We start from the raw sequence: 144,179 nt of genomic DNA, 5'->3' as shown, positions 1-144,179 counted from the left end.
ATGTTACCAATTCATGCAAGAAAAGATATGTAGTGTCTTAAAACTTTAATACAGATATGTGTAAAAAATATCAACAACAACAACGAAAAGAACAACAAAATCCATGAATATACAAGAAAACTGCTGTAGAATAGCTGTCCACTGTAGTGACCAGTGTGCATGAAAGGGTTAAAATTGTGATTGTTTTTAATATATATCAAAATATCTAATCTATGCAAATAATGGTATAGAAGTCAAAGCAAACACGTCTTGTATTAGTTTTATTTGACTAAGGATTAAATCAAACAGGTCAGTGTTGTTTGTTTGACCTGAGGCTGAAACCTGTGTTTTCATAATAAAATAACGTCGTTCACAGTGAAACGTTGACTATATTTGACCTGTTTTACATGTGAAATGTTTCAGTTGAACCCTCTCACTGAAGCTTCAGTTCAGACTATGTTTGCAGTATGACGCCGTCGGGCAGAAACCTCTTATGTCCAAAACAGTTAAGTTTCAGCAAACTGGAAAAACTACATATATTCTAAATAAATGAATGGAGTTAAGAGATGTAATCACACTGCAAAAAATGATGTCTAAGAAAGTGAAAAAAGCCTTATTTCTAGAACATTTATCCTTTTTTCATCTAAATAGGGAAAAAAAAAATTACTTAAAAATATTCTTATTTGGAAACAAAAAACGAGACTAAATTGAACAAATGTGAAGAGCTCGAAATGTCTTGAAATGTCTTTATTTATTTATATTTATTTTTTATTTTTGGTTTTCCCCTGTAAGTCTCTTTGGAAAAAAGCATCTGCCAAATGCATAAATGTAAAAATAAGCATAATTTTAACAGTATTGTCTGTTATTAAATGTTTTGTGTATTTGTAGATCCACTGTGATCTTTAACTTGTAATGAACATGTATAAATGATAAACCGAGGCAGAATATTATTAAAATTACACGTATTTTTCAGGTTGTTAACGTTATTCACAGTCTTTTAAAGGATAGTTTAGCTGTAATTTCACTCTAAAACATGTAGAAAAGTTTGGAATTCTCATTAATATGTTATTATTTTACTGGTTTGACCCACTTTAGATCATATTCAACTGTACGTGGACCCTGAACGGCCCTGTTCTAAACCACCGTCTTCAGTTCTTTCCTAAATAAATATTTGACGTGGAAGGTAAAGCTGTCAGATTCATATATAAATGAATGTTAATACAAAAGCACAGATGAAGCTCCTGCAGTTCCCAGTGTCCGGCTGCACAGACGGTCAGTGTTTGGGACCAACAATGACCGGTCTGTTGTGGTTGTGTGTGAAGAGTGTATTTATCATCAAACAAAGACACAGTTGATCATGTAATGGACGCCTCTGTTTCCCAACACGCTGCCTGATCCCAAACACAAAGAGTGGAGGGAGGTCAGAGGTCACCCAGGCCGCAGGAGGAAGTCATCTGGGGAATTCAGCACATTGTGGACATTATTATGGACAACTGTTGGGTTTTTCTTCTGTACTGATGGAACATCTCAACACTGTCTTCACTGTAAAAAAATCTGTAATTTAACAGAATTTTTACTGTTTATTTTACAGATTTTTCCTGTATTTTTAAAATACAGGAAAATATCAATGAAATGAAAAAAATAGACTGATTTTACACATCAAGCGTAAAATAACACGAAAAACTGTAACTGTGAATAACCATAAAATTTCCATTTTTTAAAAAAAATATTGTTTTTTTTCCACAGAAAAATACAGTTAAAATACATGTGCAAATGTATCATAATTTCACAAATATTTCTTTTTTATTTATGAGATTAAACTGTGAATTTAAAGTTTAATACTGTAAAAAAATAAATGAATAAAACGAGATAAAATTACTGACAATTAACCGGTAAAGAAGTATTTGTTCTGTCAGTTTAACCGGACTTGTTTGTTAATTGACAAATATCTTGCGTAATTATGGGAGGTTTCACAACAAAAATGTTGAATAAATGTATTTTTGTGAATGTATAACATGTATAAGCACTGATAAACTGTCCAAATACAGTTTTTATCAGTGGATTGTACAACTGAGTCTCACTGAAAAGTATTTATATATATATATTTATAGGTAATTTGATTGTTTTAATACATGAAAATATTCTTTATTAAATATTAAAAAGTAAAAAAAAAAAAGCAAAATCTCATGTAAAGTTAGGGCCAAAAACTGTATTTTAATTATGGAAAATTACCGTATTTTTATGAGATGGTTATTTTCCGTTCTTTAACAGTATTTATTTGGCATTTATTTGTTTTGTTTTTTTAACAGTGTGTATGAGATTATTGAATTATTCAATTACTATGTGGATAAAATTGAACTGAAGTGAATCATTGACTTGAAACATAATATTATCCCACAACTCTTTCTATCACAACTTTTATGATTTATCACCATTTTTTATAATATTCACTGAATTTTGCATTTTTCAGTGAAAATCGTGTATTTTCCTTTATGTAATTCACTGATCATGTAGATGTTCATTAAAGCTCAGAGTGAATTCACATGTTATCATATCAAAAACAGAGAAAACTGAAGAAAAAGTGGTAATACTTTTTGTGCCTTCTTAATAACTGTTTATTTTGTCTGTTTTTTTCTTAATTTTATTCATTATTTTCCTAATTTTGTGTTCATTCGCTTCATTTATTTTGTACATTTTATTAATAGTGATAACTTCCAAATGATTGTTTCTCTGTATTTAACCTTTCTCAAGCAATTTATCACCATTTATTATAACATTATTCTCTGCATTTTGTGTTTTTCAATGAAAATCCTGTATTTTTCCATATTTACATCACTGATCATGTAGATGTTCATAAAAGCTCAGAGTAAATTATTATATTATATCACAACAGAGAAAAGTGAAGAAAAAAAAAGTTTTTGATTATTTCATTGCATTATTTGTGCATCGTCTTAATCTTATTTATTATTTTCTTCATTTTATGTTCATTGTTTTCATTATTTGGTTCATTTTGTCTACTATTTTGTTCATTTTCTTGACAATTTTCTTTAATTTGTTCATTATTTTCATTTTTCTATGACAGTAAATTTAGGCTGTAGGGGGTTAACTGTCAAATTCAATCAAACTACCTTTAATGGCGTGTTATGTATATGACTTTTACAACAATTTATATATTTTATTTATTTGTTTATTTGTCTCAAACTTTGAAGTAAAAAAGAAAAAAGAACTAAAAAAAAAAACCCAATAAAATCAAGAAGTCAATTACATATGCACCCATCAATTAATACATGTATTAACCCTTTCATGCATGAATTATTAGAACCTTCATCCCGATTTTTTTTTTTCCTGAGTGTTTTTATTCCTCTTTAGGCATGAAAAAAAACAATGTGATTGAATTTTTTTTTTTTTTTTTAAATCAACCTGTTTTTCATGGAGTTACAAAAATGTCCACTCAGCTACACCATGAATTTTATTCTTGAAGCAAAGAAACATGTATTTAAAACCCAATATCATAAAGTGATATGAAAACAGTGAAATTAAACCATGTTTAATGCAGCTAATCTGATGTTTTCTCACATTTTAACATATTCTAATACTAGTTATTACTCACTTCATGGAGATAATATGCAAAAAATAAATATTAACAACTGATTTCCACTCAAGAACCAATCAAGAACAGCAAAGTTACAGTAATGGTATGAATTGCAGTTGATGAGATGATGCATAAGTGTCCACTGTGTTGGCTGATATGAAACTAAAACAACAAAACCCATGAATATACAAGAGTAAAGCTGTAGAGTAACTGTCCACTGGAGTGACCACAATGCATGAAAGGGTTAATTTGATATGACTGGGTTAAGGCTTGATTTTCTGACATTTATAATAAACCTTTAGATTTTGCAGGGGGAAAAATCTACCCAGACAGAGTCCTGAGTAAAGTTCATTATAAATGTTATAGAACGCACTAAAGTACTGGCTGAACTTTATGTAAAAAGTCTGTTTGTCCAACATTTGTGGAGTCAAACCTTGGCGTCCGGACTGGTGAACTTGTGCTTATTTGGCCGGAGCAGATGTTGTGTTTGGGACTTGTCTTTGGGCTGTGGAGGGCACACGTCTGGCCAAGTTGGGCAGTGAAAAGAGCGTCTTCATTAACATGCATGGCCAGACGCTTCCTCTGAAACGGGCCTTTGTGACGCCTGGCAGATGCTGAAACAAGGACGGAGAGAAGCAGATTTACATCAAAGCCAGAGCACAGATAGACGGTATACCATCCATGATGCACAGGGACGCTGCTGGCACTTGAACACCTGTTGGTTTACTTCCTTCAGCTTCATTAGTTCAGAAGTACTGGTTTTGTTTCTATGTTTAAACTGGACCAGACCTTGTGTTGCTCTAAATGGCTCTTACTATAAAAATGATGACTCAGTTCTTTGTGAATCTTTGTTTGTGCCTGGTTTTAGTGCTTGAACCTGGTGGAATACAGTAAAAATCACTAGTTTCTCTCCAAATAACACGTTGACATTAGAGCAGGGGTGTCAAACTCACTTTAGTTCAGGTGCCACATCCAGCTAAATTTGGTCTGAAGTGGGCCGAACCAGTAAAATAATAATAATAATAATAATAATTATGAATAAATAATGTCAACTCCAAAATTTTCTCTATGTTTTAGAGTGAAAAAAGTCAAATTAAACAATGAAAATGTTTATATCTACAAACTATCTTTTCAAACAATGTGAATAACATGAGCAAACTGAAAAAAATTTGTGTAACTTTAACAATATTCTGTCTCAGTTTATCATTTACACATGTTCATTATAACTTACAGATCACTACAATTACACAAAACATTTAATATCAGGCAAAATATTGTTAAAATTGTACTTACTTTTCTTAAAACGTTTCAGGTTGTTCATATTTGTTCAGATTATTCACATTTCTTGTGAAATTATACTTTGTTTTAGTGTAAATACATGAAAATATTTACATTTACAAACAGAAAATTTGTGTTGTGAGTATTTATAGGTTATTATGACATTGAATTTGTCTGAATGTGGAACCTGAACTAAAAAGATTGTTAATATCTTAGTGTAATTTTTGCATTTCACAAATTCATCCAAAGGGCCAGACTGGACCCTTTGGTGGGCTGGATTTGGCCCCTGGGCCGCATGTTTGACACCTGTGCATTAGATGATATATTGTTATACAGTTGCGGAAAAAATTATTAGACCATCAAAAGTCATCAAAAACAATAGTTATGCAATCCAGTACAAACTCCTGTGTGTATCATGTGACTAAAACAGACAGAAAAGAAAACATGGAATGTCTAAAAGCACTGTTTTTCTCAGTACAATGCCATAGATATTGATGTAAGAACTGAAGTGATTTTGGTTATTATCAAGAAAACATGGAAAATGGATAGATATCAGCTCTGAAATTAAACTACTATGAGCTATTTTTGTTGTTATCATTATATTTGTCCAAACAAATGTACCTTTAGTTGGACCAGGCATTAACCCTTTCATGCACAGAGGTCACTCCAGTGGACAGTTACTCTACAGCTTTACTCTTGTATATTCATGGGTTTTGTTGTTTTAGTTCCATATCAGCCAACACAGTGGACACTTATGCATCATCTCATAAACTGCAATTCATACCATTATTGCAACTTTGCTGTTCTTGATTGGTTCTTGAGTGGAAATCAATTGTTAATATTTATTTTTTGCATATTATCTCCATGAAGTGAGTAATAACTAGTATTAGAATATGTTAAAATGTAAGAAAACATCAGATTAGCTGCATTAAACATGGTTTAATTTCACTGTTTTCATATCACTTTATCATATTGGGTTTTAAATACATGTTTCTTTGCTTCAAGAATAAAATTCATGGTGTAGCTGAGTGGACATTTTTGTAACTCCATGAAAAACAGGTTGATTTAAAAAAAAAAAAAAAAAAAAAATCAATCACATTGTTTTTCTTTTCCATGCCTAAAGAGGAATAAAAACACTCAGGAAAAAAAAAATCTTGATTAAGGTTCTCATAATTCATGCATAAAAGGGTTAAAATGAACAAGAAATTGAAGAAAACAAGGGGTGGTCTAATAATTTTTTCCACGACCGTATAGTGTAATGGTAGTAAAATTTAAAAATCTGGTTTTGATGGAATTAATTGGATGTTTTTGACCACGAGGGAGTATCTGAGACCGCAGACAAAATACTAATGACATCAGATCAGTTTTGTCGCTAATCTTTTGACATATCCAAGGCTCTAATCACCACCAACGTCCCATCCCCCAACTCTTTATTTTATGGAAAATATAACATATTTTATGTATTTTTTAACCTATAAAGACCCAAACATCCACCTCTGACCAAAAGCAGCTACTGATCGAAAATGTTTAATACCTGTTGATCCACTAATCCTATCAATACATGTAAATAATCGGTGTAACATGCAGTCATTCGTCTTTTCATGGTCATCACATATGACCCATTTAGATGTTCAGAGGCTCCGTAGTTACCATGGAAACACCGTCATCTTCTACAATGTTGATTCACCACTAAAACCCATGGAGTTGGATCGATGACAGTGGATGGACACACTGGGTTTGTGTTCAGTTAATGAGAAATTTACCAAAAAAAAGTCACAATTCATCAGTTTTCTCTGTTTTGATATGATGATTTACTCTGAGATATCATGAACATCTAAACTAAATATAGAAAAATATATGATTTACATTGAAAAATACAAAATACAGTGGATAATATTATAATGAATGATGGTAAACTAGTTATAAAAATATAAATTGTTGTAAAAATCATACACACAACATACCATTAAAGCGTGTTTGACTGGATTTGACACTTAACCCCTTACGGCCTAAATTTACTTAGTTACAAAAAAAGTGAAAATAATGAAAGTAAATTTGAAGATGGATGTTTTTGTGCGACACTGGGAGGGATGGATGAGATATGTGAAGCCTTTGAGATCTGATTTTGCTGAGATGAATGCATGAATATGAACCCAAAATCATCTGAAGGAAATATGGTTTTGTGTTTTTGTTTATCTTTATTTATGCATTGATTCTTTACTTTGAGATCTTGTATGACAGGACCATAATGAGCTGCTGTAAATGTTTTTGTTTTGTTTTTTACAACCACTCTCTGGATGTGCATAATTTGTGTTTTTGTTTGTTTTTCAACGTATGAAAAGAAAAAATTTCTTTCAATAAAAAGAGAATTAAAAATAATAATAACAATGAAAAAATTAAAGAAAATTTCCAAGAAAATTAACAAAATAGTGAACAAAATGAACCAAATTGAGAAATATATGTATTTCAGGCGGTACTCCGCTGTAAAAAGTTTGAGAACCACTGCTGTAGTTTATGCAAATATAGCATCTTACAACTTATGTGACTAATTTCTGGAGGACAGAGGGGAACTGAAGTTTGACATGTTTTTACTAAATAACACTGAAAAACAAGTATTTGAATTTAGGCCCAGTAGTTTTTGTTTTGGGGCATTTTTTCCTAAATCAGTCCAGATACTTTTAGCACCTGGTTGAACTCCAAAAAAAGCAGTTACACGGTCAAAACTCAGTAAACACTAAACGACGAAAAGAAAAACAGTGTATTAAAAAAAAGCCTAAACCTTCTGTTTTTACAGTGAGTCGGTCTCAGTCACTGCTCTGTCCACAGGTGGCAGGGGCTGCACTGAGCATGTTCAGATGGAATGGAAAAAATAAGGTCTACACTGCAAAAAATCTAAACCTTACCAAATGCATTTTTTTTTAAATTTCTTGTCAAAATATTGCATCACACTTAAAATAAGACAGAATCACCTCAAGAGTAACTTTTCAGTGAGATACAACAACTTATTTTTAGACAATAGATCTTGAAAATCTTATTTCAAGAAATCTTACCAGGATAATTTTCACTTGTTCCATTTGGCAACGCAAGTTTATTTGTATCGCACATTTCAGCAACAAGGCAATTCAAGGTGCTTCACGCAGGACATTAAAATACAACGACAAGGAAAAAAGAAACAAGTTTAAAGCATTATAAAAGAAACATGTAAAAGGTGATTAAAAACAGCAAGCAAGAAAACAAATAAAACCCAAAAATATAAAAACACACACATATTAATTCATCGTTAATGCAAATAAGTGATTTACATATATTGATAGGATTAGTGGATCAACAGGTAGTAATCAGTTTAGTTCAGTAGACGGTTTTGGTCGTCGGTGGGTGTTTGGGTCTTTAAGGGTTAATACATCATCCAGCCTTTAATGTGGATACTAACGAGCCTTAATCGTGCATAAATTCACTGTGTTTATTTGCCATTAAACTACAGATTTCCCGTTTTGCAAAAATTCATGCATGAAAGGCTTAAAAAAGAAAAAAAAAAGCAGAAAACTCTATAAAACATGTTTATAAAAAGGTGATAAAGTGCATAACAATCATATTGGCAGATTTTTTTTTTTTGCTAAATTCAAGATTTTTTTTGCTTATTAAAGATTTTTTTTTTTTGCTTAATTTAAGATTTTTTTTTATTAATTCAAGCAAAAAAAAAAAAAATCAGCCAATGGAACAAATGAAAATTGTCTTGGTAAGATTTCTTGAAATTGGATTTTTAAGATCTATTGCAGTGGTGTCAAACTCATTTTAGTTCAGGGGCCACATCCAGCCTAATATGATCTGAAGTGGGCCGGACCAGTCAAATAATATAAACAATAGGATAAGAACTTTTGAGTGAAAAAAGTAAATTCCATAAAACAAAAAACACACTTAAATATGCTTGAATATCCTACAATACACGCAAAAATACACTTAAAATTCCGTAATTAAAATGTTTACATCTATGAATTGTACTTGAACATAACATGAACAAATATGAACAACCTGAAAATTCTTTAGTAAAATAAGTGCAATGTTAACAATATTAGGCCTTAGTTTATCATTTATACACGTGAATCACAACTTAGAGATCACAGAAGATCTACAAATACACCAAACATTAAATAACAGGCAGAATATTATTAAAATTCCACATATTTCTCTTAAGACATTTCAGATATTCACATTTTTTTTTGTAAAAGACGAGTCTGTAAATGTGAACATTTTTGTGTAATTTTACATTTTTCACACTAAAACAAAGAGACAAATGTGCAGTTTTCATTATTTATCGTTTATTATGATAGTATTTTACTGTTCTGATCCACTTTAGATCTAAAATTGTAAAATTCTAAAAATTGTAAAATTGATCTAAAATTATTTTAACATCCTTGATTTGTAAATATTTTCAGTGTAATTTTTGCATTTCACAAATTCATCCCACCGGCCGGATTGGACCCTTTGGTGGGCCAGATTTGGTCCCCGAGCCGCATGTTTGACACCCCTGATCTATTGTCTAAAAATAAGTTCTTATATCTAATTGAAAAGTTCCTCTTTAGGTGATTATGTCTTATTTTAAGTGTGATGAGATATGTGGACTAGAAATGAAAAGAATACACTTGGTAAGATTTAGATTTTTGTAAAGTATTCTATCAGCATGTTTTGAAATTTTCCATATTGAGCAAACAGTTGAATTTGTATGAATATTTAACACAAAACATACGCTCACCGCAGACACGTCAGGGGTTAAAGGGTTAAAGCTAATACAGTAGAGCTCACATTAGCACTTATTTGACGTTTGCAGTTACAGGAGGTTTGTCAGAGTCAGGACTTGTTGCTGGTTTTGTGCAAAACTGCAGTGGAGTGAGAGGAGGTGGACAGACGCCATTGGTCAGCAGTTTGATTGACAGGCTGGCTGACCTCAGCGCTCCACCTCCCCCTCCTCCCTCCACCTCCCATATCTGCCTCAGTATAAAAGTTGCCGTCCATCCGCTGCCTACACTCTCTGGATTCAACACCAAGAATTTCTGCCTGGACTCAGTCGGAGGTAAGACATTATCATCTGAAAGCGACTACACATGAATAAACTCATTATAAAACGGCAAAAATATAAGGACTAGTTTAGAGTTAGAGGGTAGAGCACTGTAAAACAAAGTCTGTGCAATATAAGAAATGTCTTAACATAAAATTTATTTGTCCTCATATTGAATTTCAGTGTTTTTAAGATTATTTCCAGTTTTAAACCTAGAATTCAACTAATCCTATTATGAATTTGGCTTTTTAACCCTTTCATGCATGTTACAGTTAGTCAAGCTTCAATTAAACCACAATATTGAAATAATTATCCCAAATTAATAATGTTAATAGTAGTGTATCGCACTGTAATACCTTCATTAACATATAGATTACTTTATAATTAATGCTTCTGATTATTTAACCCATAAAGACCCAGTGCTGCTTTTATGTCAGGTCCCAAATGGATGTTTCTCTATATTTAACATTTATTAAGTGATTTATCATCATTTAATATAATATTATCCTCTGTATTTTGTGTTTCTTCAATAAAAATCAGGTATTTTCTCATATTTAATTTACTGATCATGTAAAAGGTCCGATTAAAGTTAATTGTCATTATATTAGAAACAGAGAAAAATGAAGAAAACATGACTTTTTCAACAAAATTTATCATTAACTGATCATAAACCGAGTGTGTTCATCTACTGTCAATGAGCCAACTCTGTGGGTTTTACTGGTGAATTAATGTTGTAGAAGATGACTGTGTTTCCATGGTAACTACAGAGCCTCTGAACATCCAAGTGGGTCATATCTGATGACCATGAAAAGATGACAAACTGTATTTTATACCAATTATTTACATGTATTGATAGGATTAGTGGATCAACAGGTATTAAACAGTTTAAATCAGTAGAGGACTTTGGTCGTCGGTGTGTGTTTGGGTCTTCAAGGGTTAATACATCATCCAGGTTTTAATGTGGATACTAACGAGCCTTAATCATGCATAAATTCATTGTATTTATTTGCCATTAAACTACAGATTTTCCCTGTTTTACAATGATTCATGCATGAAAGGGTTAAAAAAAAAAGCAGAAAACTCAATAAAAACATGTTTATATTCCCCTGAAAAGGTGATAAAGTGCATAACGATGACCGACCTGGAGACTTCCATGGCTACCATCATCGCCGTGTTCCAGAAATACTCGGAAAGAGAAGGAGACAAACGCAAACTGAAGAAGAGCGAACTGAAGGATCTGCTCCACGACGAGCTGCCAGACCTGATGGCGGTGAGACACAAACACAAGGGAATAAAGTAGGAGTAAAGACCTTCATCTGAGGAGAGAAAGATGACAGATAGTTTAGTTTTATTTCGAGTACATAAAATCATCAGGTAACAAAGAACAATCCAACACAAACAAACTTATAGACTCTGCCCCCTTTTTACAAACTAACAGTTACATTGATTCAGCTTCTTTTGTTTTAACAGTTTTTTTTACATTTTTACAATAACACACAACATCCATGCAAACCACTCTCCTCTCACACACACACACAATCAGATTTGCATAATCAACCTTTAATATAAACTATAATATTTATATGCACTTTAATTATTTACTACAAGTACAATTATTAGCAAGTGGTTCCAGGCACAACAAACCCCGCCCCTCACACATATTGTAGCTTATTTTAGCATGGATCCAGCTGATGTCATCATGTCTATGCATGTGCTGATGTCAGCATATCAACTGCCTCTACATATGTGCCAAGTTTGCAGTAAATTTAAACAAAATTGAGGTTTTTAGAGACATGTGAAATTTTGCTCATTATACGTAAATGGGAGAAGAAAAAAGAATTTTAAAAATTCCTATAAAATTTTAAATTTGACCTACTTTTCCCAAAATGTAATGATATCTATTCTGTGTCACTGGAAATCTATAAACCAAATTTAGTTTAAATTCACCCAACAGTTTTGCTGCTACAGACATTTGAAATTTCACCCATTATAAGCAAGTGCAGAAAAAAAAAAAGATTTTAAAAATTCCAAAAAAATTTTAATTTTGACCTACAGTTCCCAAAATGTAATAATGTAACAAAAGGGTAATAAAAGGGTAATAAATGTGATCATATCTCCTAATCATGATAGTCTGTTCATTACAAATAGGCAGGACACAATAATATCTTATTTTATTCATTCTTCTGTATTATAACTAGATATCGCCTTATTCAGATAATGTTCTATTTTTGTTATTACACTGGATTAATACAACCTTTTAAATGCACAAAGTGAAGAAGACATTTTTAAGCTCTGATCCAGATTATTCCACAGACGTACCCCTCGAACAGACATACACTGGCTTCTTAGGTTTGTTCTACACTTCATTTTCTTGAAGACGTCAGTTCCTCTTAAATTACACTTGCTTTGCCTCGGCTGTAGACTGTAGGGGAGCATATGGTCATGGGCTTCAGACATGATCATAAGACAGTAAAAGTGTTGTGACTGAACCGGTTTTCTGCTTGAATTCGGTGAAAGTGTCATTTCAGCGTCTCCACGGTTACACGGATGTTTACATGTTTTCAGACCAGTTTGTAAAGAAGGGAGGGAGTAACAGTAAAACAAATAAGACGAGTCACGTCTGAGGAGAAAGTGTTTGGAAATACTGGCAACGACCACGACGGAAGCTAAGGTGTTAACCCTTTAAACACCAAAGGCACAATACTGCGACAAGCTGGTTTAGTGAGTAAGTGAAGTTTATTCCCCCGCCCCCTGAAGTTTGTTTGTTAACACTCTAGCAGCAAAACTATTGGTTGAATTCAGACCAAATGGGGTTTATACGTTGCCAGTGACCCAGAACAGATGTCATTACATTTTGGGAAAAGTAGGTCAAAGTCCCAATTTTCTAGGAATTTTTAAAATCCTTTTTTCCCTCTCATTTACCTATAATGGGCAAAATTTCAAATGTCTATAGCAGCAAAACTATTGGTTGAATTAATATCAAATTGAGATTACCAGTGACCCAGAATAGATGTGATTACATTTTAAGTAGGTCAAAGTTCCATTTTTTTTTTTTTATACATTATTAAAATCTTTTTTCCCCTATTTACTTATAATGCACAAAATTTCACATGTCTATAAAAACATTAACTTTGTTTCAATTTACTTCAAACTTGGCACATATATAGAGGCTATTGATATACTGACATCAGCACACGCATAGACATGATAACATCAGCTGGATGGATGCCAAAATAAGCTACAATATGTGCAAGGGGCGGGGTTTGTTGTGCCTGGAACCACTAGTTTAGTTTTAGGACAGATTTGGATAATAAGTAACTAAAATATACTCCATTTTATTTTCTACCAGGTATCCAGAGTATTCCCATTCATTCCTCTGGTAGAAGTACAGACACTAGGGTTCTTCTGTAGAAGTCAAAGTATCAACTCAAGCTTTTACTCCAGTAAAAGTGTAAAAGTACTGGTTTCAAAACTATTTAAAGTATAAAAGTAAATGTAAGGGGGAAAAAATACCATTAGGACAAAAGCTTAGGGGGTACCACAGGGGAGGGGCCTATAGTGCACTACCCCACCTCCCAAAAAACATTTGCCTAAAGGCCATAATGACTATAATGTTCCATTAAAATAAGTCTAATAATGCTCCCTGTTTCAGCCACATACAGTATATGTACACTGAAAATGTATGAAAGAACCATATATGTGTCCTACTGAGCATTAACATGTGTTTCATGGAGCCAAAGATATGATGACTAGTTGAATATAAGTATTGGAATGGCTGTCATTAGTGCAGTAGTTATTTTCTATATGTCCTCCTGAGACCTAGGAGAGATTTATTTTTATTTATTTTAATAAAATAGTCATGATTAGAAACAGCATTATGTAGGAACTTTTAGTCTTTTTTAAAATTTTTATTTGTCTCATTCTTGTGTTTTAATTCTGATTTACTGGGGGGGGGGTTGTTGGTGTGTGTGTGTGTTCTATTTTTACTACCATGCCCTATTCTGCACTAAAAACACACACACAAATCCTCCTGAGACCCAGTTTGATCAGGTATACATATTTTTTTCAATGGAAGGCCCTTTGTAGTGGAAAGTGTTTTTTTTTCCCCCTTTTTTTTAAAGTAAAGCTGTGAAACTCTTGTCCCTACATAGGCCAAAAATGCATTTCTGGGTCTCGAAATAATATAATATTATAGTTCATGGAGGTTTCATGCTCTTTGCACCAAAAACTGAAGTAAAAGTTCAGTCCGTCCACAGTTCAGTCTGTTCACCACTGCAGCTGCTGTTTTCCGTATATTTCAGAACAAGTGTCTAAACTCACAAAGACTTAAAATGCCAGTGTGAATATTAAACACGTTTAATTTGCTGTCCTCATCTGACCCCCCCCCCCCAGCATGTGAAAGACCAGGCCACGATGGACAGCCTGATGGAGAGTCTGGACTCCGACGGCGACGCTGAGTGCGACTTCCAGGAGTTCATGACATTCATCTCCTCAGTAACCATCTCTTGCCATGAGTTCTTCGAGCACGAGGACGAGTAGGGAGGGGTCTGAGGGGGGGGGGGGGGGGGGGGGGGAGGGGGGGGGGTCCACCAGACAAAGGAGGTGCAGCAGTAAATTGTAAAGAAGCAGAGGCTTACAGTGCACACCCTGGAAAAAAAAACAAGCCCAACCAGCAGTGAAACCCCCGTGTAGAGGTTTGACTGATGGATGGGATCAGATCAGTGTAGAAGAAAAAGCATGAATTAGACATTTATTTAGATTCAGCTCATTACCAGGTGAAAGAGGCTTGGGGGACTTGATAAACAGCAGAGTAGAGGGAAAAAAATGCCATTTGCACCAACATTTGGCAAGTAAAGGCAATTATTCGAAGCATCTGTATAAAGAAGTTGGCTCTGAAGTCGTTTTTTGTTTTAAATACATGTTAATTTTGAACCTATTTACACTGAAATCATCAGAATTCCAACGCTAAAGGAACCGAAATAGAATCACTTTTCCACAGAAGTAAAGAACATACAATGTGACAGTGAGTCTGTTTACACGAGCATAAATATCTGAAAACTGTTGATATTCAGATCATTGTAATAATCAGATCTGATACGTTTACGTGTACTTCAGAAATAATCCAAAAACCCTGGTTTAGACATTTCAGTTCATTATCGGATTTATTTTGGAGTACATACGAATGGTAGACTCAAACCTTTTCTATAATTTACGTTTTTTACACATACGCAGATATAAAAGACCAAATTAAATCAGATTAAACTGTATACATGCAGGAAGGAAGAGTATTGGGGAGAAATCCAGGTGTGTTAATCTGATTACTCATAATCAGATTACTGCTGTTATCTAATAAAACAAATCATCATATCATTTTTGCCCAAATCATCAAATACTCAATTTGTCTAAGTTGGGTTTTTTTTCAGATTTTTCAAAAAACCCAAAAAACTTCAATTATTTTAAGAAGGTGACGACATCAAATAATGCTGTTCACATGATCACTTGAGTAATTAGATTACTCCAGAAATCAGATAATGATCGGATTTTTAGTGCGAATGTAAACGGGCTCAGTGTTAAATGACAAAATCCTTTTTAGAATGTGGTGAAAACGCCAAAGTTAACGACAGGAGACCAGGGTCCATGTTCCATTTCAACACATTTTTTCCTTTTTTTATTTTTCTTACTCAATCTCTTACACTGCAAAAATGATTTCTAAGAAAGTGAAAAATAGCCTTAATTCTATAGCATTTGTCTTACTTTTCATCTAAATAGGGAAAAAAAAGCTTGCAGAAAAATTTTTACAAAAGAAAAATATTCTTATTTTAAAAAAATGTATCTAACTTTTCTTAAGATTTTCCAGCTAATATTAAGGTGATTTTATTTCTTGTACTAAGCACTGTTGGCTAAAATTCTAGCATTTTTGTCTAGTTTTAGGGCACATTATGTTTTTTTTAGTTGATAAACTTTTTTTGCTTGTTTTAAGAATTCTAGACAAGAATTTTTTTTACTCAATATAAGACAATTTGACCAGATTTAGGAATATTAGGCTTATTTGTAGCAGGGCATTTTTTGCAGTGTACCAGACCCTTTTCCTAACCCTAACCACAGTGACCTCTACCCCCTGCATGGACATGAGGAACCCTGACGAAGCATCAGTATAAGATGAGCTGGGAGTCAGAATGGAATTACAAGATACGCCCACTGCATCGAAAATGTGTCTAATAATCAAACATACTGATTATGTCTATAATCAAAGAGCCTGATGGGTAAATCTGACCGTCAAATTAAAAACTTTACATCAGGGCTGTCAAAGTCATTTAAGTTCAGGTTCCACATTCAGCCCAGTATGATCTAAAGTGGGTCAGACCAGTAAAATAATAACATAATAACTTATAATTAATGTCAACTCTACATTTTTTTTATGTTTTAAAGTGAAAAAAGTAAAATTACATTATGAAAATGTTTTAATCTACAAACTATCCTTTAAACAAACATGAATAACATGACCAAACTGAAATTTCTTAAGAAAAATAAGTAATTTTACCAATATTCTGCCTCAGTTTACACATGTATTTTACAACGTACAGATCACAGTGGATCTACAAATACACAAAATATTTAATAACAGGCAGAATATTAATACAATCACACTCACTTCACTTCAGACATTTCAGGTTGTTCATATTTCTTTCATTAATTCACATTTTTTAAATATATATATATATATATGTATATATATATATAGGTAAAAAAAACATTGGTAAAATTGCACTTAAGACAGTAACAAGAACAAAATATGTTCAAAAATTTTAGAAAGATGAACAAAAATAGCAAAAAACTATCAACAAATATGAACAAAACCTGCAGAAAAATTTTAAAAAAATTGAGAAACATCAAGAAAATGATATTAAAATTGCAGTTATTGCTTAAAACATTTTCTGTTGTTCATATTTGTTCAGTTTATTTGCATTTTTTGTTCATACTTGTTCAGTTTATTTGCATTTTTTGTAAAAGGATAGTTTGTGAATGTCAATATTGTCGTGTAATTTAACTTTTTAAAAACTAAAACAAAGAAGAATTTGCAGTTACTATTATTTATAGGCTATTATAATGGTATTTTACTTTACATCATTTTGGTCTGTATGTGGAACCTGAACTAAAATGGTTTTAACATCCTTGATTGTTTACATCTGTAGTGTAATTTTGCCATTTCAAGAAGTCACCCCATGGGGAGGACTGGATTCTGTGATGGACGGGCCGTATGTTTGACACCTGTGCTCTACGTTATATGGAACTTATGCATGTGTGTTTTCATGTGAAGTTTGTGTCGGAGTCTGTGTGGAATGACTGTTCCGTTCTAAACTGTTCGCTAAGAGCCTGTTTACCTACATCCACGATAACAGACACAATGCACCGATTCATCCTAAATGCTCAGTCACTTTGATTTCTTCTCTTATTTTACGCCTCTACATCTTAACGTGTGTAATACTAGCCGGTGTTAGCTCTGAAATGATCAGCTGGTGGCACAGACTTCAACACAAACTTCATCCAAGTACAAAAGCATGCACAGATCTTATGTAATGAACATTTCAATGGTTGGTTAAAGACAACAAATCTTAGTAATGTGAGACTTTTATGTTACAAATGTATGATGTAGGTTGCCTTTAATACCTACGGAAGACAATTAGGGCTACTGGGAAAAAAATAAAAATTAAAATCCAATTTTTTTTTCTTTATTATTCTGAAAAAAAAAAAAAAAAAAAAAAAAAAAGAAATCTGAATTCTGAGTTTAAAGTCAAATTCTGAGGGAAAAAAAGTCAGAATTCTGAGTCAATAATTGAAAAAAATCTGTCTTAAAAGTTAGAATTCTGAGATTAAAGTCCGAATTCTGATGGAAAAAAGTCAGAATTATGAGTTAATTATTTGAAAGAATATTTTTTACAAATTTGAATTCAAGATTAAAGTCAGAATTCAGAGAAAAAAGTTAGAATTCTGAGTCAATAACAAAAAAAAACATATTTCTGAAAAGTTTGAATTCTGAGATTAAAGTCCAAATTCTGATGGAAAAAAGTCAGAATTCTGAGTCAATAATTTAAAAAAATATTTTTTTTAAATTTGAATTCGAGATTAAAGTCAGAATTCTGAGAAAAAAGTCAGAATTCTGACTTTAATCTCAGAATAATAATAAAAAAAACATTTATATTGGAGCTTAATTAAATTTTTTTTTTTTCCCCCGGTGGTCCTAATCCTCTTCTGTAAATACTCTATTAAAGTCTGTTACTTTAACTGTTTAGTGTCTCGATGTAGGATGTGTTTTTTAATATGTAAACACCTGCTTAAATACTGACTTTGAGGTTTAGAATCTGCTGCTGTTGCTAGTGCTGCAGCTTCATATTCAGTGGATAAAATGTTATAATACTATATGAGAAATATCTAATGCCACAGTGTAGATAAGAAGAAAACACTAGCGTCAAACAGACGTCATGCTGCGATGTGTAATAAAAACATGTTTTGGATGTGATTATGAAATAAATGGATTCAAATCTGTCTCTGGGTTTAAGGACGTTTTTGTGATATTCACCGAGCATCAATAATCAAGTTGAGTTTTCGAATCATTACAACAAGTTTAATTATCGTCACATTAAACTGATTCTACTGAAAAATATTCCATAAAAATACTGATAGAAAAAAGAAGAAGTGGAATTTAATAAATAAGTTCTACAGTTATTACAGTTCAGACTGGAAAATAGAATGTAAAAGAGAGTCTCATGTGTTTAAAGTAGTGATTATATGTGGTTTTAAAGTGGAGTGGTCGGATGACGGGACTAAAACAAACTGCAGTTCTTCATTTTTATGGAAATGGAAGAGTTTTTGTACAAGTGTGTGTTGATCAACATTTGGATGGATTTAGTTTCTCTGGAGAAAATGTACAAAGGCGTAACACGTCTTATAATTTTGAGGTGATCAAGTTCTTAAAGTATCTAATATAATGTGCTTTATGTGGTTTTTGAGACTGGTGAAGTGAACGAGTCCTGAACAGTTTAAATAGTTTCAATAAAATAAAATAAAAGAATAAAAGAATCAATCAATCAATCAATCAAAACAAAGAAACTCACTTTGCCTTCTCGGTTTTTGTCAAAAATAACCATTCTCTAACATAAAAAAGTTCATTAAAACAGTCTAGTAGTTTGATTCAGTTAAAATAGAATAGAATAGAATAGCTTTTATTGTCATTGTTTTACTCTAGTCAGTGCAATAATATTAACAAAACATCAGTACTACAGAAATAAAAATAGAGTGAATATTAAATTACAAAAACTAAACATAAGATAATGAAATAGAATATAAATTTTACAAAGTAGCATAAGTATAGAGATAAGTAGAATAAAAAATAAAAATAGACAAAATAGGAATGGATGCTACTTTACAGTATTAACAGTATGTATATCTAGGAACCAAGTCTATATAAAAAAAATTGCGCAATTAAACTTTGAGAAATGATTAAATAAGGCAGAAGAACACAACTTTAATATGTAGCTTTCATTTTCTAATAATTTCCACAGATTCGTCCATTCATTTGCTTTCTGGAATAAATTTGAAACAATATGAATAAAAAACCAATAAGAATTGAGCAAATATAAAATTACAAAAAAAATAGAATTTGATAAAAGTAAAATAAGAAGAGAATTAAAAGTAGAATAAAATAAAAACAGACATAAAATATGAATGGATGTTCACCATATTAACAGTATGCAATATAAAAATTGTGTATTTATGTTTGATAAATATTGAATAAATATGGCATAGTTATTGTTTTGTGTCACAAACCTAAATATTAAATGTCTGTTTGTGTTTAACCATCATTGGTTCCATGAAACTACTAGAAAAAAAGTGAGTCCTTTACTTTCATCAGTCACTCATAAACAGTAGACTGCACCCCTAGTGGACATATGAGGTACTGAAGCTCCTTTGCAATAACAAATAAGGGTTGAATTTGTAACCTACAGTAGTGGAGCCCATGCATTTGTAATATATTACATTAAAAATCATTCTTTAGTCATTGAACTGTTCCCAGTAGTGTTCCAGTCTCAATACCCACATGCTCCTTCTGCACATGCTCAGTAACAACAAAGCCAAAACTGGATGTTTCAGCAAAAATAATGAAACAAAACCAGGACCTGACAAAATGAAACTGACACTAATTTAGTTTGGTTCTGATTCTGCTTGTACACTGGAGTTAACTGAAGCTTTCTATTGTTATTGTGTTCATTTGGAGTTGTTTGGCGCTCTCCTGTGGTCAAACACAGATAGTGTGTTTGATTTGTGCTGTGGAACTATCCTTCCACAAAACATGTGAAGAGCCTGAACAAATATACAACAAAAGAAATGTTTTCACTAGTAAATGCAGTTTTAATATAATTTTTGTTGCCGTTTCTCACATTTTTGTACATGTTTTGTTCTTGTTATTGTCTAATTTGTTCATATTTGTTGATTTTTATTGTTTATTTCTGTTCATTTTTCTCCAATTTTTTGGCCATGTTTTGTTGTTGTTGCTGTTTAATTTGCTCATTTTTTTATTTTATAGTTTTTTTTTTAGTCTTTGTTTTTTTTTTGTCATGTTAGGTTATTTCTATTCATTTTTCTCCAATTTTTGTACATGTTTTGTTATTGTCACTGTTTAATTTGTTCATATTTTCTGATTTTTTTTGTCAGGTTTGGTTGTTTCTGTTCATTTTTCTCCAATTTTTGTACATTTTGTTATTGTTACTGTTTAATTTGTTCATATTTGTTGATTTTTTTTTGTTAATTTCTGTTCATTTTTCTCTAATTTTGGTACAAGTTTTGTTATTGTTGCTGTTTAATTTGCTCAATTTTTTTTCAAGATTTTTTTTATGTTTGGTTATTTCCTGTTAATTTTTCTCCAATTTTTGTACATGTTTTATTAGTGATACTGTTTAATCTGTTCATATTTGTTTATTTTTTATTTTTTGTTTATTTCTGTAAATTTTTCTCCAATTTTGGTACATGTTTTGTTATTGTTGCTGTTTAATTTGCTCATTTTTTTTGTTTTTTAGATTTTTTTTTTTTAAAGTTTGGTTATCTCTGTTCATTTTTCTCCAATATTTGTACATGTTTTGTTATTGTTACTGTTTAATTTGGTCATATTTGTTGATTTTTTTGGGTTTATTTCTGTTCATTTTTCTCCAATTCTGGTACAAGTTTTGTTATTGTTACTGTTTAATTTGTTCATATTTGCAGATTTTTTGTTGTTGTTATGTTTGGTTATTCCTGGTACTTTCTGTAACTTCTGCTGTTGAAGTCTTAGCCACGACGCTCTGCAAAACAGATTTTTATCTCAACGAGTCTTTTTTCTCGGTTAAATAAAGGTTAATAATAACAAAACAAAACTCACAGTTATCAGATTTTTATGGTCAGTGACAAGGCTGCAGTTTTTATTTCTACTTGCATGAGATTGAATCAGAGCAGTGCAGAGCAGCGGCCTGTCCTGAGGAATTCTGGGAAATGTAGGCACCAGGTTAACTTACACTACAAACCCTGTAAATCCTACTGAACACACCAGGCTGAGAGGCTAATGTTCCTAAAAAGTGTCTGAAAACAGAAGATGAAACACACACGCAGAGTATTTAGTGTTTGTGTGTGTGTGATGATGTCAGAGGCATGTCAGCTGCTCAGACATCTGCAGGCTGTTTAGCATCACATGGGCGTGGTCAGCCTGCTGATTGGCTGGAGCCGGACCAGATCCTGACCCTGGGGACCGACACCACACCCATCTGTGTGAGTGTGTATTTCTGTGTGTGTTTCTTCTTCTTCTTCTTGTCCTTGGTGAATGAAGAGCCTCTGCAGAACTGGTGAGGGTGTTTTTTTTGTTTTTCTTTTACATTGTTGTTGTTACTTCATTTTTCTGGGATAGTTTTCGTAAGTTGTCAACCAACTTAGTACGCTCCTAATGTTGGTTCTTGCTTTAACGTATTAATAATCTCTTAAACAATGGAGGTACTTTGTCATTTATGTGGAAACATGCCCAACATCCTTCCACAGCAGAGGTGGAAATAGTCCACATATTCTGAACAACAGTAAAAGTGCAGATATAGGAGGAAAAAAAAGAGTAAAAGTACTGATTTAACTTATTTACTGCAGTAAAAGTGAAAAAGTACAAGTTCTGAACTTAAAATAAAAGCTTTGGGAAAGTAGTTATGTGCGTCACATTAACCCATAAAGACCCACAGCTACTTTTGTGTCAGTTCCCAAATGAATTTGTCTGTATTTTTAACCTTTCTTAAGTGATTTATCACCATTTACTGGAATATTATCTTCTGTATTTAACCCTTTCATGCAGAGTGGTCACTACAGTGGACAGTTAGTCAAAACTGTTGTATATTTATGGGTTTTGTTGTTTTAGTTCCAGATCAGCCAACACAGTGGACACTTATGCATCATCTCATACACTGACATTCACACCATTACAGTCACTTTATGAAACCTGATCTGCACTAACACGACTGAGTGTAAATGAATTACTAATTGTTATTATACTCTAATTACCAGTTTTCTTAAACAAAGTTTTTTTTTTTATGATTATTATCTCCATGAAATGAGTAAGAACTAGTATTAGATTACGTTAAAAGGTGAGAAAACATCAGATTAGCTGCATTAAAAATACTTTTGTTTCATAGTTTTCACACAGTTTATCACTTTCTGAAGATGGGTTTAAAATACATGTTTCTTTGCTTAGAAAATTAAACACATGGTGTCCAAAAGAGTGGACATTTTTGTAACTCTATGAAAAATAGGTAAATTTAAAAAAAAAAAAAAAAAAATCAATCTCATTGTTTTTTTCATGCCTAAAGAAGAATAAAAACGCTCAAGAAAAAATCTTGACTAAGGTTCTCATAATTCATGCATGAAAGCGTTAAGATTTTTAAGTGAAAGTCTGTTTTTTTCCTATATTTAATGCACTGATCATGTAAATATTCATTAAAATTCAGATTAAAGTTGAGGGTTATTATCATACTTCATTATTCTGCTTGTATTTGGAGTAAAAGTTCGAATTTATCAGAAAAATACTTGTACTTTCTCCTGCGTATATTGTCAAAACAGGCTTCATATTTTAGTTTCAACCCTTTTGTAGTGATTTCAAAATAAATTTAACCTTTTAAAAGTTGCTTAATCACAATTTATTATATTATTCTCTGAATTTTAGATTTTTCCAGGAAAAAAAAAAAAATCACACATTTTCATGTAAATGTTCATAAAAATTCAGAGTAAATGTAAAGGTTATTAAATTAAAACAGAGAAAACTGATGAAAAAGTGACGCTTTTCAGTAAAATCTCTCATTAACTGAACATAAACCCAGTGTGTCCATCCACTGTCATTGATCCAACTCCATGGGTTTTACTGGTGAATCAATGTTGTAGAAGACGATGGTGTTTCCATGGTTACTACAGAGCCTCTGAACGTCCAAATGGGTCATATCTGATGACCATGAAAAGATGAAAAACTATATTTTACATCAATTATTTATACGGATTGATAGAATTGTTGGATCAACAGGTATTAAACAGATGGTTTCGGGTGACGGTGGTTGTTTAGGCTTTAATGAGTTAAACTAATGTAATATAAAACTTTTACACCGCTCTAATGAAAGACAATAGACCAGGGCTGTCAAACTCATTTTAGTTCAGGGGCCACATTCAGCTACATTTGATCTGCAGTGGGCCGAACCAGTAAAAAAATAACATAATAATATATAAATAATGACAACTCCAAATTTTTGTCTTTGTTTTAGGGTAAAGAAATAAAAAACATTAAATTATGAAAATACTTACTTTTATAAACTATCCGAACAAAAAAGATGTGAATAACCTGACAAAACTGAAATTTTTTGAGAAAAATTAGTGCAATTTTAACAATATTCTGTCTATATTATATTCATGTCTATTTCACATTTTTACTATTTTTTCCCCTGATTCAAATGATTGTTTAAACAAATAAATAATCAATAGCTGCTGCTCTACTTTGTAAACCTTTTCTCCACAGTGGGATGTTTCAGGGAAAGTGAAAACTACACTTAAAATCTGATCAAAGATGAAAACCCTGCTTCATTTCTTTAGGATTTTTAGCATGTGAAACATCAGACTTCATCTAAATGCATTTGTGTGTTTGTTCTGCAGGTAAAGTGGAGATATCCCTGCTGTTCAGAAGATGTCTGAGGTAAGATGCAGATATTGAAATCAATTTATTTTATTTTACTGGAAAACCTACATTGGTGTTTATCTAAAAATGTATACAAGTCACTTACATTAAAATAAAACTCATTTATGTTAGAATAAAAATGTTCATATCAATGCATTTTGCTAATTATCACAGTAACTACAGAATAATTATTTGTGGTTTTAACCTTTAGAACGTTTCAGAAAACCAGAGGTAAAACATTCACAACAATTAGGAAACTTTTTTTTTTTTTTACACACACATATCAGAATGTGTAAAATTCCAAAATAAAGAAAATAAAGTCGAACATTAAAACATTAAGTGTTTTGTCCGGTTTCCAGATAAAACACTACTCCTACTACAATAATGATAACTACTGCAACAAAAACTATATTTCAATAATTATAATTTTATTAAACAATTGTACTTTGACATAATATTTTCCTTTCTTTTATGTTTCTTTCAACTGCATCAGTTCTATTGAAGACACTTTACAGTAAATGTCACATTTTATTCCATTTTAATATTATATTTTTTTGAAAAAATGTCATGGTGGTACCACTTCTTCCATGGCACAAAAACAAATATGGCATCAAAAACTAAATAAAGTCAAATTAATGGAGGAGAAAATACTTCAGCACACATTGCACTAGTTATATTGAACCTTGGTTAGTTTTGTTTATTATAATTTAACAAATCAAACGAGTATTAAATCAGGAAATCAGAGACGACAGCAGTATTTGACTTCTTACTTCTTCATGCGTATATTTTACATTTTGATTTGTTTCATCTTTATTCACCATTTTGTCCTATTTTGCCTTAATATTTGTTTTGACACGAACAGAATAAATATTATTATCATATCAATACCTTTTTCAAAACAGTCATCAGCGTTGTAATTTAATATTAAATAATTAAAATGAAATATAATACAGTGACTAATAACATTTAGTCTCACAGAACTCATTAAACATATGAACAGGAACGTCATCATCACATGGAGCAGATTATTATTAAACCACTGGGGTCATGATGGTAATGCTCTGATGTTCATTTAGAAGAAACAGAAAAATCATGTACGTTTCATTGTACACACAATGACAATAAAGGATATTCTATTCTATTCTATTCTATTCTAATTCCTTTCTTAGGTTTACAGCGATGCGTTCACGACTCCTCCTCCATCCGTGACTTCTCCACCTCCAGATATACTGAAAGGTTTGTACGTCACTATAGATACTTAAAAAAAAACAAAACAAACAAAAACCGCTGATGAATTAAAGTGGGCTCTGTTTGGGATTATTAACATAAATGGGTGAAGTCCAGGGAAGGTTAACATGTGGTCAAAAAAATGTAATCACAATAATTTACACCAAACTTATATTTTTGGGTAGGTAATTACTTATATTTTCAGGAACATTTATTTTGAAATGAGAAAAAAAAATTGTGAAAAATAAATTTGAGGAGTCTTACGAGTGTGAATGTTTGGAAAGTGACAGTTTTCTGCCGTCATTCTGGGTTCATTTTAGAAACTCTTACAAATAAACTAAATTTATTCCAAATATTTGACTATGATATTATTTATCTCATATTCTAAACACAGTGTTTAAAATTGATAAATGCATATATCTATGCAAAATACATTTGAATATAATGTTAATATTAGTTCTATGTTGTAAATAATGTAAAAAAAAAAATGTACCTGTATATGATATTGATAATTGAAATAAAAATGTTTAATTAAATATTTACTTTTGTTGTCCATCCATGACACTGCCATTTGTCAAAACTTTTTCTGTTTAGGTTTGATCAAATATTGTTTTCCTCTAAATCTCCAGTTGTACATGGTTGTTCAGGTCATTTACAAATTCATAGTGTTATTTAATTTTTTTCACACTAAAACATAAAAACTTGGATTATCATTTAAGAGGTTATTAAATTAATGTAATGAACATGTGTAAATGATAAACTGAGGCATAACACTTAAAATTATTCTTATTTTTCTGCAGAAATCTCAGGTTGTTCACATTTTTTAAAGGATCATTTATAGATATAAACATTTTTCGTATGTAATTAAATTTTTTTCACTCTAAAACATAGAGAAAACTTTGGAGCTGTCATCATGCACAGGTTCTTATGTTATTATTCGACTGTTTGAGGTCATATTTGACCGTCTGTGGCTCTTGAACTCAAATGCTTCAGCTCCTCAGTGCGTCTGAACACACACTGGAAGGTCGTGTACTTGCAGAGGTGTGTGTTGTGTTTAGTAGGGAGTGGTCTTATCAGCCTGATGCCAGAGAGGAGCATGGGAAGGAGCCAGTTCAGCACCTCTGGGGTCTGTTACCGTGGAGATAAGATACCCTGTTGCCTGTGTTTCCACACCAGGGCCAGAGGGAGTTGACTGGTGTGATCTGTGCTCAACGGCTCCATAACACACACACATACAGGAAAATATATGATTTACACTGAAAAAACACAAAATACAGAGGATAATATTAGGATAAATGCTGACATATTCATATTTTCATATATGGAGTAGGTTGCTTGACATTATGTAAATAGTGGATAAAATGAATATTTATTTATTGTTTTGATTCTTTTTTTGACAGGCATCCCAGTGGACGATGGAACTATTGCAGCTCTAATAGGAGGTGAGGATCGTCCCATTATGCAGATGTACCAGAACCATGAGGAATCACTTAAACTGGGGGGGGGGGGGGGGGGGGGGGGGGGGCAAACATAAGGCTCATGGGCCAAAACCAGTCCACCTAAGGGTCCAGTCTGGCCGTGGGATGAATTTGTGAAAGGCCAAAGTTATCATTTTAGTTCAGGTTCCACTTTCAGGTTTATCTCAAGTGGGTCAGACCAGTAAAATACCATCACAATAACATACAAATACTGTCAACTACAGATGTTTCTAGTGTAAAACAGGGAAATTAAGTAATCCTGTAACAAAAAAATAAATAACCTGAACAAATATTAACAACCTGAAATGTCTGTAAAAAAGTAAGAGAATAAAGTAAAGTGAATTTTAATCTCAACAAGTGATTTTCCTGGTCAAATAAAAGTTAATGAATAAAAAAAGAAAAAAAAAAAAAGTAAATAATGAGTAATTCCAAATGTTTGTTTTTAGAGTGAAAAAAGTAAAATTACATTAATAAAAAAAAAAAAAAAAAGCTTAATCTGTAAACTATTCTTTAAAAATATGTGAATAACATGAGCAACCTAATATTTCTTATGAAAAATAAGTGGAATTGTATCAGTATTCTGCCTGTTATTAAATGTTTTGTGTATTTGTAGATCCACTGGGATCTGTAAATTGTAATGCACATGTGTAAATGATAAACGGAGGCAGGATACTGTTAAAATTGCACTTACACTGTCAAAAAAAAAAAAAGTAAAAAAAAGTGTAATTTTCCGACAGCAGGGGTGCCAAAAAAATACTGTTAAATGACGGAAAATAACCATCTCATAAAAATACGGTAATTTTCCACAATTAAAATATAGTTTTTTGCCCTAACTTTACATGAGATTTTTCTTTTCTTTTTTTTTACTTTTTAAGGTTCAATAGAAAATATTTACATGGATTAAAACAATCAAATGACCTATAAATAAATGCTATTGAACAGATGCTCTTATGTGTGTGTGGTTCTACTGTGGGTTCCTGACCTGTGTCCGTGGTCCTCCAGGGGTCACCGGGGCCCTTCTGCTGGCTCTCATCTGCTTCATAGCGGTGCTGCTGTGGTGTTTGTCCAGACACAAAGGCTCCTATGTCACCAATGAACTGGACGACGACGATGTAGACGATGATGAAGAAGAATCCGTGGCCTCGGACACGGCGCTCCAAAGCAAAGAACCGCTGAAAAGCCAAGAAGAAGATGAAGACGACTGAGATAAACGCACAAACACAGACTACAGATGGAGACTAAGGCCGTACTTTTACACTGATACAAAACTGCACAAACTCTGCACCTTGAGCCCAGACGGTAAAAAGAGTCAACGGTACCAAATGTCCAACACGGCAAATATGGGGTGTTTAAAACAAGACCACAACACTAAATCTGAGGAAAAAGGTACTAAAACAAGTGAAATATCTGTCCATGCAGCAGGAGAATTTCACCTGACAAGACAGAATAAGCAGATCTACAGATGGATGAACACTTCAAATAAGAAATTAACTCTGAAAACTAGATAAATTATCTAACACTTCTAAATCTAAGTTTTTGTTTTTTTAATATTGGAAAGAAGTTGAACCAAATAATTTGCAGTGTACATTAGGGGTATGAAACATACGGCCCGTGGGCCAAAACCGGCCGCCAAAGAGTTTCAGTGTGAAACATGCATTTTCTTTATTTAATTTCCTGATCATGTCCATGTTCAACATAAAGTCAAAGGTTATTTTATAAAAACAGAAGGAAAGTAAAGAAAAAGTGACTTTTTCATCAAAATCAACACAAACCAAGTGTCTCCTGTCATTTGTTTAATCCACAAGGTCATCTGTTCATAGTTTTTGTTCCTTTTTAACAATTTTTGTTGATACTTTAATCTTTTTTTTTTTGATAATTCATTAATTATTTTCCTGATTTCATCATCATTTGGTTCATTTTATTGATATTTTAGTGTATTTTGTTCAGTTTTATTGATAATATTGTTCATTATTTTATATTTCTCAAGCAATTTATCACCATTTATTATAATATTATCCTCTGTATTTTGCATTTTTCAGTGTAAATGATATATTTTTCTTATATTTAATTCACAGATCATGTAGATGTTCATTAAATCTCAGCATAAAGAAAAACGTGATTTTTTTCATCAAAATCAACACAAACCAAGTGTCTCCTGTCATTTGTATAATCCACAAGGTCATCTGTTTATAGTTTTTGTCCCTTTTTAACAATTTTTGTTGATTATTTCATCAGTTTTTTCATATTTCATTAATTATTTTTGTGATTGCATTATCATTTGGTACATTTTATTGATAATTTAGTTTATTTTGTTCATTTGATCGATAATATTGTTCATTTTTTTATATTTCTCAAGCAATTTATCACCAGTTATTATAATATTATCCTCTGTATTTTGCATTTTTCAGTGTAAATTATATATTTTTCTTATATTTAATTCACTGATCATGTAGATGTTCATTATATCTCTGTGTAAAGTAAAGAAAAAGTGGCTTTTCCATCAAAATCAACAAAATTTGTATAATCAAGAAGGTCATTTGTTTATAGTTTTGGCCCTTTTTAACAATTTTGTTGATTATTTCATGTTTTTTTTTTTTTTTATTCATAACTTTCCTGATTTCGTGTTCATTCTCTCCATTATTTGATTCATTTTATTGATAGTTTATTATATTCATTTTCTTGATAATTTTATTCATTATTTTATGCATTTTATTTATTGTGGCAACTTGCAAATGATTTTTTCTCTATATTCAACTTTTTTCCAAGCAATTTATCACCATTTATTACAATATTATCTTCTGCATTTTGCATTTTTCACAGTGTAAATCATGCATTTTCCTGTATTTAATTCACTGATCATGATCATGTTAATAAATCTCAGCATAAATTCAAAGGTTATTATATCAAAACAGAAGAAAACTGAAGAAAAAGTGACTTTCAGCAAAATATATCATTACCGTTTATCAAATTACTTGAGTTTTACTGGTGAATCAGTGTCATAGTAGACTTTGGTCGATGGTAGATGTTTGGGTCTTCATGGGTTAAATATTTGCACACCAAAATAAGGAAAATTTTAAATAATGACTACGGTGAGTTCTTTTACAAATACAATAAGTGTTTCTTGCATGAGACCCAGACTATATTCTATTTTTGAATCGTTTTTGATATTTTAACAAAAAAATCCACATTTTCCCCCAGCAGCTTCCATACTGTGACACCAAAATAAACAAATATTATACAACTCATTTCATTAGACTGTGCAGCTTCTACAATTGTATCTTTTTTTTTTTTTGCAAGAAAACACCAGTTGTTTCAATACATCCCATGTTGTGTGACAACTTCAGAAAAGAATAGAACAATTTCCCATTTTGCCGTTACAAAGCAGTGATGTGTTTGTTTTCTGTCTATTCTTTGCTTCTTTAGAAGTTGTTTTTCACTAAATACAAAGAAAAAAAACATGAATTACAATTGTAAATCCAATAGTGTGGAATCTCCACATCTTGTTGTATTTCCGAGTGTTTACCTTATTTTGTGTAAGAATAACATTTTTAACAAGTACTTTTGTGTGGGTTTTTTTTTTTTTTTTTTTGGAGCTCCATCATGAGTTTTACTTCCATCTAGTGGTAAAAATATGTACTGCAACTTTGCTATAGCGTTTGTTTGGCGCAATAGCACATTTTACTGTCAAAAAACAGTCGCCATGTTGATTCAACGCTTTCAGACCTAAAGCTAATAAATTAATCTTATTCAACCTTTCCAAAGCAATTTATCACAATTTGTATTTTCCTATATTTAATTCACTGATCATGTAGATGTTCATTAAAGCTTGGAGTAAATTCAAATGTTATATCAAAACAGAGAAAACTGAAGAAAAAGTGACATTTTCAGCAAATACATCATTAACTGAACACAGAACAAGCGTGTCCATCCACTGTTATCTATCAAACTCCATGGGTTTTACTGGTGAATGAATGTTGAATAGACTACAAACTGTATTTTACACCAATTATTTACATGTATTGAGAGGATCAGTGGATCAACAAGTATTAAAACAACCATGTCAGAAAATAAATTCCATGATTGTGGAATAGAAGTGGCTTTGTTTGGCCAGCATAAAAAAAACAAACAAAAAACAACCATTCAGCAATGGTGAAAATCAAGGGAGTTGGTTTGATTCTGACATTGGTGGGGACACAAAAGTGCTCAGAGGCAGCACTCCTGAAAGTTTATGGGTTTTTTTTTTTACATTTGCAATCATAATTTCACATCATGTGGAGCTGATCAAACAAGCAAACAATCACAGTCAGAAAAAACAATTCAGTAATTGACATGTTTAGAATGCATATCTGAATATCTAAGGACAAAACAAGAATTTAATGCATTCTGCAATGGTATTCTCATAACTAACATATCCATTATTATTTAACCTCACCTGTGAATTTCTAGCCTCTCCTCCTCTACCTCTCCCTTCTTCTCCTCCTCCTTCCTCTTTACTGTCTGTCACCTAACATAAATCTGTTGATGCATGACATATGAACAGATTAGGGATACAATGATCATAGAGTTTGATGGTACAGTTATTGCCCAAGCAAAAAAGGCTTTTACTTTCAATTATTACATGTAATTTATTCCCCAACAATATGGATAAAATCAAATCTAGAATCACATTTAGAATCTGAGGTTTTATTGTATTTTTCCCACAAATTTTCTTTGTTTTTAAACAGTTGCTCTTTTCCATAGAAATACATGAAAAGTAAAAAAAAAAACTTTTAAAAAGTATCTGTTTGGCATTAAATGGTGTCTTTTATTGAACTGATAGTGACTACACAGTAGTGGCTGGATATTGGTAGGGACGTGTCCCTACCCAATTCTACGTCCCTGGTGAAAGTACTAAACTTGGATTAAAAGCTCTTATTAAAACCCGGTAGGACAGTGGTCAAACATCATCTTTGAGAAAATATATCTTGGTTTAAACATACAGATGTGAAAACACCCTAAGAATCAGCTCAACTTCAACCTTCTGGAAAGGTACACATCTGCCTTAAGGAGAGCACTGATCAGATGTGAACAGGCCTCTGGTCCTTTTTTTAGCGTCTTGTCAATCAAATCCCGAGCGCCGTCAGCTCGGGATTTTGTTTGAACAGCCTCCATTTCTTCATCATTTATAACCTCATGTTCCAAGAGACTGTCCAGAAGCTGAGAAAGAACAGATGAGGAAACACATTTCACAAATTTTCTCCGAACTAATTTTAGTTTCCTCTTTGGTGAGACATTCTGCAATGGAGTCCTCAGTCGGTTCCTTGACTTTGAGACATTATCTGAAGGATGAGAAGAAAGATTTTAATGACACATTCTATGTAAAAAGTGGGCCACCAATAGAAAAATAGCATAATTTGACCATTTCTAATCAAAAAGATCCAAATATTTTCTGTAGTTTACAGAAAAGGGACAATAATCCCTACCTAACATAAATGCATAGTTTCCTTTTTAACCCTCCAAAGGGGGTTTCCTTGATTTCTACATACTTTATTAAAGTCACCTTTTTAAGGTACTTGCAAAAAACACAATACCTTCATTAGCTTCATAGCATAACTGCCTAAGTCCTATTTTTTCCAGGTCATAACCAGTGACGAAAAATGGATCTGCAGTGTTAGAAGAGTAAAGTTACAAAGATATCACAATTTGGCCAAAATATGACTTTAGCAATTATGCTATGAGGCTAACTATACATTCATATATACATACACAGATACATGGACACACACACATATACACCTATATATATATGTCACAATTTCCACATGTGGAAATCGTGAGAAGGGGTTGGGGGGGCATGTTGGTTCAACATTGCCAAAGACTTCATGGTTGGAGGGGAATTCTGTGTTCTGAACTCCCATTCACTTTATATGGACAATCTGTGTGTCAGAGTTTGACGGCTGACAGACGTCACCATTAGCTGATGCTGATCACCTGACACCTGAGCTTCAGCTGTGTGTGTTCTATACTCTGTCTGCAGCTGAGAACTGAAGAGGTGTGTGTGTGTGTGTGTGTGTGTGTATGAGAGAGAATCAGTTTGAATCAGTTTATTCTATCAGTAATAGGAGTAACAGTAGAAGTGGTAGTAGTAGAAGTAGTAGTAATAGTAGTAGTAGTAATAGTAGTAGTAATAGGAGTAACAGTAGAAGTGGTAGTAGTAGAAGTAGTGTAGAAATCGTAGTAGTAATAGTATAAATAGTAGTAATAGGAGTAACAGTAGAAGTGATAGTAGTAGAAGTAGTAGTAATAGTAATAGTAGTAGTAACAGTAGTAATAGTAGTAGTAGTAGTAGTAGTAGTAGTAGAAGTAGTAGTAGTAGTAGCAGCAGAGGTCGCATTAACTGAAAATATTCTGTCATTGACAGATTTTTTTTTTTTTAAATGACGGAAAATTCTGAAAGCCGTCCGTCATTTTAACAGATTAAAATACTGAGGGTAATCGTTGTTTAGCTAACTTTAGCCAAAATTAGATGCTACTTTGCTAGCGCAAACTGTGAAGACAGCTGAGTCTCCTTAGTTACTTTCAAAAGCCCAGTAAATGTGATGGCATTGAGAAACGCAGTGAAAAAAGAGGGACTGATGCGGTGAAGGATGACTGACAAGCAAGTTATATGCCAGTTCTGATGGCATTTGGTGTGTTATACAGGGGTTGGACAAAATAATGGAAACACCTTCTATGATGCCACAATGGAAGGTGTTTCCATTATTTTGTCCAACCCCTGTATGTACGCATTTTCTACCTTTCATGTGTTATTTGATGACATGTCAATTTGTGCCCAGATCTGTGGTTCACATAACCTGAACCCTAACCCTCAGGGCATGGGATTTGACACTGCGTGAACAAACACAAGAAAAGCTTATAATGTCTACAGATAACACACCAATTAAAAGTGGTAAATATAATTATGTGAGTCGTGACATCACGTTGGTTTATCAGCCAGCAGCGACTACAGTTGCTGCATCATTGAGATGTTTTTGAACATTAAATACTACGAAATATATCTCTCTACCTCTCTCTCCCATTGCAAAGCAATGGGAGAGAGAGGTAGAGGGACTCATGTCAATGCCCGATAATAATAATAATAATAATAATAATGTTCCTAACATCAGTTGAGTCTTTTACAGTTTTTAAACTCGCTTTCACATTTCTTTGTTTAATTTGTTTTGGGTTAGTTTATGTATTTTGTAATTAATAAATTTTAAAAAATGACTATGGTTAGAATCAAATAAATGTCATTTATTAAATAGATTGTGTAACAGTACTGTTTCATCCTCAGTCTGAATTTACTGGTGTTTTTAGTTTGACTAAACTCTGTGTTGAGTTCCTCTTAGATGAATGACTTATATAAATCCAGATGATGACTGCCTTTACACATTTAACTGGTCTTTAAACTGATGCTCAGAGGGGTTTGAATGTTACCAGGACACAATATGAATATTCATAGAATTCTACTGGGTCTGAACAGATGTAAACAATATTACCACTGTCCTTGTGTTTAATGTGTCACAGGGTCATGAAATATGGAACCTCTTACTTTATTAATTACTTATTAAAGACTGACCTTCAGATATTGGGATGTTTTTTGAAAGTTTCTTCACCAGATCAGTCTTCTTCATCTTCTCCAGAATTGTTACAGTGACTCTTGGAGTATCTGTGTAGTAGGTCTGGATCATCAGATTCACTGTGTCTGTTCGCTTTGCGTTCTCCAGTTGACTTATTGGGATGGGTGGTTTTTCACTGTTCAAGAACCACTTGAACTCTTTAAAGTCATCATCGACCAAATCCTTCAGAATATCAAACAGATGTTCTTTAAGTTCTGCCATCTGTGTTTCCTGTAAAGATCCAAAAGAACATGTTCACCTTAAACAACCAGGTCTGTATCTGATGTGATCATTAACCTGTTCATCAACATAATCCTCAGGTTTAATGAACCTTCTGTCCAAATGTTTCAGGCATAGATTATATAAACATCATTCATTTTATATAAAAGACAAAAACATCCTGAAGAGTTCCACATGAAGAACCTGTACTGCATGAGCATTGGACATTATTGGAAAAACCAGCAGCAGATGATTGGACAGAACAGATGGACCAGTAGATGTTGGACATGTACACACCTTAAATGTGGAGTCCATCTGAGTCTGATGTTGTGGATCACTGGGAACCTCTGAGCTCTGCTGCTCCGCTCTGTGAACCAATCATCAACAATGAGCTCACATTATGTCTGTCCACACTGACACCAACAGGTGGACACACCTGGACGTCAACATGAGTCACATGACTCCCTGTAGTGGGAGAGGTGTCCTGGGGCCTCATGTATAAAGGGTGCGTACGCCCAAAAATGCAGCTTATGCCCTTTTCCACGCTCACATTCAGATTTATAGAGTGAAATGACCGTGGAAATGTGCGGTGCTCCACACCAGGTCCATAGCTGGCGTACGCACGTTTCTAGTGCTTCTGAACCGTTGGTGACACTTAGAGGTGACACTGGGAAACAGTTAATATGAAAAAGGTCATTCTGCCGATTGATGTGCACATCAGAGATACACAGATGAACTATTAACACACTAGCATACTATCCTACTGCCAGAGCAGCACAACCCCCCACCAGAACCAGAACCAACCAGACCTTGGACCCATCAGTTCCAATCCTGCCTGGGAGCACATTCAGCTCGGCAACAACCACAGAGACAAGGAGACAACATTCACTGGTTGATAAATGCATTTAATGTAGTGTTAATGTCTGTGAGAACATTTATAAGACAGTCCAGGCGCTCATTGATGCCAGTGATTGTCCTCACAATGTCCTCTTGTGACTTGGGTAATCACGGACCCATGCCGGTCGGACAGGCATCAGCAGCGGGCTGTGGCGGACCGGAGGACTGGTGTTCTGTCGAGTTGAGCTGCTCCATCAAAGTAACCTACCAGCAGCTTAAATCAACAGCGACATCTATCGATTATGCTTAGGGCTCAGGCGCATGTGTGCGTGTGCTCAGTAGTGCTAGGTAGCTGAACTCGACAGGTAGAGTGGCTCGACAGGACAACCTGGTTTACACCAAGGAGGTAGCAGGAAGCCTCCGTGGGTCTGTGACATGAGGCTGAGACTGTGTCTCATCGTCTTCTGCCTTACTGTCTATTTAAAATAATAAACTGAGTGATTAAACATGAGTCACAGTCTTTGATTTTCTCTTTGATATCCTGACATGATTACACATGAACCTTTATCTAGTTCGGCTGTGAACAGACAACTGTATGACCCATAATATGAACTAATGTGCGAGTTACACAAATACCCCCTCCCCTGTGAGACCAGTGTCACCCACTGTAGCAGTGACTTTTTGCTCAAATGGGTTAAGTTCATCCTCTTTTCTCCCTCCGCCTGTTTTGGCCTCGGCTTCGCATCCACCTTGACATCATGTGATCATGCAGAGAGGGAAATCCCAGAGGGAATCCCACCTGCAGACCTGCAGTCAATTCCACGCTGATTGGGATGTATAAAGGAAATGTGCTTGGATTCAGGCGTACGCTCAGTTTTATTCATCAGGATTTTTTTGTGCATACAGAGTTTTCTGGATGTAAGCGTACGCCAAGTTTCAATATGAAATCCACGCAAGTCTTTATACATGAGGCCCCTGGTCCTGCTGATCCTGCTGATGAAACTTCAGACAATTATAGCACCTAAAGTGCCTTTTCATGCAATTTCAGATGGAAACTACTTGTTTGAGTATTATGCAAATAAAATGCAATTCTGCTCATTAATCCACTACTGGATCTGCATTAGGAAGTATGAGCTGAACTTTCAACAGTGATGGGATAAGGCTCGGTTTGGGCCTTCACTGCCCCATAAATAAGAGGTCAGGGCCAGAACAACATTAATACATATAATCTTATTTTTTCACTGCTGTTTAATTCACATTGGACAACTAACTCTATATCTAGAACCACTTTGTGTGAGAGTGAGTGTGAGTGAGTGTGTGTGAGTGAGTGAGTGAGTGAGTGAGTGAGTGAGTGAGTGAGTGAGTGAGTGAGTGAGAGAGAGAGAGACAGACCTATGTTATGCTATCCGCTGGTTAATGTCGTACTATGTGTGTTATCAGAGCAGAGCTTGGCAGACACACAGTCTTCACAGCTAACCACTGTTTTCTGCTTGGACCTCAGTCCTATCATAGTAAAACTTAAAACTGTAAATTGTCCATCTCCTTACCAGTACGGTACAACTTCAGAATGAATGAACTTGTAAAGTTAGCACCACTCATGTAAGTAGCCTATCCAACCTAACATGAACCTTTCACCCCAAAATTTAAGTTTTTAAAGTTAAAGTCAGTCCTTTTAGCGGTCAACCCCACTACTCAAAAGTATAACACACACAACAGTACATACAGTAGTGACACAACAGTTGTTTGCAGCATTTATAGGTGAATCTCTGCCTTAGAGTTGTAACCTAAAGTATCCCTACACAAATCAATATTGAACAAATCAAATATGAATATAAAAATGAAAACTGAATAGAATTAACATATCACAGTTGTACCCAATCATAGTTACCTGTATGACAGGTCTGGACACTCGGTTGATACTTCAGGTTCAAAGCTGAACCCACCCTAAGGTTAACAAATATACAATGTTAGTTACAGCCCACTTCACAATCCTCAACCCATACAATAGGATAACTAGACTGAAATAGTCTTTTCATCTTAAAATCATTGGTGTGCATCATTGTAATGCAGATTTACAGCACATGCCACAAAACCATTACACAGGTCACAGATTAATTTCGAACCTTTGTTATATGCAAGTGTACTCTTTTTCTTTCTGCTTGTCCATTAATACTAAAATGATATTTAAAATGCGGAGCGGAACATTTAAATCAGGGGTGTCAAACATACGGCACATGGGCCAAAACTGGCCTGCCACAGACTCCAATCCCTTCTTCATTTTTGTTTAGATTATTCCCTTGTTTCTCTGATGTGGATGGATCTGGTCCTTGACGAAACCAAGCAGACATCAAACTCTCCAAATGACAAATAAATATACACTTTGAGAAACTGCTGCATTTCTGTTGATATCTCCGCCCAAAAAAAACATAAAAACATGCTTAGAAATAATTTATGTATCAATTCACACTGATGTTTTGAATAGAAGACATTTGTTTTATCTGTGGTGAGTGGTTTTAATGTAAAAAAGTAAAAGTGTTTTAATTTTAACAATATTGTGCCTCAGTCTATCATTTACACATGTGCATTACACCTTAAAGATCACAGTGGATCTACAAATACAAAAACATTTAATAACAGGTAGAATATTGTTAAATTCCACTATCTTTAAAGACATTTCAGATTGTTCATTTTTGTTTAGATTTCCATTTTTGAGGAAGCATAGTTTGCAAATGTAAACATTTTCATCATGTAATGTTACTTTCATCACAAAAAAAAGAGAAAAAAATATGTAAATGTCATTATTTATAAGTTAGGATGCTATTATTTTTCTTGTGTGACCCACTTTAGATCATATTGGTTTAAATGTGGAACCTGAAATAAAATGATTTTTACATTGTTGATTGTTAATATCTTCAATGTAATTTTTGCATTTCATAAATTCATCCCACGACAGGGACTGAACTCCTTGGTGGGCCGGTTTTGGCCCACGGGCCGTATGTTCGACACCCATTGGTCTATGTTCACAACACAGAGCACTGTATTGTTCTGTGTCATATTGCCAGATTCTTGCCTCTATACAGCTCTGTTATGTTACTTTACCTCCAAATGAGATGGTCCAGCTTGTGCCTTGGTGCAAACACGCAGCCGCTCCTCGGGATCATCAGGAGTCATGTGATCATCTCCCACCCACTCCACTTTACAGTCCTCAGACAAGTATGTCTTTGATGTGGATGGACCTGGTACTTGACAAACACAAAGCAGACATCAAACTCACCAAATGAGACTGATTGGACATTAGTAGTCCAGTGAGGTAAGACACATACAAACAGAGGCGTAGAATTGGGTAGGGACACTAGGGACACGTCCCTATCAATATCCAACCACTACTGTGTAGTCACTATCAATACAATAAAAGACACTATTTAATAACAAACAGGTACACTTTTTTTAAAGTTATTTTTACTTATTTTCATGTATTTCTATGGAAGAGAGCAACTGTTTAAAAAACACAAATAAAGAAAATTTGTGGGAAAAATACAATAAAACCTCAGATTCTAAATGTGATTCTAGATTTGATTTTATCCATATTTTGGGGGAATAAATTACATGTAATAATTGAAACTAAAAGCCCTTTTTGCTTTGGCAATAACTGTACAATTAAACTCTATGATCATTGTATCGCTAATCTGTTCATATGTCATGCATCAACATATTTATGTCAGGTGACAGACAGTAAAGAGGAAGGAGGAGGTAGAGGAGGAGAAGAAAGGAGAGGTAGAGGAAGAGAGGCTAGAAATTCACAGGTGAGGTTAAATAATAATGGATATGTTAGTTTTGAGAATAACTACGCAGAACACATTAAATTCTTGTTTTGTCTTTTGATATTCAGATATGCATTCTAAACATGTCAATTACTGAATTGTTTTTTCTGACTATGATTGTTTGCTCATTTGATCAGCTCCACATGACGTGAAATGATGATTGCAAATGTAAAAAAAACACAAAAAAAAAAACATCAACCTTCCGGAGTGCTGCCTTAGAGCACTTTTGTGTCCCCACCAATGTCAAATTCAAACCTACTTCCTTACATACAAAACATGCAACATGCTCAGTTTGACGGTTGCTTGGTACCATCTGTGTTTCCCTATTTTTCCTGTTATTCGTTATCACAAAATCGTCCAGTAAAGAAACACACCATTGGACAGGGTATTACTACATCACACGTGGGTAATGAATTGGTTATGTTCTTCCTTTTCTTTTTGATAAAGCTTATCGTTAGGGTGGCTCAGACTGCTCTTAGTTTTGTTGCTATCCGAACACACTGAGCTCTTCTCTGCTCCTCCTCTTCTCTAACCTCCTCTCTGCTCCTCTTCTTCTCTATTTATGCCCTAGCAAATACATGTTATTGACTCTCCTTCTTCCCATGAGTCTCTGCGCTTTATGTCCTCACAGGTTTTCCCTAGACCTCTGGATCTGCTGCAGCCAACAAAGTATCTAAGACTTGGTATTGATAGCATTTACTTTGACTGAGATATGCAGTAATTTACATTTTTTTAGCTAGCTACAGAAATGTATTCATTAAGAACCTTCGCATTTTTAGACCGAACAAAATTCTTTTAATAACTTAGTATAATGTCTATGAGAAGAGTGAAAAACCTAAGAGTCACACTGATTGGACAAAATCCCAAGTAAGAGTTTGAAAAAGTAGGTTTTCCAGTTTTCGCAATTTTGACCAAGCCCGTGTGATTCAGCCCTCTTCAGGGAATCTGAGGATCTGAGGTTTTTCAATGTGCAACACTCGGTGTGGGAGATATAGATCAAAACATATTGTCTTTGGTTATAGCACCCCTGCTGGTGGACATACGTAATTTTTTGCGTCTGAGTTACATGCAGGGGTCTGGACCAACCCTCCAAATTGCACCACTCTACCATGTGCAGTTTAGCCTGTAGCAACAGTTTTAGCAGTATTCTCTGTATTCCCTATAATGGAACAAATGCATCATTAGAGCAAAAGGCTTAATGTGTGATGACTTGGATTTGTTGTAATAAATTACACCCTTGTTGACCAATCATTACTAAACTTTATGGCTGGCCTCAGGAGCCACTCCACATCATGCTCACCAAATTTTGTGCGAATCTGATCAACTTTAGTGTGACTTGATATTTCTCTGTTTATAGCGCCCTCTATTGGCTGATTTGCACCAAATTTGGTACAGAGCCTCTGGTTCACCACTGAAACAAGTGAACTGAGTTTGATGTTGATAGCGTTTACTTTGACAAAGATATGCAACAATACGTGTTTTTCAGCTAGCAAAGAAATATGCTTGCTTATAACTAGCGCATTTTATAGAGCAGCAAACTTCTTTTGATAACTTTGGATTAGACAGGTCTGGAGACAGTATGTGCAAAGTTTGATGCATATGGAGCGCAAACTGTAGCAGGAGTTTGAAAAAGTATGTTTTCCATATGTAATGACTTAAAAAGAGAAATATGCAGCACAAGTGGGCTCTCAATCCAAGGAATACAAAGATGTAAAGTTTATGAATGTGTCATTTAAAATATGGAAGTTAGAGGCAAAAATGCATATGCATCCATTATAGCGCCCCCTAGTGGAATACAGCCACAATTTTTGGTATGGTAGATCTGTGTCCTGTTCTATAGGGTCCACAGAAATTTCACAGCCCTCAGCATAACAGTTCATATGTAGTAAATGTATGTTGTTTGTCTTGTAATAAGCCACGTCCACATTATCCAGCCACACCCACCTTCAACATATCTCAGGAATGGCCCTTCATCATACCCACCAAATTTCGTAGAAATCAGTGTCGCCGTTTAAGAGATATAAATTTCCCGTATTTGCAGTGCCCCCTAGTGGCCAACATTTGCCAAATTCAGCTCATACCCTCACAGTCACATGTCAACCAAGTATCTAAGATTTGGTGTTGATAACATTTACTTTGACCGAGATATGTAAAAGTTTATATTTTTTTTTAGCTAGCTACAGAAATTTATTCATTAATAATTTTAGCATTTTTCGACTGAACAAAAACAATAGGGTTCCACAGCACCGTCGGAGCTGTGGAATGCATGTGCTTTCCCCGAGGGCTTGGCCCCCAAATAAAAACTTCAACAAAAACAATAGGGTTCCTAGCACCGCTGGTAAGCAGACACGTTTCCCAGGCTTGGCCCCCAAATAATAATAATACTAATAATAATCTGTATCATAATACTGGAAGGTCTCAGAGTGTCTGTGTGTGTTTATCTGCAAAGTTCTGAGAAACTGAGACATTTTTAACAGGCTAATCTGATACGTACAGTTGAGGAATAGTCCCATCTGCACATTAATTAATTATCTCAGCTAATCAGCTCTCCCCAGCATTAAAATAACCACACCTAGAACCCGTGGTTCCCCACAGGTCAATGCACTAGTCATAATAATAATAATAATAATAAATAATAATGTTCCTAACATCGGTTGAGTCTTTTACAATTTTTAACTCGCTTTCACATTTCTTTGTTTAATTTGTTTAGGGTGAGTTTATGTATTTTGTAATTAATACATTTAAAAAATGACTATGGTTAGAATCAAATAAATGTCATTAATTAAATAGATTGTTTGTGCAACACAGTTCTGTTTCATCCTCAGTCTGAATTTACTGGTAATTTAGTTTGACTAAACTCTGTGTTGAGTTCATCTTAGATGAATGACTTATATAAATCCAGATGATGACTGCCTTCACACATTTAATTGGTCTTTAAACTGATGCTCTGAGGGGTTTGAATGTTACCAGGACACAATATGAATATTCATAGAATTCTACTGGGTCTGAACAGATGTAAACAACATTACCACTGTCCTTGTGTTTAATGTGTCACAGGGTCATGAAATATGGAACCTCTTACTTTATTAATTACTTATTAAAGACTGACCTTCAGATATTGGGATGTTTTTTGAAAGTTTCTTCACCAGATCAGTCTTCTTCATCTTCCTCAGAACCCTTACAGTGACTCTTGGAGTATCTGTGTAGTAGGTCTGGATCATCAGATTCACTGTGTCTGTTCGCTTTGCGTTCTCCAGTCGACTTACTGGGATGGGTGGTTTTTCACTGTTCAAGAACCACTTGAACTCTTTAAAGTCATCATCAACCAAATCCTTCAGAGTATCAAACAGATGTTCTTTAAGTGCCGTCATCTGTGTTTCCTGTAAAGATCCAAAAGAACATGTTCACCTTAAACAACCAGGTCTGTTATCTGATGTGATCATTAACCTGTTCACCAGCATAATCCTCACGTTTAATGAACCTTCTGTCCAAATGTTTCAGACATAGATTATATAAACGTCATTCATTTGATATAAAGACAAATACATCCTGAAGAGTTCCACATGAGTAACCTGTACTGCATCAGCACTGGACATTATTGGAAAAACCAGCAGCAGATGATTGGACAGAACAGATGGACCAGTAGATGTTGGACATGTACACACCTTAAATGTGGAGTCCATCTGAGTCTGATGTTGTGGATCACTGGGAACCTCTGAGCTCTGCTGCTCCGCTCTGTGAACCAATCATCAACAATGAGCTCACATTATGTCTGTCCACACTGACACCAACAGGTGGACACACCTGGATGTCAACATGAGTCACATGACCCCCTGTAGTGGGAAAGGTGTCCTAGGGTCTCATGAATAAATAAATAAATAAATAAGTATGTGTATGAATATATATTACATATATTGGTTATTGCAGGGGTGTCCAATCCTGGTCCTCAAGAGCTACGATCCATGTTTTAGATGCTTTCCTCTTCCAGCACAACTGACAGTCATTGTCAGGCTTCTGCAGAGCTTGATGATGGATTTATCATTTCAATCAGGTGTGTTGGAAGAGGAATACATCTAAAATATGCAGGATAGTAGCTCTGGAGGACCAGGGTTGGACACCCCTGTGTTATTGTATTATGTGTTCATATAAATCATATTATATTTGTTCATAATAATATAAAACCGGAAACCAAATTATTTAATAATAAGTATCAGGCATATTATAGTTGTTCTGTTATGCATAAAAGGTTCATTTAAATGTTAAGAATGTGTAGATCATTTACTCTTGGTTTCATAGTTCTTCCACTTGTGTTTAGCTCTACCTCGTGGTTAAATCTGGTAGACCGAACAAATGCGCATTATTTTAAATCAAGTTTATTTGAACAGGAAATAAGAGCGAAACAGAAAATCATGTTTCCGACGGCGTTACACTCAATGTAGGAACTACCGGCCCCTCCATAACCCGGAAGTAGGTCCATATTTCGTCCGCCATTTAACACAACAGGAGTGTATGGAAGTGTTTCCATCAGAGGCTCAGACACAGGCTCCATGCAGCTGCAGTGGCCCTGGTGACTGACGCGCCTCTTTCTACTATAGTGTAACATTGTTTTTAGACGTAAAAATTGGAAGGGACCGAAACGGCCTTTTGAAAAAGTACATGGGACCCCCCCCCCCCCCAAAAAAAAAACAAAGACAACAACAAAAAAAGTTCCGTCCGTGTAAAGGCCACTTTTCTCATATTATAACCTTAGACTGTGCCAGCTGTGGTTTACCAAAACACATCGAAGTTGAATTAACACTTTCGGTTTCATTCAGTCGCGCTGAGATAAATAAGACAGACAGAACATAAAATATGACATAAATGTCTCACCTATCTGTTAAACTTCACTCTTCTCTCCTTTCTTTCGTTTCGTTTCAGTCCCGCCAAAAGCTTCACCACAAATCCACCCAAAGTCCGCGAGAGGTAAGAGTGCTCGCGCTCCAGGTTGAGTCACGCCCACTGACAGATTTCCAAAGAGCCGGCGCATGCTCAGAAGCGGTAGATTGGCTCATCCAGAGGCTGTGTTGGTGAACGTCCCAACTACCTTCACAGAAGTGTGTTTTTCTTAAAAAAATAAAAAATAAAAAACTCTGCAGACTGCGATGGCCATAGAACTTGATTCAGGTCATTTTCATCTTCATCCAACCCCTTATGCCTCATGAATGGGATCTTAGAGGAAACCACTCAGAATATCCTCCTGAGACCAAGGTCAGAATAGTTTTGGGTTTTTCATTCTAGTTTAGTTTTATTTAGTTTTGACTTTTCTTTTCTCTAATTCAGTTCGTTTTAATTAGTTTATAGAGCAGGTTTGCTAGTTTTTTTTTAATTAGTTTTGGTTATTTTCTAAATGTTTAGTTTTAGTTTAGTTTAAGTTTATTTACATCTTTTCTCTTCTTCTCCATCAAATTCAAATAAATCCCAGACAGGACTCTGCTGCTTTCTCCCACCTTTAGTCTCCATGTTTCCAGGTAGAGTGGGGACCAGAAGACGACTGGAAACCACAAGTGACAAGAAGTGATGGACTGTTAAATATCACATGGTGCCAGCAGCTAAAATTGCTTGAGGGAAATAAATCGATTTTATATCAATCCAACACTGACAAAGATGAAAATGAAGGGAATTTTATCCATCATTTTTATACATTTTAGTTAGTTTTGTGAACACACAATACAGTTTCATATATATACATATATATACATATACATATATATATATATATATATATATATATATATATATATATATATATATATATATATATATATATATATGTACATATACATATATATATATATATATATATATATATATATATATATATATATATATATATACTTTGAATTAGTTGAGTTCTCCTCCAGTGAAAGTACCGCCCACTTCTACTGGCAGATTGATCTCCTGCTTCAGGACCACAGGACTCTGACATAAAGACAGAACCTGACAACCTCACACATTCAACTGGGTATAGATTATTGATAGAACATGACGCTGACATACAGGGACATTGGAACAATTTTTTCTTGAGGGGTTGAAGGCAGTATGCTATTAATATGTCACACATCATTTTTATTTCATCAGAATTTTCTTTTCACTGTTTTAACTGGTACTAGAGTCTTATTGACTTGCCTTTTTGTTGGTTTTACCTCCATTATTTGCCCTATGGTTCTGATTGTACTGTGATTCTGTTGGTTGTTTTTGTTTCTGTTTTTTACTGAAATCATTGTTGGTGAAGGTCTGATGGATGAATGGACTCTGGTCAGTACCAGTCTATGCCATGTTTTGTGTTTGTAGAGCTTATTGGGTTGGTTTCTATTAAGAACAGTAACAGAGACACAAAGCAGCCTTTTCCATCTTTTATTTCGTCTGGAGCTGTAATAGAACGTCTCTAGCGTCTTATTTGTTGCATCCGTCCCAGTTGCAGCAGCTGACCATCAAACCCTGAGTGATCGCCAGTTTCAGACACTCGCCCATCTTGAAGCAGGACTTATGGAAGGTGTTTTCTGCACAAACACACCAGGAAATGAACACAAGTAAAGACCTGAGCCAGGAGTTTAAGGTCCGGTTCCACATTCAGACCAATATGATCTAAAGTGGGTCAGACCAGTCAAATAATAACAGAATAACCTATAGATAATGACAAATACAAACCTTCTGTTTATGTTTTAGAGTGAAAGAAGTTACATAATGTTATGAAAATGTTTACATCTACAAACTATTATTAAAATGTAAATAACATGAAAAGAAAACGGCGCAATTTTACCAATATTCTGCCTCAGTTTATCATTTACACATGTGCATTAGAATTTACAGATCACAGTGGATCTACAAATACACAAAACATTTAACAATCCAATCCAACTTTATTTGTAAAGCACTTTAAAACCACCGCAGTGCTGTACAGAAGATTAAATAAAACCAAAATAAAAGAATAAAATACAATAATAACAGGCAGAATATTGGTTAAATTACACTTAATTCTCTTAAAACATTTCATGTTGTTCATATTTGTTCAGGTTATTCACATTTTTATGAAAGGATAGTTTGTAAAAGTAAATATTTTCATGTAATTTTACTTTTTTTTACACTAAAGCAGAGAACATTTTGGAGTTATCATGATCTATAGCTTATGATTTACTGGTATTTTACTGGTTTTACTGATCTGATTCACTTAAGATTTAACTGGGATATATGTATTTATTAAATATTAAAATGCAAGGATTTAGAGTGTGTATATATACATACATACATATATACATATATATGTATATATAAACTAAACTTACCACAAAAAAAAAGAGACCAAAAATGAATAAATTAAACAATAACAAAAATAAAACATACAGAAATTGAGAAAAATGAACGGACATAAACAAAAAATAAAAATAAAAATCATCTTTGAGGACATTTCAGAGCCTGGATTTGTCACTTGGCAGTAAAAACAGCTGAACATACGTCTGAGATCCAATATGTGGACAAAAGTATGTGGACACGTTGAATTCAGGTGCTTCTTTTCTAACAGGGGTCTGGGATACAAAACAATAATGACTCATGTCATAATACAGTTGTATATTATGGGATAAATATCATTGCATTGGTTAGTTTGGCTTAAATCATTGTCTTTGGTTCTAAAATGCCTCAGAGATAGTTTTGACTTAATTTCTCTCAACAATGATTTTGTTTTTTTTTGTTTTTTTATCCATGACTATGATTTTAAATGTTCTACCTCTAAACTGATTGACAGCTGTAATTTCCAATCGGAGATGAGATTAGGTAGATAGATACACTATATGGACAAAAGTATTGGGACACATTGAATTCAGGTGTTTTCTTAATTTCTCTGAACATTGATTTAGGGTTTTTTTTTTGTTTGTTTGTTTTTTTTTTGTTTTTTTTTAATCTATGACTATGATTTTAAATGTTCTACCTCCAAATTTGTAAAATATTTTTCATGCTCTGACTGTAAATAATAATTTTCTACCACAACTAACCATCTACTTCAGTGGTTCCCAGCCTTTTTTACCTCGTGACCCCATTTTAACATTACAAATTTCTGGCGACATCAGACATTCAAAATGGAGACTTTTTTTTTTTTGCTAAAACTAATTTGTTTTTAATCATGTAATAGTTTGCTATACTATGTTGCAAATAAACATTAATTTTAGAGGACATTTAGTCTATATAATGTCTATTATTCTGGACGGAGGCAGTAAATCCAGGTGTAGATTACTGCACAAAGGGAGAATTGGATTTTCCTTGGTCAGGATATGTACAGTCAGTCCAGCTTTTATTTACAAGGAGGACAATTAATACTGAACAAACAAGAACTGAAACTATGAATTATGAAAGAACTGCAGCATCTGAAACTGACCACAATGAACATTTGAAACGTAAATAGAACCACAGTGCTGCAGTTTCACACTCACAGTTTGTCTGTTATGTGTTGGGATTGTCTCTTAATTCACCATATATTTTTTATTAGTAAGGTTTTGTTTTTTTTAAATTAATTAATTAATTAATTAATAACAAGAAACTTCAGGTGACCCCATTTGAATTCCAGTTGACCCCACGTGGAGTTCTGACCCCAAGGTTGAAAAGCACTGATCTACTCACATCTCACTGAGGAAGAAAAATCTCCCATTAAACTTTAAGGAAATATTGATATTTTTATCTCAAATCATCATGAACAGGACATCTGACAGCTGTAGACATGATGTGTCCCAATATTTATGTCCATACAGTTTATAAACATTAATATTTCTTTAAAGTTTAACAGGAGATTTTTCTTCCTCAGTGAAATGTGAAGAAAGTAGCTGGTTCCATACCGTAGGGGGCGGGGTAGGTGATCTTGGCGCAGGCGTCCATCTCTGGAGGACACATCTCCGTGGTTTCCACACAGTTTCCGCTGTCGGGGGCCTCACGGACACAGTTCTGACACTGGAGGGCCTGGCCTGAGGGGACACACATGGACAACACCTGCTCTATCGTCCTTAACAACGAAAACTGATGAAGCCGGGTCAGTGTTTACCGTAGGTGAACGCCACCAGCAGGAGGAGAGCGACAGCAAAAGCCTTCATGGTTCCTTTTCCTCTAAAGTCTACAGAGGAAAGAAGGATGGAACAGACAGAAAAATACCAGAAAGAATAAAAAAATATCCCCAACAGGGGTGTTAAAGTCATTTTAGTCCAGCTCACATTCAGACCAATATGATCTAAACTGGGTCAGAGCAGTAAAATAATAATATAATAACCTATAAATAATGACAAATACAAACTTTTATCTGTTTTATAGTGAAAAAAAAATCAAATTATATTCTGAAAATGTTTACATCTACAGAGTATTCTTTAAAAAAAAAAAACAGGAATAACATCAACAATCATGAAAAATCTGAAAAAAAAGTGCAATTTTAGTAGTATTCTGCCTCAGTTTATCATTTGCACATGTGCATTAAAACTTACAGATCACAGTGGATCTACAAATGCACAAAACATTTAAGAACAGACAGAATATTGGTACAGTTACACTCAAGACATTTCAGGTTGTTCATATTTAGGTGTTGTTGTTTTTTTGTTTGGTTTTTTTACAGTATTAAACTTTAAATTAACAGTTTAATCTCATAAATAGACAAGAAATATTTGTGAAATTACGAGACATTTGCAAATGTACTTTAACTGTATTTTTCTGTGAAAAAAGAAAAAAATTCTTTTAAAAAATGGAAATTTTATGGGTATTGACAGTTACAATTTTGTCATGTTATTTTACATTTGACGTGTAAAATCAGTCTGTTTTTGTCATTTCATTGAAATTTTCCTGTATCTTAAAAATACAGGAAAAATCTGTAAAATAAACTGTGAAAATTCTGTTGAATTACAGATTTTTTTTTACAGTGTAGTACGACAAACTAAAAGTCCTACTTGGATTGTCTGATTAATTATTAATATATTATAATTTTTATCCACTAGAGTTACATTTTACATGAAGTTTTCTTAAATCACTCTTAAGTTGGTTTTATGAAGGCTTTTGGACACGATTATGATTAAAGTTGGGTTTAAGCGACAAACAGTCAATAATAGTTTACATTTTATTTATATAGCACATATTTAAACAGCAAGAACAAAGTACTGCACATCCTAAAAACAATAAAACAATTTAAAGAAATACACTAAAAACAATAAAAAAAAGAACATAAAACTACAACAATGCTCCCAATAAAAGCCAGAGAATAAAAGTGGGTTTTAAGACGACACTTGAAACATTCCATTCCATAATATCGACAAGTGGGGAGAAATAAAGTCCTGAAAAGTATGTCATTACAGATGGATTATTATTTTCTCTGCTCAGTAAAATGCAGCTTATAAAACAGTCCAACAGTGATTAAAATAAATAAAGTTCGGAGTCTTACCCTCTGAATGTGTGCAGGTCACTGTGTACCCGACGTCTGCATCTGAATCTGATTTTATACCAGTTCACCAGCGTCACATCGCTGATAAAAGCAGCTGCTGTGGGAAAACACACATATTGACCCATGAAAAAAAACAACAAAAAAAAAGCAAAACTGGAAAAAATGAATCACACAAAAACTCTTTTTAGTGTCAAGTAAGGTCAGATGTAACAGAAACCATGCACGAACACATTTCCTATTATTTCCCTTCATATTCTCATACACCTTAAAAAAAATCTGTAATTTAACAGAATTTTCACCATTTTTTTTACAGATTTTTCCTGTATTTTTAAGATACAGGAAAATATCAATGAAATGACAAAAACAGACTGTGATTTTACATGTCAAATGTAAAATAACACGAAAAAACAGTAACTGAATAACCAAAAAATTTCCATTTTTTAAAATATTTTTTTTCTTTTTTCACAGAAAAATACAGTAAAAATACATTTGCAAATGTATCGTAATTTCACAAATATTTCTTTTCTATTTATGAGATTAAACTGTTAATTTAAAGTTTAATACTGTAAAAAAAAAAAAATAAAACAAGATAAAATTACTTACAATTAACTGTAAAAGAAGTATTTGTTCTGTCAGTTGAACCAGACTTGTTTGTTAATTGACAAATATCTTGTGTAATTACAGGAGGTTTCACAACAAAAATGTTGAATAAATGTATTTTTGTGAATGTATAACATGTATAAGCACTGATAAACTGTCCAAATACAGTTTTTATCAGTGGACTGAACAACTGAATCTCATTGAAAATTATTTATATGTATATTTAAAGGTAATTTGATTGTTTTAATACATGTAAATATTCTTTATTAAACATTAAAAAGTCAAAAAGTCAAAAAAAAAAAAAAAAAAGCAAAATCTCATGTAAAGTTAGGGCAAAAAACTGTATTTTAATGATGGAAAATTACCGTATTTTTATAATATGGTTATTTTAGGTTATTTAACAGTATTTTTTTGGCACCCCTGCTGCCGGAATATTTTGTTATAGTGAACAGTTTTTTGTTTTTTTTTTTTTCACAGTGTATATTTTCTTATTTTTGCTCTTATTTCAGTTAAAATAATATTTTACGAGTGTATTTTACCAAGAAAAGAGAAAAACATCACAGCCCAGGAAGGAAAACAGGAACACATAATACAATGGAATCCACATTATTTTATGTTTTCGACACATTTCTGAGATTTAATATTAAATTTGTGTTAAAAATATCTTATTTGTCAATTGAGGTAAAGTGAAACCTTTGCATCAGAAATAATAAAAACTAAAATGAATAATTAAACTAAAAATCATCGTGGAAATTCAGTTTTCTTTTTTTACTTTAAGATGTTATCCCTCAGATACGTTTGTCTCATCATGGTCCGTAAATATAGAAATGAAAACAAACTCCTTTCATTTTAACAAACTATGGCTGTCTGTCTTGTAGTAAAAATACATGTTTACAACCTGAAATGTTGCAAAAATGATCTCAAATAAAAATGTACATTTTAGCTCAAATGTCTGTTCATTTTGTTTTATTCAACTCCAAACTTTTCTTTGTGTTTTAAGGTAAAAAAAAAAAAAAGTTAAATTGCATCTATAAACTATCCTTTAAAAAAATGTGAATAACATGAACAACCTGAAATCTCTAAAGAAATAAATGTAATTTTAACAATCTAAAATTTTTATGTTTTGTTCGACTTATTGTTTAATTAGTTCACATTTGTTGATCGTGTTTATTCCTGTTCCATTTTTCTCAAAATTTTCTACGTTTTATGTTGCTGCATAATTTGCCCATATTTGTTGATTTTTATATTGGTTTCTGGTCATTTTTTTCATGTTTCACAAATTTTTTGAAGGTCTAAATAAATAAATAAATAACCTGAACAAATATGAACAACTTGAAATGTCTTTAAAAAAAATAATTGAAATTTGACCAATATTCTGTTTTTTACAAAATGTTTTGTGTATTTGTAGATCCACTGTGATCTGTAAGTTGTAATGTATATGTAAATGATAAACTGAGGCAGAATATTGATATAATAGAACTTATTTTTCTAAAGAAATTTCAGGTTGTTCATATTTGTTCAGGTTATTCACTTTTTTTTATGACAAATGTGGGAAACATGGACAAAATGGCAAAAAATAAACAAAAATTACATTTAAAAAAATCGACAAATATGAACAAATTAAACCGTAACATAACAAAAAATGCACAAAAATATGAGGAAACATTAACTGAAATAAACAAAAAAAATAACAAAATATGAAGAAATTGAACAATAACAAGAACAAAACATGCAAGGGAAATTTAAGAAACGTCAACGAAATGACGTTAAAATTGCATTTACTTCCTAAAACATGTCATTTACATTTTTTAAAGGAGTTTGGAGACATAAACATTTTCATAATATTTTAGTTTTTTTACTCTAAAACATAACATTTTTAGTTATTTATGGGTTATTATGTTATTGTTTTACTTTAGATCATATTGGTCTGAATGTGAACTGAATTTAACTGAAACACAGTGTATAATATATCGTATATATCAGTGTCTAGTGTCAGTGTCACATGACCTGTTGATCACACAGACGTGGACAGATGTCCATCGGTCCATCAGTGTCCTGGCAGAGCAGTGTGTTGCATTCACTGACCTCCCCAAGGCTGTGAACGCAGCAGCTGCTCCTCCGATCAGCAGGTCGTCCACATTGGTTTCTCATGCATCGAGCTGCCAACACAAACATTCTCCTATCGTCGACGAGGAAAACCGCCTGCCATGATCATGTGACCATCCAACTCAGAGACAGAACAGAGGAATCAGAAAATGAAGAAAGTATTCAACAAAATGAGCAAAAATGACCAAAATAATCAACAAAATAAATGAAATAATCAGATTAAGTAAAACTGAAACTATTCAAAATTAATGAAAGAATCAACCAAATGAATAAAACAATCAACACAATGGGCTAAACAACCAAAAAAACAAACAAAATGAACAAAAAGATCATAAAGTATCAGCAAAATGAGTAAAAATTAACACAATAATCCACAAAATGAACAAAAATGCACAGAATAATCAACAAAATTAAGAACACTGAAAAAAATAACTGACAAAATGTACAAAAAACCCCAAGAAAATTAACAAAATAACAAAATAAACAAAATGAACAAATTGAAAAAATGAACAAACTAATGAACAAAATGAACTAAAGAGCACAAAAAAAACCAAAAACAAATTAACAAAAATAAAAAACATCAACAAATCAAATACAAGTGAACAAAATAATCAACAAAATTAACAGCAAAGGAACAAAATAACTGACAAAATGAACAAAAAAAAAATCAAAAAAGTGAACAAAAAGGAAAAAATAATCAACAAATCAAGTATAAATGCGCAAAATAATAAACAAAAGTAACAAAACAGAACAAAATAACAGACAAAAGGAACAAAAGCAAACAAGGACATGAACAAAATAATCAACAAATTTAACAAAAATAATTAACAAATTGAAAAAAATGAACAAAATCATGAACAAAATGAACTAAACAGTCAAAAAAACCAAGATGAACAAAAATGATTAAAAAAAAAAAATCCACAAATCAAATAATCAACAAAATTAACAAAAAAGAACAAAATAACGGACAAAATTAACAAAAAATCCAAGAAGTGAATAAAGTAATCAACAAAATAATTTTCAAAACTATAAAAAAACCAACAAAATAATCAATAAAATTAACATATATGAATAAAATAATCACCTAGTTTCAATCTTCAGCTTCTATAGACCAAAGTATTTATTTCCCTTTACATTTAACATGTTTTTAAACGGTTAGCTCAGACATTTACAACTTAAACTTTCATGTTTTAAACCAGAAACAAACTGAACATACATAAATATCTAAATATTACTAACAGGAAAAAAAAAAAAAAAAAAAAAAGCCGACTCCAACAGGTTGTTTTTTCATTCACCATCTGTTTATTGGTTGCACACATTAATATTACAGTATATTTACCATTATATCATAGATAAGACGGCAATCCACAGCATATCAAAAAGTAAAGGATGAAAAAAAAAAGAGTTAAGAAAATAAGATCACCAAGTATCAAGAAATCAGAAAAAAAAAAAGTATCTGGAAGTCAATCATTTCTCCCATAGAGAAATGTTGTTCACTGTCACCATGACAACAGTTACAGTACAACGATCCATAGATTATACAGAGCTGTAATCCATTAGCAGAGTTAGAGAGGAAACAAATGGACTTGGTTGGAATTCATGTTAAAAAAAAAAAAAAAAAGAAAAAAACAGTGACGACAAAGGCTGTTGAAAGTAAATGTAGTTTTTATGCAACAGAAACTAGAGCCGATCGAGGGAATGAACTGACTTCTGTTAAAACCACTTAACTCCGCAAATAGTCCAGATCCTTCCACTGGATCATAAATGTAGTGATTCATACGTTTTAGCTGCAGTAAGTTCTTTAACCCTTTAATTCAGGGACGTTTAAGTGATTTTAGTTCAGTTCACATTCAGACCGATATGATCTAAAGTGAATCAGACCAGTAAAATAATAACATATTAACATAGAAATGATGAAAACTCTTCACTTTTCTCTATGTTTAAGGGTGAAAAATGTTTACATCTACAATATATCCTTTGAAAAATGTGAATGACATGAACAACCTGAAGTTTCTTAAGAAAAATAAGTGTAATTTTACCAATATTCTGCCTCAGTTTATCATTTACACACGTACATTATAACTTACAGATCACAGTGGATCTACAAATACACTAAACATTTAATAACAGGAAGAATATTAGTAAAATTACACTTATTTCAGGTTGTTCATATTTGTTCAATGTAGAAAAATGTGAGAAAAATGAGCGGAAATAAACCAAAAATAACAATAATAATTAAAAAAAATCTAGGAATGGGAACAAATTAAATAGTAACAAGAACAAAATATGGGGCAAAAGTGAAAAAAATGTAAAGAAATAAGCAAAAATAACAAAAAAAAAATCTATGAGAAAGAACAAATTAAACAGTAATGAACAAAATATGGGGAAAAAGTGAGAAAATTTTAAAGAAATAAGCAAAAATAAGAAAAAAAATCTACGAAAAAGAACAAATTAAACAAGAAGAAGAACAAAATATGGGGGAAAAGTGAGAAAAAATTAACAGAAATAAGCAAAAAAAAAAAAAAAAATCTACAAAATAGAACAAATTAAACAGTAACAAGACCAAAATATTGGAAAAAAGTGAGAAAAATTAACAGAAATAAGCAAAAATAACAAAAAAAAAAATCTATGAAAAAGAACAAATTAAACAGTAACAAGAACAAAAACATAAAAATTTGAGAAAAATCAACAGAAATAAACAGAAACACTAACACATACGAACAAATCCTGCACAAAAATGAGCAAAAAATTGAGCAACATCAACTAAATGATGTTAAAATTGCATTTACTTCTTAAGACATTTCACTTTGTTCATATTTATTCAGGTTATTCACATTTTTTGTGAAAGGATAATTTGTAAATGTAAATATTCTCATGTAATGTTACTGAAAACAAACAGAAAAATTCATAGTTGTCATTATTTATAGGTTAATATGAAAGTATTTTCCTTTAGATCCTATTGGTCTGTATGTGGAACCTGAACTAAAGTGATTTTAACATCCTTAATTGTTAATATCTTCAGTATAATTTGACATAAATTCATCCCATGGGAGGGACTGGACTCTTTTTCGGGACAGTTTTGGCCCACGAGCCGTAGGTTTGACACTATAACTTTGATCGTTAATATATTCAGTGTAATTTTAATTTGTTTTACGACTGTTGCGGGAATAAAGCGATCGGTGCACTCCCTCTGCGTGTAAATAGTCTGAAATAATTTACATTTTACACAGTGATGCAAGAATGGTACATTTAGCATAAAAACTATTAAAGAATGGATTACAGAGTTAACATTTTGGGCGTCAAATTGTCTGCGATTGTCAATTACAGCTGAGTTGAGTTCAACGAGTCGAGGAGTTTGATGGGATGGAAGATCGGGCGAGTTTGTGTTGGTGTCCAAACGCCTCGGTGTTGTTGAACGCACCATGGGTTGGTTTAATCTATGGCAGAACGGCACTGGCACTTCGATGGCTACTCACATTATCACTGAGGGTAACACATAAGGCACGAGCATGCACACACACACGCACACTGCTGTTGTCAGATGACCAACATGGTGGTGTTGTTTAAAAAACTGAAAAATAAAAACAGCCTTAACCTAAAGCAGACGTGTTAAACTCATTTAAGTTCAGTTCACACACAGACAAATATGATCAGACCAGTAAAATAATAACAGAGTAAACTACAAATAATATCAACTCCAAACTTCCATCTGTTTTAGAGAGAAAAAAAAAAAGTCAAATTACATCATGAAAATGTTTACATCGACAAGCTGTCCTTAAAAAACCTGGAATGTCTTAAATAAATGAAATTTTAACATTTTGTTGATATTTTCCTAAATTTGTTCAGTTTGTTGATTTTTTTTGTTATTTTTGGTTAATTTCTGTTCATTTTTGTCCAAACGTTTTCAGAATTTACACGTTGTTACATTTTGTCAAATTTTGTTGATTTTTTTTGTTCATTTTTGTCAAATTATTGTACGTTTTTTGTTTGTCATTGTTGATTTTTTTTTTTCATATTTTTGGTTATTTCTGTTATTTCGGGGTTTTTTTTCAGTATTTGTTATTGTTGAATTTGCTCATGTTAGCTGATTTTTTTTTTTTTTAATTTCTGTTCATTTCTGCAAAGTTTTGAACGTTTTGTTCTTTTGTTCTTGAAATTCCTGTACATGTTTCTCAAATTTTTGTATGTTTGAAAAAAAAGTGAATAAAATCAAACATCTTAAAAGAATTCTGTGCAATTTTAACATTACACCTGCTCCTCTATGTTTTGTGTATTTGTAGATCTGCTGTGTTTTCGTGTCAATCTGTAAGTTGTAATGCACAGGTAAAAAAAAAAAAAATTGCTAAAATTGAAATATAACAAGAGAAAACAACAAATATGAAGAAATTAAACAGTAACAAGAATAAAACTTGTGAAAATAAGCAAAAATTTGAGAAACATCAACAAAATGATGCTAAAATTGCATACAAGTCTCTAAAGACATTTCATGTTAAATATAAACAGTTATGTAATTTTCCTTTTTTTTTTTATATCTTAAAACAAAAACAAGAATTTGGATTGGTCATATTTCTAGGTTATGATGACAGAAGTTTACTGGTCTGTATGTGGAACCCGACTTAAAATGAATTTACTTGATTTTTCTTCCGTCTAATTCATCAAAACTGGACTCTTTGGCGGCCGGTTTGGGGTCTGCCGGCCCTATGTTTGACACCCCTGACCTAAAGAGTCATCCCTGTCATTACGTCACAACACACAGCCATATTTTCACCTGACAAAAACACTCCAGACACACCTCAACTGAAAGGAGCCCTAGTTTTCAATAGTTTCAACTGTACAGTATAGCAGTATATGTAAACCCCAACAGTTCAAATATGTCGGGTCCAGCTGAGTCCGCATTTACACACACACACACACACTCATATATACACAACCTGCATGTCATGTCAGTCTCCATTGCAACGGCATGACGGGGAGTTACAGCGGGTAAACATCAGAGTTATTCATATATATCTATATTTCTGTATTTTTTTTAATCTTTCAGCTTCAGTCAAACTAAATCTCTGATCTTTTGGTGCTTTTCAGTCACAGAATATTACGAACCATAGAAACATTACGACACGTATCATAACTGACCTACTGCTAGGAATTTGGTCACCGAGAACAGAAGTGAGACAGCAGAGTTTGGCCACGAACTGTATGAACACACATGGGGGGGGGACGACACGACATGTCGGGGTCACAAAGGTCACGCAGGTCATGTGATGTCCAGCTGAAGCCACATATAAACATATCAGAACGGTTCACTGACCTGTGGACTGACTGGTGGGGCGGCACAGGGGGTGGGTGGGCATAAGGTCCTGGGTTCGATTCCCGTGGACCCCCGCTAACACATGGCGGGAGCTAATGCTACGTTCACACCTCAGGTCGAAGTGGCCCAAATCTTTTTTTTTTTTGCCCATATCTGATGTTTTTATGACACTATAACCGGCAAAAACCAGATTTTTCCAAATTAGTCACTTTTTTTTTTTTTTTGCCCATATTTCATTTTTTATGACACTGTAACTGGCAAAAACCAGATTTTTCCAAATTTGCCACTTTCATATGTGCGCCTAAATTGAATGTATTTGTATATCAATGGAAAAACAATCTAATACTGTATTAACATCATTCTCATCAATCTCGCACAAAATAATAAAACATATTGCAATCAGAATATTTACCCATTCCCGCACAGGAATTGGAAGTGTTGGGGCCCAAAGTGATATTCACCCCCCCCCCCCCCAACGCATTTAATAATATACGTATTTAATTAATATGTATACAACTACGCAAAAAAAAAAAAAAAAAAAAAAAATTCAGATTTCAGCAAAACATCAGAATTGAGCTTTAAGACCTGCAGTGTGAATCAGAAAGAGAGGGACTGGATTTATTGGCAGGACATAAAAAAACTTCACTTTACACTTTTACTTTTTAAAGTTTTTTTTTTTTTTTTTTTAATCTTTGGGCTAAAAGGGGATATTAACTCAAACATCAGAGTCAAGTGTCATTATTTTTGTTGAGTCTAACGTCATCAAAGTCTAAATCCAGTCGACAGTTGAACCTCAGGACTCAAACTTTGGCAATTTTCTTTTCCCATCACCCCATTTTCTCCAAAGCCCCGATGTAAGACTATTATTCTGCATTATTTCAGTTACAGAGAAGAGGGTTAATATCAGATAAATAATTGCGCAGCTCTTTCATAACATCATCGGTCTAAATGTATAATCAACAGCTTCTGCTATTAGTTGGAAATTAGTGGTTATTTTAAGGTGGACAAAGGTCGTATTAAAGCAAATATTGCACCAAATTGTGAACAAACAGGAAAATCCACTCATCATATGCATTCAGTCAAAGGTCAAGGGCTCAAGATACTTAGAATTACTGCGAAAGTTGTCTTGTCTGCGAGTTATTTTGACAACAGTGCCACCTTCTGACCACATGACGCAGCTTAATTTACTCACAAAGCTAGTTCATGGAAATGCATTTAAATCACATTTCTGTTTAAATGTACAAAAAATTTACTTTAAATTTGGTTGATATACTATAAAAAAAAAAAAAAAACAGCTACTGTCAGCTCAAATACTCATCTACGTTTGGTTTTTACTTAGTTTTACTCGTCTATTTTGACACTGAAAGAACGTTTTATTGTTACTATTGTTTTGTGTGTTCCATGTCAAGAATCCGGAAACGTTTTCCTGTTTGGCAAATGTTTGTTTCAGACCACGAACTACAACTTGGACAAACTCCACGAGTGGCGTAAGACAACTAAAGACAGAAATACAACTTAAAAATTCACTTCAGTTCTTTAAAAGTAGTGTCAGGAGGATTCACTTGGGAGTTTGCATTTCCCTTCCGAACTCAAAGATCCAGCATGCATTGCGAAGTGACGCCACGAGGCTACAGACGACTGGATACGACGACTATTTCAATCCATCAAACACAAAGAAGACGACAGCGATAACAGAACTCGCAATATCTCCAATACACGCACAGTACAACATCTCATCGCATTAAAACTTCAATACCCACAAATCCATGGGGCTGATGTCAGTAAGCTGCCTAACGGAGGTGACAGGATGAGAGTTTACAGCTGGTAACGTCACTAAACCCACTACGTTGTCGAGACCTAAACCAAGAACAAGACTGGACTTAGTGAGCCCGTTTACATTCACACTAAAACTCTGATTATTATCTGATTTCTGGAATTATCAGATTATTAGTGATTGATCGGTTTTATTAGATAACAGCTGTGTCTGATTATGAGTAATGAGATTAACACAGGTACGTTTGTCCTCAATACTCCGATGTCCTCAAGCATGTATACCTGTTAATCGGATTTATTTAGTTCTTTTACATCTGCACGAGTAAAAAAAAAAAATTTAAAAAGTGAAAAAATTGAAGAAAATGGAAGTGATGTCATCAAATATGAGCAGACCAGTCTACCATCATTATGTATGTACTCTGAAAGAAATCCAATACTGGACTAAAATGTCTAATCTGGGGTTTTTCCAATTTTCTGAAGTGCATGTAAAGGCATCAGATCAGATTATTACAATTAGCAGATTTTTGGGGTCATGTAAACGGGCTCAGTGCTAACGCTCCATGAAGCACTTCTATAGATATAGTTGCCATCCCAATTTCAATTAGTAGAATAATAACTGACTTTTTCCACACGTCCGACTTAATTTCTATAGTTTTCCTCAAAGCTTGTAGATTTTATGCAATCCTGATAGTAGAATAACAATAAAAACAACACAATAGAAAAGAAATAAAGAAAAAACTATGACGGTATCCCCTGAAACTGTCTCAATACCGTCATTTCTAGAGTTTATCAATATGGTGACAAAACCAGGAATATGTGAAGTCGAGACCAACTCAAGTCAATAAATGTAAATGAGGAACACCAGTATCTACTTCTTTCAATCACTTCTTCCTAAAAGTGCCTCAGCTACATGATTATATAACAAGTTATGCACCAAATAGAATGCAAACAACTGAAAATAGAGCCCTGATACACAGTTTATGAGGAGGTGATGAATTATGTCGAGCTGATATTCAATAAATGTCTTTGGGTAAGAGTTTTATTACAGCCAAATTGCTAACGCTTGCTAATGCTGTTTGATTTCTCATTGGTGTTAAAGCTTGGACATGGCCAAAAATGCAGAATTTTACACTGCTGCAAGTTTTTTTTGGTCCTGTTTTTGTCTTTGTGGTTTAAGTCGACACAGTGTAATGCTCAAAGACTCAGATTCTTATAAGTGGCTGTATTTAAAGCAGGGGTTTTTACATGAAATAACAGTAATAATGTTGACAGATCATCAGATAAATCTAGGTTTGACTGATCTCAAAGCAGAATTTTGAGTCTGGTTTGTCCAAGAAACAAGAAAGAAATTGAGTTAAAAAAAAAAAAAAAAAAAAAACAAGTGTAAATTAAAGTAAATTCCAAGACGAGACCAACAAAAATTGGTCACAAATGATATAAGACTATCATTTCCTTATCAGCTACGACATTAATCAACATTTATTTGGATATTTCTTTGAATTTAAAATCAGTTCAAGCAATTTTTTTGAGAGGAAACACCAAATCGACATGGAAAATTATCTTAGAACAAGCTTAAAGAAATTAAACAACAAAAAAAAGAAATTCAACACATCCTGCACGTTTTGTACATAAAACAAAAGAACGAGAGACTATATGGCTTTACATGTGAAAAATCTGCAGGAAATGTCGAGTTTCTTTTTAAACAGCTTTACACCGGTCACAGAAAACTGGATTTCAGAGCAGACAGTAAGAGCAGCAGAGCAGGATATGATATGGCTGTTGTACTGATGAATTTAAGGGAAATGCAAAGAATTGGCAAGATAATAAGAAAATGCTGGATTCTACTGCGTGGGGTTGTGTCAGCTCTTTTTGCCGTACCGTTGGGGAAAAAAAAAAGAAGAAGATAAGATAAGAGCAGGAAAGTAAAATGTGAATCAGTCGGAGTTTAGTCGATTAGAAGGATGGGACTAAATGAAGTGAACATTAACCCGTAAAGACCCAGTGCTACTTTTGTGTCAGTTCCCAAATATTTTTTTCCTCTACATTTAACCATTTTTAAGTAAATTATCACCAGTTATTGTCATATTATCTTTTTTATTTTGCATCTTTTCAATATAAATAATGTATTTTCCCATATTTAATTCATGATGTTCATAAGAGCTCACATTAAAGTTGAGGGTTATTATATCAGAAGCAGAGAAAACTGAAGAAAAAGTGACTTTTTCAGTGAAATCTATCATTAACTGATCATAAACCCAGTGTGTCCATCCACTGTCATTGATCAGACTCCATGGGTTTTACTGGTGAATCAATGTTGTAGAAGATGACAGTGTTTCCACGGTAACTATGGAGCCTCTGAACATCCAAATGGTAATATCTGATGACAAACTTCATTTTACACCAATTATTTACATGCATTGATAGGATTAGTGGATCAACAGGTGGTTTTGGTCGATGGTGGATGTTTGGGTCATTATGGGTTAATATTTAAGTCAAATACAGATCTAAGAGAGCCACATAGAACCATGCACACAGTCGCCGTATTGTACAGTATAGATACTTCAAACACTTCTAACATGTTTCCTACTGGCTGCTTTAAGTACAGCATTTCAAAGATTGTCTTGGACGTTTGGTACCACGTTCATCGTCTAAAGTTCACCTGAGACTTCCACGGAGACGCAAAGTCACGCCTCCGTTCTCTTAATGTGTCTAGTTTCATTTTCATTACGGAGAATTAGTGACCATGCCGCTCTCTTTGTGTTTTTGCTCAAGCCAGGGGCTGTTTGGCACTACGCAGAAAACACCAAAAAGGAGGTTTAACAACAGCACATCAGACGTACAGACAAACACCAGCGACGTCTAGTGACTGTAAAACCCAAATTCCGACGGCTCTGATCTGACGACAGAAATACAAGATGGTACCAGACTGTGTTCAGCTTTGGACTGAGGGGGAAAAACAGCACATGCAGGGATAGAACTAGAAATACTGGACTGCAAGTAGAATGTCCAAAGGTCTGGACATTCCAGTTTCCAGACATCCCCAGGACTATAATGTGGACCAAAAGAGGGGGTCGTGTTTTGGTTTAAATTGAACCAGGGTTCGGTTTACAGCTTGAAAAGCCTTTTGGGACAGTTCGGATATTCAGACCAATCACAAGAATCCAAAAAAGAAAGAAAACAAATGGAAGAAGTTAACCTTCCGGTATCTGGCTGAGCGTGTTATGTATACTTAGCACTTTATGTTACAAAAGGTCATATTATTTTTCACAATTTGTTTTAAGTCAGAATTTAAAAGTTGTTGATGATTTTTTAAATTCTGACCTAGCCACTAAAATCAGCACATTTATAAATTACTATGCCAACACCCTTCTCCGAAGTGAGTAAAAAATGTCCATTGACATATTTTAGCATTTAAGTTGACACAAAAAACAATAATTCATATTAATTTATGTTGCTGTTAATCATTGACATGTGCCAGGCTGCAAAACAAAAAACAAACCAAAAAACACCAATCCAATTTTTATGTAGTCTACTGGAGGAAAAAAAAGGCATGTTTTACTTAAAAAAATTACAAAAATTCTGAATATGGCATTTAAAGAGCTAAAAAATATGACAATTATTGACTATTTGGTATTTTTGTTTATGGCTCAAGTTGAAATACCAAAAAATGTAAAAGGTAAAAACCAACTGTACGAAAAGTAACATTATTATGCGGCTATGCAGATTACGCGCTTTTGGTGTTTAGGAGGACCTCTATGGACCGGATACCGAAGGGTTAAACATAAGTCAAATTAACAACATGCTGATGTTGGACACAGTACATGTATGTAATGCAATGTGTGATGTCATATCAAAATAAACTAAACCAAATGTACAGTATGCAATGAGATGGTCCCTGTTTTGGTCCTTGGTTGAACTAACAGGTGGAAAACACCCTTTAGATTCACCTCCTGACTTTGTTACGTCTTCTACAAACTCACTGAACTAAAATGAGTTTCAACAGTGAGAAGGGAGGAAACCACTATGTATGATTTGGTGTTTCAGCAGAACTAAGAAGAGCATCTCCAGGTTAAAAGTTAAAAATATGGGATGTTTCCTGTTGTTTTTGACAAATGCTACATTATCAACACCCACTGCATGAGAGCAGATATTGGACTGGTTTGTTTGTGCTTAAAGCCGTAGATATGGGGTGACGTATTTCACTGCAGTACCATTTCCATTTCCATTTGAGGTCTGTGCAGCGTCTAGAGTTATTCGACACTGAACTGGACTGTGAACGGGGCCAAAACCCAGCAGCAGACGAGATGGTCTGAAACAAGACACACACCGCTAACAGGCTAATCACAGTGTTAACACTGACGGGGGGGTACATGTAGATGCTGTTGTGTGTCTGTGTCTGTGTGTGATGTCTGGATGGAGTTTTAAATGCTGGGGCCCTAAAGGCGATTGGGAACAAAGGACTTGGGTAGAGAAGGAGAAAATGCAGGGCGGAGGGGAGAAGAGGGGGTTTAGGTGAAGACCAGATGCTGCTGGTCCAGCAGGGTTCTGGTGAAGTTGTTGATTGGCCCGATGGCGCTGAGTGACATGGCATTGTCCCGTCCCCACAGCAGGTTGGGGCCGAACACCACGGCCAGATTACTGTTGGTCATCTTGTTGATTTCACTGTTGGCTGATACCTAAAAAACAGACACAGGACTCTGGAAGTTAATGTATGAAGGACCAGGATAAAAGATTTATTTATGTTGTTTTTGCAAAGAAAAAAAAAAGTGAGAAATGTAAGAAAATGTCTTTTTGCCAATTTTTTGCATCTTTTTTTCAGGAAGGAACTTAACTTTCAATATCCGACCATTAATTATCATTATTACATTTAATAAATCCTTAAAACAGTGTGACATAGCAAAAAAAAAAAAAAAAAAAAGAATTTTTAATCATATTTATTATGAAAAACTGTAAATGTTCGGAACCAAGCTTTATCAGATTAGAGAAATAAACTTTTGACATTCTGTGTCCATGTTACAGCTCCTTATTTTTAGTCATTTAAAGTCACTTCTGTGTGATCGTCTCTGTAGCTCAAACATTCATAATCTGCTTCTTTTGCAGACAGTGCATCTTTCTGCCCTGGCTAGCTCATTGCTTATATATTTACATGTATATAAACACACAAACATTTATATACTTACAGCGAAAATACAACTAACAATGTGCATGTGCATCCATGTTGTAAATATGTATATATTATCTAAATTTAAAGCTAAATTTATATAAATATGTATATAAATAGCAGGTTTTTTTCTTTTTCTCTTGATATTTTTTCATGTTTTACACTGTATATGAGGGGATCAATAAAGTCTTATATTATCTTTTCTTAATGATCTATGCAAAACAGAAAAATACAGATAAAAACACTGAAAAAAGGTGAAGAAAAAAAAGCAAAACTCAACCAAACCACGGCAAAACACATTCATAGAACACTCAAAATTGCGGCACCAGAGACACAACCTGTCCATAAAGGGTTAACAGCTGATGATTAATGCTAACACTGGTAGACTGATGGACCTGAGGGGCTTCTGTATCTGTATTATCTGTGTACTCTAGATCTGTATTATAGATGTGTGTGTTTGCCGTACCTGTGCCAGGAACGTGATGAGGTATCTCAGTGATGCGTAGTTTTCCTCTGGCAGTGACTCTAACAGCGTCTTCATAACCATCACCTGGCTGTCACTGGATACAGCTGAACACACCCAACAACAAAAAACCACACAGTACAATTAGCGGGTGAGTGGGCACTATTGTCCTGGGACACGTTACTAGAGACCCATTCAGTAGTGACACAGGTGATGGTGTGGGCGTACAGGTGAAGTTGACAATGTCGTTGTACAGTTGGTAGGTGAGCAGCGGCTCGGGCAGTTCCCTCAGGAACGTCTTCAGAATCACAGCAGCCAAGTGGACGTCCTCCATCTCCCTGAAATCCACGGCTGCACCTGCAGTGGAGCGTACGTGTATTCACTTATGAGAGGCAGAAAACTCAGAAGTAAAACAGAGGACAAACACACACATAAATAAAAGCAGCTGTTTTTACCTGAGTTGTATCTGAGCTGGACGTCCTTCACCAGAGTTACATTAGCAGATCGTCTGAAGATCCCTTCAATCTCCAAACCTGACAAACACCAAGGGATCAGTATCATTTAGCATCCAATACTAACGCACAAAGCATGTTTCTATGGACAAAACATTCTATTGACTTAAACCGACAGACAGGACGAGGTCAGACAATAACGTAGCCTCCTATGTCATATTTCTGTTTGTGTTTCCACACCTGCATCCACTAACAGTTACCTTGATCTGAAAGGAAGCTGATGGTGTCTCTCATCACCACTGGAACTGGATCACCATCTGGGTTCCTCTGTCTGAGACTGAAACATAGAAAACACAAGGCAAATGTGTTCATATGGCACAAGTCATACACATGGTAAAGCACTTCAGTCAGACTCAGCTATATTCAGGGTTCCTACAGGTTTCTACAAGTTAAATTTAAGACTTTTTAACACGACTTACAACAGAATTTTATGCCCATTTCACAGCCATACAGACAAAAATTTGTGACTTCTAGAATTTAGGAAAATATATTTATTTACATCAGCAGAGACTGAATATTACATACATACTGTACACAGAACCACCTCAGGCTGCAGAGTTAATGATAATTGGTTCCTAATTTTAATATAAATGATCAGGTTGGAACGGGGGGAACTGAGTTGGCTAATGTTACTTTCTTTCCAGTTCGGATGTTTAACAGACACATTTAGACAAAATCCAGTGAACACAGTTATGCCAACATAACTGAAGACCTACCACATCAAATTTTATACCCTTTAAAGACTTTTTAAAGGCATTAAATGCAGATTTGTAAATTCAAGACATTTAAGACTGTCTAAGACCCAGTGGTTTGTACACACACTGATCATATAACAGTTCCCAGTATCAAACCAATCAAACCTGATCAATACCTACATGTATACAAGATAAATTCATAAATAAGTAAAAATATAAATAAATTATATGCAAAATAATATATATTTTCTATCGCTGTGTTTTAAATCTCAGGACTACAAACCTACAAAATACGCTGAAAGTGACAGTGTAAGAACTGGATCCACTTTACAATAATCAAGATGTGAGGAACTGTGAAGGTAATAGATTACAACCTTGTTACTCTTATTCCAATAATGTTCAGAAACACTACTTATTGATTAAGAAGTTAAGTGTAGTTACAGGAGAGCTGTTGCACTAGTGTGGGCAGTTATCGACTTACAGAACAAGTGACACTCCGAAGACCTGGTTGGGAAGGGGGGGGCTGCGAGGCGGAGACATGGGGGGCTGGGTGGTTGGTTTCAAAGACGCTCTCAGTTTGTTGTCGTACCTTGAAACAGAGATTCAGAAACGCGTTTATCAAGCAGGTAGAACAGAAGAAAATGGCATGACAAAAATACACTGGTCAGAAAAGGTCAACAAAGAATCCACCAGGAGCGGAAACTGAAGTCTTGTAATGTTTCTAAAATTATTTATGTTGTTTTTATTGTTCTTTTATTGAAATTTTTTCCACCTTTTTTTTTTTTTTAAATAATGGGCATCTTTAGGGTCTGCTCCAAAATTGTTGGAGTCCAACTGAAAGACCTGAATTTTTTGTGTAAGAAACAAAAGTCCAGAAAACCAGAACCCTGACCCATATTAACCAACCAGACCATGTCCTTAACCCTTTATAGGGCACTGATAGAAATACACTGATAGAAAAAATATATATATACAAGAAGTAAATATAAAAAATACAAGAAAAACCCATGTAAGGTGAAAGGAACTTGTATTTTCTAACATTAGACCAACACGCGTGCTGATCCAGACACCCGTCCACATCCACATTAACCCTTTGAACATCATTCCTTACATTAGTACCATTACTTCATGGTACCTAACAAAGCAGGTCCACTCACTGTTCATGCAGAGGTGGACCTTACAGACCCTGGAGACCACACTGGACCTGAGACTGGTGACTCACTGCCTTGTAATGTGTGTGGAAATTACCAAAAATAGTTACTTGCCCGATAAAGGGTTAAAGATAGATTTACGTTAATGCTGTCAGGGCGACGTTATTATGTACCTCAGAAGAAAATGAAGAGTCAGGTGTCGTATTTGGTTATCTATCTATCTATCTATCTATCTATCTATCTATCTATCTATCTATCTATCTATCTATCTATCTATCTATCTATCTATCTATCTATCTATCTATCTATCTATCTATCTATCTATCTATCTATCTATCTATCTATCTATGACATGTTTAGATTCTTATCCATTGATTTGAGAAGCAGCTCTTACTCTTTGACTCGGGCTGGGATGAGAAGCTGCTCACACTTGACCACATCCTCCAGTTCACTCAGATAGCTCACATAGTTGATCTTCCGTCCAAACTTGAAGCTGCACAGAGACACACAGCGTCAGTTTCACAGTAATGTCGGCTACGATCACAGCTTCAGGACGCAGCTCCAACGCTATGCTCACACTGCAGGGAAAACTGGCCCAAATACGACTCATATCTCATTTATTTAGGACAGTCTGACGGGCACAAATCTGTTTTGTTTTTTTTCCCCCCAAATTAGCCACTTTCATATGTGTTCCTAAATCAGATGTATTTGTATATCAATGGAAAAAAATGTAATACTGTTATCGTTAACAAATAATATCCAAATGCTAAAGTTAGCTGCACCATTCTCATCAATCTTGCAATAACTCATAAAATCTACAGTAATCAGATTATTGATCCATACCTGGACAGGTAATGGAGATGCTGGGACCCCAAACCCCCCCCCCCCCCGCAAACGCTAATACTAAATTTGTAGTAATCTGCACTACTCACTTTACCTCAGAGCAATACTATTTTTATTTTAAATTTTACCTTGTATATATCCTTTATTACCTTGTATTTATCTTCTATATGTTGTATATATTTCTTCTATCTGTAGTATGGAGTTGGCATTTTGTATATGCTAGTATTTGTTTGTAGTTTTCTATATCGTTAATACTTTTCAGTGTATATTTTCAGTATAATTTTTGTGTGATAGTTGGTCTTTCTTTTTACTCTTTAAGATCTGGTGATAAACTGATTTTCATTGTTCTTGTGACAGTGACAAATACTTATTCTATTCTATTCTATTCTATTCTATCCTATTCTATTCTATTCTATTTCTCTAGTTTTATCTGATGGGGCCGGGGTCAAAATGACAGGCATTCCTTACTACATAGTTGCACAAAGTTAAGATAACTAAATAAAAATAAGGCAGCGATTAGCTTTTCGCTGCGGGTAAAACTGGCCCAAATATGCCTGTTTTACCCATACGTGACTCATATCTGATTTTTAGGACAGTCTGAACTGCAGAAATCAGATTTGTTTCCCAAATCAGACCCAGGATACTTTCATATCTGGTCCTAAATCAGATTCATATCAGATGTTTTGCAATGCGACGTCAGTCTGAAAAGTCATGCCACATTTCATCCCACTTTTACGTCACTGAAATGTACATAAACATGTTTACTTCCATAAATAGAAACAAATATCGTATTTGGCACATGTGGGTCACTTCGTGGACTGATCACACATGAGTCTGATGGCATCACATTTGAATTATAATCTGAACAACTTTGCCAAAAAAAAAAAAAAAAATCAGAATTGAGCATTAAGACCTGGAGTATGAATGTAGCATAAATCACCCATATGTGAGAATGAAGGGTTTTTTTTCTCTATGTCAGCACTGCCTTCATCCATTGGTAGCTGGGAAAAGCTCCAGCATCAAGTGAAATTAAAATGTTTTTCAGCATTATTGACTGTTAATATTTTCAGCGTAATTTCTGCATTTCATAAATTCATCCCATTTGAGGGATTGGATTTCTACGAACACCAACAACCTGTGAGTCGAATCTGCAGTGTGAAAAAAAGTGCAGCCACAGTCAAACCAGGACGTTGTTGTAGTTTTCCCCTGCTGCCACCAGATGGCACTGCAGCATTATACTTCACCAACTAGATCAAAGCAGTTCAACTCTGTCTCATCAAAGCACTGGCCAAAACCAGCTGAGACCTACTTTGAGTGAATTTCCTGTCACTGTAAAGCCGCTTTCAGTGATAAATGCTGACAGTACAAGCACAAGCATGTTCAAAATGCTGAACAGGAGTATTTTCCCACAAAAGAGACAAATGAAGAACTCATCTGACCGCAGCACGCCGACCAAAGAAAACCAGGTCACTTCTTTGGTCAGCATTTCCTTAGTGATGTGCCATAATTTGTCACATTAGTAAAGTGGAAAACAACCTGAACCACCATGACACATTACTGGTGTAAGGATTCAACAAACAGAGATCAAATGTGTAAAAGTACAGTAAGAAAAGCACCTGATAATTGGCTTGAAGAGGATCAGTAGAGTCTTGATGAACATGGTGGGATGGACGATGTACAGAGCTTTGATGTTCTTCTTATACCTAAAAAAAACAACAATACATTTTTATGTCATTTTATGTCTTTGCTACATGTTCTAGGTTGTTTTCATCCTGTTTGTGTTGTTAGGTTTGTCATGGGTTGTCGGACTGGTTTTATTAGTAGGTTGAAGCTGGTTGGAAACAGTGTTGATGTTGAGGGTTCACAATGGTACACTAAATGGACAAAAGTATGTGGACACGTTGAGTTCAGGTGTTTCTTTTCTAACAGGGGTCTGGGATACAAAACACTTGAAGAATATAGTTTTATATTGGGATAAATATCATTGAATTGGTTAGCTTGGTTTAAACTGTTATCTTTGTTTCCAAAATGTTTCAGAGATGGTTTTTATTTAATTTCTCTCAACACTGATTTTTTTAACCATGACTACAACTTTAAATGTTCTACCTGTACATTTCTAAAATATCCCCATATAATATATCCCCTTAAACTCTAGGTAAATATTGATATTTATAAACTATATGGACAAAAGTATTGGGACACATCATGTCTACAGCTGTAAGATGTCCTGTTCATGCTGATGTGAGATATAAACATCAATATTTCCTTAAAGTTTAATGGGAGATGTTTCTTCCTGTGTGAGATTTGATGAAAGTAGATGGTTAGTTGTGGTAGAAAATTATTATTTACAGTCAGAGCATGAAAAATATTTTAGAAATTTAGAGGTAGAATATTTAAAATCATAGTCTTGGATAAAAAAACATACAAATCAGTGTTGAGAAAAATTAAATAAAAAACATCTTTGAGGCATTTTGGAAGCTAAGACAATTTAAACCAAACTAACCAATGCAATGATATTTATCCCAATATAAAACTATATTATGAGATTTGTCCTTATTGTTTCGTAGAAAAGAAACACCTGAATTCAACGTGTCCCTATACTTTTGTCCATATAGTGTAATTCCCCTTACATGCATTAAAACTGAAGTGATGAGCCTGATTTAAAAGGGAAGGTGTTTGTGCAGTTCCATTCCCTTTCCACTGATCTTACTGTTTATTTTGAACATTTTAATTCACTTACTTTCTATCAAACTCCCTGTATGCGTCTCGCAGCCAGCTGAGGGAAGGTTTGTTTTCACTGGTCAGCCCATGATGGAAGTAGATCAGAGTGTAATCGCTTTCAACGTACTGATCCAGTGTTCCTTTAAGATACCTGCACAAAACAGAAATAATACATAGAGTAGAACCTTTTCTCTGTGACATTCTATTGAAAAATATGAAAGATAGTGGAAAAAGTGGAAACAGTTGCTGAATCAGAGTATACAGTAACTGCTGGTTCCACTCCTTTTCAACTCCCAGTGGTATTTTCTAATTATTTGTCATATAATTTGGATTTGGTGTTGTTTTTTCTCTCTCTCATGTTTAGTGGGTCTGTTTTGCTGTATTACTGATTCTCTATGTTGTTAAAATGCAAAAACGTCCATTAAAAAGAGAGTTAACAAAAAAACAAAAGATACCTGTGCAAACAACGACCAGAACACCAATAATAAAAGATGCCTTAAATGACACTCAGATGACACTGAAGTGGCCTTTGGCTTCGTTTGAATGTCAGCAACACACAAAACACACACATTCCTCAGTGTGTATTGCTTCAGGAAGTGTGACGAGATGCAGATCTACTGGAGACAGACTCTAACTACCACATTCCTCATGCAGTTCTGATACAAGCCTAGATCACATGCCTCATCTTCTTACATTTACTTTAAATTCCTTTGCCCCCCCCCCACCCCCATTTTAAACACAATAGAACAGCGATGTCAAACCCATTTTGGTTCAGGTTCCACAGACAGACCAATATGATCTAAAGTGAATAATAACATCATAAATGATATATACAGATCACTCCAAATTCTTTCATTGTTTTAGAGCAAAAAAAAAAAAAAAGTTAAATTACATCACTATCATTTCACAGAAATGTGAATAACATGGCCAACCTGAAATGTCTTTTATTTTAACATCATTTTGTTGATGTTTTAAAATTTTAGTTCATTTCTGTGCCTGTTTTCTTCTTGTTACTGCTTAATTTGCTCATATCTGTTGCTTTTTTGTTATTTTTAGTTTATTTCTGTTGATTTTTCTGTTCACGTTTTGTTCTTTTTGTGGTTTAATTTGTTTAGATTTGCTAATTTGTCTTTTGTTTATTACTGTTGATTTTTCTCAAATTTTTGTATTTGTTTACATCTAAACAACCTGAAATGTCTTTTTCAAAAAAATAAGTGTACTTTTACCAATATTCGGCCTGTTACTAAATGTTTTGTGTATTTGTAGATCCACTGTGATGTGTAAGTTGTAATGCACATGTGTAAATGATAATATTGTTAAAAATTGCACTTATTTTTCTGAAGGAATGTCATGTTCATGTTATTCACATTTTTAAAAAAAAAAAATAGTTTGTAGACGTAAACATTTTCATCATGTAGTTTTACTTTTTTCAGTCTAAAACAGAAAAATTTAGAGTTAAGAGTTGGAATTATTTACAGGTTATCATGTTATTATTTTACTGGTCTTTGAACCATTGAATTTGCTCTCAGTTTTCATGAACATCTAAATTAATTACAGGAAAATACATGATTTATGGTGAAAAATGTAAAATACAGAGGATAATATTATAATAAATGCTGATAAATCACTTAAACACCTGATGTTCACGGGTGAAACTCATATCAGAATTTTGTCTCGGGCTGTTATTGAACCTTTTTAAGTATAAAGGGCCGTATTTTTTCAGATATTGTTACTGGAATAGGCCAACACCACACAGTATAAACCCAAATTTACTCCATGACCATGGTATTCTTACATCAGCAGCTTGTGATGGTCCAGTTCATGTTGAGGGGGCATCCTGCACGCGTTAAACACTATCACCTTCCGGCCATAATTATCATCACCTACAAGACACAGAATGCACATGAGTAACAACAGTACAGTAGTAGTTGTAGTACAGCAGCATGGTGGTATCATGTGACAGAAGGCTTGTGATTGGAGGACCGACCGGCTACTTCGATGATCTGATGCCTGGCGATGTCATAGAAGGGGTGGTCCCAGGGCAGATGGGGGGAGGCGGCATCAAACGGTTGGGAAATGTCCGTCTCTGAAACACAAAATACAAAACACACACATGACACACTGCCAGTGTTGTATAAAGTACTGGAAAAATCACACTTGAGTAGACGTGCAGGTGCCATACAAAGAAATGACTGAAATGATACTCAGTTAAAGTCTGTCAGTATCAAGTATTTACTGTACTTAAGTAATCTACAATTAAATGTACTCAACTAATGAAAGCAAAAGTACAAGTAAATGTTAATAACAACCAAAGGCAGTCAGAACTTTGAATATTATAAAGTTTATCCAGGATTTTACAGCATGGTAAAGTAAAAGACAAGCAGTCCAAATGTTGAAAATGATACCTACATCATACACTTCAAAAACCTAAACAGGAGCAGGATACTGCTAGTATTATAAATGTCAGAATAAAAGAGGAGAGGAGAGGAGAGGAGAGGAGAGGAGAGGAGAGGAGAGGAGAGGAGAGGAGAGGAGAGGAGAGGAGAGGAGAGGAGAGGAGAGGAGAGGAGAGGAGAGGAGAGGAGAGGAGAGGAGAGGAGAGGAGAGGAGAGAACTATGTGGCACCTCCAAACATGGAGCCTACATTACACTTCATAAACAAGGAATCTAAAGTCTAAACCATTGAGGCCCAATGTTAAATCAGTTTCCTGACTTTGTTGCAGTCACCGGTAATCTCAGGCTGTTTTCAGACCGACAGAGAACCGTATCGGTGCTGGTTTGGGTTCCCGCACCGAATGCCAAACCGGCTGATGTGTTCACACCGAATTCAGAGCGTTCGGGAACTGAAAATTTGGTTCCTGACAGGCACCAGGTAAAACGTGGTTTTTCTAAGCGAACCATGACAACATGAGTGGACGTCACTGGGTTGATCCATGTTGTCCTGCTGAGGTTACATCTGTGGATTCGACGTCGCTGCCTTCTTCTCCACAGCAGATGTTGTTGCATGGCATAGTGCAGATAAATAATGATCTGTATTAAGCGTACAAATGCTCGCAGGTAGTCCATGATGCCATCCATAGCACTTATTCTTTTCTCTGCCATGACCACATCCGCTTTCGTATGGCCTTTTTTTTTTGTTTTGGTGGTGAAGCAACAGCCTCTGTTGATGGCGCGTCATGGGTTCAACTACTGGTATGAACGCAGGCCGTTCACAGACAAGCTCTTTGGTTCCCAGTGTAACTGGTGCGACAACAGGCTGGCTGGTCTGAAAACTTCAGTGGGGAAAACACCAAATTTCCTTTCATTTATTTTTGTAACGAGTAACGATACTGTGCATTAAAAATGTATCGGTGTAGAAGTATGCAATTGAGTTGCATAAACATTTTACATCAGTAGATGACTTTGGTTACCAGTGGATGTTTGGGTCTTTATGGGTTAAAAAATTAAAAGATATAAAAAAATAAAACAAAACTGTATAAACCAGTGGTGTCAAGCATATGGCCCTAAACTGTTTAATACCTGTTGATCCACTAATCCTATCAATACATGTAAATAATTGGTGTAAAATACAGTTTGTCATCTTTTCATGGTCATCAGATATGACCCATTTGGACGTTCAGAGGCTCCATAGTTACCGTGGAAACACCGTCATCTTCTGCAACATTGATTCACCAGTAAAACCCATGCAGTTGGAACAATGACACTGGATGGACACTGGGTTTATGTTCAGTTAATTATATCAGTGCCACCTGTCACGTCTGTAATTTATAAACTAAATATGCAAACACATCTCCAACGCAGCCAATCAGAGGCGTTCCATTGGTGCAGTTTATTTGGATGCTGTGGTTGAATGTTCGTGCATGTTGGAGGTCTTTAACCCTTTGTTGTAACTGTTGTAAATGGTCCTAGTGTCGTCTTTACTGGTCAAATACAACCAGGTTTTAGAGGAAACAACCAAAATACAAAGATGACCTGATGACAAATTTGACGTGATGACATTGCAGGATCATGAAACAAAAAGACCAGCGATACCAAAGAACTGATCCACTATGACCCAGTTTTGGAATCCAATCCCTCTCACCTGACTTGCTGAGTGTTGCGTCATCTGCGGGCCACTGCTGGTCCTCCAGCGTTGCCAGTTTCAGCTGACCTAACTGCGCCGCCGGGTCTTCACCCAGATCTACCAGCAGCTCCGAAGACATCACACCGCTGACACCCACTCACACACACACAGCACAGTGATGTCTGAGATGCACACACAGCTGCAATGTCCACAGAGAAGCAGCCAGAGTCCTGGAAGAGATGGACATGAAGCTGAGATCAGCCTGGTTCAGTGTCAGAACTTTACAGTCAATGATGAAGACAGGAATACACTGAGGAGGAGATCACCATCAGCCCTGGGATTCACACTGAAGTACTTTAAAGGAACCAACCGAACTGAGTAGATACTAAAAAATAGCCACTATTTTCATTTTTAGTAAATCTGTTGATTGATGATTAACTGATTAGGCTACGTTCTACCAAACTTCTGACAAATTGTGAGATGACATCCACAAATGTCTTGTTTAACAACGCAAAGATACTCTGAAAACTGAAGAAGAAACCAGAAAATATTCAATATATTCTTAACAAACAGAAACCAGCTCACTTTTCTTACACAATGTTCACACTGCAGGTCTTAATGCTCAGTTCTGAAAAATTACTTTTTTTGCGTGTTTGTTCAGATTATAATGTGAATGTGATGTTTCAGACTCATGTGTGATCAGTCTACAGTCCTGAAATGACCTCAAATTGTGTTTATGGAGGGAAATATGGATCTTTCCTCCTCCAGCACAGATGTGGTGTTTGTAACCATTCAGACTGAAGTCACATTGCAGAACATCCAATATGTGTTCAATTTAGGACCAAATATGAAAGTGTCCTTGGACTAATTTGGAAAAATCTGATTTGTGCTGTTCATACTGTCTTACAAAAAAAAAAAAAAAAAAAAAAAAAAATCACATATGGGTAAAAAAAAGCATATTTGGTCAGTTTTATCTGCAACAAAATGACTAATCATTGCCTAATTCTTAAATATTTGCATTTATGTATCTTTGTGCAACTGTATAATAAGGAACTCCTGTCATTTTGACCCGGCCTCCATCAGATAAAACTAGAGAAGCTGCCAATAACAAACACACGTTCTTTATGTGGTTTCATAATCGTTACTAGACCACAGTACACTACAAAAAGTCAGATTTGGGCCACTTTTACCTGCAGTGTCAACATAGTGTGATTCAATGTGTGATATTTAGTGGCATCCAGTGGTGAACCCCCTCACCTTCTGCTACAGTGGCCACAAAAAACACAACTTTTATGGTTAAGGGGATGCGTTGAATCCCCAGGTGTAGCTGTAACCTGATCTAAAAGCTTTGCTCATTTTGAGTCCGATAACCAGACAGTAAACAAAAATGGAAAAAGTCCCCAACAGCAGGACTAAAGCTGAAGGTCAGCGCATATTAATGAGATTCGTTAGCTCTGAAACCAGTCATCCAGTATGAACAACCACCGACCAACCCACAGTCTGATGCTGAATCACTGCTGACCTTATGAAACTGCACCAGTTACACGTTCACCTCTGCAGCATCAAATGGCACCAACCATGCAACGCAGCGGAGGTCGCCTGTTGCCTAGCAACCCTGCAGCAAAGACCAGCAGTGGCACGTGTCCACACTTCCTTTACTCCTGTACCAATATTTGAGTAAAAAAGAAGAACTGACTTAACTTATTTGCAGACAGTAAAAGTGGAAATGTACAGGCTTTGAAATCTACAGAAAATAAAATGAAAAGTAGGATTATATTTTAGACACAAAATGTTTCCGTTAGTATATCCTCAGCCAGACCGTCATGTCCATAGCATTAAAACTAATCAATTAACATTTAATTTTTGGGCCATATCACCCAGCTCTTACACATGCTGTAAAGAATTTATGAAAGATAAGATAAGATAAGATAAGATAAGATAAGATAAGATAAGATAAGATAAGATAAGATAAGATAAGATAAGATAAGATAAGATAAGATAAGATAAGATAAGATAAGATAAGATAAGCCTCAATTATCCCATCATGGGGAAATTTCACTGCTAGCAGTGGCAACATACAACAGGCAAGTGCAAAGAATGGTAGAAAAATAACTAATAACTACAAAATGAAATGTAAAAGACAAAGTCTGGAATTTATATAAGTATTTATATAAACAAGAATATTCTCCAACTATAGATCATGTTGTAAAAGTTTGTTAATTTTAGAATGTTTGTTCATTTTAAATATACCGACTAATCGTCACCATTTGCATGAATATTTTATTAAATCGTTTCCTAATTTCACTCATTTTGTAGTTCGTTTGAGTACATAAAGTCTATTTTTGACACTAGTTTATGTAGCCAAAAAAAAATGATAACTCCCCTAACAATGAGAAAAAAAATATTTAATGTTCCCCACTGCTCTTTGAGGAAGTGTTCCTTGTTATACAGTTCACACAGTATGATTATAAATGACTCAAAACATGTCCCTGCCCTTGTCAAATGAAACAAAATTATTTCCTCATTTTACTTATTTAATGAATGTAAGTAAACTCAATTCAGCAAAATTTACATAGAGACCACAGAGCGAGCAATAAGCAAATATAATGTTCCATAATATTAGAATCATATTGATTATTTAGACTTGTTTTTTTTTTAATCCTAGATAAAAAGAAATTGTTGTAAATAATTTGTTAGTTGTATTTACAATTTGTATGTAAATCTGTTAAACCCTGGTCTATTTGTTTCCAGTGGGAATCATTTCAACGTAACATAAGACAATGGATTAACTGATAATAGAAGTTTCATTCATTTAAATCAGGTTATAATCAGAAAACAGCAAAGGCAAAACAACATTCATTATCATCTCTTCATAAAGCAACAATGTTTTTTTTCTTCATGTCATTCAGTGAGTTTTATCAGTAGAAATAATCCTTGTATTGTTGGATCTGTTTAGTGTTAGCTTATCGCTGTTAGTTTAGTAACGTTAGCTTAGCGCTGCAGTTTGTCTCATTTTTGTGTTTTATTAAATTATCCTTGATATATGCTGGTCTCACACTGTTAGACTGGATTACAGATTTGAACATTTAAAGGCTTGTTTGAATAAAATCATGCAGAAAATTAACAAAATTGACAAAGAAATGAACAAAAAATTAACAAAAAAAATGAATACAAGATGGAAAATGAACAAGAAACTAAACAAAAATAAACACAGAGGAAGAAAATGAACAAAGTAATCAAATATGAACCAAAACACCAAGACAAAAACAAAAATGGACAAGCAATAAAAAATGTCAATAAAAGTTAGCAAAAACCCCAACAAAATGTATAAAAATGAATATAAAACAAAGTAGAAAAAATGAAGGAACAAATGAGAAAAACCATCAAGAAAATGTACAAAATAATCAATAAAATGACCAAAACTGGATACAAACTATTTGAACAAAAAACAAAAAAAGACACAAAATGTATAAAATATCTCTTCCTAATGTTTTGTTCTTCTTTGTGTCATTCAGTGAGTTTCATCAGCGGAAATAATCCTTGTACTGTTGGATCTGTTTAATGTTAGCTTAGCGCTGTTAGCTAAACATTGTAACGCTTGTCTAATTGTTCTGTTGTTTTATTAAATTATTCATGACATACACTGGTCTCAGACTGGCTTACAGATTAGACCATTAAAGGGCTGGTTTTCTTTCTTTCTTTTAGCTGACATTCTTCTGGTTACATGGATGTATAAAATGCACATATTGCTATAAGCATCGCGTAGCATTTCCATGGCAACACAACAGAACTGTACCCGGGGCAACTGGGCTTGAAGAGGCTGTAATACTTTTACTACAGCTGTACCAGGGGCAACTGGGTTTAGGGTGCTGTGATAATTTTATCACAAATGCACATGATTTCATTCACAAAATAACCCGGTCTGCTAAAACCCAGACTTCCAAAGGGGACGCTCTGATTGGACATATGTGTTGTGGTTAATGCTGACAAACCGCTTTCATCATCCATCGTGCTCCTGTCAGTTCCTGTAACACTAATACACTTCCCTTAGTGTGCAAACATGGTAGTGGTGCGGCACAGGGGACGCACTGCTGCTGCTGCTGTGTAATATTCTGCGCAAGTTGCTAGAGTTCGCATTGGAACACGGCCTGCAGCAGCTCCAAACACACACTCCACCACTCAGTGCATCAGTGGAATAATGTAATTGCATCAAATTAATGATTCCGCATCTCCCTCTCTTTTCACACTTAACTCTCTCCCTCTTTTCTACACTCACACTTCCTGTTTTACCTCCCAACCCCCACTAAGATTCCCTGCTTTCTTTTGGTGACACACACACTGCCTCTGCTCTCCCTCTAGTATGATGTTATGCCGGGTGACAGCATGTTGCTTTAAATAAATATTGCTACAAACCAACAGACCCAGGCTGCCTATTGCCTATTGCTGCTTACCGACCAAACACAAACAGCATGTCTTTCTATCTTTGTGAAGACACTCAGTGACTGAACACAGAGTCCAAACATTTAAAGATCAGTTTGGGGATTTTATACCCTTTGGTTGTTATTGATAAATCCTACGGAAAGGAAGAACGGTATTATTAGTGTTGTTTTCAACAGAGCAAATGAAAGGTCAGAAGAACCATTGCTTTGAATAAAAAAATAGAACCAATGTACCTGTATGTCACTAGCATCTTCTATCAAGAATCAACAAGTTGAATTTGCGAGGTTGTCAGGTTCTGCACATGTGCAAATTAAAGAAATCACAGAAATGTGATAATCCATAAACCCTGGTTTAGATGTTTCATTCCATTATTGGATTTCTTTCAGATGTAGTGACTGTAGAATCAAACTTCCTATTATTGTCAAGTCTGTTTTCTACAGTATATATAGATTTTTTTATATACTTACACTTGTGCAGATGGAACAGAACTAAATAAATCACATTAACAGGTATACATGCATGAATCTGATTTCTCATAATCAGATTACTGCTATTACCTGATAAAACAGATCAGATTATACTGTTTATATGATCAATAATAATCTGGTAACACCACAAATCAGATAATGATCAGATAATGATAATATTAGTGTGATTACGAGAAATCAGATTAACACACCTGGATTTGTCCTCAATACTTCAATGTGTTCATGGATGTGCACCTGTTTATCTGATTTATTTAGTCCCTTTACATCTGCACATGTGTAAAAACAACAAAAATCGCAGAGAACAGAAGTCATGTAGTCAAACATGAGCGGAAGACAATAACAGGAAAATGAAAGAAATCTGATAATGGACCGAAACGTCTAAACCAGGGGTTTTCGATTATTATTATTATTTCTAAAGTGCATGTAAACACATCGAATCTGATTATTACAATTATTTGATTACTAACAGCTATCTGCTTAAGTCTTTTTTTTTTTCTTTTTCAGATTTTTCAGAAAACACAAAAAACTTCACCAGAAACTGAGTATTTGATGATTTAGGCAGGAAACTCATTTTTGTCAAACAATGAATGACTATAGCAAATATTTTAGGAAGGTGACGATATAGTAGACGGTGGGCTGTTTTAAGGGACTCAATTGGCACAAAATCGAAACTCAGACCCTCATATGGTTCTGCATATGCATATCAATCAATTAATCAAATTTTATTAATATAATGCCACAGCATGACAAAAGCTATCTCTTGACACTTTAAATTTAAGCTGATCTAAATCTAATGACTATGATTTTAAATGTTCTACCCATTAAAACTCAAAGAAATGTTGATGTTTATGGACAAAAATATTGGGACGCTTCATGTCTACAGCTGTAAGATGTCCTGTTCATGGTGATTTGAGATAAAAAACATCAATATTTCCTTAAAGTTTAATGGGAGATGTTTTTTCCTCAGTGAGATGTGAAGAAAGTAGATGATTAGTAGTGGTAAAAAAAATATTACTTACAGTCAGAGCATGAAAAATATTTTACAAATTTGGAGGTAGAACATCTAAAATCATAGTCATAGATTTAAAAAAAAAAAAAAAAACTAAATCAATGTTCAGAGAAATTAAGAAAACACCTGAATTCAATGTGTCCCAATACTTTTGTCCATGTAGTGTATCCATCTACCTGATCTCATCTGCGATTGATAATTACTGCTGTCAATCATGTATCCAATCCCTCTATCTGCCCAAAAACGTACCACACATCTGTACATCACAGCCTGCAAAGACAACGATGGTGTAGATAAGGAAGTTTAATGTCCTGCGTCACAAGGACAACATGGGAGTGTTTGCACAGTGGGAGGAAACAACGCTTTACACTCCGTCTATGTGCAGAATGTTGAGTTGGAATCAAAACACAACATCTCCCCCATGGAAAAAGGGCTAGACCACTCAACTACATCACTAAAGATTTTCAAGGCAACAGACCATGTAAGGAAGTGAATGAGATTCCTGATATGACGCATCCAGTCGGACAAACAGGAATCTGTTTATCCAGTTGGCCAGTGGACCGCTGCAGCCTCAGAAAATAAACCACGCTGATTCCATCCGTCACACAATTACAAGCTATGATTTCCAGTAGAGTTCTGGTATAACATGTACATCCCTGTAGACCAGAGCTGTAAAACTCAGTTTAGTTCAGGGGCCACAAACAGACCAATGTGGTCTCAAGTGGGTCAGACCAGTAAAACAGTAGCATAATAAACCTATAAATAATGTCAAAAACAGGCAGAAAACTGGAGAAACATGAACAGAAATAAACACAAAAAAAATCAACAAATATAAACAAAATAAACAATAAGAAGAGAAATATGAACAGAAATAAACAAGAAATGACCAAAAAATCAACAAATATGAACAAAATAAACAGCAGCAAGAATAAAATATGTACAAAAAAATGAAAAACATGAGCAAAAAAATTACAAAATAATCAACTAATATGAAATTAAATAATTGAAGAACAAAACATATTCAAACAATTGACAAAAATTAACAAAAACAAGCAAAAAAAAATCAACAAAAATTAATAGTAACAAAAATATAAAATATGTCAAAAAAAAAGAGTAAAAAAATTACAAAATAATCAACAAAAATGAAATTAAATAATTGACCAAAACATATTTTAAAAATTTGAGAAAAATGAACAGAAACAAGCAAAAAAAAAACCCAAAAAAACAAATAAGAACAAATTAAACAGTAACAAGAACAAAACATACAAAAATTTGAGAAATTAAACTACATAAATTTAAAAAAAAAAACAAGATAAATCAAGAAATAAGGGGGGAAAAAATTACAAAATTTACCAAACGTGTAAAAATTTGGGAAAAATTTATCAGAAATAAACAAAAAATATAAAACAAATAACATGCACAAATATGAACAAAATTCTGAAAAACATCAACAAAATTATGTTTTAAAGCTGCATTTACTTCTTCAGACATTACATGTCATTCATATTTGTTCAGGTTATTCAGATTTTTTTTTCTGTTTAAAGAATAGATTGTAAATATATCAAAATTTCATGCAATTTTACTTCTTTCACACTAAAACAAGAAGAAAAATGTGGTGTTGTCCTTATTTACAGGATGTTATGATAGTATTTTACTGGTCTGCCCCACTTTATATCATATTGGGCTAAAATGATTTCAACATCCTTGATTGTTAATATCTTCAGTGTAATTTTTCCATTGTACGAATTCCTCCCACGGGAGGGATTGGACCCTTTGGTGGGTTGGTTTTGGCCCATGGGCCGTATGTTTGACACCCGTACTGCAGATAATGAAACATGCAATTAAAGTCATCAATTAGTAAAACAGACATACGGTGGTGATGAGGACAGAATGTGGTCTACTGCTCGACACCTGTGTGCAAATGCCGCTGTTTGAGGATTACGTTGAAATATGACGCATTTGCAGCACAAACACTTCCATTGTGTTGAACAGGAGGAAGGAATGGTTTGTAGACGCCGGTACAGTGTAGTAACAGCACCCTGCCCCCTTCATTCCTCTCCTCTATCACTGCAGAGAAAAGCAGCTTAGTCAAAGTGTCCTCCAGGGGGGTGGGAAATTTGTTCCATCAGGGAGAAAAAAAAAGGGCAGCAGGAATACTACACTGCAGAATAAAGCTCAATCATTCTGTTTCTGGAACCACGAAGATAAAAATGAAGCGGGGGAAAAGCTCTGCAGCTGGAAGCCCACACATTCAGCACTAATCAATTCGACATCTGAACTTCCAGACAAAACCAGCTGAGAGGCCGCAAAGCATCAGGCCCATTTCCAAATGGAGTATTTTACAACCCAAGATACATCCGAACACTGAACCGGTTTACATCCACGCTAAAACTCTGATCCTGATCTGATATGTGGCATTATCAGATTATTAATGATCATATAAACAATATAATCTGATCTCTTTTATCAGATAACAGCAGTAATCTGATTATGAGAAATCAGATTAACACCTGGATTCAGATGTAATATGAAATATATGACTTAACTGTAAGGAAACACAACAATGCCGATGATAACAGGCATAAAAATCTGATATTTATTTCTAAAAAATCTGCATTTTATAGATTGAAAAGGCTCAACATACCACTTTTTGTTTTAAATTCTGCTGAGTTTTCAAGGAAACAAAACAAGGGAGAAGCATGAGGGGTATTCAGTCAACCTGTTCTTCAGAACAAATCAAACTGGGGAATTGAAACCATTAAAATGCTTCAGTTGGAACCGCAGAAGTCATAAAGGTACGTCTTTAACCACTGCTTGGCCTGCTGGTGTGTATGTCAGTTTCGATCTTCAGCGTTAAAATCCACAGAAATGACTGTTACGGTCACTGAGCCGGATTACAGTCACATTAAGACTCTGATCAATATCTGATGTGTGGAGTTATCAGATTATTAATGATCATATAAACAGTATAATCTGATTATGAGGAATCAAATTAATACACCTGGATTTGTCCCCAATACTCCGATGTGTTCATGCATGTATACAGGTTAATCTGATTTATTTGGTTCTTTTACATCTGCACATGTAAAAAAAAAACCAAAACAAAAACAATTCATCATGCAAAATGGAAGCAACTTACTCAAACGTGAGTACATGTACAGCGTTTCTGTTTCTTCCAAATTTTTTTTTTGTACAGGGTCTCCCAAAAAAATTGACATAATTTCATCACCTAATAATTTGTTTAAAATGTGTCTGCTCTTTTTGCTTCTCATTTTCGCAAATTATGTCCATTTTTTAGGACACCCTGTATATTGCAGTTATAATAGTTCTGGGAAACGATTAACATTCTTAATCATAATTAAGCATCAAAGGCTGGCTAAAACAAAATCAGAGATGTGAGCATTTTTAACACTTTTAATTTTACTGTAATTTTATGTAACTTTTATGTTACTTTAAATATTTACATATGCTGTATTGTATGTATATGTATAAATGTGTATATTTTTTGTTAACATCTGTGATTGTACATTGTCATTTTATGCAACCTTAAATGTTTTTTACTTTTCTTTCTTTCTTTCTTTCTTTCTTTGCTAAAAGCCTGACTAAGGACTGGAGATGGAAACTCACAACAGCTAATACCTCTTTATGTAAATCATCAGATACTACAGCTTGTTTGTAACAGGTAGAAGTTTTACTATGTAATTGCATTTTCCCTATCAAATAAACTTTACAAATAAATAAATACATAAATTGCACGAATTTGTGATTAATCACATTGTTATATTCAACATTCAATAGCCTAATTAATGCAAAAGTAGTGTATCTGACATTTTTATTTTTAAAAGTATTGCAAAATGAACATCAAAGTCCAGTAATACTTGGTTTGCAAACACTTTAAATTAAAATAAGGTGATTTTAACAGACTGATCTCATGAAATTGCGTTGTATGCCACACCAGTACTTATGGCATTTGGCGTGCTATACGTATGCATTTTTATCCTTACTCAACGCCATTTTATCACGTGTCAATTTATGGCAAGATCTACGCAGCATGAACATACATGCGGAAAGCTTATAATGCATACAGATAACAAGCCACTTATATTTACGCAATTCATGACGTCGTGTAGGTTTTTAATGACAGTATTGTCCAACTATATGATTAAAAGTGCGATAACATTTAGTTTGGGTAGGTGTTTTGCTGGCTTCAACAGTGTGTATTGTGTTTAACTGATACTTCAGACTCAAAGTACTCCATTGATAAGAAAAATCAACTTAACAGTGGTTACAAATTACATCAACTCTGCCATCAGGAAGATGTTTAACACACAATTTATAATTCACTAGAGAGACGACTTAGTATTTGGCTCATAAAAATCATTATGATTCTGATATAGCTTTTGCAGTCAAGGTCATGAGTTTGTATGTAGTTAGTGACTAATATAAACCTGCTGTAACGGTGGTTTTCACTGCGATGATGTTGGTGAATAAATAAATAAACTGTAGCAGCTCACCATAGTCTAACTGTCCCCACTGTAGTTTCATAATGAACTGAAAATAGTCTTGCACATTACTGATATCTAATGTTGTGTTCTGCACTGTTGATTTGACAAAGTGTATTTACAAGTCAAAGCTTCTATATTCTAAAATGAAAGTAGCTGTAGATAGAGATGCAAAAACAAACCAAACTTGCATTTTTACGTGGACAGACGCTATAAAATCCAACTGCATTAACACATTAACTCTGCTCCTACAGATAACACAGGTGGCACAAAACACAATGTTACAGATCTGAAATGTTACTGCGAGAGGCTGAAAATACTTGAGTTCATGATAAACCTATGATGGGTTAAATTAGACATGCTGCCTTAATATCATATACCACCTATTAATCACTGCAGGTGAGATGTAATGATCACGACAGCTATAAGAGTAACATTAATAATTATTACTACAGTAAAGGTTTTTTATCACCAAACTGCACTAGATGATATGTGTATGTGTATATGTTTATTTCAGATTTCTTTTGTGTTGTTTATGTCTAATGTGCTGCTCTCTGTGCCTGTTTAATTCCACCTCAGGGATAAATAAAGCTGAATTGAATTGAAAAATAGGTCGTTTTTTCCCTAATTAAAATTAAAATGACAGAGTGAAAGAAATATGTTCACTGGTGAAATAAGTGAAAAAAAAGTGCCAGCTTCAAACACAAAGTCACACATGAACCTGCATAACCATGAATTTAAAGAAGAAAAGAGATGCACATTACTCTGATATTAACAATCAAGGATGTTAAAATGATTTTAGTTCAGGTTCCACATACAGACCAATATGAGCTGAAGTAAAAATACTAACCAAATAAACCTATAAATAAGGACAACTCAAAATTTTTCTCTTTGTTTAGTGTAAAAAAATAAAATTACATGAAACTTTTTTACATTTACAAACTATCCTTTCACAAAAATGTGAATAACCTGAACAAATATGAACAAAATGAAATGTGGTGAGAAGTAAGTGCAATTTTGACATAATTTTGTTGATATTTCTCAAATTTTTGTTCATTTTTGTGGATGTATTCTTGTTGTTACTCTTTAATTTGTTCATATCTGTTGATTTCTTCTATTAATTTCTGTTCTGATCCTCTCACATTTTTGTACACATTTTACTCTTGTTACTGTTTATTTTGTTCAAATATGTTTTTTTTGTTTTTGTTTTTGTTTAAATGACTTATTTTAGTGTGAGGAAAAAAAGAATAATTCATATACATACTTCATGAAATGAAGTGCAAGTTAAACAATATTCTGCCTGTTACTAAATGTTTTATGTGTTTGTAGATCCACTGTGATCTGTAAGTTGTAATGCACATCTGTAAATGATAAACTGAAGGATTATATTGTTAAAATTGCACTTATTTTTCTTAAGAACCTTCAAGTTATTCATGTTATTCACATTTTTAAGGATACTTTGTAGAGGTAAACATTTTCATAATGTTATTTATGTATTTTCACTCTAAAACAGAGAAAACTTTGGTGTTGACATTATTTATAGGTCATTATGTTATTATTCAACTGGACTGACCTGCCTGAGATCATATCACAGTGAAGTGAACTCAGATGACTTGGACACACTATGATACAGTCTGGATTTGACAGTATTAATATCTGCTCAGTCTCCTGATCAGTAAACAGATAAATCATGTCGCAAGAGTAAAAGAAAGACTCAAGGACACGGTAGTTTTCTGTCCGACATTACATCTTTTGATACTTCCCCTGGTAAAAGCAACAAGTGACTTGTAAAGTAAGCAATTCATCTAACTTTAATGTTTAAGTGAGTTAAAACCATTTTTACTTATTTTAGCTAACCAAGCTAACTTAGCTTAAATTAACCATAGCACAGATGTGTTGTAATGCTAAAACATGTTAGCAACCTGTTTCGGCAAAACTGGAATGTACGGATTTATAGTTTGGATAAAAACACGTAATTAGCAGTATTTATAATCTGAATATTAATGAGCAAACTGACAACAAAAGCTCCGTTTAGCTCAGTGTTATCCCGCAGCCTGGTACAGATATGTCACCACTAAACATTAGCCCTGTGACATTGGTCATGTAGCATTCACGGACACGTCCACAAAAGTCACACTCTGAGGTTCCGGTTTTCATTCCAAACTCTACAACTTACTGAATATTTTATTTACCGTGACTGAGGAGCTTCGAAATCAGCCGCCGAGCTTCGTGATGCCTGTGGATGTCGCAGACCTGCTCAGTTCTGTTGACAGCGACAATCTGCGTCAACACCTTTTCCGGTCACACCTTTTCATAATAAAAGTAAACGGTTTGTATTTAACATGAGCCTTTCAAAATAAAAGCATCTTCGATGCCTATGCGCCCTCTGGTGGCAGCTTAACATATGGAACTATTTACATGTATGTATGTATGTATGTATGTATGTATGTATGTATGTATGTATGTATGTGTGTGTGTGTGTGTGTGTGTGTGTGTGTGTGTGTGTGTGTGTGTGTGTGTGTGTGTGTGTATATATATATATTTATAAATAAAGAGAGAGAGAGCATAACTTGTGTTGTAATAAAAAAAACGTTAAAAAAAGGAGAAAAAAAAGGAAAATAGATAAAGAGAGTTTATTGCCATTTGTACAGGTTCAGTAGAGTACAAGTACATAGGAATTTCTGTAAAAATAAATAAATATATATATATATATATATATATATATATATATATATATATATATATATATATATATATATATATATATATATATATATATATATATACATATACAGTACAGGCCAAAAGTTTGGACACACCTTCTCATTCTTTGCATTTTCTTTATTTTCATGACTATTTTCATTGTAGATTCTCACTGAAGGCATCAAAACTATGAATGAACACATGTGGAATTATGTACTTAACAAAAAAGTGTAAAATAACTGAAAACATCTCTTATATTCTAGTTTCTTCAAAGTAGCCACCCTTAGCTCTGATGACTGTTTTGCACACTCTTGCCATTCTCTTGATGAGCTTCCAGAGGTAGTCACCTGAAATGGTTTCCTAACCGTCTTGAAGAAGTTCCCACAGATGCTTAGCACTTGTTGGCCCTTTTGCCTTCACTCTGCGGTCCAGCTCACCCCAAACCATCTCGATTGGGTTCTGGTCCAGTGACTGTGGAGGCCAGGTCATCTGGTGCAGCACTCCATCACTCTCCTTCTTGGTCAAATATCCCTCACACAGCCTGGAGGTGTGTTTGGGGTCATTGTCCTGTTGAAACATAAATGATGGTCCAACTAAACGCAAACCGGATGGAATGGCATGTCACTTCAGGATGCTGTGGTAGCCATGCTGATTCGTTTGTCTTTACTTAGCTGATTGGTTCTCGCCATAATATGCATTCTAACAGTTGTCCAATAGGGCTGTCAGCTGTGCATCAACCTGACTTCTGCACAACACAACTGATGGTCCCAACCCCATCAATAAGGCAAGAAATTCCACTAAGTAACCCTGACAAGGCACAGCTATGAAGTGGAAACCATTTCAGGTGACTACCTCTGGAAGCTCATCAAGAGAATGCCAAGGGTGTGCAAGGCAGCCATCAGAGCTAAGGGTGGCTACTTTGAAGAAACTAGAATATAAGAGATGTTTTCAGTTATTTCACACTTTTGTGTTAAGTACATAATTCCACATGTGTTCATTCATAGTTTTGATGCCTTCAGTGAGAATCTACAATGAAAATAGTCATGAAAATAAAGAAAATGCGAAGAATGAGAAGGTGTCCAAACTTTTGGCCTGTACTGTATATATATATATATGTATATATATATATATATATGTGTGTGTGTGTGTGTGTGTGTGTTAAAATTTGTGAAATATGGTTAAAAAAGAGAGAAAAACAAAGAAATATACACACTCACTTTCACTCGTTCAGTTGCTTATATCTGTCATTGTTATTAATTTTGTTGATTATTTTGTTCTTTTTGTCATTGTGCTTCTTATTTTTGTATATTTTCATTCATTTTCTTGCCTATTTTATTCAGTGTTTATTCATTTTATGTTTGTTTTTTCATTGTCCATTGATTTTGCTGCATATGTTTGTCCATTTTTGTCCAATTTGTTTCTTTTGTTGATATAATTTTTAACTCATTTTGTTTCTTATATTTGTCATTTTTAAAAATTCATTATATTGATTATTTCTGTTGTTTGTAGTCATGGTGCTACTTTTGTCTTTTTTGTTAATTTACTTGCCTATTTTATTCAGTTTTTCTTCATTTTGTTGATTATTTTGTTATTTTTGATCATTGTGCTACTTATTTTTGGTCTTTTTTGTTCATTTCCTTGCCTATTTTATTCAGTTTTTATTTATTTTGTTGATTATTTTGTTATTTTTGATCATTGTGCTACTTATTTTTGGTCTTTTTTGTTCATTTCCTTGCCTATTTTCAGTTGTTATTCTTTTTTGCTGCATGTTTCTTCCATTTTTGTCCACTTTTTTCTTTATTTTGCCTTTTATCTATCCATCTACTGTATCTATCCATCTATGACTGGGACCCACGGTGTCAAACCCACGTCTCCGTGTCTGTGATGTACGTGCCAGTGGGCTGAGTGCGGAAGTGAGCTTCCAGAAACAAAGCCGACACAAACTCTGACAGTTCCTGGTCCCACTGTGGACGCGCGGTGGTTTTACGCAGAAGTTCAGCCTGTGACGCACACACCTGCTCGTGGATGTGTGTTCAAGTGTGTGTGAACAGTTAAATCCACGCATCAGAATGCCACAGACTGCATCAGACGGGGCGTCAGGGGACGGATTCCACGGTCGGTTGCAGGAAACGGCGGCTCCGTCAGTGGGACAGAGCGTCTCCAAACCCCGGCCCTTCGTGTTCCTGGTGTCCGTCGTGGGTTCCGCCGTGGCCGTGGCCGCCGTGGGCTGCTTCTGCGCACTCCTCTACCCCATACTTAAAGGTAAGGACGTGCGCCTGTGCGTGGGGGTGTACTGTCCTGTGCAAAAGACCCAGTCCACGGGTGTCAAACATACGGCCCGCGGACCAAAAGCGGCCGCCAAAGAGTCCAATCCGGTCCGTGGGAGGAATTTGTGGAATGCAAAAAAATTATACTGAGGATATTAACAATCAATGATGTTAAAATCATTTTAGTTAAAGTTCCACATACAGACCAATAGGATCTAAAGTAAAATACTGTCATAAAAACCGAGAAATAATGACAACGACAAACTTTTGTCTTTGTTTTAGTGTAAAAAAAAAAAAAAAAAAAAAAAAAAAAAAGTAAAATTACAGGAAAATGTTTGTGTATTCAAAATAATTCACAAAAAATGTGAATAACCTGAACAAATGTGAAAAATAATGAACAAATTAAGCCCTAAATGAATAAAATAATCAACAAAATGGACAAAAATTAACTAAGTAATCAACAAATCAAACAAAACATCAAGAAAACAATAACAAAAATGAACAAAATAATCAACAAAATGAACAAAATAATCAACAAAATGAACAAAAATGAACTAAATAATCAACAAATCAAACAGTCAAGAAAAGAATTCACAAAATGAACAAAATAATCAACAAAATGAATGAAAATGAACAAATCAATCAAAAAATGAATTAAATAATCAATGAAAAGAAGAAAATAATCAACAAATTGAACAAAAATGACCAAAATAATCAGCAAAAAGAATAAAATAATCAACAAAATGAACAAAAATGAACTAAATAATCAACAAATCAACCAAAACCATCAAGAAAATGATCGACAAAATGAACTAAAATGAACTAAATAATCAAATCAAACAATCAAGAAAAGAATTGACAAAATGAACAAAATAATCAACAAAATGAATGAAAATGAACAAATCAATCAAAAAATGAATTAAATAATCAATGAAAAGAAGAAAATAATCAACAAATTGAACAAAAATGACCAAAATAATCAGCAAAAAGAATAAAATAATCAACAAAATGAACAAAAATGAACTAAATAATCAACAAATCAACCAAAACCATCAAGAAAATGATCGACAAAATGAACTAAAATGAACTAAATAATCAAATCAAACAATCAAGAAAAGAATTGACAAAATGAACAAAATAATCAACAAAATGAATGAAGATGAACAAATCAATCAAAAAATGAATTAATCAATGAAAAGAAGAAAACAATCAACAAGTTGAACACAAATGACCAAAATAATCAGCAAAAAGAATAAAATAATCAACAAAATGAGCAAATTAACCACAAAATGAATGAAACCTTATTTGTCGTCTCTTCCTGACATAACTGTTGGTCACTGTTTTAGAGCTGCGAGCAGAGAGGGTGAGAGGACAAGATGGGACGGAGCAGAGGATTCTGGGTAAGTACCATCATGCACTGCTCCATCCAGATCTGTTTGATCACATTCATGCACAGTTTTAAAACTTTTCATGTAATATTACTTTTTTACATCAAAACAAAGACAAAAATTTGGAGTTGTCATTATTTTTAAGTTAATATGATAGTATTTTACTTGGATGATGGGTGAGGTCACAAATGGACCGCCCACTACTTTTTGATTCATAACTTTTGAACCAGACAAGTTTAAGACAAATATTCCACATTATTGGAAAGGTCTAAATGCCATCTTAAACAGACTCAAAGGGCAAAATTTAATTTCAAATGTTTTTAAATGAAAAATATCAAAAACTACTGCGTCATGGATGGACAAAAAATTGACATCTACTTTCTGCAAGAATTCCAAAGTTCTCAAAAGTGAAGTTCCTCTGACATTTTCATCCTAAAATGTATTCAGTGTTTACCTTAAACCCTCTATTTTACAACCTGGTAATTAATTAGAGGAAAAAAGTATTAGATCATAGCTAAGTAGCAGGAGTTTTGACAAATGGCAGCGTCACGGATGGACAACAAAAGTAAACATCAAATTAAACATTTTTTATTTCAATTATCAATATAATAAGCTTTTTTTTTTTTTTCAATATTTACAACATGTAAGTAATATTAACATTATATTCAAATGTATTTTGCATAGACATATGCAATTACCAATTTTAAACAGTGTTTAGAATATGACATAAATAATATAATAGTCAAATATCACTGTACATTCACACCAAGGTTATTATCGTTAACAAAAACTAACGAAATGACGAAAACTAGAATTGAAAAAACATTTTCGTTAACTGAAATAAATAAAAACTATAACTAAAAGAAAAAGTGTCCACTGTGTTGGCTGATATGGAACTAAAACATCAAAACCCATGAATATACAAGAGAACAGCTGGAGAAGAACTGTCCACTGGAGTGACCACTGGAGTGACCACTGTGCATGAAAGGGTTAAAATGGAAAGTCTTAAAGGTACAGATACCTGAAGTACAATAATGCAGTATTTGTACTTGTTTGCTTGTATCGTTGCAGGTTTCTGGAGTATCTTGGTCCTGTCCTTGTTGGTGGGCTACATCTGCTGTGTGCTCTGGTGGACTCTGGCCTACCTGGACTCGTACCGACCCGGTTCTGGATTCCAGAACCCGCTCACACTGACCCACTTCAGGTGAGGCTCAGGTTTCCTCATTAAGGCTTGAATGCATGAAGAACCAGCAGTGACACGTTTCCACCTGGTGTGTACTTCTGTAGAGACTCATCTGGACATGGGTTCCACTTGGATTATGGGATGGCTGTTCTCAACGGTGTCATGGCAACCCTTACTGTCATCTGGAGCCTCACCTGATACAGAAACACCGACGACTGGAGACAACTGCGATATCTGATGAAGAACACTACAGGGAATACAGCCAATGAACGTGACAGAGTTGGAAATAAGGACTTTAACCCTTTCACAGCTCATTCAGTCTCCACTTAAAGCGACATTTTTTACAGTAATGATTTCAAGTCTTAACCTTTTAGGAGTTTTTTTTTTTTTTTTTAACATTAAATTTTAATATCAAGATTTCAAAAAGCTGTATCTTGGAAGTGTTTAGAGATAAAGTCCTACTGTAAAGGAGAGAAGTATTAGGTATAACTGAAGGTTTATGATGGGAGGAAATGTACTCATCTAATTTACATTTTGTGATGTAACAGGGCGGTGGCCATATTGGATTGCGTAACTTTTAGTAAAATTAAACTTTGAACATATTTACATGGAAGTTTTCTTTGTGTTTTTGTTTTTTTCATCTAATCCTTAAAATAAATTAACATAAAAAATTGTAGAAAGTAAAATGCACTAAGTTTTAGTAGGTTTTTTTTTCTAATCTGTCCTTATCTATCCAAACTAAAATTAAATCAACATTACTGACTTACAGGGTTTCTGCGGAGTCTTAATCCCCTTAGCTAAAAAATTATATTAGGGCTAAAAAATTATATTAATATTCATCTACTATAAAAATATAATAAATCAGGACAATGAATGTTTTTTCAACTTTTGCTCAAAGTTTAGACCCTAATGTAAATAAAAGTACATCAAAAGTGTATTTTAGTGCAAACTTTAATGTTCAAACATGATTTTTAATCTTTGTGGGGTGAAATATACGCTATTAAAAATCTCCGACACGAACAGTTAATTTATGCATATCATCGTCAATCCAGCCGAAAAAAAAACAGGCGAGGATAAAAAATTCTAATTTCTCTTTTAGTTTGTTCCAGTTTACTCAGGCATAGTAATAGATACAATATTTTAGACAATGGGAATAGATTCTGTGAGGTCTGTAAATGTCCACAGACACCAAGAACATCCATATGAACCTTATTATTGTGAAGGAATTCTTCATTTACTTTGGGTATGTCTGTTTAGGTGTTTTTCCCCAGAAAATATGGTCAGGGTTAAAAGCCTTGAATGTGCCAAGACATTAACCAAGATATAACCCACAAAAATAAATAAATAAATAAATAAATAAATAAATAAATAAATAAATACGTATAAACACATGTACACACGTATATACATACATAAGTGCATCATTACAGTTGGCAGTCATACCTAAAACAATAAAAGAAAAATAACACAGAACATCTGCATATAATTGTTCTGTGTATGCATTGAAACTCTGATTAATTCTTAATTCTTAATTAAACCATGAGCCTCTCATAGTCACCACTGATTCTTTAAATGCAAAGGCTCATGTGTATTTCAGACGTCCATACACATTTTGTAATCACATACACTTACACATATATAAACCATCTGAATTTGAATATTTATGGTGTGATTATGACAAAATGAGCAGAATGTGGGGTTTAGTTTTCGACCTTCCAGCATCCCCTAGGGTCAGGGTTACATTTGAACCTAATTTTATTTTTTGCATTGGTTTTTTTGGCAATAAATAAAAATAAAATCCAGTATCTTTTATTGTGGCACAAATAAAGTCATTATTTTATCTTGATATATTGTTTGATAAATTTAAAACTGTTGTTATATTCTTATGTTTAGAATCAGGGATGTGATTAGTTCTGTGTATTTTAATTGTTCAACCAGTTTGGTGAGTGGCGCATTATGTCCAGCAGATGGCAGCATTCTCCACCAAATTTAATAAAAAGGTTCTCATATTTTATTTTAGTCACATTTGGTTCACCATGTCAAATACACAAAATAAAAATCACCTTATTTACAGTCTGTCACCACTATGGGGAGGCGAAAAGATTAAAAAATAAATAAATTACAACCCTATTACTATAGGAGAATGTTTGCTTCTTAAAGCTCAAATAATCCTAATTTTATTTTTTGCATCAGTTTTGTTTTTGGTAATAAATAAAAATAAAATCCAGTAACATTTGTTGTGGGATAAATAAAGTCATATTTTATCTTGATATATTGTTTAATAAATTTAAAACTGTTGTTATACTCTTGTATTTACAATCACTGATGTGATTAGTTCTGTGTTTTAATTGTTCAACCAGTTTGGTGAGTGGCGCATTATGTCCAACAGATGGCAGCATTCTCCACCAAATTCAATAAAAAGGTCATTGACACTGTGTTACTGGAGGTAACGTCTGACCAGGGGGGTGAAAAGTGGGGAAACTAAAATTATTAACCTATTTCTAAAAATGTTTGCTTAACAAGGTACTAATAATGATTTTATTTAATTATTCATTAATTTTTTTGTGAACCTCCTCACCTTTCATCACTGTTACTTTTATATTCTATTGTCGTTTTTCTTTTTACCACTTTATTTACTCTTACTTTATTCCATCACATTTAAACAGCAAAGTGAGAGAGAAACAGTGTTTGAATTCTCTGTATGTCCTGTGAATGATAGTAATAAATAAATAAATAAATAAATAAATAAATAAATAAACTTTAAATTTTGTATGTTGAATATCAATGAAAAAATAAAAATTCTAATACTGTGATTTTTTCCCCCCACAGGGCCCCAAATCATTAATCCCCCCAAAAATATCCCTTTGGTTCCCACCACTTCAATACTGCAAACCCTAATAATAAGACATGGATCAATATTCTGCTTACAATAGATTTATGATTTGTTGCATCTTTCACATTTTACTAAGATTTTTAAAATGATAACAGTATTACACTTTTTTTACATTAATATACAAGATTAAAGATTCAGATTTTTTTAATTTTTATTTCTGTCTAGCTTTTCCATCTAAATGCCATACAATTTTTAAAAAAGAGGTTTAAAGAGAAGAATAAATAAAGTGGTATGAAAGACAAACGATCATAGAATATAATAGATATAAATCAAACCTATTTACAACAAAACAAATATGTTTATTGTGTCTTGTGAAGGATACATTCTTTTGTGGTGATCGGTAAAAAAAATTCATAAAAATAAATAAATAAATAAAAATGACAAATGTTTGACTTTTTTTTTTTTTTTTTTAAGAATCCTCACTTTTCTCCCCCTTATGGTCCCTGGATCTGGGACATGGACTCCAAACAGATTAGTTTTATTAGAATTGAAATATTTCAGAAATATTTTAAATGTATTTCATTCATGTATGTGACATTATCTACAAAAACCAAAACTGTTTTTAGTACCAGGTTGAAAATCCATGTGTTTTCACAGTAAAGTTGGACATTTCTGGTAAAATATGGCGTTACCCACTATGTTTAACCTCATGTTAGCATACTAGCTTAGCATTCAACATAGTAACTGTAGACCCTTGTATTTTTTGAAAAGACAACAAAAAACTTTTTTTTTTTCTTTAAAATGTTTATTTCAATATTTTTGTTAAATTATAAAGTAACAAAAGAAACAATCTCAAAGCTGTTTCTACTAAACACAAACAAACAATGAAAGACCAGACAGGATTTCATCATTTTACATAAATTATTGCAGGGACACCCTCAACTTTTAACCGTTTGAAGACGTACTTTTTTATCTTTACAATCTTTAAGGCCGATTAAACACATACACAAAAGGTAGACCAATAGTGCAAATAAGAAAACAGGCAAATAAACTCTAACACAAACATCACAAATATAAACCAAAATTCTTCTAACATGTTTGAAAGGAGAGAAATGCATCTTAAAAGTAGAAGCTATTAACTGTTAAAAGTTGCAAATAATAACAATCATGAAAAACGGTTATAAATAATGATAATGATTGAAAATGTGCGTATGTGGACTGAACGGTATGATCCATGTTGAGACTTTCTGAAAATAAATGAAGTGATGATTGTTCATGTTATTCTGAAATTTATAATTCTTTGTATTTTTAGGTTTTTATGAATAACTTACAGAGCTCCCAAAAGCATTTTCAAATCCATCAATTTCTCTCCATCAGCTGTAAAACCCTGTCTGTTAACACTAACTTTTACATTTTTTTAAAATAACTTTATTCATTTTATGATAAAAACAGAAACAGGCTGACGGTTGCACTTTGTGATTGTACAGCAAAAAAACAAAAACAACAACAAAAGAAACATCTTTAATGCGTGAAAACAATTGTGTTTCTGTGCATTGATGTAGATGTAGGTATAAACACTGTAAAAAATCATGACATCCAGCAAGTAAAACCACAACGGCCACAGTCTCACACACAGCAGCAGTTACAATTCAACACCACGTCCTGGAAACAATGATCAAAATTAATTTGGTTGAGATAAAATTCATTTGGTCTTCTCTTTACGTTTAAATAATCTGGTAATAATCTCTATTTTTCTCAACAAATAACACAAAAAAACCCTGATTATGATAAAAACTTTTTTTTTTAGTTTCTTTGGATGTTTTGGAACCAAATAAGGATTAATGTGGATCTAAAAAAAACGTCTAAAATAAACATCCTCTGTTGTGTTTGGTTAAAAAAATGTCCATTCATTTTTTTTTAACCCATAAAGACCCAAACAGCCACCGGTGACACAATCTACAGATATATACTGATCCACAAATTCTATCAATACATGTAAATAATTGGTGTAAAATACAGTTTATCATCTTTTCCTGGTCATCAGATGTGACCCATTTGGACGTTCAGAGGCTCCGTAGTTACCATGGAAACACCATCATCTTCTACAACATTGATTCACCAGTAAAACCCATGGAGTTGGATCAATGACAGTGGATGGATACACTTGTTTTTATATTCAGATAGCATTATCTTTGCTGAAAAGGTAACTTTTTCTTCATTTTTCTCCGTTTTGATATAATTAATTTTGAATTTACTCTGAGTTTTCATGAACATCTACATGATCTGTGAATTAAATATAGGAAAATACATGATTTACACCAAAAAAAAAAGCAAAATACAGAGGATAATATTATTTAAAAAACTGGTGATGAATCAGTTCAGAAAGGTAGAAATAAGAAAAGTTCATCTGGGAACTGCCACAAAAGTAGCACTGGGTCTTCATGGGTTAATTTAGATTTGAAGTCAAAAAGGTTGTGTTTGAATTGTGCTTTTTGCTTGGAGAGGTAATAAACTGAGTGAAACGACTTGGAAAGATCCCATAATTCATAGCAAAACACAAACACCTGACAGTCCATGGAAATAAACCATTAACACATTTCATGTCAGAATTAATTCATATGTTTGTGTTTTAAACTAAACCCATCGGTGACAGATTCCATAATAAAGGGAACGGTAGAACCAGTATATGTCTAGATTTCTATTTTTATATCGTCATAATCACTGGGATTATGGGAGCGGTTGGCCTTATATCCCCTTTTTTATACTTCTATACCAACACTGGTAATGAAGTGCTGTTTTTCCCACCAAACTAAATTATCATTAACATAAAGGTTTGCTTTGGTCTATTTCCAGTAACACAGGATGACAATTCCATAACAAGCCCTTAAAGCAGCAAATAAAGACTGATTTCCACTCATTCGCAAAACAAGTAAAAACAAATACTGTAAAATAGTGTTGATGCAGTAAAAAAAAAATACAGATAAGGTTTGGTTTAGGCACAAAAGCAACATGGCTAGGGTTTTATATATATATATATATATATATATATATATATATATATATATATATATATATATATATATATATATATATATATATATATACACACACACACATACACACATATATATACATATATATATACATATATATACATATACATGTATATATGTATGTATATATATATATATATATATATATATATATATATATATATATATATATATATATATTTATTTATTTATTTATTTATTTATATATCTATTTGTTTGTTTATTTATTGTGCGCATAATTATTAGGCAAGTGATTTTAACCATATCATCATTTTTATGCATATTTTCCAACTCCAAACTATATAAATTGAATTTCTTATTGGATTTAATCATTCTCAGTTGATGTAAAATAAGAGAAGATGTGGCTTAAAATGATACAACAGCCTATATTAAGGTGGACACAATTATTAGGCAGCTCTTTATTTCAGCTAAAATGGGTTAAAAACTACTATTAAACTGTTGAAACGTGACCAACAGATTATCATGTTTGGCTGCAAACACAGTTTTGGTCCGACTGCTCAAAAATCGACTCCCAAAGCTAATACCAGTATTTAGAAGACACTTTCTTCCAGCAGAGGAAGAGGAAAAAGTCTGCTTTGTTCAAGAAGATCATGATTTTTATGCAAAACGACGCTCCGTTGAAGCACTTCTAAAGTATGACCGCTACTGGGTTTATGGACACAGATTTGTTTTTTAATGTCAGAAATGTTCATGTGAAAATTTGGACTTTTTATTCATTATTTCTGACTTCAACAGATGAAAATAAAAAAGTAAGATGATGTTTTTCATTTAGTTCCATAATTATTCTGCACTAATGCCGCCTCACCTAATCCATTAGTTGACAAATAGTGGCAAAATTTAGTCGTCGACAGTCGTTGTGATGTCATGCACTTTTGTCTAGACCCCCTTTAAAATGACCCAGGTTAAAATCTGTGTGTTTTTAGGACCATTTTTGTCATTTGCTCATGTTAAAAATAATGATTTCTATTATATTTTGGTCTACAAAAGAATTATTTCATGTTTGAAGTATTTTTTGATTTTTCTAAAAACATTTTTTAAACATTTTTTTTATATTTTGAAAATTTGAAAACCAAAATATCTAGTGTATAATATATAGTATATAACAACAATAGAAAAATTTAACTCAGAGTAGAATGAATCAAAGGTTCAGATGTAGCTCCACTGTAAAATGAATGCGGGTCATTTTGACCCACGTATGGAAACTTTGGGTACTAACACAAACACTACAATTACATAATATCTATAAAAGTTAAAAATGTAAATGGCATGATGTCAATAACATGTTTTTTGAGGAATACCTGGAATATGAAATAACTTTTCATTACAAAGATATTGCAAGAAAACGACCTCACTAAGTTATTTTGACCCATTTCAAGTATTGAGTTGCTTGTTTAATAAACTTTGTAAGGCACTGGAAGGGTTTTGTACAAGATGCACTTTTGTTTAAGAGGGAAAAAAGTAGATTATTGCTGCTGCGATACTGGTTGAAAATTGAATAAAATATTTGTTTAACAAAGTTTGCTACACATTCTAATTGTGCACCAAATGTTCTAATTAAAAGGAAAGAAAATGTATTTTATTGCTGCAATAAAAAAAAAAATAAAAAAAAAATAAAAGCCTTTTTTAGTGTTTTTTTTTTTTTTGTAGTTCGTAATCTGACTAGTCGTTTTACAGCTCCAACTAAAGGCATTCTGTCCTTTTCTCGGCACATTTCTGCATTTTAACTTTACTTATTTATACATTTAGAATTTAATACTTTAAATTTATTTTGTTTGTATTCATACTTTTATCTGCCGTGACAGGGACTGCTGTCAAATTCAATTTCATTGTAAAATCATGTACAATGACAAGAATCCATCTAGACTCTATTACTGAAACAGTCATTAGTTGTACTGGCCTACTCTGAACACTAATAGCTGCCCAATAATTGTGCACGCACAGATATGCTCCTAATAAAAGACAAAACCTCACTTTTACTTCCTTAAATATTCAGGTTGAAGGTTTATTAACATTTTGAATTGACCGAGAGCACTGTTTATATCCACCTCCATCTGAGGTTTGTCCCTATTTAACCACATCACCTGATCACTGTCACGTTACGATCTTTAGGACTGTTTTTGTGACAGATGACCTGAAACTGATGCGTTTACACCGGACTATGACGCCGATTACAACTCTGTGTTTTATAACTTTAAAAAGTCCAAACATCTGCTGCAAGAAGCCAGAGTATGTAGGAAATAAAGTACAGAATCACTGGTTTTGGATCGACTCATGGATTTGTATTTAAAAAAAATACCAGCAGAATTTGCCAAAAAAAAAATTCAACCTTTTCAGGCACTTTATCATTTACCCTTCACCTGTTCGGGTACAGCTCACTGATACCAGCAGTTCGCAGTGCTTTTGACACTAAAATAGACAAAATACTGCAATGCAGGAGGAATAAATACAAAAATACACATCATTTTAGCTGGTGATAGATGCAGAAGTAATGGCGCTAATATTAAGGTACATTGTGTTTTCAAGTCTAGACAGTGATGCCTTTACGTGCTATCAGGAAGATGATTCTTTCTACTTGTGAATTGACAATTACAAGTGTGTTGTGTTCAAGTGCTTTTGTTGTTGCAGCTAAAGACACACAATTTATGGTGACCTGCTACTTGGGTAAAACCGTTTTGGATGTGTTCATTCATCTGTTTTAGTTTTTTTTGCACATTGTGTATGCTATAAATGCACAAAATCATCAGGTAACAGCAGCAGAACGTTAATAAAAGCATTGTTTATCATTTGTTGAAAAGGTCAAAGGTTATTTTCATCTCGGCAGCTCGTGGATGAAATGTTTTCCCAGTTCTGCAGTGGAAAATACAACATGAGGGGGCGTTTATGTGCAAGTTTTGAGCGTGTAAGTAGTATTTACGATAATTCCCACAGCATGTGAAGGCCTTGTTCACACCCGGCATGAACATACATCTCCAAATGTGACACGATCAACACTTTCTGAAGTTTATCTTCAGCCTAAAACATGGTGCGAGCTTTCGTTTCAAGCTGACCAGGCTGGATTTGTCGTGTCGATCAGATCTTTCAAGACTCATGTTAATGCCACGTCTGAACAGGAAGAAGCTGCGTTCAAGAAACCAGGAAATGTACAGAAAAGGGCTAAATTGTGCGACGTGATAGAGGCGTTTTATACATCATTGGCAAAGTTTGGTCTTTTCAGGGTTTTTTTTCTCTCTACACAGAAGGTAAAGTCTACATTAAATGTGAGAGGCCACTGATATGCAACTATATTAAGTATTTCAACCCCATCCACACCAAGAACTACAAAAATAACAGTGTGATTTGAAAAACTACACTGAAGTTATTGACAATCATTTCAGTTCAAGCTCCACATTCAGCCCAATTTAATCTGAAATGGCTTGGATCAGTAAAATATTATCATAATAACCTATAAATAATGTAGTTAATACCATTATTAATGAATAAAATTATTAATCTTAATATTTTTTCTTTGTCTTAGTGTAAAAAAAAAAAAGTACAGTTCTTTGAAAATGTTAACGTACAAACTATAATTCCACAAAAAATGTGAAGAGCCTGAAAAATACGAACGACAATGAACAAATTAAGCACAAAATGTAGAAAATAATCAAGAAAAAGACAGAAAATTAACAAATTAAACACAAAATGAACAAAATAATCAACAAGAAGAAGGAAATAATCCATAAAATCCACAGAAATAAACAAAATCAAGAAAATAATCAACAAAATGAACAAAAACAAGCAAAATACAAAATGATGAGTCAGCAAAAGGAACAAATTAATCACAAAATGGACAAAATAATCAACAAAAACAAAAAAGGCATAAATGTCTTAAGAGAAGTACGTGCAATTTTAACTATATTCTGCCTGGTATTAAATGTTTTGTGTATTTGTAGATCCAGTGTGACCTATAAGTTGTAATACACATGTGTAAATGATAAACTGACATAATATTGTTAAAATTTGACTTATTTTGCTCAAGAAATTTCTGCTTGTTCAGGTCATTCACCTTTTTTAAAGGACAGTTTGCAGATGTAAACATTTTAATGATGTAATTTTACTCTTTTCACCTTCAATTTTTTCCCATGGCTTAATAAATAACTGCAATTTTTCTATTTGCTGATGTTCCTCAAATTTTTAATCATATATGTACATGTTCTGTTATTGTTTCGGTTTAATTTATTCAAATTTGTTCATATTTGTAATTTTTTGTTTATTTCTGTTAATTTTTCTCACATGTTTTGTACAGTTATTGTTATAATTACTGTTTAATTTGTTCATATTTGTTGATTTTCAGTTATTTTTGGTTATTTCTGTTCATTTAGTTTTCTGTTTCTCAAATTTTTGTACATGTTTTATGAAAAAAAAAAGTGAATAACCTGAACAACCTGAAATGTCTTAATAGAGGTAAGTGCAATTTTAACAATATTCTACCTGTTACTAAATCTTTTGTGTCTGTGTAGATCCACTGTGATCTGTAAGTTGTAATGCTCACGTGTAAATTATAAATTGAGACGTACTATTGTTAAATTTGCACTTACTTTTCTTAAGAAATTTCAGGTTGTTCATGTTATTCACATTTTTCTAAAGGATAGTTTGTAAATGCTAACATTTTTCTAATGCAATTTTATTATTTTTCGCTCTAAAACATAGAGAAAAGTTTGGAGTTGTCATTATTTATGTATTACTATGTTATCAGTTTACTGGTCTGACTCATTTTAGATCATACTGGGCTGAATGTAAACTGAACTAAAATGAGTTCAACACCCCTGCCATAGACAGGAGACGCTGGGACTGCTCTCTAAAAGTGAAGCCAACAAGCTCCCTCATGTTATTCAATAAGACCTAAGTTCAAATCGGTCAGTAGAACTAATCAATCTAAGTACGAGTCGACTCTGATCAATAACGTTAACTGTTATAGATGTTGGTGTGGATGGAACTTCATTCAGTTTTAGCACGTTTTCAGTAGCAGCAGAGAAGCTGTGTAGATTGTAGTCGACTAAAGCTATACTTAATATCTGCTGGATGTGCACGAGGTCAGCCAGAAGCCTCTAAATGATGGAGGTGTTCCTCGTGCTCGTGGATTAATAGACCATGGAGTGTTCTACAGGGTAAAGGTAGCAGCCTACAGCGTTTGTAACAGCCTCCATGTGTGTTCTTCTACCGTCTACTGCAGCTCTAAGTCCTATCTGACCCTGTGGAGTCACTGTGCACAAGCAGCTCTAGTGCTTTTCTATCTGAATCTGTCAGCTGATGTTATGTGTTATCTGCAGGAGTTCGTCTCACTGGCTGGATCAGAGCTGGACTCCAGGCCGTCCTGGTCAGAGCGCCTCCTGGACGCCAGTTTGAAGAGTCCGGCAATTAGGAAAACCACGGCGATGACCGTAAAGTAGCCGCCATAGATGAGGAACTGGAAGAGAGAAAGCAACGTACACCATCGATCCATCACTGTAATAGGCTGTGTATTGGCAAGAATCTGGTGATACAATACAAAACACAATACTAGGATCACGATACGATATATCACGATATATCACGAGATCATCACGATCCTGTTAAAAAGGCAACTTTTTGTTTGTTTCTTTTTTTAAATGATTATTTCCTTGAAGAATTGACTTACACCAGAAATCTGCACAAATACTAAACACATTTTTATTTGATCAAAACAGGATCTAATGTTATATCACAAAATTTTCCTGTGTTCAAACTTAAATTCTTAACTTAAATTAACTTAAATTAACTTAAATTCTTAACTTAAATTCCAGGTATAAAGTTTTTAAAGTGTTTTATAAATAAAGTTGGTATGATAACACTTATTAATGGCACACTATATGGACAAAAGTATGTGGACACATTGAATTCAGGTGTTTCTTTATTAACAGGGGTCTGGGATACAAAACAATAATGACAAATGTTATAAATATAGTTTTATATTGGGATAAATATCATTGCATTGGTTAGTTTGGTTTAAATTGTTATGCTTGCTTCCAAAATGTCTCACAAATGGTTTTTATTAAACTTCTCTCAACATTGATTTTTTTTTTCATCCATGACAATGATTTTAAATGTTCTACCTCTAAATTTCTAAAATATTTTCGTGCTCTGACTGAAAATAATAATTTCCTTCCACAACTAACCATCTACTTTCTTCACATCTCATTTAAGAAGAAAAATCTCCCATTAAACTTTAAGGAAATATTGATGTTTTTATCTCAAATCATCATGAACAGGACATCTTATAGCTGTAGACATGACGTGTCCCAGTATTTTTGTCCATACAGTTTTTAAACATCAGTGTAGCCAAAGGGTCCAGACTCTCATGCATCTAAGGGTTAAAAAGGGAAGCCAGTACAGGGTGATGTACGGATAAGTGGACCATTTGGAACCAGTGGATAGACTGGTCCAAACTGGTAATATTAGTGAATTGCAATAATCCGCTCGAGATGTGATAAACATGTGGACCACATGCTGGAACCGGGCTTATGGGCAGGTACGGCTTTACCTCAAGGGGGGTTTTGGCATAAGACGCTTCCTCACCTGGGTGCCTACGTCCAGGCCTAGTCCAGCAGAGTCCACCACCACCACCGTGAGCAGAGACTGCAGCAGCAGAGCCACGAAGGTGTCGACGCCAAACACCAGGGCGTAACGCTGCATGTTCAGACTGGCTGCAATCTGAAACCTGAAACACAAAGACATTCGTTTACTTTAGATCAAATAATACAGACACAACTGACATTCAACTGAGAAAATACAGGTGACTCATTCTTGTCTTCTTTAACCATTACGAGTCATGTAATACAAAGTAATATAACTGTCAGTTTTTTTTCATATCTGCTTATATATCATCTTTTTATTCCCTTCATATAACCTGATAACTCATGTGTTGCATTAAAATATGCATGACATTCTCACCCATCAGTAGAATAAAGACTCATCTGTACTGGAACATTGAGATGAGGCTGAAAAATTACAATTCTGATTTTGAAACAGTGAAATAACTTGTAAAAAACATACCTTTTCTATGTGTAAATAGAAATTAGGAGATTACAGATTGATTCAGCAATTCATTTTGTTCACAAAAATAGTGAAAATAGCCAAAAAACACATAAATAATGAATAAGATACAAAAATAACAAAAGCATTTTTTGAGTAAAATAGTTTCTTCACTGAATAATGAATAAGCATTGGCGCATGCTGCCTTCAGGAACCAACCAGAGACTTTGTAAATCTGAAACTTGCCACAAATAAAATACAAAATGATGTGAATTGATATATATATTGTTTCTATGCATTTTTTTGTGGAAATATTTATATAAATGTAAGGCGCTCATTTCTATGGGTTAAAGACTGGATAAGACTGTCACAGATGCACAAGGAAAAAATAAAATCCCAGGCTGCAAGACAATAACCTCCGGGATCCATCTGTTCTGTTTGTGGAGATCGGGTTTAGTTTTTATTGCAGGAGACTCAGTTGGTTCCTGTGCTTCTGAAAACACTGAACAATGAGTCATTTTATTCCATTCGATGGCTTCAACACCCTGTTGTTCATGCCTTTCTTTCTGTTTTGTCTTCAAACATGTTGGAAATGTCTGAAAAATTATCTAGAACTTTAACCTTGTGCTGAAAAAGATACAAATTAACAACGTAGGAAGAGACAAAAACAGGAAGAATTATGAAGCTAAAGATAAGAAAAGAGTGGAGGATTTTCATTTAAAAAGACTCATTTAAAATTGGAAGTTGATCTTTTTCTCCACAACACTTTGATTAATCTGTTTTCTTTATTAAATCAAGAATAAAGATGTTTTTCCTGACAAATCATGAGATATTTTCAACAGATTAAGACGGTACACTCATTTATAAAACAAAAGCCATTTACAAAACAATCCAATTGACCTTGCTAAGAAAAAAAAGAAAGAAAGAACAAAATAAAAGAAACAACAGTAAGAAAGAAATATGAAAAAGAAAGAACAAAAGAAAAAGAAAGGACAAAAGAAAGAAAGGACAAAGAACAAAAGAAACAAAAGAATGAATAAGAAAGAAAGTGAAAGAAAAAGAAAGAAAAGAACAAAAGAACAAAAAGCAAGAGCAAAAAAGACAAAAGTACTATAGAAAAAAACAACAGAAAGAAAGAAAGAATAAAAGACAGAGTGAGTATAAAAACGACACACACACACAAACACACATGCTTCATGCGGTCACTGCTGACGCCCTTACGTTGCCACGGTGATGAGCAGCATGTACGTGGCTCTGAACAGGACGTATGCGCTGTAGCAGACCCAGATGTTCTTCAGCGTGTCCATGATGAAGATGCACACGGCCATGAGCAGAGACAGGACGCACAGAGCCACTTCCCCCCACAGCGACCAGCACACGGGGAGGTAACCGACGAGGAGAGCCGCCAGAGCCCCTGGAGACCACCACACACACACACACACACACACGCACACACACACACGCACACACACACACGCACAAAATACACACATTAGAAGGTATATACAGTGTTTCTACATTAACCCAATGGAATCTAGGTTCCTGATTTCCACGTACTTTCTTTAACCCTGAGACCTGATTCCAGCTAAACGTTCAGGTTCATAAAAGCTGCTGTGAGTGTGTGCTTGTGTCCCTTTTCTTCAATGGTTTTGTTTTATTGTGTGTTTTAGGGTCAAAACAGGTGGAATAACAGAAAAAGACAAAGAGAGGAAGTGAACTTTGACAGGTTTTTACTAAATAAGGCACTCAGAATGTACATCATTAACAGATTTAGGATGTTGAACATGAACTGTGAACTGGAACACACTGAACAACAACAAGGATTTGAATTTGGGCTCAGTAGCTTTTGTTTTGGGGCTCTTTTTTTTCTAAATTAGTCCAGCTGCTTTTTGACACCTGGTTGAACTCCATACAGCTGTTACACGATCAAAACTCGGTAAAAACCCAGTAAAAATAATAAAGGAAAATCACAACAACACAGCAAACAACAGTAAAAATGAAACATGACAAGGAAAATGGTGTAAAAAAAACAAACAAACAAAAAACAGCCCAAACCGTGTATTTTTATAGTGAGTCGGTCTCATTCACTGATCTGTGTTTTGCCCCCTATTAGACAGCCGGTGGGGGTGCACTGAGCATGCTCAGATGTCTATGGAAAGAACAAGGTCTATTTTATCTGCATGTTTTGAAATGTTTCATATTGAGCTAACATTTGAATTTTTATGAATATTTCAAATAAATCATACATTCAGAACGCTCATCGACGACATGTCAGGGGTTAAAGGGTTACATGTTTTTAAGGTACACGTCCACAGATGGTTGTAAACACTCACCCAACAGTGTTGACAGTGTTTCCACATAACCGTTGTAGATCTCGTAGTCCTGGGACGGTCGAATGGTCTCCCACAAGGCCTGGGCGTAGTTGACCACCTGGAAGTAGCCGCAGGTGGCCAGAGCCCACCACAGGGACCAGGCCAACAGAGGCCGGCACCGGTAGCACTGGAGGAAGTCGTCAAACAGCATCCGCAAAACCTCCATGAGACTGCTGCTACGAGCTCCAGCCTGAGAGGGAGTAGAAAAGGACATATTCGACCTGTTCACTGGAGTAAAGACACAGGCCCCGGAATGTTCCCACAGCAAGTCCACACTAGGCTTTAACTCAGGGGTGTCAAAGTCACTTTAGTTCAGGTTCCAAATTCAGACCAGTGTGATCTCATGTGTGTCAGACCAGTAAAATAAGAACACCATAACCTATGAAGAATGACAACTACACAGTTTTGTCTTGAACAAATGTTAAATAACATTATCCTCCAGATCCACTCATGCATTTTTGTCTTGACAAAAGTTTCAGTTTTACTTTACACAGCACCCACCCACTCATCCATCCATCATCTGTCCATCCTGTATCCATCATCCATTCATCCTGTATCCATCATCCATCCATCCTGCATCCATCCAGTATCTATCCATCTATCCTGTATCCATCATCCATCCATCCTGTATCTATCCTGTATCCATCCATCCATCCTGTATCATCTATCCTGTATCTATCCATCCTTCCCTCCATCCTGTATCCATCCTGTATCTGTCTATCCTGTATCCATCCATCCATGAGACTCACTTTACAGCTCTCTGGGTTGTCCAGAGGTGCTTTGCTCTTCGACTCTTCCGTCGACTCCATCAGTGATTTGCTGCTGCTTTGTTCCCTCTCCTCGGTCGTACCTGAACTCTTATGGAAGAACAAACTTCTTTTGGGCATGGGCAGAAACCAGGGGGCTACGAAGGCCACGGCGGCCGACGCCAGCGTGATAATGACCAGGTGGAGCAGCTGCACTTTGGCCACAGACAGCAGGATCTGTCCGAGCAGCGAGCCCACAGCCGATCCAAACAGGGTGATGCTTCTGCAGTATCCGGTCACTTTCTGGTAGTGGGCCGGCTCCACCACGCTGTAGATGTAGGAGAAGTACGCCACCTCGGACGCCGTGGCCAACCCGAAGAACAACTCCAACAACTGCATGGCGAGCAAACCCTGGGCCTTGAGCAGCATTATGTAGGTCACCACTAAACTGGTGGCCTGCAGGATGAGGACAGGCTTGTAACAGAGGTAGTCGGTGGCCAGGAAGACCGGGAACAGCAAGGCCAGGTATGAATAGGTCCAGATCGGGTAGATTTCATTCACAACCTGCACGTGAACAGATGAAGACAAAACTGTTACTCTGGTGGTCCGTCTTCTGAACTCCAGTGTGATTTAAATCTGGAAACACAACGAGCTCACTTACATGTGCAAAAAAATCCAAAAACTGTCAGTTATCAGATAATTGTTATAAGATCTGATGTGTTTACATGTGATTCATTAATGCTACAATTGAAAAACCCTCATTTAGACATTTCAGTCTATTATCAGATTTCTTTCAGAGTATGTACGCATGTAGTAAAAGTAATTGTGGAAAAAATTATTAGACCACCCTTGTTTTCTTCAATTTTTTGTTCATTTTAGTTCCTGGTACAACTAAAGGTCCATTTGTTTGGACAAATATAATGATAACAACAAAAATTGCTCATAGTAGTTTAATTTCAGAACTGATATCTATCCATTTTCCATGTTTTCTTGATAATAACCAAAATCACTTCAGGTCATACATCAATATCTATAGCATTGTACTGAAAAAAACAGTGCTTTTAGGTATTCCATGTTTTCTTTTCTGTCTTTTTTAGTCACATGATACATGCAGGAGTTAGTACTTGATTGCATAACCATTGTTTCTGATGATTTTTGATGGTCTAATCATTTTTCCCATGACTGTAAAATCAAATTTACTATTATTGTCTTCAGCTCAGGTTTGACTGCATAACTTCTGTTTTCTGTGATTTTTTTTTTTTTTTTTTTACTGTTTTTCCACATGTGCAGATGTAAAAGAACTAAATAAATCAGATTAACAGCATGAAAACATTGGGGTATTGGTGGGGTAATCTGATTTCTCAATCAGATTACTGCTGTTATCTGATAAAACATATCAGATTATACTGTTTACATGATCACTAATAATGTGATAACTCCAGAAATCCAGAGTATTAGTATGCATATAAATGGGCTCCATGTTAGCAAGTAAAAACATTTTTGATTCATTATTAAATGCCACTGGGACAATTTAACATATTCTACAAATGGACATTTGCATTCAGGCATTTCAGGATGGTGTTAGTTTCTTGGCCTAAATTTGCAAAGTACCTTGAGATAATCATTTATTATGACGGACGCAGTATAAATAAAGCCCACATGATGATAAATGCTGCATGACCTAAAACATTTTCAATGTCATGTAAAGTCCTGCTCCTCCCCCTTTTAACTTTATATGAACAGCAGCTAACGGTGAGGCAAATAATTTACTGATCTGACTGAAATACAGCATTTACACATCTGAGGTTTGTCACTTTAAAAGATAAGACTATAAGACAGGAAAGTCACAATTTGTGTAAAGATGATAAGTAAAAAATCATAGTTTTTATATATAAACACTTCATGCACGTCAAACACCAAAAAGACAATTAACATGACCATTTCACTTTGTTTTTTGAGAGTTATGTGAAATACTATTAAAAGGTGAATATCACTGCAACAGACATCTTCAGTGAATCTCTGGACAGATCGTGAAGAGAGACAGTTACAATTATGTCACCTCCACAACTATAGGGTGTGTTAGTTTATCTATTTTCAACAAACTTTGCTGATGTATTAAATGCTTTGGATTAAAATAAGTAAAAAAAAACAAACAAACAAAAAAAAAAACCTTGACTCTTGCCAGTCACTATAATGCTTTTTTTCCCCAAAAATAAGGTCCCATAGAGAAAGGGGTGGACTCTTTTTGTGGAACTTATTCTATTTAAAAGAGGGGATAAAAAGATTAATATGACTGGGAACCAATTGTGTTAAAATATTTTGCATGTTTAAACCGGATAAATAGGTTGAAGGAGGTAATTATTTTGGGATTACTCTAAATTCCAAGACATGACCATTGTTAATAAGGGATTTATGAGTCTGAGGTGAGGACATCTGGGCTTAAATCCCAAGGACTCAAAAGAAAGGTTCTTGAGACATGTGATTATAAAGCTAATACATATTAGCACTTTACCAGGAGGGTGACAGTGATGGTAACATGTAACTGTTACATAATGTGACATGCATCCAAAATCACTGCATGTTGAACTGCTGGAGACCAAATCCACCTATGTTAAGTATGTAAACGTGTTAAAGACTGGTCATCATTAATAACAAATAATATACTGTAAACCTATTTGCAAGTGTTGAGAATGTTTGATTTGGATCTGCTCAAATGCAGATACATAACTCTGAGGACCATAACTTTAAGTTACAAAACTCAGTCCAAAAATAACATGTTATGATCAAACAATGCAGTCACAAACATGTCAAACAAAGAAACACCATCTATCATAGCCTCAATAGCTAATGGGGGGGTGGGGGTGGGGGTAGGTAAATAAAAGCATAATATCATCTAAATAATGACAACTGCACATTTTCATCTTCGCTTAAATGTGAACAAAGTCAAATTACATTATGAAAACATTTACATTTACAAACAACCCTGTCACAATAAAATGTGAATAACCTGAACAAATATTAACCTGAAATGTCTTCAGTAAAATAATAACAATTTTAACAATATTTTGCCTGTTCCTAAATGTTTTTATGCATTTGTAGATCCACTGTGATCTGTAAGTTGTGTTAATAATAATCTGAAATATAATATTGTTTAAACTGCACTTATTTTCCCTAATATATATCCAGGTTATACGTGGTTGTTCATATTTTACTGGTCTGGCCCATTTGAGATCAAACTGAGCTGGATTTGGCCACTGATCTAAAATGACCTTGACATCTGTGTGGTACAGAGTCAGGTCTAACTAAGGAGGAGGAAACATGACCTGTAAGAGGAAACAGTTTGCAAATGAACTGATGCAACTGGCTTTAGGTTTGGTGTAACAAGAGAAACCAGCAGACAAGAGGGCACAGTGGAGCATATAAAACAAAGGCCAGGGGTGAAGTGAGGTGGAACTCACATGTCACAATAGCATTTCTGCAACCATGATCACTACAGATTTCAACATAGTAAAGAAACAGAAGATGTCATTCTGATAAAAGCTGCAGGAAGGAGTAGAATACACAATACACACCTCCGCATTCCTGACCAGCACTAGTTTTCTTACCTAAGAGGAAAGTGATGGCTAACTTTCCTGAAATGATGCAATAAAGTCATTAAAAAAAAGTCCAGTAAAGACACAGTGGAGGTAATTCTGCTAGAAACCACAGGACAACTACTGAAAGGAGTACAAGAAACAAGTGATGGATTTAACAGAACACATATGCAATGGTTAAATTTCCTGAAATGATGCAATAAAGTCAAGGTTAATCTTTAAGGCAGAGTAGCACAGCAGGTGCACCGGCTAGCTAGCATTAAAATCTTACTTATATTAAAAAAAATTAAAATGAAAAAATGTCTGATATATGCACTATCCCGGATATGTGCTGCTGTTTAAATTGTAGACATATTTAAGACTCTGACTGTGCTGTGGAGGTAAATGACAAACTAAAAAAAAAACAGAATAATATCATAATAAATGTGTAAGTGTGTGTGTAAGCTGTCAGTGCTAGCCAGTTAGCCTTTAGCTTTTAGCCTTTAGCGGCTAACTGTCACCTGGGTCTCCGTCAGGTTCTTGTCTGGTCCCATCAGGAAGGCGGTAAGGAAGGGTTCGGACGGCCTCATGTTGGAAAAGAAGCCGAACACACACAGCAAAAGAGTCGGGTACAACACAGACATGATGCACGACCTCCACACACTCACTCACTCACACACGCCGTTGACACGTTCATGTGTTGATATCTCGACCTTCTGTTTCTTCGGTGGTTGTTTACATGAGCGGATGGGCGCGCGCTGCCGCCACCTACCGGTCACATCCAAACCCTGCAAGGGAGTTATACATCAGTTTTATGTTATTATTTTATTCATTTTGTGCATTATTTTAGTAATTATTTTGTTCAGTTTTTATCATTTAGTTCATTTTACAGAAATTTCGTTCATATTGTCTTCATTTTTTGGATTATTTTATCATTTTAGTGATTATTTTGTTTCATTTTTCTTCATTTTATTGAAATGTTATTCATAATTTCTTTATTTTGATGTTTATTTTTCTTATGTATATTATTTTACTGATTTTTTTTTTTTTAAATATTTGGTTAATTTTGTTGACTTATATTAATTTTATGTGTTATTTTACTGATTAATTTGTCATACTTTGCTTGTTATTCTATTCAATTGGTGTATGATTTTGCAGAATAACTTCTGTATTATTTTGCTGATTACTTTGATAATTTTTCTTCATTTTTTGATTGTTTTGCTCATTTTATTGAAATGTTATTCATATTTTGTTTACTTTGATATTTATTTTATTTTAATATGCGTATTATGTTACTGATTTTGTTCATTTTTTAATTATTTTGTTAATATTACTGAAATTCTGTTCATATTGTGTTCATTTTGATTATTTTATTTTGTTGATTATTATATTCATTGTGTGTATTATGTTACTGAATATTTTGTTCATTTATTTTCCTCATTATATTCAAATTTTGTTCATATATTTGGTTAACTTTGTTGCTTATCTTATTCATTTTGTATAGGATTTTGCTGATTATTTTGCACATTTTACTGAAATGTTATTCATATTTTGTTCATTTTATTGATTTTATTTTGCTGATTATTTTCTTCATATTTTAGTATTTTGTTAATTTAACAGAATTTTTGTTCATATTGGGTTCATTGTGTTGATTTTACTATTTTTCTGATTACCTTTGTTCATTTTTTGACAATTTTACTTATTTTATTGAAATATTACTCATATTTTGTTCATTTTTTTCATTATTTTACTCATTTTGTGCGTTGAATAAAGAACATTTTGTCTTGTATTGATGATATGTTACCTGTTTTGCCACTTTTCCATCAGTTTTACCTCATTTCCTCTTACATATTCTCATCTTGTTTTGTCCTTATTGTCATGGTCTTTTATTTTGCAAGAAATTAAAAAAACAAAATAAGGACTACACTATAAAAAAATAAAATAAAAATAAAAAAAATCACACACTACGTGCACTAATGGATTCACATTCTGCTTCTTTCTTTGTTGTTCCAGTCATTCAGAGTGAAGTCAGAAGGCTGTTAGAGCTGGTCATGAGATTTTCTTAATATTATTGTTAAAAAATTAGCTGAAACAGTCAATGCTAAAGGAATGTTGGTTTTCATGATAGTTAAATAGATCATAAATACACATGATACATGTATGGACATTGTTATATGCATGATGACTGTGTGTTCATGTGTTTTAAGCCATAAATGCAAAACGACAAATTAAAAAAACACATAAAAAGCACTCTTTTTTTAATATTTGGGAAACTCTTTATTGATAAATATACATTACTTTAAAGTGTTTGTTACCACTGAGCAGATTACACCAGGAGAGTGGACCAACAGGCAGTAAGTACAGAGAACATGAAGTCAAACAAACAGCATTTACTTTATTCACTTGTAGAAGTCAGAAGTATGTTACTGCGACGAGCTGGGTATAGGTTTTCCCGACAAATGAGGCAGGAAATGCATTCAAACGGTTCATTTAGGTACACGAAATGCTTATGAGAGCGAATGAATCTGAATCTGGAGGCAAAACTGACTGTAAATGAAGCGTGTTTGTGCATATACGGATACAGATGATGCTAAAAGCTCGAAACCACAGGACTCGAACATCCCTAGAAGGTTTTTTTTTTGCTGTACGAGACGGTGATGTTCACACAGGAGTGGCCTAAAGGCAGTGTCAGGGCAGCTTCAGATACAATAAACCAAAAAAAAGTCAAATCCAATCAAATTTTGGTTTAACCCTCATGTATCACTATGGACATTTTTGTCTATTTGGGTAAATGTTTCCTCTTTAACGAATGAATGTTTGGTAGTTTTGAGCTGAAGTTGTTTAAGAGATTTATGCAGAAAAAATAGAAATCTGTAAAGCTTTTTTGGAATCAGTTTTTTGGTTATTTTAACCACAAAAAAACCTCATTTGCATTTGTATAGTTGTTTTCTTTCCTGTTTTCAGTGGAGGATAACTGATGTAATGGTATATTATAATGCAGTATTTGTCCCATAAGGTCAATTAAATGGTTTAAATTGTCCATAATATCAAATATTTTTTGTCTTATACTTGGAATTTTCATGTAAATAAAACATTTCCACATGAGACAAAACAATCAAAGTAACAATCTTTCAAAATGGAACAAATGTCTATTAATCTGTATTTATAATTACTGACTCAGTTTCAGTTCAATCCTCTTTGTCCAATAAACAAAACAAAACAAAAAATAATTTGCATTTGTTAGTGTCTGTCTGATGCGGCCACACCTTTGGAAACAAATAAGATTTGATCATAAATATTTCATGATAATATCTGAGATTGTGTAAAATTTTAAGGGTGACCAAAACCCTTTTTCCACTACTGTACATCCCTTGTTGACTGGCATCAGTTGTCAAATAAGGTGAATTTAAGAGGTGTTTTACTGATTTGACATCATTTTCATCTTGTTTTGAGTTTTATATTATTTTTATCTTCTTGTCTTTTATGTAATTTTGGCTGATTTCATCTTGTGTGTCGTTTTTCTAAACAAACCAAATAGCTTTTCGGTGTTTTTTTGTTGTTTTTCTTCACAGCAGTTTCATAAAGTATATGTGAGGCCTTAAGATGTTGTAAAGTTTGATTACTTTGTTCTATAATAACAATGTCTTTGTCTCCCTGGCACAAAAGTGGTGAAAAATAACAACAAAAGCAGGCGGTGATATTTTAAAAGTGTCCAAATACTTTTTTCCACTACTGTATGTCTAGCTGGTTCAACAGGCAGGTCAGAGGACTACAGCTGTTTTTACTATGTTAAGAAGTCGTCAGTTTGTGATTTGGGGTGAATCTACCCTCAATGTGGAATGAGGTGACTTTTAATAAACAGCATTAAAATCTTCTACACAAAAACAAGACCATGAACTCACCACACTGTGGCGACAACATTAAACCTGCAGAGGAACATCAGAGGAACAGTCCAACTTTTAGAATGAGGCCTTGGTTGCAGATGTAAATACAGTATACAGTTCATTAATGGGTTACGGGTACATGTGCTGGATTTGGTTACCATAGAGACGGCAAGTAAAAAGCAAGAAAACACCACTCGGTCTGTAGCTTGAGCACGTACAAATACATCCAAATGTGCTGGTCGTATATTTCTGCTTTGTACACTTTAAACCATGGGTGTCAAACATACGGTCCGACAAGAGTCCACCCCCTCCCATGGGATGAATTTGTGAAACGCAGAAGTTACACTTAATATATTAATTATTTTAGTTCATGTTCCACATACAGCCAAACTCAATCTAAAAAGGGTCAGACCAGTAAAATATTATCATAATGACCTACAAAGAATAAGAACTCCAAATTTTCTCCTTGTTTTAGTGTAAAAAAAGCAATATTTCATGATTTTTTTTTTACATTTACAAACTAGTCTTTCACAAAAAAATGTGAAAAACCTGAACAAATATGAATAACACGAAATGGCTTAATATGTAAATGCAATTTTTCTATTATTTTGTTGATGTTCCTCAAATTTTTGGTCATTTTTGTACATGTTCTGCTATTGTTACAGTTCAATTTGCTCACATTTGTTATTATTTTTGTTTATTTCTGTAAAACTTTCTCAAATATTTGTATAGTTTTTGTTATTATAGTTTAATTTGTTCATATTTGTTGATTTGCAGTTATTTTTGGTTATTTCTGTTCATTTTAATTTTTTGATTCTCAAATTTTTGTACGTTTTATAAAAAATGTGAATAACCTGAACGTGAAATCTCTTCCGAGAAGTTAGTGCAATTTTAACAATATTCTGCCTGTTACTAAATGTTTTGTGTATTTGTAGATCCAATGTGATCTGTAAGCTGTAATGCACACGTGTAAATGAGAAACTGAGGAAGAATTTTGTTAAATTTGCACTTATTTTTCTTAAGAAATTTCAGGTTGTTCATGTTATTCACAATTTTTTAAAGGATAGTTTGTAAATGCAAACATTTCTATAATGTAATTTTACTATTTTTCACTCTAAAACATCGAGAGAAGTTTGGAGTCGACATTATTAATATATAATTATGTAATTATTTTACTGGTCTGACCCGCTTCAGATCATATTGGGCTGAATGTGAAATGAACTAAAATGAGTTTGACACCCCTGGCATAGAGACTACAAGTCAAAGCAAGAAAAAAAATCACTTGGTCTGTAGCTTGAGCACTTACAAATACATCCAAATGTGTTGCTTGTATATTTCTGTTTTGTACAGTTTAACTTGAAAACATTACAGGCGATAATAGTCACGTTATCTGACTCCGTTCATTGAAAACAAACCTGTTTCCTAAAACGTCAGACTGTCCCTTCACGTCATTCTGTGCCTCAAACATTCCTAATGTCCTGCACCCATGCAAAGTGTCTCAGAATAACACAGACATTCCACAAACCAGCTGTAATCAGATGTAATGTGAATACACAGGTAGAAGCAGCGATCCCTAACCAGGTGCAAACGTTGTATTCACACAGGTTCATTCCACCGTTGGAGCTACATGGTGAAGTGCCTCGTGTAGTCGTATTCTATTGTCGGAATGACGGCCTGGACGAACTTTAGGAAAATCAGCAGATACCTGGAAGTCTCAGTTAGGGAAAACAGGAAATGGTGTCGCATTCTTTATTTTACAGGCTCTTTTTTACCAGATGGAGACAATCAAAAATGGGAATCTATACCCAGTTGAAGATGCAACGTGGTCGGGTTCTGTCTGTATGTTAAAGGAGTGATATTTTCTTTTTTAAATGGAATTTTTTTACATTTTTTTTTACATTTTCAAACATGTCCCTGTGGTCTACATAAACTGTAAATGCTCTGCTTGGGTCTGAATCCTTCATTAATTCAACTCCACAGGTCCATCTTCAACCCTATTTCTGAGTAATGACACCAGAAAGGTAGTTTTGAGCGCTGGCCCTTTAAATGCACATGAGCCACTTCACACCCCATACTCGGAGAAATGTTCGTCGGAAGTTTTGAACTTACATGTGTGAATGTCGTGACGCAACTAGTTATAGACGTAACACATTAAAAAGGAATTAAAATGGGTTGTAGAAATCCACTGGATTTTTGCCAAATATATGAATATAAAGACAGCTTTGCAGCACCTGGAGGGTTCAAATTCAAACTTAATGAACTATTAGGGTCCAAATACACAAATAAATGAACCAAAGACTAATAAAAATGCGTTTAGCAAAATATGACCCCTTTAAGAGTTCTGTGGTCCTGATGCAGGAAATCAATCTGCCAACAGAAGTGGGTGGTACTTTCACTGGAGGAGGACTCAACTAATTCAATCAAAGTCCATATATGACTTCTATCAGTGATTGATAGGAACTATATTGATATCTGTAACCATTTACATGTTACAAACCATCAAAATATGGACCATTATAAGTAAAGACACATTTTTAATATTTTAAAATTTCATCAAAAACCTAAATATATCAAAACTGTGAACAAACTTTGTAGACATTGTCCCAGGGAAGCTACATATAAAATTTTAAGTTAATCCGACCAGTAGTTTTAGAGAACAAGATTGTTGAAATGTAGACATCGGTGACCTTGAGTTTGTTCAAGGTCACTCAAGGTCAAAGGTCATGGAAAAAATGAAAGTCCACATATGACTTCCTATCAGTGCTCAATAGTAACTATATTGGTATGTATAACCATTTACATCTTATAAACCATCAAAATAGGGCCCATTATAAGTAAAGGCTAATTATTAGTATTTCAAAAATGTGTCAAAAATTTAAAAAATCTAAATTTCTCAAAAGTGTGGACATTGTTCCAAGGATGCTACATAAATTTGTCATTTTGTCAGAGAAGATCTGACAAATAAATACACAAGGAAAACGAAGGAAAAAAGCAGTGGTGAGCAAAACGTAAGTGGTATTTATGCAGAACTTTCCAAAATAACTGTCAAACCACAGATATCTGATGGTCATGAGAAGGATACATATGCACTCCCAACTCTCCGCCTCCTTCCGCCACCGTCTCAATGATCTTTTTCATCACCTCAGCATGTCTGAGAGGAAACATACAGTCAGTCCAGATGCAACAGTGCAGCGATTCAACAGACAAAACAAGACGAAAGCCCAAAACGGACAACAACTGGAGATGCATTCGGTGTTTCTGTGTTCACCGAGCTCAGTTTTAGAGGTGGATATGGCCATTACTCATTTACTTATTAAAGAAATAAACCACAAAGAAGGTGATGCAATTGCTTCCTTTTGGCTGTCAGGGCAAGTATGAACTCCTTAAAGTAGAGTGGATGCAGTGGCTGGATTTTTTTTCCCACTTTCTATAAAACTAGACAACTCCAGACTTCAGTTAAACTAGTAGTAATATCATGGTTACCATAGCAACAAGACCCTTGAATTAAAAAAAAGAACACAACTTTATGGTCATTCTTATAGTGTAATGAGCAATTTAGCAGCATCTTCTTCAGTAGTCGCACAAAAAAGTTATATAAATCCAATAAAAGAAATGATCTAATAAAATTCAGTGCATATGTAACAAATAAACAATGAGAAACAGACTACACAATAATAAAAACTGCCTAAAAAATGTGTAAAAAAAAAAAGTGCATGAGGTCAAGCACATGGAGCTTTTTTTTTTCCTTACGATGGAGGTCAGCTAATGTGGTACTAAGATCACTGTTACCATGGCAACGGAGAGTTAAAGTACTACTAAGACATTTATTACTATGGTAACTTTCCATGAAACTAGTACAAAGATCTCAGCTACCAAGTCAAAAGTCTGCTAAACTGGTACTAATATCACTGTTACCTTGGCAACAGACAGCTAAACTGATACTAAGACCACCGTTACTATGGCACCTGACAGTTTAAACAGTACTAAGATGTTAATTACCATGGTAACATTCAATAAAACTAGAACTAAGGTCTTCGTTACCATGGCAACATCCTGTTAAACTAGTACTAAGATCATCGTTACCAAGCCAAAAGACCGTTAAAGCAGTACTAAGATGTTTGTTATTATGGCATCAGTCAGCTAATCTGGTACAAAGACCCCTGTTGCCATGGCAACTGAGAGTTAAAGTCATTTATTACCATGGTAACATTAAATTATACTAAGACTAAGATCTTTGTTACATGGGCAAAAGTCAGCTAAACTGATACTAATATCGCTGTTACCGTGACAACTCATAGTTAAAGTAGTACAAGGACATTTATTACCATGGCAAAATTCAGTTAAACTAGTACTAAGATTTTTGTTACCATGGCAACAGTCTGCTAAACTGATACTGAGATCTTTATTGCCAACACCAACAGTCAGTCACACTCATACTAAGACCTTTGTTACTATAGCAATGGTCAGTAAAACCAACCAGTTGTATATTGACTAAATGAGGGAAATTGGATGATAATTTGAGGTTTGTTTGTCATTTAATCAGAATGAGAAAATAAGAGAATCGTGGACTATCTACAGTTTTTTTTGTAGGAAGTCGACTATGTGCGGATCACCTTTACATGTCCTCACCTGCAGGGGTGGACTGAACACATGGCCGGGGGAGGCAGGTGCGGGTGGTTCTCTATGGTGACCGTCTTCTTCACGTGGTCCTGGCTGATGTCCTCATACATCTGTTCTACCGTCAGAGGCTGTCTGTCCTGGAGACATGACGACAGCTCAGTGCAAACACACCATATCTACAATAATCCAGACATCAGCAGACGCCCACAAAGTGTCTCAACAGTTTAAAGACGCACTAGAATCTGTTTGTTTTCATCTCATGTGTCACAGGAATGAAATGTAACCACTGGGCTTGAACTTTTCCAGGTACATACTTCATCATATCCGAAGAGCCAGAGTCGAGGGGTCTGGTAGTATTTATCATAAGTGATGTACAGGTCATATGTTCGAGTCTGAAGGATGGCGTCTTCACTGCCAGGCTCTGCTTTGGCTTTAGTTTCAACCATTTTACTGGTGTCCAATGTCGCCTAAAGACAGAGCAAGAGGATAGAAGCATTAGACAATAGTTAAAGTCACTGTATCAGACGAAATAATGACAGCGCTGTTTACCTCGTCTGTTTCCAACAGGCCACTTTCTTCATATTCTGAAAGACATGGAATACAACATCAGTGTAAATGCAGGATGGGCCTCCTGATCTGTACTGTTTCATTGGTAGTCGCTTTTCCATTGGACATCTGCGCAAAACTTTACCGATATTTACTAAATGTTGAAAAAATAGAAGTGCGTAATGTTGGTTTTTCCATTAAATCACAAATGCGATGATTTATTTATTTATTATCACGAGATGACATGAGAAGTCATTCCATAAACATGACGACAAATGTAAATATCGTGTTGATTTACAGATATATTCATTATTATTATTATATATTACCCCTCTATCCCGTACTAAATTACAAAATGATTCGGTTTCACGGTGTGTCCATACATAATACATCCATGTTTCTTTTAAAACTCTTCTTCTTTGCTTGTTGTCACATCTGTCACAGCATGTGTTTTTTTTAATTCAGTCTAGTTGCGGAAAAAGGTCTTTCCATTGCATTTTTGCGTGATATACCATTTGCGCTACGCCCAAAAACCACCTCTTGTCAGCACAAAAACTTTTAATCAAAAAACAAGAGTTTTGCCGAAATTGTTGTTTCTCCATGAGGTCAACTTTTATGCGCAACTTATATTCACGCAATTTGAGGGTCAATGAAAACCGACTACAGTTAGAGTAGAGGAGGGGTCTTAGTAAGAGCACCTTCCATATCAGCTGCTTCTCCTTCCTCATCATCCTCGTCGTCATCATCACAACACGCTGCAGATGTGGCATTCATATTCTTGTCCTAGAAGAAAGATTAACGATGGAATAGGTTTTACAGTGGGAGGTCTGAAATGAAAACACCAACATTTCCATGAACTCCTGAAGGAAAACTGGAAAATACACTGACTGTTCTATTAAACAGGAGGAAAGATGGAAGGTTTATCTACAACATACAGACCAACATGATCTAAAGTGGGTCAGACCAATAAAATAATAACATAATAACCTAAAAATAATAACTACTACAAACTTTTCCCCCATTTTTAGGCTGAAAAAATATAAAATTACATGATAAAAATGTTTAACTCTAGAAACTATCCTTTAAAAAATGTGAACAACATAAACCTGGAATTTCTTCAGAAAAATTTGTGCAATTTTAACATCATTCTGCCTCAGTTTATCATTTACACATGTGCATTACAACTTACAGATCACAGTGGATCTACAAATACACAAAACATTTAATAACAGGCAGAATATTAGTACAATTACACTTATTTCTCTTAAGATATTTCAGGTTGTTCATATTTGTTCAGGTTATTCTCATTTTTTGTGAAAGGATGGTTTGTAAATGTTAATATTTTCATGAAATTCTTTTTTTTTTTTTTTTTTTACACCAAAACAAAGAGATATTTTTTCAGCCGTTATTATTTATAGGTTATTATGATAGTATTTTACTGTAGATCATATTAGTATGTTAGTAGGAACCTGAACTACAATGATTTTAATATGATGGATTGTTAATATCTTCAGTGTTTTCTTCTTCCCACTCCTTTTCGAGCAATACAAATTGAATTTATTTTGTTATCACAAGTGTACATACCAATTGCTATATTGTCTTTATTTACTCTTCTTGATTTATTAATTTATTTGCCCTGCTATTAGTTCCTTTTACACACAAAAGTTTAATTTTTTTCTTCTGCTCGAAACAAATAAATAGAAAGAAAGAAAGACAGACAGAAAGACAGAAAGACAGAAAGAAAGAAAGAAAGAAAGAAAGAAAGAAAGTAATTTTTGCATTTCACAAATTCATCCAATGGGAGGGATTGGACCCTCTGATTGGCCGATTTTGGCCCACGGGCCGTATGTTTGACACCCCTGATCTGAAGGAATGGAGGTAAAAGTGCAACCATTGAGTGAGAAATTTCAGATGTTAGCATCAGCATTAAGATAAGATAAAATAAGATATGCCTTTATTTGTCCCACAAGGGGAAATTCCAGCACTAAGTCCATGAACGTCAAAACCAAAGGATCTATAACGCTGCATACCTTATTATTATCCAGTGAAATTTCCCGAACTGCATCTGTGACTCCTAACACACCTGCAAAAAATGAATAAAAAGCAAAATGAACTCAGCTCCTCTTTAACCCTTCAGTATCCCACCCAGAGAGTTGCTTGCATAGCCTATGACACATTGCGAAACACCCACCCCCAAGACTTGTGATTGGTCCGGTATAAAATAGATAGAGCATAAGTGAATGGACCAGTTCCAGACTGTCTTCTCAGAAGTGAATACACTGACAACACCAGATGGCTGGCCAGGCTACCCAGAGAGGTCCTTCCTAACCATGGAAAGCGAATAATCTGCACAGTGCCATAGAAATGTCAGATTTCTTTTTCATATATTTTGTTTTTAGATTTTTTACATTTTCTTGTATTTCATCAACTTGAGCCATAAACAAAAACACCAAACACTCAATAATTGTCATTTTTTTAAGCCTTTAAATGCTACTGTAGTAATTTTCTATTTTTTACAATGATTGTGTTGTTCTAGTGGCTGTGTCAGAATTTTTCTAATCATGCAAAAATGACTAACTTTTGAATTCCAACCAATTACAAGTTGGGAAAAATAATATGACTTCTTATAAAGACAAAGTGCACAGTGTGCGTAATGTGCTCACCTGGATAACGAAAGGTTATCATGAGAAGGTTTGGTGAATTCGGCTGAATGTCACATTATGTAACAGTTGCGTGTTACCTTCACTGACACCCTCCTGATGAAATGTGAATATACAGTCGTGGAAAAAATTATTAGACCACCCCTTGTTTTCTTCAATTTCTTGTTCATTTTAATGCCTGGTACAACTAAAGGCACATTTGTTTGGACAAATATAATGATAACAACAAAAATAGCTCATAGAAGTTTCATTTCAGAGCTGATATCTATCCATTTAACATGTTTTCTTGATAATAACCAAAATCACTTCAGTTCTTACATCAGTATCTATGGCATTGTACTGACAAAAACAGTGCTTTTAGGCATTCCGTGTTTTCTTTTCTGTCTGTTTTAGTCACATGATACACACAGGAGTTAGTACTTGATTGCATAACCCTTGTTTCTGATGACTTTGATGGTCTAATCATTTTTTTCCACAACTGTATATTGTACGTACACGTGTGCATAATATACTCATCCAGTTACCAGAAGGTTAACTGATTCGCTCTCGGTTCTAAAGGCGGACGTACTGATTCAGGATGTACTAACTTGAGTTGTGGTAAGTGTCCACCCAGCCCCCGTCTCCATCATCCTCCTCTATGATTGCCTCCAGCTCATCTGAGTACTCCATCTGTTTACAGCGCTTGTAACATGGAACTGAACACACACACGAAACAAAAAAACACTCTCTGAGCAAATAAAAACCAAAGTGTCAAGTTTGACCATGTTCAGTCCTTACATTAGCATGCCTGTAGATCCCCCCCAAAAAGTCACCATTTATTTATGTAACCTTTCAGATGACGCTAATCAAATTCAATCAAGTCTAGTTTATTAAAGTGCATCAGTGAAAAGGGGAAAAGACAGAGAAATCAGACAAATAAAAAGACAAGACACCTCTTACCATTGCGTGTCAGTAGAAACTGTTTATCCTGCGGCAAATATGGCTTCACTTTAACTTCTTCCCCAGTGGCCCTGAGAGAAGACAAAATTCACAAACAGGAATTTCATTTGAACTTATTATACGACTTCATTACAAACACACTTGTTACATTGTACTGTAACACTGTAACTGTAATCTGATTTCTGGAGTTATAAGATTATTAGTGATCATGTAAACATCATAATCAGATAATCAGATTTATGCCCAAAACTCCAATGTCTTCATAAACATATACAGGTTAATCTGATTTATTTAGTTCTTTTACACCTGCACATGTGGGAAAAGTATTCAAATTGTACAAAAGTGATGTAGGTAAACGTGGACAGGAAGTTTGAATGAAATTTGATTACGGACTGAAACGTCTACACCAGGGTTTTTTGATTTTTTTCTGAAGTGTATGTAAACGTATCAGATCTGACTATTACAACTCTCTGATTAATAACAGTTATCAGATTTATATGGTCGTGTAAACAGGCTGAATGACTGACTACTCTTTAAAATTTTTCAGATATCGGTACTTTATTGGTGCCATTAGCTTTGTCCAGGTCCATATGATGAAGAGTCTCTTCAAAACCAAAAGACACCAACCTAAAAAGGCAAGTAATGTCTTACATGCACCAATATATATGATAATAGATAAGTACCTACAAAATATAGAATAGAATACACTTTATTGTCATTGTGTACAATAAAACTAGGAGTACAACTTAAATAGGTGTAACAATATTAACAAAACACCAGTACTTTAGAAAATAAGAATAGAGTGAATATAAAATTACAAAAACTAAAAATAAGATTTAAAAAATTGAATAGAAATTTATAATTTTACAGAGTAACATAAGAATAGAGCTAAGTAGAATGAAAAATAAAACTGAAAATATGTATTGCCTATATTAACAGTATTTGTATCTATGTAAAACAGTATGAACCTATGAACCAAGGCTACATAAAAATAGTGCATTTATTTTTGGTAAATACTGAATAAATATGGCATTGTTATTGTAGGACAGAAGATAATAAGAATATAATATTCATTATACTCCAGTGAATTAGAACAATCAAAACATTCTGCCGAGACTTTGACACGTTTATCTTTTTTTCAGTCATTTACGGACACAGACCAGCCTATTATATGATCAGTTACCACAACCACTACTTTGACATATGATGTTATCTTATACATCAGCGTATGGCCGAATTATATAGAATCATATACTCAGAACTTGACTTATTTTGGAGTATAGAGTGTAAATGCTCTGTATTTCACCACAGCAAAAGGTAGCGGTGAGAAAGAGAAAGTGAAGCAGAGGAAGACCAAGATAAGGGAATTTAAAAGTGAGTGAATCACAGACATAAAATGCTATTTTCTGACTGTACAAATAAAACCACCCACAACTTAGCACAACAAGCAAGTAACGCAGTCAACACTGATGATACCACAGCCAAGGAACATTTTGGTCCTGTTTTTGAAACCCATTATTTCACAACTAATCGTAAAATTAATACTTTCATTTTAACAGTCCTAGTTTAAAGACAATTTGATTTTATGATTTTAGTGTTTTTCAGTAACATGAATTGGTTGTGACATTTAAAATGTCAAGTGGTGCAACCATGATTTCTCTTTGATCATTTTCAGATCCTAAAAGCAGTTTCATAACATAAAAAACAAAAGTAAACTGATTGTAGATTTTTCTATAATGATATTTTCAAGGAGGGGAAAAGTCAGAGGATGGACTAATATTTATTCATTTTCCTGCAGCATCAATATTTACTTTTGGAATATCTTAAACCAGCAACAATATTTTCTAAAATACAGTTTTGGTGCAGATTAATGAGACTGTTCCTGATAAAAAAATATATATATACATAAATATATATATAATATTTATCCATTTACCACAGTCTGGTTTCACTTAAGTTACATATTTAGCTTTTTAGTTTTAGTGTTTCTAGCAATTTTAAAACATAAATCCTTCCTTTTTTTTTAACATAAGTTATCATCAGACTAACAACAATGTATAAAGACCACAACAATGATTACATTCTGAACCTGGTAATATAATAAAAATATCTAAGAAATTCAGTTGGTGCCACTACCCAGCTCTATTCAACGCACAGAAAAAAAGTCCAACATTAACAAAGATTTGTTCCCCAGGTTTTGTCATCGTGTCAACAAGTTTACATTACAGTAAATGTTGTGACATTTTTGCTACTTCCTTTTTTAAATTAGAAAGGCTGGTGCAGTGTTTCCCACCAGCTACACAGCACTACAGTTGGATAAGGGGAACATTGCACTGATCTGTGAAATTCAATGAGAAACAGGGAACTGAGTGGGTGTAAAACCTCCTCATGATCCAAACACGGTCACAGCTAAATGTGAAGACTTGTCTTTTTTTTTTTTTTACATTTAAACTACACATATCCTTAATAACGCTGGGATTATTGTATTTAAATGATCTTCAGTACACACAGTATGAATCCTGATAATAAACTTTGTTTATCCTTCTCCAAATACTATATTATCCACTGCATTTTTGCAGTGAAAACCAGGAATTTTCCTGTATTTAACTTACTGATCATGTAGATGTTCATAAAAATTGGGTAAATTTAAAGGTTACCATATCATAATGGAAAAGATTGAAGAAAATGTGACATTTTCAGTTAAATATATCATTAATTCTATATAAAAAAACAAGCATCTGCAACCACTGTCATTTGTCAGACTACATGGGTTTTATTGGTGAACCAACGTTGTAGAGGACAATGGTGTTTTTATATTCACTACAGAGACTACGGAGGCATCCTAAAAAAATATCTGATGCTGCTGAAAAGCTGAGAAACTGCATTTTGCCTGAATTATGTCACTGTATTGATATGGTCAGTTGTTTAAAAGTAAATACAATTTTTTAGATCAGTAGATGCTTTTGAGTATTTGAGGGTTAAAGTTGAACTGAGATTCTGTAATCATGTGACAAAACTCTCCAAAATAATCAATTTTGACATGCATTGTTTTAATGTATACATTTGTAACTGAACTCAAAAGGGCTCTCACCATTTCCATGTGGGGCAGTGGTGAACCAGATGATCTCCAGCTGCTAACAAACTAAAACAAAACATGAGCAGGTCGGAGTCAGAACTGTTTATTACATGTAAGACAGACTCAAACAGTTTGAGACCAAAATGTTCTCACCTCCTCTGGTGTAATGACTCCAGTCTCTTTGAACTTTGACTCCTGTGTTCAAAAACAAATAGTATCAGTAGCATTAACCTGCAGCTTAAAAGAGAAATTATGTTATGCTTTATTAGAGCGCTGCAAATTTCTACAATTCTCCTGAAAACAGACTTCGACTAGATCTTCTATTAAACTAGCAAAAACAGCAATGATTTTAGGGCACTAATTGACAGGCTAGCTACCACATTTCCTCGTGTGTTTTTGGCATCTCATACTAGCCACCTATCAACAAGCTAGCTCAGGTTCATCTAAGTTTACCTTCAAGACTGGCGTGAGGAACTCCGCCACACCGAGAGCCGTTCCCTTCACTGTGTTTATCACGTTCTGCATCTTCTCAAGTACTCCTCAGATAAAGCGTAATGTTTCGTCTCAAACCGTCCGGTCCCAATCTGTATTATTTTGACATAGCTTCAGCAGCAGAATGCCAGCAGGAGCAAATCACATGATACGTTTAAACACTTCCGGTGTTGAAATCTCGCGAGAAGTGTGTGGATACGTAAGGACGAGAGTCAAGTCGAGAGGTAGAGTAGTTAGTCTGTAAATCAGCTAAATATGATGTAAAAAATATGTGTAAACTATTTCTATGAACAAAATTATAAATAAACAAAAATATACAGCCGACTATGTAACCGAGGTGTACTGTCGGTACAGACTGCTTGCTGTTTGCTGTATTCATGTGGGAATAGCTGGTTAGCAGAGTAGCAGGCTAAGCTAGCAGAGCTGTCAGTATGTGGAGGAGCCCGGTGCGGTCCGTGTTGTGGAGGGATGACGTCCTCCGTGGGGCAGTTAGAGCAGCTCAAACACTGAACACTGACACTCTGACACCCGTTGGATCCTGTAGTGCTCCAGGGAAGAAATGGGTGAGACCTAGCGGGTTTGACACCGGCCTGAAGGCGTTCAACAGCCTGACGAAACAGAAAGAGCCTCTCATTCTGGCAAGGGAAGGAATAGCTACTTGGTATTAATTATATTTTTCTATAGTTGTTTTGCATCTCTTAATGTTAGCTCATCCTTGTATTGGTTAGTGTAACTCGATTTGTGTGTGTGTGTGTTCTCAGGTACAGCTGCGGACCCACCGTGTACGACCATGCCCACCTGGGTCATGCATGGTAATCACTCAGAACAGTTTCACCTCTAAATAGGGGGACCAGGACCTAACAAAGAAATACATATAGTAGTGTGGATCTAGTGGGACCATGTTACCAATATTGAGGCAGACTTATATTTAGATACAGGACTGTGCAAAAGTCTTAGGCCACCTTAAGGTCTGTTGTTTATCAAACTTTTTCTGCCAGCCACCCCTCAACCCTAACAAAACTAAAAAAAAAAAAAAAAAAAAAAAAAAAAGATGTTGGTGTACCTTTTAATAGAAGCAACATCAGTTTTACAACCATTATTTTTTCTTTTCTTTGAATCATTTATTGTGCAAATTAAAAACAACCTAAATTTTTACCTCAACATTACTGATAAACTCAACCAGATCCCCAGAGACAATACTTTTCCAAATAAAAATATGAAAATTCCATTTATCTTTCTTTTTTTTTTTTTAGTACAACGAACAACTTTTTGGTAGCAAAGATGAATATTTTAATAATATCAGTTCATGCAATTTACACATATTCTCAGAACAGCCGGCCCCACAGTTTGAAAAACACTGTTATAGAAAGACTGACTGCACTTATGCATTTGTCAGTCTCTGTAGTAATATATGTACAACTGGAATATGAAGCAAATATGTCAACAGAAATTAATATAAAATCCTTAACATATTAAGAACTAAATCAGAAGAAGCTACACAAGATCATCTGGACAGAGAAAAGGAAAAAAGAGCATGAAAGCCTCTGAGATATTCTTTAAGTGTGTACTATAAAACAAGATTATTTAAGAAAAAGTCCAGACTGTTTACCTGAGATAGTTAAAGATTTACTGAATCCAAATGGAAGTCACACTAAATACTGACTTTACCTGCAGAAGCTCTGTATTTCTGATTAACTGATAGAAACAAAGTTTAAAAAAAAAAAGCTAAAATCTGCCTAAGACTCTTGCAAATATGCAAAAATCTGTTTATTAAATGTAATATATCATAGATCTACGAGGTGTCCACCACTGTAAATTTGCACTTTCTTTGGCGGGTTTAATGACAATTTAATTAAACTTTGCAACACATTTGAATGTAAACCTGGCATTAATCTACCTTAAGTTATTCATTATCTTCTAAATAGAAAACATGGGATATTGTGACTGTACGTTTGATGTGGGACAGAGGATGAAAATGCTGTGTAGACTCTGTGAATGTATCTGAGTTGAATCTAACTGGTGTTTACTGTCCCAGCTCATACGTTAGGTTCGATATCCTGCAGAGGATTTTGTCCCGGGTCTTTGGGATCACTGTCATCCATGCTATGGTCATCACTGACATCGATGACAAAATCATCAAGAGGAGCTGGGAGGTAAGGTCCCATTACTGCCTTCACACCAGTCAGTATATGAGCATTATTGGCATGTAACGTGTGCACATTGTTTGTAGGAAAATGTTTCTGCATCTGTGGTGGCCAGACTCTATGAAGATGAATTCAAGAAGGACATGCTGTCATTAAAGGTGTGTAATGAGATTATGACCGCATGATCTGCACAGATGAGCCTTCAGGGTGTTTTTTGTTTTCTTTTTTGCAGCCACGGGATAGAGGCTGTTCAGATTTGAGATGTAGATTTGTGCAAAAAAGTTGCCACATGCTTTGAACAAGTCATCAAACTGCAATTGTAATATCATATGTGAGCACTGACTGTGCACATCTGTGTCATGTTGAAAATGTGTGGACATGAACAGATGTGCTCATCCATTCCATAAAAGATAAAAAAAAGTAATTCAACATACAAAGTATTTTCTTTATACTTTCATAAGGAATTAACACCATTAATCACAGATTTTATTGCATTTTAGAAAATTCCCAAACTTCTGTCAACGGGGTTTGTGATTGTAAAAGTCTTAATTCCCAAAAATGTCGTTAGCATCATAGCATAGTTGCCAAGTTATATTTTTGATATCTGCATAACTACTTTTGTAACACTGCTGCTTCATTTTGCCTCATTGCCTATGATTACATTACATTAGATAGAAATGTATTGATCACTTGGGCAGAGCTCTCAGGAAATTTAAGGTTCCAGTAGCAGCACAACGAATGTAGACATATAAGAAATATTACAAGACAAAAGGAAAGGAAAAAGTAATGATAATAGTTATAAAACAGTAGTGAAATCAGGCAATTACACATCAGAAAGTACTATTAAAAATAAATAATAAAGTAGTTATATTAATAGTGATCAAAAGTAATTGTTATATAATATGCACATTATGTGTGTGTTTCTATATAGTGGAACAAGTAATAATTATAATAAAGTGATAATGGTAATAGTCGTAAGAACAATATAAGTCATATAAATAAATAATAATAATAATAGTAATAATAATAATAATAAGCAGCATTAAGAAAACTAAATTAACAACAACAACAAACATTGCAGGCTATCGATATGTGAGAATATAAGTGTGTTTTTCTGAATGTGTCCTTCTGTGTTTTGAGGTGCTTCCCCCTTCAGTGTATTTACGAGTCACTGAGAACGTGCAGCACATTATCGCCTTTATCGAGCGAATAATCCAGAATGGACACGCTTATGCCACAAAGGAAGGTGAGTGTGTAGGAGGTCCTCGTGTTTGTCTCTTATTATCCCCATCATACAGAGGTATCCTGTTGACGTTTGTTTTGTTGCAGGTGATGTGTATTTTGACATTCAGTCCATCGGAGACCGTTACGGCAAATTTGTAGGAGCTGTGGATTCCCACAGTGAACCTGGTGAGTGTTTTTATTCTGCATCAGTCAGCTAGTGCTACTGCAAGAAAAGTGTCCTAATCGTACAAATGCAAGTTCCAGCAGAAGTGACTGGAGGAGGAACTATTCAGAACCTGGTTAAAGCCTGTCGATGGTAAACTGTCATAAAACCATATATTAAATTGTATCTGCAGTTGGACATGAGTATTAAATTTGTTTGAAGTCGCATTAAAAAGGGCATTAAATTAGATTTGCTGATACCTGCAGAAACCCTCATACAGGTAATAGAGGATATATGGTGAAATTGAAAACAAGGTGCGTGATTCATGATCATTGCACTGAGGTCGGGTGAGTGCTGCAATGTTCATTAAACTAAGGGGGGTGGGTGTTCAGTCAGTGGGAGGGGGGGGGTGTTATTTAACTGCTTGTGGGTTGAAACTGAAAGAAAACAAACCCGTCTAGTTCTTCACTGAATCAGATGCAGTTTCTTCGTTAACCTTAAAGAACATCTGAAACATTAACTTCCTGGTTTGCCTGTGTGTTGGTTTTAACCAGACCATAATGACTTGTGTTCCAGGCAGCTCCAATAAGAGAGACTCCAGGGACTTCGCTCTGTGGAAACCCTCCAAACCTCAGGAACCGTGGTGGGAGTCTCCGTGGGGCCGAGGCCGACCCGGCTGGCACATCGAATGCTCCACCGTAGCCAGGTTTGGACTCACACTATTTGGACATAATGACATCACATTTACACCTTATTTACTTTAACCCTTTTAAGACGATTGTGTCTCCATTTACTGTCATTTAAATTAAAGTAACTCCTGAACTGTTTGTGCTATTGATTAAATTCAAATGGCACCTGAAAGCTGAAATCCGGAGCTTTCTATTGGTCTATAACACATTAAGGTAGAGGCCTGCATTTGCTGAGTGGGAGGGATGGAAGTGGGCGGAGCATAGAACAGCAGAGTGCAGTCGGTGAGCGAGACATGGAAGATTTTTATTACATTTAGCAGCATTTTAGTTAAGTTTTTGTGGTGAATTCTTGTAAATACTTGCATATAATAGTGATAGTGCTATTTTGGAGTGGTCTATTAGTGTATTTTGCAGTGTTTTTGTTGAGTTTCGCTGTTTTTTTGCGGGGGGGGGGATTACACTGTTTTTAATCTGTATTTTTCCAGTTTGTGTAGTTCATTGATAATTTGGATTTTAGCTGTAAATATTATATAGTAAAATGTTTACATTCACATTAAATCTCCAATCATTTCTGAAGTAATCACATTATTAGTGATCATGTAAACAGTCTGATCTGTTTTATCAAATAACAGCAGTAAATCACACACCTGGATTTGTCCCCAATACTCTGTCTTCATGCATGTATACCTATTAATCTGATTTTAATTTTTTTTTACACTTGTGCATGTGTAAAAAAAAAAAAAAAAAAGAAAGAAAGAAATTGTAGAAAATGAAGGTGAAGTAGTCAAAGTTGGGTGGAACCCTAAATCACCATAAAAATCAGATAATCAGATCTGATGCGTTTACATGCACTTCAGAAATAATCAAAAAACCCTGGTTTAACATTTCAGTCCATTCTTGGATGTCTTTTAGAGTTCGTACGTACATAGTAATGATAGAATCAAACTTCCTGTTATTGTCTTCTGTTCAGGTTTGACTACATCACTTTTGTTTCCTGTGATTTAATTGTTTCTACATGTGCAGATGTAAAGAATGAAATAAATCAGATGAACAGGTATACATGCATGAAGACATGGGAATACTGGGGACAAATCCACATGTGTTAATCTGATTTTACATGATCACTAATAATCTGATATTTCTACAAATCAGAGAATGATCAGATTTTTATAGTCCTGTATCTCCTCATATTGACTGTGTAGCGTTTGTGTTTGTGTTTGTGTTTGCGTTGTTTCAGTTCTGTGTTTGGGAGTCAGCTGGACATCCACTCTGGAGGCATTGACTTGGCGTTTCCACACCATGAGAATGAGGTGGCTCAGAGTGAAGCCTACCACCAGTGTGGACAGTGGGGAAACTACTTCCTTCACTCAGGTAACAGGTCACAGCATGAGCCTGTTTATATTTATAGGTCGAACTGGCTTTAAAATGTCATAGAAATAGAATAGACGTATACATTCATACATGCAGTTGTTGTTTCTTGCTTGCAGGTCACTTGCACCTTAAAGGCAGCACAGAAAAAATGTCCAAATCCCTGAAGAACTACATCACCATCAAAGTAAAGTCATTGCGTTTTATTCCAGCCTTACTGAGTGGATGTTTACACACTCTTTGTTTCATGTTCGCATCTTTTTCCTTCCATCAGGATTTCATGCAATCGTACTCAGCCGATGAATTCCGGATGTTTTGTCTTCTATCAAAATACAGATCAGGTGTGAATGTTTTTTTCTTTTTTTTTTTTTTTTCTTTACATAGTGATGTCAATCAAACACATATTGTTAGAAGATAATAAGCAAATAAAACAAATGTGGAATATTACTGCATATACACTACCACCCAAAAGTGCAGGATCACTTGGGAAATTTGCTTGTTTTCCATGGAAACACATGAAGTTTGTCTGAATAGGAAATATATACAGTATTAGAGTTAAAAATAATGATTTTAATATAAGTGATGTGTTGTTCAAACTTCACCTTCGTCAAAAAAACAAACACCTTTTGTAGCAATTACAGCTTTCCTTCCTCATTATCCCTTCCACTCTGTACAAATCTTTGATTTTAGAATGCTACTGATGGTATTAACCCTTTAGGCACCAGATTTTTTTTCAAAGCATATAAAATTTGATATATGATGCACCAACATATTTATTGAACATGTTGTTGCATCACATTGTGACACTAGATTATTGTGTAAATAGTTGTAGATAGTTTTCCTAAAAAACGCCTCAGACATTGCCTGGATTTTCTCATAAATAGCTGTATATAACTTTATTATTTGCAATGTTTTTAATATCTTTTTTTTAAGTTTTCAATTTACATGTTGTTTCCAAATTATAAGAATGGTTCATTCAACATGTTTTTGGTGAAAAACAGTTAAGAATCTAACTTTTTCCTGATTGTAGTTTATGTCTTTTTATGTGATTTTTAGGTTCCATATGTTAATACAGTATGTCAAAAGAAAACATAACTGTAAAGTCACACAGGTGAGGTTGAGTTGGAAAAAGTAACACCAAATAAGGTGAAGTAAACCGATTTTAATGAGAAATATAAAGACAAAATCAAACGTATTTAAAAAATAGGCAGTGTAAATGAAAATTGGTTGGAAACAGGATGATGCAACCGTTTTTTCTGAAAGACTTACATGCATTTTTTTTTTTTAATCTTTTGCAGTGAACAGTGGTTTTTTTCATATGACAAATTTTAATTGTGTGTGAAATGGAGAAAAAACATTGTGAACTGCATGAAAATATGTTTTCTTTGGAAAAATAAAGGCATTTGCAAGGAAGCGATCCCAAACTTATGAGTAGTAGTGTAAATGAAACTCCAAAATGAAGCTAAAGTTTGCATCTTCTTAAATGCCCTGTAATGTATTGTTTAAGTTTCACATCAGAGGGTATTCACTAACCACCACCTCCTCCTCCTCCTCCTTTTCCTCCTCCTCACAGCAATAGACTACAGTGAAGGCAGCATGTCAGAGGCCAGGGCTTCTCTGGGAACCATCTCCACCTTCCTTCACGACGCTCAGGCCTACATGAAGGGTCAGCTGCAGTGTTTACCTGTACAGGATGCAAATCTCTGGGAAAGGTAAACCGCTTCTAATTCAGATTATAATCACATTTTTTTGAAATACTGATTCAACTTCACAGCAGAAACCCTTTTAAGACTGCCATTATAACAGACCGCCAAGGTGTCTTCATGTTTTCTTTGCAATAAAAATGTCAGAAAATGTGTTTTTGGCCAATTCTTTTGCACCTTTGTTTTCAGGAAGAACTTCACTTTCAGTATCTGACCATTAATTATCATTTTTATAAATAATAAATACTTCAAACAGTGTGTTTTAGTAAAAAAAAAAAAAAAAAAAACAGACTTGAAGTTTTTATGATCAGATACAGCTGTAAACATCCATAACCAAACTTTTTGAGATTGCAGAAATAAACTTTCATTTATTTTACCTCTGCTCAAAGATGCTTTTTGGTCTTGATCATTCAGTTTCCATATTATGGCATTTTTTTAGCCTGTGTGGAGGTCTCTGAAACAGTTCCACATGTTTCTATGTGTAATAGAGTCCCACATGGCTGCCATAAAGTGTCATATAGGTATATATGCAGCCAGTAGATGTTGCATCCAAAAAACACATGATGTGTGTTGATATTTGTCAGCTGACAATCATTGTGGTGTTTTCTTTGCTCAGACTGGCCGAGACTAAATGCTTCATTCAGGCGGCGCTGGCAGATGACTTCGACACTCCCAGAGCCATGAACGCACTAATGAATCTGGTGTATCATGGAAACTGCCAACTGCAGCCCGTAACCAAGGTAACGCACTGCACACGCTTTTATTTCTGAGGTTGGCAGGGTTTTCTTTGGTAAATTATCTGGCATTAAAGGCAAACAATAAACCATTGTCCCCCCACCACATCTATAAGGACAGACACTATATGGACAAAAGTATGTGGACACATTGAATTCAGGTGTTTCTGGGATACAAAATCATTATGGATAAATAAATTGATGAATACCATTACATTGGTTTGGTTTAAATTGTTATCTTTGCTTCCAAATTGCCTCGGAGATGGATTTTACTTAGTTTCTCTCAACATTTTAAATGTTCTACCTCTAAATTTCTTATTTTTTTCATGCTCTGACTGTAAATAATAATTTTCTACCACAACTAACCATCAAATTTCTTCACATCTCACTGAGGAAGAAAAATGTCTCATTAAACTTCAGGAAATATTGATATTTTTATCTCAAATCATCATGAACAGGACATCTTACAGCTGTAGACACGATATGTCCCAACACTTTTGTCCATTTAGTGTATAAACAAGTTTGATCCTTCCTAAGTGAGATGTGAAGAAAGTAGATGGTTAGTTGTGGTAGAGAATTATTATTTACAGTCAGTTTATGATAAATATTTTAGAAATTTAGAGGTAGAACATTGAAAATCATAGTCATGAATAAAAAAGATTATAATGTTGAAAGAAAAAGTAAAAACCATTTTGGAAGCAAAGACAAAACTTAACCAATGCAATGATGTTTATCACAATATAAAACAATATTATGACATTTGTCATTACTATAGGTGATGATACTTTATGATGTGACATTGTATAAATAAAATTTGATTGATTCATTGTTTCGTTGTATCCTAGACCCCTGTTAGAAAAGAAACACCTGAATTCAATGTGTCCACATACTTTTGTCCATATACTGTACATTGCACTGTTAAGTTGTTGTGAGTTTTCAGGATTTCCATTTCAGTGCTGACGTTTGTGTTGTATCTTAGTCTGATGGAACGCCACGAAGCCCTGCAGTGTTCGGAGCAATGTCCAGCTACATCACCGACGTCCTGGACATATTTGGGATCAGTAAGCTGCAAAGCACGGTCAGTACTCACTGAGAACCTTTGGAAATGCTATCATAGAACCAAAACAACCAGAGATAAAAGTGTAAGTCCACACATGAGGCCTCATGCAGTGACATTCGGTGAAATTTTAGACATTTTCTCTTAAAAAATAAGAGGATGAATCAGGTTTGATGAATGTTGAATCTCACCTGGGGTGGGTGTGGCAGATTAGCATATGTGGCCACACCCACTAAATAACACAAAAGGGCAGGTGTTGTTTCATGTGCGAACAGCTGAGTTTGGAAAAAGAACGAAAAGAAAAGAACTTTAGCAGCAGCAAAATCAAATCAAACAAAGGAAACGTAATCAGTACTGAATTTTGACTGATTATTTTGCTCAGAGTTAAAAGAAAATGTGTTTTTTGTTGCAAAGTTGAGGCTTTAATTTGTTTTCCTTTTTATGAAAATTTATTATTTAGGCTGATGTGGCGAGCTCTTCAGGGAGTCTGGAGGCGATCGTGGATCAGCTGACTCGATTCAGAAGTGACGTCCGGGCGTTCGCTCTGGCCCGTCAACAGGACGATCCATCCACCGGAGCCCCCGTTAAACGTGGACCGTACCCTGACAGGATGCCACTGCTTAAAGCCTGCGACGCCCTCAGAAACGACCTGGCACCGATGGGTGTTTTAATTAAAGTACGCTCTGTCTTCTCTGTTCACTTCCACTCACTCCTTTCCTGTTTACATTGATTGAACAGGCCAGTTTATACCCCCATCATGTCAGTAGTGTTGACACATAAGTTTTGGAGTTGCCCAAAACAAAGTGCGTTCTGGTTATATGTTTGTAATACTCTTATTAATGCATTTAATACTGAGGTGAAGCCATCCGCAGAAATGGCCATTTTTGGCGTACAAATTAATGAGCTCTTATTGGCCACAGACAGGAAAAATGCTTTTGCCTTTGCCTCCTTTATAGCCCCTTAGGAGAATAGCTCTAGAGTGGAAATCTCCTGAAACACCAAAAGCGTTTGTTGGGTTTAGCAATCTGATGCTTTTCCTAAAATTTGAAAAAAACTAAAGTATTTCTCTAGAGGATCAATTAGAAAGTTCCATAAGTTATGGGACCCCTTAATTTTGTATTTTGACTTAGGCTCAACACCCTCCTTTATCACATTGTGATAAAAAGTAAAAAAAAAAAAAAATCACGAGTATATGTTTTCCAGTAGATATATGTTTTACCCCAGTGATAAGGTGAAAATGACCCTTAAAAGTGCTGGAATTTGACCTTGAAAAATGTAGACAAACCCCAGTATTTATATTGTAGGGAGAACGTGTTAGTATTAGAACATGAAGTTTCAGGACGTTATGACTTTCATGATGTTATGAACATTCAAATTTATTGAACATTGTGTTATAGTTGCATTATAATGTTTTGCTTTTAATGTGCTTTTATTTTAAAGTGTGAGAAGTGTGGTCATAATCTATGATCTTTGTCCAATATTTCTACTGATTGAAGTTTTTCTGGTTGAAGTAATTAAAGTTATTGTTGAGAGTTTTAAGATTTAAGTCAGTAACCCGCCAATAAAATGTTAAAAAGTTCAGTAATTCTTGTGTATATCAGTCAACACTGCTGATTTCATGGGGGTTTAATCTGACCCGGGTTTAGTCCAGACTGGGTGTATACTTCGGCCTGTTTACACCTGGACTGAACTAATGTTTTTTTTTTGTGATTTCAGGATCGAGGAGCCAACTCCACGTGGGAGATAACACAGAGACAGACTCAGAGGGACCAGAAAGACCAGGACAAGTCCAGCTGAATCCTGTGGACTCTGTGGACTTCATCCTAAACTCAGACCAAGCTGTGATTTCTGTGAGTTCACGTCCACTCATGAACTCTTATCCCCATCCTGTTCAATGACCCTCGTGGTAAGCCATCAAATACTGACTAATTTAAGACAGAAACAGACTTTTAATTGCCTTTTGTTGTACATTATATTGATGAAAATGTGCTGAAAATCTATTTTTGTTTGATAAACAATGAGTTAAAGACAAATAGTTCCACCTTGTGTGTTTTTTGAAGACTCTGGGTTTTTCCACTCAGTCTTAATATTTAACCCTCACCAGTGTGATGTGGAGGAACTACGTTTTACCGACTTTCTACATATCAGGAACTTGGTAAAATATGTCAAATGCAAATTTTAAACAGAAATGAAATAACCATGTGATGTGTGTGTCCAAAAGCAGCGTCCAGGAAAGGTCTGGTCTGAGGAAGTTTGGTAACAAATGCATGAGAAAATGACAATAATGTGCAGAAATCTAGCTCACCAGTAGGTCTGTTAGTTTAGTAAACTTCTTATGTCCACACATATGCATTTATCAGTCTGTATTTACATCCAATCTGATTATATTTGAAATAAATGAAACAGGAAAAACTATAGTTTCAGGTTGAAAACAGCTTCCTTTGCACCTTCCAGGTCTTTAGCCATTTAGTTCAGACAATATCAGATCTATGGGAAAAATTTACTGGTGTTTTATACCAGGTTTCATTCTACATATGTCAGATGTTTGTAATAGTTTGAGCTGCTTCTCATCATGGGGTCAGAAGTTACAATAAATAGTAAGTTTTACTGCATTTTCTTGTAGTATCTGAAGATATAAATAAGTATGCTCATTTCAACCCTACAAAAACAAGGATAAAGGTGGAATAGAGAAGAAGGCCAGAGACAAAAAGGAAAGTAAGACAAACATAGGTAGCAAAATGAGTAAAGACAAAAAAACAAGCAGTAAAATCAATACAAAAAATGAACAATATGAGATAAAATGAATAAAAACAAAAAAAAAAAATAGGCAAATTAGTAGCACAATCAACAAAAAGAACAAAATCATGAGCAAAAATGGACAAATATAAACAGCATATGGTAAGAAGTTGTTTGGTCTGTATAATGAATAATGATTTTACCATGTTCAGCTGTAAATTATTGCATTTGGGTTAATAATAATAAGAATTTGAAAAAAAGAATGTGCAAAAAAATTAACAAAATTACTTAAAACTGATAATGATGATTGGGTTATCAATGAGAATAATAATGATGATAATAAATACTTTAAAATAGAAAATGGGTTTTAAAAAAAATGGACAAAATGACTAAAAACTGAACAAAATAGGCAAGAAAATGAAAAAAAATAAATATAAGTAAGTAGCACAGTGAACAAAAAGAACAAAATAATGAACAAAACTAAAGAAAATGACAAATATAAGCAACAAAATGAGTAAAAAAAATTAACAAAATAAATAACGAAATGGACAAACATAAGCAGCATAAAGTGAGAACTTGTTTGATCTGTATAATGAATAAGGATTTTACCATGTTTAGTTGTAAATTATTGTATTTATGTAAATATTTTCTATCTTTATCTTAAATTAAAACCGGGCTTTATGTTCTGAACACCCATAAAATAGAAATGTACCAAAAATGTCCCCAGAAATCCATATTTTCTTTCTATTCTTTTTTTTAAGGAATAATTAATAAACAGCTATCACGACCAGGAAAGTGAGACACAGTCATCACACATGCAGTTGTATTTTTATTTTGTATTTTTTTAATCAGAAAAATTAACCAGCCTACAGGATATTTCAAATCACACTACAGACTGTGTGAATCGACTTAATGTAATGAAACAACCACATATGAAGACTGTCGCTAATGATCAGGACAGACTTTAGTGTCGTCTTCTTTCTTAGATCTGGTGACAAACTCCAGATCTTCGCCTCAGTTGCACAGGTCGGTCGTACAAGTGAAGATCTGACCATAGTCGAAGCTCAGAGAGTAGGTGTCCGACCTCCTCATGCACCCCTTAAGGATTGTGTAGTCTGTAAAAGATACATCAATACGGCTTTGACGGGAAAAATGGTACAAAAGTCCACCTACAGAGGTTGTGTCATAAATGAAATGTTAAATATGATCTTTACTTGGATAGTAGAATATTGTCGCTGTTGGGCAGAAAACTCATAAGTCCATTTTTGGTCTTTTTTTTTGTCATAAAACAATTTTATTGGTCAGTCTTCATGTTGGCTTGAGGGTTTTAGAAATATTTAACCAATAAAAAGTGCTGAAAATGGCTTCAGACTACAACTCTTAACTCTTCATTTATTTAGAATACACATTGTTTTTCCAGTTTCCTGAAATATTACCGTTTTGGACATAAGAGGTTTCCATCCGACAGTGACTATTATTTCTGAAGATACAGTAGGAACTTAATATGCCCTTGAAAATGCACTAAAACAGGTAAAGGTCGACCGATATGAGTTTTTCTAAGGCTGATGCTGATTTTTACAAATTTGGTCAGCTGATGGCCGATATCTACAGTTGATTTTTGAGGCCGATATTTAAGGCTGAGTTTTTTTTTTTCTTAAAGCACATTGACCATAAAATACAATTGAAACACTGCGATAATTAAGATTTTTATGCCGCAATATAAATGAAATTATTAATACACATACACGTAGTACTATTTTAACATTTATTGAACTTCAAGTGCTGCCCACACAGGTTGCCTGATCAAATATTTTATAACTTTTTTTTTTCTTGTTTTATTTATTTATTTATTTATTTATTTTATTATTAAAACATTTTTACTACTGATCAAATATCGGCTTTTTTTTTTTTTTTTTTTTTTTTAAATTAAGGCCGATACTGAAAAAAATCAGTTTATCAGCCCAAAATGTTAGTCGGCCGAAATATCGGTCTACCTCGAAAAACAGGGCTGTCAAAATAAGGTCACATAGCCCAATATGATCAAGTAAAATAATAACATAATAACCTATAAATAATAACTCAAAAGTGTTCTCTTCGTTTTAGTGCAAAAAAACCCAACAATATTTTAACAATATTCTGCCTCAGTTCATTCACACATGCATAATAGCCTATAAATAATGACAACTACAAATTTTGGTGTAAAAATGTAGAATTAAATGAAAATGTTTCTATCTACAAACTATCCTTTCACAAAAAAATGTAAATAACCTGAACAAATATGAACAACCTGAGATGTCATAAGAAAAATGAGTGTAATTTGACCAATATTCTGCCTTTTATTAAATGTTTTGTGTTTTTGTAGATCCACTGTGATCTGTTTGTTGTAATGCTCATGTATAAATGATAAACTGAGGCAGAATATTGTTAAAATTGCAAAACTTTGATTGTGACGCTTAAAAGAATCAACGGATTGAATGCATACCTTTATTTTCTTGCTTTATTCGTGTAAATATGTCAGGACATGGTTCAGTTCATCTGAATTACTCACCGTGGTTTGTGAGAATGATCCCAGAGCCGCAGACCGAATCATCTTCCTGACAGGTTTCCTCGATGTGGATGCATTGGTCGTTGTTGCTAGAATCGCTACAACCGTTGCAAACCAGCGCCTCAGCTGAAAAACAAACCAGCATCCTCTACTGTAAAATAAAATAAATGAACAGAAGGAACAACAGCCGCCGTTCAACTTCCAAACTCAGGTTAAACCTCAGGAGTCTGGCTGTATTCAGGTCATTTTTCATACTAATGATTTTGCCTTTCTGTTTTTCATTATAAAACTGTTTACTTTGCCTTGTTTGGTTTCCTTTTTTCAGTATAACCTCACCTGTGTGACTTTACAGTTGTTTTTGTCATTTGATATGATGTATTATTAACACACTGAACCTAAAATCACACGAAAATAACATGAAACCCCAGTTGGAGAAAGTTAGATTCTTCACTGTTTTTCACCAAAAACATGTTGAATTAAGCATTTTTATAACTTAGAATGAACATATAAATTGAAAACTTAAACACAAGAATTACAAATTTAGCGAATGACAAAGTTCTATACAACTATTTACATGAAAATGCAGGCGATACCTCAGGTGTTTTTTAGGATAACTATATACAACTATTTCCAACACAGTCTGGTGTCACAATAAACCATTTGGACAACTCAGAAAAGTATATACAACTATTATAACAGTATGCAACTATTATAACTATATACAGCTATATACAACTATTATAACAGTATGCAACTATTATAACAATATACAACTATATACAACTATTATAGCAATCTACAACTATATACAACTATTATAACAATATAC

At 34.2% G+C, this 144,179-nt stretch overlaps 8 protein-coding genes and 2 long non-coding RNA genes across 12 annotated transcripts in view; 5 read left to right on the top strand and 5 right to left on the bottom strand.

Annotated features, from left to right (window-relative positions):
- LOC115432998 (uncharacterized) overlaps positions 1-11,157 on the bottom strand; it is an 18,760-nt gene extending 7,603 nt beyond the window's left edge. Inside the window, exons 1-2 of the long non-coding RNA XR_003937285.1 lie at positions 11,044-11,157; positions 4,005-4,185 (exon numbers count right to left, since the gene is read on the bottom strand). This is a non-coding gene — a long non-coding RNA (uncharacterized LOC115432998). The remainder of the gene's footprint in view (positions 1-4,004; positions 4,186-11,043) is intronic.
- s100b (S100 calcium binding protein, beta (neural)) lies at positions 9,838-14,441 on the top strand. The gene is made up of 3 exons (XM_030153952.1): positions 9,838-9,917; positions 11,017-11,172; positions 14,295-14,441. Exons 2-3 carry the CDS (start codon positions 11,035-11,037, stop codon positions 14,439-14,441), a joined length of 285 nt encoding a protein of 94 aa, XP_030009812.1. The 5' UTR covers positions 9,838-9,917; positions 11,017-11,034.
- Positions 14,442-21,712: 7,271 nt separating this feature from the next.
- Positions 21,713-28,209, top strand: LOC115432872 (glycophorin-C-like). Its single transcript, XM_030153941.1, has 5 exons — positions 21,713-21,769; positions 24,093-24,132; positions 25,284-25,350; positions 26,742-26,783; positions 27,822-28,209. Exons 2-5 carry the CDS (start codon positions 24,124-24,126, stop codon positions 28,022-28,024), a joined length of 321 nt encoding a protein of 106 aa, XP_030009801.1. The 5' UTR covers positions 21,713-21,769; positions 24,093-24,123; the 3' UTR covers positions 28,025-28,209.
- Positions 28,210-31,583: 3,374 nt separating this feature from the next.
- On the bottom strand, positions 31,584-44,328 carry LOC115432540 (uncharacterized). 2 transcript variants are annotated; one of them, XM_030153431.1, is made up of 8 exons: positions 44,203-44,328; positions 42,999-43,068; positions 42,443-42,713; positions 38,612-38,754; positions 37,401-37,456; positions 34,973-35,042; positions 34,417-34,687; positions 31,584-32,137 (listed from the first exon to the last, which is right to left on the bottom strand). In XM_030153431.1, exons 2-8 carry the CDS (start codon positions 43,014-43,016, stop codon positions 31,821-31,823), a joined length of 1,146 nt encoding a protein of 381 aa, XP_030009291.1. In that variant the 5' UTR covers positions 43,017-43,068; positions 44,203-44,328; the 3' UTR covers positions 31,584-31,820. The 2 variants fall into 2 exon arrangements, with proteins under 2 accessions (XP_030009291.1, XP_030009302.1); XM_030153442.1 differs by having other exon boundaries at positions 38,612-38,748.
- LOC115433029 (uncharacterized) lies at positions 36,529-40,092 on the top strand. Its single transcript, XR_003937298.1, has 3 exons — positions 36,529-36,803; positions 38,040-38,044; positions 40,080-40,092. It is a non-coding gene; the product is annotated as an uncharacterized LOC115433029 (long non-coding RNA).
- An 18,010-nt stretch (positions 44,329-62,338) lies between the features above and the next one.
- On the bottom strand, positions 62,339-87,923 carry arhgap1 (Rho GTPase activating protein 1). The gene is made up of 13 exons (XM_030153331.1): positions 87,799-87,923; positions 75,186-75,397; positions 73,092-73,190; positions 72,900-72,987; positions 71,124-71,255; positions 70,000-70,086; positions 67,935-68,033; positions 66,871-66,978; positions 65,895-65,971; positions 65,638-65,715; positions 65,411-65,539; positions 65,186-65,289; positions 62,339-64,234 (listed from the first exon to the last, which is right to left on the bottom strand). The coding sequence occupies exons 2-13, from the start codon at positions 75,304-75,306 to the stop codon at positions 64,067-64,069; spliced, it is 1,290 nt and encodes a 429-aa protein (XP_030009191.1). The 5' UTR covers positions 75,307-75,397; positions 87,799-87,923; the 3' UTR covers positions 62,339-64,066.
- A 2,288-nt stretch (positions 87,924-90,211) lies between these two features.
- arl6ip6 (ADP-ribosylation factor-like 6 interacting protein 6) lies at positions 90,212-93,754 on the top strand. Its single transcript, XM_030153815.1, has 4 exons — positions 90,212-90,571; positions 91,923-91,976; positions 93,036-93,168; positions 93,252-93,754. Exons 1-4 carry the CDS (start codon positions 90,379-90,381, stop codon positions 93,343-93,345), a joined length of 474 nt encoding a protein of 157 aa, XP_030009675.1. The 5' UTR covers positions 90,212-90,378; the 3' UTR covers positions 93,346-93,754.
- Positions 93,755-103,755: 10,001 nt separating this feature from the next.
- slc19a2 (solute carrier family 19 member 2) lies at positions 103,756-113,512 on the bottom strand. Its single transcript, XM_030153245.1, has 6 exons — positions 113,292-113,512; positions 109,202-109,762; positions 108,414-108,642; positions 107,302-107,494; positions 105,625-105,766; positions 103,756-104,497 (listed from the first exon to the last, which is right to left on the bottom strand). Exons 1-6 carry the CDS (start codon positions 113,412-113,414, stop codon positions 104,351-104,353), a joined length of 1,395 nt encoding a protein of 464 aa, XP_030009105.1. The 5' UTR covers positions 113,415-113,512; the 3' UTR covers positions 103,756-104,350.
- A 4,306-nt stretch (positions 113,513-117,818) lies between these two features.
- On the bottom strand, positions 117,819-129,144 carry atg3 (autophagy related 3). Its single transcript, XM_030154096.1, has 12 exons — positions 128,949-129,144; positions 128,635-128,690; positions 128,511-128,561; positions 125,420-125,490; positions 125,068-125,175; positions 123,851-123,903; positions 122,519-122,603; positions 121,824-121,858; positions 121,589-121,741; positions 121,284-121,411; positions 119,737-119,805; positions 117,819-118,359 (listed from the first exon to the last, which is right to left on the bottom strand). The coding sequence occupies exons 1-12, from the start codon at positions 129,018-129,020 to the stop codon at positions 118,278-118,280; spliced, it is 963 nt and encodes a 320-aa protein (XP_030009956.1). The 5' UTR covers positions 129,021-129,144; the 3' UTR covers positions 117,819-118,277.
- A 55-nt stretch (positions 129,145-129,199) lies between these two features.
- cars2 (cysteinyl-tRNA synthetase 2, mitochondrial) lies at positions 129,200-140,771 on the top strand. 2 transcript variants are annotated; one of them, XM_030153168.1, is made up of 15 exons: positions 129,200-129,648; positions 129,749-129,799; positions 131,023-131,140; positions 131,218-131,289; positions 132,272-132,377; positions 132,461-132,541; positions 133,098-133,224; positions 134,445-134,578; positions 134,695-134,762; positions 134,850-134,916; positions 136,149-136,287; positions 136,895-137,018; positions 137,992-138,091; positions 138,528-138,745; positions 139,786-140,771. In XM_030153168.1, the coding sequence occupies exons 1-15, from the start codon at positions 129,419-129,421 to the stop codon at positions 139,864-139,866; spliced, it is 1,716 nt and encodes a 571-aa protein (XP_030009028.1). In that variant the 5' UTR covers positions 129,200-129,418; the 3' UTR covers positions 139,867-140,771. The 2 variants fall into 2 exon arrangements, with proteins under 2 accessions (XP_030009028.1, XP_030009021.1); XM_030153161.1 differs by having other exon boundaries at positions 129,203-129,648; positions 133,095-133,224; positions 137,992-138,090; positions 138,530-138,745.
- Positions 140,772-144,179: the final 3,408 nt, after the last annotated feature.

This window comes from Sphaeramia orbicularis, chromosome 2 (assembly GCF_902148855.1).
Source record: "Sphaeramia orbicularis chromosome 2, fSphaOr1.1, whole genome shotgun sequence".
NCBI classification, from domain to species: domain Eukaryota; kingdom Metazoa; phylum Chordata; class Actinopteri; order Kurtiformes; family Apogonidae; genus Sphaeramia; species Sphaeramia orbicularis.
This window is presented reverse-complemented; position numbering and strand designations above follow the sequence as displayed.

What these genes read in the sequence shown, in the direction of transcription:
- slc19a2 (XM_030153245.1), bottom strand. Translation starts at nt 113,414, where the DNA reads ATGTCTGTGTTGTACCCGACTCTTTTGCTGTGTGTGTTCGGCTTCTTT. An exon ending in AGAACCTGACGGAGACCCAG is followed by an intron (nt 109,763 to 113,291) that starts GTGACAGTTAGC and finishes GTTCACGTGCAG; the next exon opens with GTTGTGAATGAAATCTACCC. An exon ending in AACACTGTCAACACTGTTGG is followed by an intron (nt 107,495 to 108,413) that starts GTGAGTGTTTAC and finishes GGTGGTCTCCAG; the next exon opens with GGGCTCTGGCGGCTCTCCTC.
- LOC115432872 (XM_030153941.1), top strand. An exon ending in ACCTCCAGATATACTGAAAG is followed by an intron (nt 25,351 to 26,741) that starts GTTTGTACGTCA and finishes TTTTTTTGACAG; the next exon opens with GCATCCCAGTGGACGATGGA. An exon ending in TATTGCAGCTCTAATAGGAG is followed by an intron (nt 26,784 to 27,821) that starts GTGAGGATCGTC and finishes GTGGTCCTCCAG; the next exon opens with GGGTCACCGGGGCCCTTCTG.
- arhgap1 (XM_030153331.1), bottom strand. Translation starts at nt 75,306, where the DNA reads ATGTCTTCGGAGCTGCTGGTAGATCTGGGTGAAGACCCGGCGGCGCAG. An exon ending in ATCCCAGCCCGAGTCAAAGA is followed by an intron (nt 66,979 to 67,934) that starts GTAAGAGCTGCT and finishes CTCTGTTTCAAG; the next exon opens with GTACGACAACAAACTGAGAG. An exon ending in CCAGCTCAGATACAACTCAG is followed by an intron (nt 65,540 to 65,637) that starts GTAAAAACAGCT and finishes GCTCCACTGCAG; the next exon opens with GTGCAGCCGTGGATTTCAGG.
- LOC115432540 (XM_030153431.1), bottom strand. An exon ending in TGTCCAGACCTGTCATACAG is followed by an intron (nt 35,043 to 37,400) that starts GTAACTATGATT and finishes ATTGGTTCACAG; the next exon opens with AGCGGAGCAGCAGAGCTCAG. An exon ending in AGATGGACTCCACATTTAAG is followed by an intron (nt 34,688 to 34,972) that starts GTGTGTACATGT and finishes GGATCTTTACAG; the next exon opens with GAAACACAGATGGCAGAACT.
- arl6ip6 (XM_030153815.1), top strand. Translation starts at nt 90,379, where the DNA reads ATGCCACAGACTGCATCAGACGGGGCGTCAGGGGACGGATTCCACGGT. An exon ending in CCTCTACCCCATACTTAAAG is followed by an intron (nt 90,572 to 91,922) that starts GTAAGGACGTGC and finishes TCACTGTTTTAG; the next exon opens with AGCTGCGAGCAGAGAGGGTG. An exon ending in CTCACACTGACCCACTTCAG is followed by an intron (nt 93,169 to 93,251) that starts GTGAGGCTCAGG and finishes GTACTTCTGTAG; the next exon opens with AGACTCATCTGGACATGGGT.
- s100b (XM_030153952.1), top strand. Translation starts at nt 11,035, where the DNA reads ATGACCGACCTGGAGACTTCCATGGCTACCATCATCGCCGTGTTCCAG. An exon ending in AGCTGCCAGACCTGATGGCG is followed by an intron (nt 11,173 to 14,294) that starts GTGAGACACAAA and finishes CCCCCCCCCCAG; the next exon opens with CATGTGAAAGACCAGGCCAC.
- cars2 (XM_030153168.1), top strand. Translation starts at nt 129,419, where the DNA reads ATGTGGAGGAGCCCGGTGCGGTCCGTGTTGTGGAGGGATGACGTCCTC. An exon ending in AGGACATGCTGTCATTAAAG is followed by an intron (nt 131,290 to 132,271) that starts GTGTGTAATGAG and finishes CTGTGTTTTGAG; the next exon opens with GTGCTTCCCCCTTCAGTGTA. An exon ending in TCTATCAAAATACAGATCAG is followed by an intron (nt 134,917 to 136,148) that starts GTGTGAATGTTT and finishes TCCTCCTCACAG; the next exon opens with CAATAGACTACAGTGAAGGC.
- atg3 (XM_030154096.1), bottom strand. Translation starts at nt 129,020, where the DNA reads ATGCAGAACGTGATAAACACAGTGAAGGGAACGGCTCTCGGTGTGGCG. An exon ending in GCCTGTTGGAAACAGACGAG is followed by an intron (nt 121,742 to 121,823) that starts GTAAACAGCGCT and finishes CTCTGTCTTTAG; the next exon opens with GCGACATTGGACACCAGTAA. An exon ending in GGCTCTTCGGATATGATGAA is followed by an intron (nt 121,412 to 121,588) that starts GTATGTACCTGG and finishes TCATGTCTCCAG; the next exon opens with GACAGACAGCCTCTGACGGT.